The 121195-nt window shown below is 45.3% G+C and overlaps 2 protein-coding genes across 3 annotated transcripts; one reads left to right on the top strand and one right to left on the bottom strand.

The window, feature by feature from the left end:
• Positions 1 to 7649: 7649 nt before the first annotated feature.
• Positions 7650 to 40185, bottom strand: coq9 (coenzyme Q9 homolog (S. cerevisiae)). Its single transcript, XM_063067358.1, has 9 exons — positions 40032 to 40185; positions 39534 to 39660; positions 34029 to 34167; positions 22609 to 22751; positions 14577 to 14661; positions 10382 to 10486; positions 9292 to 9447; positions 8795 to 8848; positions 7650 to 7809 (listed from the first exon to the last, which is right to left on the bottom strand). Exons 1-9 carry the CDS (start codon positions 40150 to 40152, stop codon positions 7774 to 7776), a joined length of 966 nt encoding a protein of 321 aa, XP_062923428.1. The 5' UTR covers positions 40153 to 40185; the 3' UTR covers positions 7650 to 7773.
• Positions 40186 to 40213: 28 nt separating this feature from the next.
• ciapin1 (cytokine induced apoptosis inhibitor 1) lies at positions 40214 to 91477 on the top strand. Of its 2 annotated transcripts, none has more exons than XM_063066579.1 (9): positions 40214 to 40310; positions 41856 to 42019; positions 59995 to 60144; positions 64139 to 64215; positions 65418 to 65589; positions 67734 to 67807; positions 79888 to 80006; positions 83542 to 83623; positions 87327 to 91476. In XM_063066579.1, the coding sequence occupies exons 2-9, from the start codon at positions 41863 to 41865 to the stop codon at positions 87435 to 87437; spliced, it is 942 nt and encodes a 313-aa protein (XP_062922649.1). In that variant the 5' UTR covers positions 40214 to 40310; positions 41856 to 41862; the 3' UTR covers positions 87438 to 91476. The 2 variants fall into 2 exon arrangements, with proteins under 2 accessions (XP_062922649.1, XP_062922650.1); XM_063066580.1 differs by having other exon boundaries at positions 40224 to 40310; positions 41853 to 42019; positions 87327 to 91477.
• The last annotated feature ends 29718 nt before the right edge of the window (positions 91478 to 121195 follow it).

Genomic DNA, 121195 nt, shown 5'->3' with positions numbered 1-121195 from the left:
CATCACTGCTCCGGTTTCTGACCTGCTCCCTCCACCAGCAATTCTGCACATGCTGGAGTCTGACCCCGACATCACTGCTCCGGTTTCTGACCTGCTCCCTCCACCAGCAATTCTGCACATGCTGGAGTCTGACCCCCACATCACTGCTCCGGTTTCTGACCACCTACCTCCACCAGCAATTCTGCACATGCTGGAGTCTGACCCCGACATCACTGCTCCGGTTTCTGACCTGCTCCCTCCACCAGCAATTCTGCACATGCTGGAGTCTGACCCCCACATCACTGCTCCGGTTTTTGACCACCTACCTCCACCAGCAATTCTGCACATGCTGGAGTCTGACCCCGACATCACTGCTCCGGTTTCTGACCACCTACCTCCACCAGCAATTCTGCACATGCTGGAGTCTGACCCCCACATCACTGCTCCGGTTTCTGACCTGCTCCCTCCACCAGCAATTCTGCACATGCTGGAGTCTGACCCCCACATCACTGCTCCGGTTTCTGACCTGCTCCCTCCACCAGCAATTCTGCACATGCTGGAGTCTGACCCCCACATCACTGCTCCGGTTTCTGACCTGCTCCCTCCACCAGCAATTCTGCACATGCTGGAGTCTGACCCCCACATCACTGCTCCGGTTTCTGACCTGCTCCCTCCACCAGCAATTCTGCACATGCTGGAATCTGACCCCCACATCACTGCTCCGGTTTCTGACCACCTACCTCCACCAGCAATTCTGCACATGCTGGAGTCTGACCCCCACATCACTGCTCCGGTTTCTGACCACCTACCTCCACCAGCAATTCTGCACATGCTGGAGTCTGACCCCGACATCACTGCTCTGGTTTCTGACCTGCTCCCTCCACCAGCAATTCTGCACATGCTGGAGTCTGACCCCCACATCACTGCTCCGGTTTCTGACCTGCTCCCTCCACCAGCAATTCTGCACATGCTGGAATCTGTCCCCCACATCACTGCTCCGGTTTCTGACCTGCTCCCTCCACCAGCATTTCTGCACATGCTGGAATCTGACCCCGACATCACTGCTCCGGTTTCTGACCACCTACCTCCACCAGCAATTCTGCACATGCTGGAGTCTGACCCCCACATCACTGCTCCGGTTTCTGACCTGCTCCCTCCACCAGCAATTCTGCACATGCTGGAGTCTGACCCCGACATCACTGCTCCGGTTTCTGACCTGCTCCCTCCACCAGCAATTCTGCACATGCTGGAGTCTGACCCCCACATCACTGCTCCGGTTTCTGACCTGCTCCCTCCACCAGCAATTCTGCACATGCTGGAGTCTGACCCCCACATCACTGCTCCGGTTTCTGACCTGCTCCCTCCACCAGCAATTCTGCACATGCTGGAATCTGACCCCCACATCACTGCTCCGGTTTCTGACCACCTACCTCCACCAGCAATTCTGCACATGCTGGAGTCTGACCCCGACATCACTGCTCCGGTTTCTGACCTGCTCCCTCCACCAGCAATTCTGCACATGCTGGAGTCTGACCCCCACATCACTGCTCCGGTTTCTGACCTGCTCCCTCCACCAGCAATTCTGCACATGCTGAAATCTGACCCCCACATCACTGCTCCGGTTTCTGACCTGCTCCCTCCACCAGCAATTCTGCACATGCTGGAGTCTGACCCCCACATCACTGCTCCGGTTTCTGACCACCTCCCTCCACCAGCAATTCTGCACATGCTGGAGTCTGACCCCCACATCACTGCTCCGGTTTCTGACCACCTACCTCCACCAGCAATTCTGCACATGCTGGAGTCTGACCCCCACATCACTGCTCCGGTTTCTGACCACCTACCTCCACCAGCAATTCTGCACATGCTGGAGTCTGACCCCGACATCACTGCTCCGGTTTCTGACCTGCTCCCTCCACCAGCAATTCTGCACATGCTGGAGTCTGACCCCCACATCACTGCTCCGGTTTCTGACCTGCTCCCTCCACCAGCAATTCTGCACATGCTGGAGTCTGACCCCGACATCACTGCTCCGGTTTCTGACCTGCTCCCTCCACCAGCAATTCTGCACATGCTGGAGTCTGACCCCCACATCACTGCTCCGGTTTTTGACCACCTACCTCCACCAGCAATTCTGCACATGCTGGAGTCTGACCCCGACATCACTGCTCCGGTTTCTGACCACCTACCTCCACCAGCAATTCTGCACATGCTGGAGTCTGACCCCCACATCACTGCTCCGGTTTCTGACCTGCTCCCTCCACCAGCAATTCTGCACATGCTGGAGTCTGACCCCCACATCACTGCTCCGGTTTCTGACCTGCTCCCTCCACCAGCAATTCTGCACATGCTGGAGTCTGACTCCCACATCACTGCTCCGGTTTCTGACCTGCTCCCTCCACCAGCAATTCTGCACATGCTGGAGTCTGACCCCCACATCACTGCTCCGGTTTCTGACCTGCTCCCTCCACCAGCAATTCTGCACATGCTGGAATCTGACCCCCACATCACTGCTCCGGTTTCTGACCACCTACCTCCACCAGCAATTCTGCACATGCTGGAGTCTGACCCCCACATCACTGCTCCGGTTTCTGACCACCTACCTCCACCAGCAATTCTGCACATGCTGGAGTCTGACCCCGACATCACTGCTCTGGTTTCTGACCTGCTCCCTCCACCAGCAATTCTGCACATGCTGGAGTCTGACCCCCACATCACTGCTCCGGTTTCTGACCTGCTCCCTCCACCAGCAATTCTGCACATGCTGGAATCTGTCCCCCACATCACTGCTCCGGTTTCTGACCTGCTCCCTCCACCAGCATTTCTGCACATGCTGGAATCTGACCCCCACATCACTGCTCCGGTTTCTGACCACCTACCTCCACCAGCAATTCTGCACATGCTGGAGTCTGACCCCCACATCACTGCTCCGGTTTCTGACCTGCTCCCTCCACCAGCAATTCTGCACATGCTGGAGTATGACCCCGACATCACTGCTCCGGTTTCTGACCTGCTCCCTCCACCAGCAATTCTGCACATGCTGGAGTCTGACCCCCACATCACTGCTCCGGTTTCTGACCTGCTCCCTCCACCAGCAATTCTGCACATGCTGGAGTCTGACCCCCACATCACTGCTCCGGTTTTTGACCACCTACCTCCACCAGCAATTCTGCACATGCTGGAGTCTGACCCCCACATCACTGCTCCGGTTTCTGACCACCTACCTCCACCAGCAATTCTGCACATGCTGGAGTCTGACCCCGACATCACTGCTCTGGTTTCTGACCTGCTCCCTCCACCAGCAATTCTGCACATGCTGGAGTCTGACCCCCACATCACTGCTCCGGTTTCTGACCTGCTCCCTCCACCAGCAATTCTGCACATGCTGAAATCTGACCCCCACATCACTGCTCCGGTTTCTGACCTGCTCCCTCCACCAGCAATTCTGCAGATGCTGGAGTCTGACCCCCACATCACTGCTCCGGTTTCTGACCACCTACCTCCACCAGCAATTCTGCACATGCTGGAGTCTGACCCCCACATCACTGCTCCGGTTTCTGACCACCTACCTCCACCAGCAATTCTGCACATGCTGGAGTCTGACCCCCACATCACTGCTCCGGTTTTTGACCACCTACCTCCACCAGCAATTCTGCACATGCTGGAGTCTGACCCCGACATCGCTGCTCCGGTTTCTGACCACCTACCTCCACCAGCAATTCTGCACATGCTGGAGTCTGACCCCGACATCACTGTTCCGGTTTCTGACCTGCTCCCTCCACCAGCAATTCTGCACATGCTGGAGTCTGCCCCCACATCACTGCTCCGGTTTCTGACCACCTACCTCCACCAGCAATTCTGCACATGCTGGAGTCTGACCCCGACATCACTGCTCCGGTTTCTGACCTGCTCCCTCCACCAGCAATTCTGCACATGCTGGAGTCTGACCCCCACATCACTGCTCCGGTTTCTGACCTGCTCCCTCCACCAGCAATTCTGCACATGCTGGAGTCTGACCCCCACATCACTGCTCCGGTTTCTGACCACCTTCCTCCACCAGCAATTCTGCACATGCTGGAGTCTGACCCCCACATCACTGCTCCGGTTTCTGACCACCTACCTCCACCAGCAATTCTGCACATGCTGGAGTCTGACCCCCACATCACTGCTCCGGTTTCTGACCTGCTCCCTCCACCAGCAATTCTGCACATGCTGGAGTCTGACCCCCACATCACTACTCCGTTTTCTGACCTGCTCCCTCCACCAGCAATTCTGCACATGCTGGAGTCTGACCCCCACATCACTGCTCCGGTTTCTGACCACCTACCTCCACCAGCAATTCTGCACATGCTGGAGTCTGACCCCCACATCACTGCTCCGGTTTCTGACCTGCTCCCTCCACCAGCAATTCTGCACATGCTGGAGTCTGACCCCCACATCACTGCTCCGGTTTCTGACCACCTACCTCCACCAGCAATTCTGCACATGCTGGAGTCTGACCCCGACATCACTGCTCCGGTTTCTGACCACCTACCTCCACCAGCAATTCTGCACATGCTGGAGTCTGACCCCGACATCACTGCTCCGGTTTCTGACCTGCTCCCTCCACCAGCAATTCTGCACATGCTGGAGTCTGACCCCGACATCACTGCTCCGGTTTCTGACCTGCTCCCTCCACCAGCAATTCTGCACATGCTGGAGTCTGACCCCCACATCACTGCTCCGGTTTCTGACCTGCTCCCTCTACCAGCAATTCTGCACATGCTGGAGTCTGACCCCCACATCACTGCTCCGGTTTCTGACCTGCTCCCTCCACCAGCAATTCTGCACATGCTGGAGTCTGACCCCCACATCACTGCTCCGGTTTCTGACCACCTACCTCCACCAGCAATTCTGCACATGCTGGAGTCTGACCCCCACATCACTGCTCCGGTTTCTGACCTGCTCCCTCCACCAGCAATTCTGCACATGCTGGAGTCTGACCCCCACATCACTGCTCCGGTTTCTGACCACCTACCTCCACCAGCAATTCTGCACATGCTGGAGTCTGACCCCCACATCACTGCTCCGGTTTCTGACCACCTACCTCCACCAGCAATTCTGCACATGCTGGAGTCTGACCCCGACATCACTGCTCCGGTTTCTGACCACCTACCTCCACCAGCAATTCTGCACATGCTGGAGTCTGACCCCGACATCACTGCTCCGGTTTCTGACCTGCTCCCTCCACCAGCAATTCTGCACATGCTGGAGTCTGACCCCGACATCACTGCTCCGGTTTCTGACCTGCTCCCTCCACCAGCAATTCTGCACATGCTGGAGTCTGACCCCCACATCACTGCTCCGGTTTCTGACCACCTACCTCCACCAGCAATTCTGCACATGCTGGAGTCTGACCCCCACATCACTGCTCCGGTTTCTGACCACCTACCTCCACCAGCAATTCTGCAGATGCTGCAAGTTCAAGCAACACACATCAATGTTGCAGGCCAGGCAGCATCTCTAGGAAGACGTTTCGGGCCGAGACCCATGGTGTGTGCTGTTCCCTCCAGGCTGTCTTCAGCCCAAACCCGACCTGTTGTCCCACTGTCAGAGTTCCCTTCACCGTTAGTGCCCACTCAACCCTCTCGTCTCTCAATCTCCCACTCATAAACATTGTATCCGACACCTATCACCAAGACAATACGATTTCCAGCACCAGAAAATCTGCAGATGCTGGAAATTCAAGCAACACACATGGAAGTTGCTGGTGGACGCAGCAGGGCAGGCAGCATCTATAGTCGTAAAAACACACTCAACCATTTTTCTGCTTACTTTTTTTAAAATTGCATGGCCAATTATCTTGAAGAGCAGATGGCAATTTATCAAATTCCATTGGGAAGTCTTTTATGAATCAGAAGTACAGCAGGGTTCAGTCAGTCTGTCCCAGGGGCCTGGTCGCCATGCTGATCTTTCCTTCCTGTCCCTGGTAATGGATTCTACAATTCACACAACTAATCTGTATTTACTGGGTTATCCCTGCAAGACAGTTAATCAAGACAGATCCCAATCCCAGCACCACCCCTGCACTCGAGAATTAATTCACATACTGGCCCCTCAACTATCTATTCAATTTTCAGCAGACCCACAATGTTAACTGCAACATTCTTTGCTGCTACTGCCCCCTTCCTTGAGGACCAGTATAAAGGAGACTACTGCTTTCCCACATACCTCAGTTATGTCCTCAGCTTAAATTGTTTCCTCTTCAGTCTCCAATGCTTTGTGTTCTTGTGCCTATGGAATATTCCTAGGTTCCTTTCAGTGTTTGCAGTCTTTTCTCATTGCCTCTTTCTTTGTACATTTCTTTAAATTTATTTAACTCATTTTTTTTAGTTACCTAGCAGCTTTCCATTTGCTTTGTTGCTCCTCATAATGTCCAAAATTTCAGTCATTTTGGGAACATGAATCCAATATTCTTCCTCCGTCCCTCTTGGGACATATCAAGACTGTACTGAGTCAGAGCCAAAAGGGCCACTGCTCTTCAAATGCAGAATTGCATGCTGTCTTTGATATCAGTTTTCTCAAACTACATCTGTTCTCCAACGAAGAACGGCCTTTCTCCAATACCCTATTTTAACCTGAAGAGGTTTACATCAATTTCAATATCATAGTTTGGAATGGAAATTATGACTGACATTTACTATTTGCATCCCCTCTAATAACTTGCCCACTTTTCACAACCAAGTTGCCATCTTCTTCACTGGATCTGAACTTTTACCAATAACACTGGCCCACAAAGATTTTGTTTCCTGAATACTTTTGGGTGTATCTTATGGATTTGGGCTGCTGATCATGAAAATCACCATGAGATTTCCATATCATGCACTGCTTCTTTTTTAAATGGCCAATATTTGTTATTTCAATTCATAGTTCATGTCAGAATAACTGATGTCAAGATTAAGGAAGGCATTTTTGTTGGTCCACAAATCAAACAACTCATCAATGACAGGCAATTCGATGAATGTCTAGTGGGACCAGAGAAATTCACATGAAAGGCATTCAAGGATATCATTGAAAATTTTCTTGGCAACTGGAGCTCCAAACTACATGCAGCTGATTGACAACATGCTTCAAGCGTACAAAACCATGAAGTGGAAAATGTCACTAAAGATTCATTTCCTGCATTCCTATTTAGACTTGGTCCCTGCAAATTTTGGCGCTGTCAGTGACAAGCATGGTGAAAGGTTTCACTGGGACATTACAGTCATGAAGAAATGTGTCAGGGCAACTGGAATCCATCAATGTTGGCTGATTATTTCTTGGACACAGTGTCTGAGGCTTTTGGCTTGAGTACAAACAAAAACGATCAAAACATTTTTAGCCTAGTTGAACTATGGACAAGCGTCAGCACCATTATGCAATTAAATGAATTATATTTAATAAAAGTTAATTTCTTGTTTCTCCAAATCCCTACGTGATTTAAGTGGTCTGAATTTATTCGTGTTCAGCTTCAAGTGGTCTACAAAAAAAATTTGGAAGCAGCACTTTTGAAAAAATTGCTGTCCAATGTAATCAAAGTTCTGCGACACACTCCAAAAAAACCGTTACCCGTGCGTTTTTGCTATAGGAAAGTTCAATCACTGGCCAGCTCACACCACAATGGACCATCTAATGATCAGTTCACACAGTCATTTGCTATTAATTACTTTATTTTCACTGCATTATTTATATCTGGATGCTATGAACAGTAGAATGGAAGCGACACACGTACACACACTCTCAGATTCTGCCTGTCTGGAGATCCACAGGCAGAGCTCACCGACTCTGGGCAATCCCAGTCAGGTTCTTCACCTGTGTGACCAGAACCAGAGAAAGAAAATATTATAGCAGGAAGTGTAGAGACCGGCAGCCATGCAAGGGAAGGGAGTGGAGGACAGTTGATGACTGTTCCTGATCCTTACTTTGCATAAAACATCCTCTTGGTCACAAATTATCAAGCTAAGATACTCCCAAGTCACCAAGTGCGGTGGAACAGTGAACTGCAAAATGGGTCTCAGTACTGCCCATTCCATCACACACCTTACAGCTGAGATCATGCCCAAAGGGAATAGAATTAAGACGACAGGAGCTAAATTCAAAGGAGGTGCATAGGGCAAGATTTCCCGCACGAAGAGTGGTGGGTGTGTGTAATGCACTCCATGGGATGGTGTTGGAGGCAAATATGACAGAGGCATTCAGGAGGCTGTTAGATATACACATGAATGTACACGAAATGGAAGGATATGGACATCTTTAGTTTAATTCCGTCATAGACTATCTCAATCCCGGCTGTGAAAGGAAGAAGATTTGGCATGGGGCCAGTAACTCCATCCCATAAAAACCTAGTGCTACAGAAATTCCAAAGACCTCATCCCTGGGGGAGGAAGGATCTTTGTCTAGAAGACACCAAAAAGATGGGCTATACACGGGGACAACTGCAAACACTGACCCTTGACAGAGGACTCTGGCAAGCTGCTGACGGCAGCCTATGCCCCAGTAGGGCTGAAGGGCTAACACCAACAGATTAGTTCAGTTGGCCACTTGACCACTAATTTCATTAGTTTGACACAACATAGTGGGCTGAAGAGTCAACTCCTGTTGTGTTCTGTGTTCTATGTTCTATCAGGAGCACAGACAATAGTCCGAATCAGTGTGAAGATGGCGAGAGGAAGGAGACAAGATCAAGCTTGTTCTCTCTACCAGCTAGAGTCAGTCACTAGCCAGGGCTGGGCCCCTGGGACTCAGCAACAACTGAAGTGGGTTGTTACACAGCCTGGATTCTGGGTGTGACACTTACAGTAACCGCAGCTCCCATCAGTCCTTGCAAAACAGCCTTCCCTGTCAACTGGGCCTACAAACAAACACAACCATAGTTAGTCTGAGGGCAGCACAGTGGTAGAACTGCTGTCTCACAGCTCTGTCCGTATGGACTTTGCACATTCTCCCTCTGTGTGGGATTCCCCTGGGTGTTCAGAATTCCTCCCACTTTCCAAGTCGTGCAGGTCAGTCGGTTAATTGGTAGCTGTGAATTGCCCTGCTGCATGTGGGGAGTGCAAGAATCAGGGTGGGAGGGGTTGGTGTTTATGGAAAAGTGAGGAGGAAGAGTCAGATTGATGCAGATGGATGTCAGCATGTACTCACTCAGTCCAGACAGTCTGTTTCTATGCCCTACCACTCATGACATTGCTCGGATTCGGAGCGGGAGAGCGTGTTTGTGGGTATAGCTGTGTGGCTTGTGGCCAGGTGTGTAAGTGGCTGGGCTACGGCAGATCCCTCTCCGTTGGTAGGACTCACCTGCTTGGCGGAATGAGCTACGCTGACCGCGTCATTGACACGGTGCTGCAAGAAGGTCCATGTGTTCTCGTAGTCCGGGGACGAGTCCTGTACCAGTACCAGCTCCGTGCTGTTGTAGATTCCAGCCAGGACTGCTCTCTTCGTGTACCAGTTGGACTGTTCACAGGGCGAGAAATAGAAACTGTTACTGTCAGTGGATGATACGAACACCAGATTCACTTTGGTGACTGTCTTCCTGCTGCTTGGAGCCACAAGTGTGGTGGGAAGAGAGAGGAGTTAACCGACCAGGGTGAGTTCACCCAGTCAGTCACAGACCACTGGTATCACTGTCACAGCCCAGATGCAGAGGGACCACAGAGGGATAAGGCAGAACGTGGGTGGACTGTACCCCGAGAAGCGTCAGGCAGAGGGGGCAGCATCACTGCATGACAAGCAGAGGGATAACCTGTCATTCTGAAGCTGCATGACAGTTAGGACGTCCTCTTGCCAGCTCAGGGAAGGTCTGTGAACTGCAACTCCCGAATGCCCAAGCACCACTCACCTCACCGAGACACTCAGCCAAGAGGAACCCCACACCTTGGCTGATCTCCTGCCCCACCCAGATCGGGAACCACCGTGTCCTGGTCCACACACTCATTTTCCAGCAAACCGTCCCCCTCCTAACTGCATCTGCTCACTTCCTTCCCCAGCTGCGCTCACTCAGGTCACCAGCTGCCATGCTGTTGGTTGTTCACTGAGACCCAGGCCCCTTCGTCTCGCTCGCCCAGTCACTCTCCCCAGACATACACCAGGGAGCAACTTACAGCAGTCACCAGTACCACATGTCCTTGGGATATGGGAAGGAACCACGGCACTCAGAGGCCGGAAGACCCATACGGTCACAGACAGAGCATGCAGACAGTGGCAGAGACAGAGCCCAGGTCTGCCGAGTGGTGACGCAGCAGTTCCATCAACCTGACCGCTTTCCCACTGCCCTCCCTGGTGGCCACTCTCTCCCTCCTCCCCTGCTGCTCCCCAGTGTCTTCTAACCAGAACCTGCTCCCAGCTGAGCTCTGCTGCATCCACAACAGACACCCCTTCCATTACTCACATCGGTCGACTTATCTCCTGCATAGAACCAGATCTCATCCACCATCTCCGTCAGTATCCTCAGACTGTCAGCCACGTTCTCCGGCATCAGCAGAAGACTCATTGCCTGTCAGAAAAAAGAGTGCGCATTGGTGAGTCTGCTGGCCGACCAACTGCACTGTCACCCTGTGACAGAGGGGTAAGGGGCTTGCTCCACCTTTGCCAGCACCCATCAAGGAGCAGGGGCTCATTAAGGGGAAGGTCAACCTCAGCCTTACACTTGCATCCCATCCTCTCAGACGGAGTGGAGTTCAGAGGGGCCTATACCCTTGGATTGCCTGGATGGGGGTCGGGCATGGAGAAGACTGACCCCCACAGGAAGCGTCAGCAGGGGTATGTTCCCCTTGGGCAGAAGGTGGGGGGGGGGATCCATTCCCATTCCCTGCGTGAGTGGAGGGTTCCCTTGAATTCTCTCAGATTGAGGTTCAGGGAGTCTATTCCCTTTGATGCCATCAGAGGCTGGAGGATCTGCTCCCTCAGACACATCCCTGCCCTGGTGCACCCAGTGACCAGATAAATTTACAAGGCGTAACGTCCTTGTCCCATCATTTGTTTATTCATTTTAAAATCTTTTTTTATTAATTGTTAAAGATCAACAAAAAAAAATTGAAGTAAACAAGTCAACATGTCAATATGCACAATGAAGAATTACATTACCAAATAACTGATTAACAAAGCTAAACAATATATCAATAATAATAAGAAAAAATAGCATGTTAAGAATATTTTAAGGGAAAAAAAGACCCCTACTAACTAAAACAAAAACCCTGCTAACAAAAAAACCATTGGGAGCACAACCCCGGAGCTATACGCCATACAAGCTTCCATAAAAGAAAAACATCAATCCCCCAACTCAAATCCATTTAAACAAGAATCAGAAGGAAACCATCTTAATTAACTCAAATCAGATGATAGTAGCGAGCAAAAGAACCCCACCTTTTCTCAAAGTCAAATCGAGGATCAAAAGTTCAACTTCTGATTTTTTCCAAACTAAGACATAGCATCACCTGAGAGAACCACTGTATCAAATTGGGAGCAGAGGCATCTTTCCACTTCAATAAAATAGCCCTTCGGGCCAATAATGTAACAAATGCAATTACACGTTGGTCTGATATAGAAACATAGAAACATAGAAAATAGGTGCAGGAGTAGGCCATTCGGCTCTTCGAGCCTGCACCGCAATTTATTATGATCATGGCTGATCCTCCAACTCAGAACCCCGCCCCAGCCTTCCCTCCATACCCCCTGACCCCCGTAGCCACAAGGGCCATATCTAACTCCCTCTTAAATATAGCCAATGAACTGGCCTCAACTGTTTCCTGTGGCAGAGAATTCCACAGATTCACCACTCTCTGTGTGAAGAAGTTTTTCCTAATCTCGGTCCTAAAAGGCTTCCCCTCTATCCTCAAACTGTGACCCCTCGTTCTGGACTTCCTCAACATCGGGAACAATCTTCCTGCATCTAGCCTGTCCAATCCCTTTAGGATCTTATACGTTTCAATCAGATCCCCCTCAATCTTCTAAATTCCAATGAGTACAAACCCAGTTCATCCAGTCTTTCATCATATGAAAGTCCTGCCATCCCAGGAATCAATCTGGTGAACCTTCTTTGTACTCCCTCTATGGCAAGGATGTCTTTCCTCAGATTAGGGGACCAAAACTGCACACAATACTCCAGGTGTGGTCTCACCAAGGCCTTGTACAACTGCAGTAGTACCTCGCTGCTCCTGTACTGGAATCCTCTCGCTATAAATGCCAGCATACCATTCGCCTTTTTCACCGCCTGCTGTACCTGCATGCCCACTTTCAATGACTGGTGTATAATGACAGCCAGGTCTCGTTGCACCTCCCCTTTTCCTAATCGGCCACCATTCAGATAATAATCTGTTTTCCTATTTTTGCCACCAAAGTGGATAACTTCACATTTATCCACATTAAATTGCATCTGCCATGAATTTGCCCACTCACCCAACCTATCCAAGTCACCCTGCATCCTCTTAGCATCCTCCTCACAGCTAACACTGCCGCCCAGCTTCGTGTCATCCGCAAACTTGGAGATGCTGCATTTAATTCCCTCATCCAAGTCATTAATATATATTGTAAACAACTGGGGTCCCAGCACTGAGCCTTGCGGTACCCCACTAGTCACCACCTGCCATTCTGAAAAGGTCCCGTTTATTCCCACTCTTTGCTTCCTGTCTGCTAACCAATTCTCCACCCACACCAATACCTTACGCCCAATACCGCGTGCTTTAAGTTTGCACACTAATCTCCTGTGTGGGACCTTGTCAAAAGCCTTTTGAAAATCCAAATATTCCACATCCACTGGTTCTCCCCTATCCACTCTACTAGTTACATCCTCAAAAAATTCTATGAGATTCGTCAGACATGATTTTCCTTTCACAAATCCATGCTGACTTTGTCCGATGATTTCACCGCTTTCCAAATGTGCTGTTATCACATCCTTGATAACTGACTCCAGCAGTTTCCCCACCACCGACGTTAGGCTAACCGGTCTATAATTCCCCGGTTTCTCTCTCCCTCCTTTTTTAAAAAGTGGAGTTACATTAGCCACCCTCCAATCCTCAGGAACTAGTCCAGAATCTAAAGAGTTTTGAAAAATTATCACTAATGCATCCACTATTTCTTGGGCTACTTCCTTAAGCACTCTAGGATGCAGACCATCTGGCCCTGGGGATTTATCTGCCTTCAATCCCTTCAATTTACCTAACACCACTTCCCTACTAACATGTATTTCGCTCAGTTCCTCCATCTCACTGGACCCTCTGTCCCCTACTATTTCTGGAAGATTATTTATGTCCTCCTTAGTGAAGACAGAACCAAAGTAACTATTCAATTGGTCTGCCATGTCCTTGCTCCCCATAATCAATTCACCTGTTTCTGTCTGCAGGGGACCTACATTTGTCTTTACCAGTCTTTTCCTTTTTACATATCTATAAAAGCTTTTACAGTCCATTTTTATGTTCCCTGCCAGTTTTCTCTCATAATCTTTTTTCCCCTTCCTAATTAAGCCCTTTGTCCTCCTCTGCTGAACTCTGAATTTCTCCCAGTCCTCAGGTGAGCCACTTTCTCTGGCTAATTTGTATGCTACTTCTTTGGATTTGATACTATCCCTAATTTCTCTTGTCAGCCACGGGTGCACTACCTTCCTTGATTTATTCTTTTGCCAAACTGGGATGAACAATTGTTGTAGTTCATCCATGCGACCTTTAAATGCTTGCCATTGCATATCCACCGTCAATCCTTTAAGTGTCATTTGCCAGTCTATCTTAGCTAATTCACATCTCATACCTTCAAAGTTACCCCTCTTTAAGTTCAGAACCTTTGTTTCTGAATTAACTATGTCACCGTGAATACCATGAATATATTGAGGGATTATACATAACAAAACTGTCAATTTATTAGGTTGTAAATTATTTTTTAAAGCTTTAGAAATTGTAGAGAAAATAGATTTCCAAAACTGTTTCAATACAGAACACGACCAAAACATATGTGTCAGTGTAGCTGTCTCGGTTTTACATCTATCACACTGACTATCAACATTAGGAAACATTTTAGACAGTCTCTCCTTTGTCAAATAGTAACAATGTACAATCTTAAATTGAATTAAAGAGTGACTAGCACAGATCAAAGAAGAGTTAACCAACTTCAAAATTCACAACCAATCCTCTGTTATCAAGGTCATGTTACGCTCTCTTTCCCAATCTTGCTTAATCTTAAGTGAAGGGTAATTGTGCTGTTGTAACAGTAAATTATAAATTTTCCCAATAAAACCTATCACTAAAGGGTTCATTTTTAAAATAATATCTAACTGGTCAGAATCCTGTACATATGGAAAATTACTTAAATATTCTTGTAAGAAATGTCTGACCTGAAGATATTGCAAGAAATGTGAGTACAAGAGAGAGTACTTAGTTACCAATTTCTCAAAAGACATCAATCGGCCATCTTGGAACAGATCCATGAAGGAATGGACTCCTTTATTCCTCCAAAGAAGAAAGGTAGGATCACTTAATGAAGGTTTAAATACTTAAACCATCGTTTGTTTATGCCCAGTCTCCTCAGCGTTCCAGCCCTCTCCCTTGGAGCCCATCCTTCATCCTACTGCAGAGGTGGAGTGAACGGTGTACTCTCACCTGTGGCCAGCTGTCGATATAAGGGATTACCATACGTAGACGGGCCTCCACGGCATCCTTGATGAATACATCCGTCTTCTTCAACCTGTGGACCAAGGAAAGCCAAACAACGTTGCAACAGGTCCAGAAAAGAAATGTGTTTCCGACATTTTACTGGTGCTGCTGCATACACCAGGACTGAGGGACTGGGTAATATTTCACAAATTTATTTAAAAGACAATAGGTTTGCATAGGGGGAATTTAGAGAGACAAGTGAGAAGAGGGCAAATGGAACAAGCACTGTGGTTGGCATGGGTAAGTTGGTCTGAAGGGCCTGTTCAATGTTGTAGGACTCTATGTATCTCTGGAGTTTAGAAGATGGGCAGGAGAACTTGAAACATACACAATTCCGACAGGGCTTGACAGACTGTCGCCAGGGAGGGTATTTCCCCAGGCTCAGGAGCCCAGAGCTAGGATCATGGTCTCCGAGTAAGGTGGGTCTGCTTACAAATTAAACAAACTGGTGCCGGAAGGTGGTGAATCTTTGAAATTTTACATTGCAGGGAATGTTGGAATTCAACTCACTGAGTACACTTAAACAGACATGAAATGGTCACAAAAGTACAAAAGGAATCAGTGTGCCAGGGTCAGGGATGTCTCAGATTGCATCCACAGCATCTCAGAGGGGGAGGGAGAGCAACCAACTGTCTCGGTACATATTTGTACCAATGGCATAGGAAGGAAAAGCAAAAAGGTCCTGAAGAGAGAATTTAGAGAGTTGGAGAGAAAACTAAAAAGCAAGACCTCCAGGGTAGTAATTTCTGGATTGCTGCCCGTGCCACGCACTAGTGAGGGTAGAAACCGGATGATCTGCCAGATAAATGCGTGGCTGAGAAGCTGGTGCAGTGGGCAGGGCTTTTTGGATCATTGGAATCTCTTCTGGGTGGGGGTGGGGGGTATGATCTGTACAAATGGGATGGGTTGCACCGGAACCCTAGGTGAAACTCACAGGCAGCTTTGTTAGAGCTGTTGGGGATAGTTTGAACTAACTTGGCAGGGGACGGGAACCGGAGTGACGGGACTCAGGATAGGATGGTGGTAAAAAAGCAAAGATAGCGTACAGTCAGACTGTCAGGAAGGGCAGGCAGATGATATAACAAAATTGCGGCCAGCAGGTTAAGTATCAGTGCATTAGAGATGCAGAATCAAAAAGGGTAGCAAATACAGTACTAAACGTGTTATATCTCAACTCAGAGTATAAGAAATAAGGTGAATGATCTTGTTGCACCTCTAGATTGTCGGGTATGATTTTGTGGCCATCAATGAATCATGGCTGAAGGATGGTTATAGTTGGGAGCTGAATGACCAAGGTTACACATTGTATAGAAGGACAGGAAGGTAGGCAGAGGGGTTGGTGTGGCTCTGCTGGTAAAGAATGGCATCAAATCGTTAGAAATATGTGACATAGGATCAAGCCTTGTGGCTTGAGTTAAGAAACTGCAAGGGTAAAAGTACCCTGATGGCATTTATATACAGGCCTCCTAACAGTAGCTGGGATGTGGACTACAGATTACAATGGGAAATAGATTGGGAAAATCAGGTTGGTAATGGATACCAAGAGTGAACTTTTTGAATGCCTACGAGATGGCTTTTTAGAGCAGCCTACTAGGGGATCAGTTATACCGGATTGGGTGTTATGTAATGAACTGGAGGCAATTAGGGAGCTTAAGGTAAAGGAACCCTTAGGAGGCAGTGATCACAATATGCTTGAGTTCAACTAGAAGTTTGATAGGGTGAAAGTAAAGTTTGACCTAGCAGTATTTCAGCAGAGTAAAGAAAGTTACAGTAGTGTGCGAGAGAAGTGGGCTAAAGCAAATTGGAAGGAGATGCTGGCAAGAATGACAGCAGAGCAGCAATGGCGTGAGTTTCTGGGAATAATGAGGAAGGTGCAGGATAGATGTATTCCAAAAATGAAGAAATACTCAAATGCTAGTATAGTACAACCATGGCTGACAGTGAAGTCAAAGCGAATGTAATAGCAAAAGGAAGGGTATATAACAAAGCAAAAATTAGCCGGAAGATAGAGGATTGGGTAGCTTTTAAAAGCCTACAGAAAGCAACTACAAGAATCATTAGAAGGGAAAAGAAATATGAAAGCCAGCTAGCAAACAATATCAAAGTGGATAGAAAAAGCTTTTTCCAAGTATATACAAGATAAAAGAGAGATGCGAGTGGATATAGGACTACAGGTCGACCTTCACTAATCTGACTACCTGTAATCCAGTTCCTTTGATAATCCGGCACTGATTATGCTTAATGAGATCCTTCTGTAAATCCGCATTTTCACTAATCCGGCACTCCTCAGGTCCCAATGGTGCCGGATTAGTGAAGATCGACCTGTACTAGAAAATGAAGGCGGAGAAGTATTAACAGGGAACAATGAGATGGCAGATGAACTAGATGATTATTTTGCATCAGTCTTCACTGTGGAAGACACTAGCAGTGTGCCAGGTGTTGAAGGGTGTGAGGAAAGAGAAGTCAGTGCAGTTGCTATTACACGGGAGAAGCGCTCAAAAAGCTGAAAGACCTAAAGCAAGGAAGGCACCCGGACCAGATGAACTAAACCCTAGGGTTCAAAAAGAGTCAGCAATAGAAATTGTGGATGCATTAGTAATGATCTTTCAAGAATCATTAGACTCTGGCATGGTTCCAAAGGACTGGAAAATTGCAAATATCACTCCACTCTTTAAGAAAGGAGGAAGGCAGAAAGGAAATTATGGATTAGTTAGCCTGACCTCAGTGGTTGAAAGATGCTGGAGTCAATTGTTAAGAATGAGGTTATGAAGTACAGGTGGCCCCCGTTTTCTGAACGTTCGCTTTACGACACTTCGCTGTTATGAAAGACCTACATTAGTTACCTGTTTTCGCTAACAGAAGGTGTTTTCACTGTTACGAAAAAAGGCAGCGCGCACCCAAACAGCCAAGCTCCTCTCCCGGAACTGCATTCTAGCCGGCATTGCTTAAACACGTGCTTTATCTCGATTTATTTTGTGCATCCGTTAGCAAGATGAGTTGTAAGGTATCGGAAAAGCCTAAAAGAGCTCGTAAGGGTGTTACATTTAGTGTAAAACTAGACATAATTAAGCGTTTCGATTGTGGTGAACGAAGTAAGGACATTGTCCGCACGTTGAACTTGCCTGCGTCCACCATTCGTACTATTTATACGCAGAGAGAAAGAATTTTGAAAGCTGCCGATGTTACTGTTGGTTCTGCTCGTAGCAAAGTGGTCTCTCTTAGTTGGCATCCAATAATGGATAAAATGGGAAGTCTATTGCTTGAGTGGATTGATGGGTGTACAAAGCGTGGTGTTCCATTAAGTTTTCTTATACTTAGGGAGAAATCAGTCAGTCTTTTTAATAAGCTGAAACAGAAAGCACTGGACGATGGTGATGAAAGTGTTGCAAAAGTGGAATTTAAAGGTAGTCATAGGTGGTTTGATTGGTTTCTGAGCAGAGGGCAGCTTCATAGTTTAAGCAGTGGTCCCCAACCTCCGGGCCACCCACCAATACCGGGCCGCGAAGGACGCAGTGGTGCAGCGGTAGTCGGGACGCACCCAGCACATTTTTAAGAAAAAAAGCCGAAATAAACAAGCTAATTAATTAGGTGCCACCCAGCATGTAAATATCGGCCCAGATCAGAGGCGATTGTCGATTGCGTCAGATGGTTATTTGTATAAGCAAGTGTTTAACTGTGACGAAACTCCCAATTCCGGTAAGTGAAACTACACTATACATACATTATTTCTACTTTATATAGACTGTCTATTTTTATATGTTATTTGGTATGATTTGGCAGCTTCGTAGCTTAAAGGTTACTGGAGAGAGGGCTTCTGCCGAGAGCACTTCCGTGAGATTTTTGCTGCACTAGACAGTGCTGCAGAAAAGTATTTCTACTTTATATAGGCTGTGTATTTATCATATCATTCCTGCTTTTACTATATGTTACTGTTATTTTAGGTTTTATGTGTTATTTGGCATGTTGCAATTATTTAAAAAGTTTCCAAATTGGGTAGGTAAAGAGGATGCAGTGGATGTTCTAGTCTTGAATTTTCAGAAGGCCTTTGACAAGGTGCCACACATGAGGCTGTTTGCTAAGTGAAGAGCCCATGGAATTACTGCAAAGTTACTAGTATGGTTAGAACATTGGCTGATTGGTAGGAGGCAGCGAGAGGGAATAAAAGGATCCTTGTCTGGTTCACTGCCAGTGACTGCTGGTGTTCCGCAGGGGTTGGTGTTGGGACTGCTTCTCGTCATGTTAAATATCAATGATTTAGATGATGAAGCAGATGGCTTTGTTGCCAAGTTTGCAGATGATACGAAGATTGGTGGAGGTAGTGTTGAGGAAACAGGAAGGCTGCAGAAAGACTTAGAAAATTATCAGAATGGGCAAGAGAGTGGCAAATGGAATACAATGTTGGAAAATGCATGCTCATGCACTTTGCTGGAAGAAAGAAATGTGCAGACAACTTTCTAAATGGGCAGAAAATGCAAATCTGAGATGCAAAGAGAGTTGGTAGCCCTTATGCAGAACACCCTAAAAGTTAACTTACAGATTGCGATGGTGGTGAGAAAGGCAAATGCAATATTTGCATTCATTTCAAGAGATCTAGAATATAAGAGCAGGGATATGATGCTAAGGCTTTATACGGCACTGCTGAGGTCTCACTTTGAGTATTGTGAACCGTTTTGGGCTCCTTATCTAAGAAAAGATGTGCTGGGATTGGATAGGATCCAGAGGAAGTTCCCAAGAATGACTCTGGGAATGAATGAGTTATCATATGAAAGGCCTAGACAGAGTACATGTAGAAAGGATGTTTCCCATATCGTGGGAGTCTAGGACAAGACAGCACAGCCTCAGGATAGACAGGCGTCCGTTTAAAACAGATGTGGAGAAGTTTCTTCAGAAACATAGAAAAACTACATCACAATACAGGCCCTTTGGCCCACAATGCCTTAAGATGCCACCTTAAAACTGTGCCCTCTTGTGATAGCCACTGACTATCCACACGATCAATGCCTCTCATCATCTTATACACCTCTAACAGCTCACCTCTCATCCTCCGTCGCTCCAAGAAGAAAAGGCCAAGTTCACTCACCTACTCTCATAAGGCAGCTCCCCAATTCAGGCAACACCCTTGTAAATCTCCTCTGGACCCGTTTTATAGTTTCCACATCCTTCCTGCAGTGAAGTGACCAGAACTGAGCACAGTAATCCAAGTGGGGTCTGACCAGGGTCCTATATAGCTGTAACATTACCTCTCAGCTCTTCAACTCAACCCCCAGTGATGAAGGCCAATGTACCGTATGCCTTCTTAACCACAGTCAACCTGCGCAGCAGCTTTGAGTGTCCTAAGGACTCGGACCACAGGATCCCTCTGATCCTCCACACTACCAAGTGTCTCAGCATTATTATATTCTGCCATCATATTTGACCACCAAAATTAACCACTTCACACTTATCTGGGTTGAACTCCATCTGCCACTTCACAGCCCAGTTTTGCATCCTATCGATGTCCCACTGTAACCTCTGACAGCCCTTCACACTATCCACAACACCCCCAACTTTTGTGTCATCAGCAAATTTACTAACTCATCCCTCCACTTCCTCATCCATTTATAAAAATCACAAAGGGAAGGGGTCCCAGAGCAGATCCCTGAGGCACACCACAGGTCACCAACCTCAATGCAGAATATGACCCGTCTGCAACCACTCTTTGCCTTCTGTGGGCAAGCCAGTTCTGGATCCACAAAGCAATGTCCTCTTGGATCCCATGCCTCCTTACTTTCTTAATAAGCCTTGCATGGGGTACCTTATCAAATGCCTTGCTGAAATCCATATACACTACATTTACTGCTGTACCTTCACCAATTTGTTTAGTCACATCCTCAAAAAATTCATTCAGGCTCGTAAGGCATGACCTGCCTTTGACAAAGCCATGCTGACTATTCCTAATCATATTATGACCTTTCATAAGCTTTTCTACTCTTCTCGACTAGATTTTCAACAGCCTTTTTACACCACAGTTCCTGTACCTCACCATCCTTTCCTGTCTCATCGGAACGTACCTATGCAGAACATCACACAAATATCCCCTGAATATTTGCCACATTTCTACCGTACATTTCCCTGAGAACATCTGTTCCCAAGTCACCCACAGAGACTCCGTAGACAATCCCTCCATAACATCCTCCTTTTCTGCAGCCATGACATTATCTCTGATCCACAGTGCCACACCCCCACCTCTTTTGCCTTTCTCCCTGTCCTTTCTGAAACTTCGAAAGCCTGGCACTCTCGGTAACCATTCCTGCCCCTGAGCCATCCAAGTCTCTGTAATGGCCACAACATCATAGCTCTAAGTACTGATCCACGCTCTAAGCTCATCCGCTTTGTTCATGATGCTTCTTGCATTAAAATAGACACATGTCAAACCATTGGACTGAGTTGTCCCTTCTCTATCACCTGCCTATTCTCCCTCTCGCACTGTCTCCAACGTTTCTCTATTTGTGAGCCGACCGCCTCTTCAGTTCAGTTCCAACCCCCCAGTAATTCTAGTTTAAACTCTCCCCAATAGCCTTAGCAAACCTCCCCGCCGGGATATTGGTCCCCCTGAGATTCAAGTGCAACCTGTCCTTTTTGTACAGGTCACACCTGCCTCAGAAGAGGTCCCAATGATCCAGAAATCTGAAACCCTGCCCCCTGCTCCAGTCCCTCAGCCACAAATTTATCCTCCACCTCATTCTATTTCTATACTCACTGTCACGTGGCACAGACAGGAATCCTGAGATTACTATCTTTGTGGTCCTACTTCTCAACTTCCTTCCTAACTCCCAGTAGTCTGTTTTCAGGACCTCCTCCCTTTTCCTACCTATGTTGTTGGTACCAATATGTCCCACGACCTCTGGCTGTTCACCTTCTCACTTCAGGATATCGTGGACGTGATCAGAAACATCCTGGATCCTGGCACCTGGGAGGCAAACTACCATCCGTGTTTCTTTCCTGCGTCCACAGAATCGCCTGTCTGACCCCCTAACTATAGAGTCCCCTGTCACTGCTGCCATCCTCTTCCTTTCCCGACCCTTCTGAGCCACAGGGCCAGACTCTGTGACAGAGGTGCGGCCACTGTTGCTTCCCACAGGTAGCCCCCCCGCCCCCACCAACAGTACTCAAACAGGAGTACTTATTGTTAAGGGAGACAGCCACTGGGTTACCCTCTAGTATCTGACTCCTGCCCTTCCCTCTCCTGACTGTTACCCACTTGTCTGTCTCCAGAATGTGGTCAATTTGCGGACCTTGTTACCACAGGCAGCTGTTGAGGCCAAGTCGTTGTGTGTATTTAAGGTGGAGATTGATAGCTTCTAATTGGCCACATTATCAAAGGTTATAGGGAGAAGGCCAGGGACTGGGGCTGAGGAGGGGCAAGAAATAGATCAGCCATGATTGAATGACAGAGCAGACTCGATAGGCCAAATGGCCTAATTCTGCTCCTATGTCTCATGGATTTATGGGCAGGGGGACAGTGCACAAAAATGTCAAATTCAGCCATGATTTTGGTGAACAGCAGGCCAGGTTCGTGGGATTGAACAACAGCACCCTCTACCCCCTTCTCAGCGGTCTCCCTGCTGCTATTGGCTGACTGGCCTTCCCCTCCCAAAAGTCAGCAAGACGCAATCAACACACCCCCCAAAGTCAGTTGGCCATGACTCTCATTGTCATTAGCATTTGGAGCTAGAGACAGCATGAGCCAGACTGTCAAAGCAGTGTGAATAGTGGGGACAGGTAGCAAATCATTCCTGTGAAAGGGAAGATCCCTTCCCAAGGACATCAGTGAAACCACCAGAGGTTTTATGACAATCCATTAGTTTCACTGCCTCATGCTGTCATCAGCAGTTTATTACCAGAAGCTGGCCTCTCATAGTCAGGGTTGGATTTCCCGAATCAGTGGCTGGACACTGCCACTACAGTAAGAGACAACGTTCCACTCAATGGTACTTACTCCTCCTGCCCCAGCTCAACCAGCTCGTGCTGCTCGGCGAGTACTTGTGAGAGCTGCTTGTTGCACTGGGTGACGAAGTGCAGCACTAAATCGCCTGGACCATGTCTAAACATCCCAATCACTGCTGGCGACAGCTCCAACACCTCAAACAAGAACACAGAAAGAGGCCACATTAGTCCATGTGTTGCAGTCCCACCCACTGACTGGGGCGGTTGGTGGGAGAATAACTCTGCTAGGTAATGGGTTACATTTTACTTCAATGTCATTTTCCTGCACCACCCTTGTGATAATTACTGAGAATCCAACAATCTCTGTTCAGCATTAAGGTAGTTACCAAGTGTCCACAGCTTTTAGGGTAGAAAACTCCAAATATTCACCTTAACTCAATCCTAAACGACCTACCTGTCATACTGATTCTGTGACCCTAGGGAAACACCCCCACCGCTATCCTGGAAATCCCTTTGAACTCGATACATTTCTCTCCCTCTACTAGAGACTGGAGATGTAACAGGCTCCATCATCTTTCAGCACCCCTCATGTTAGTTTGTTGCTGTCACCACACTGGGAACCATTGCATTTGATCTTCTCAGCCAAGTCAGATACAGACACTATGAATGGTTGGGGTCCAAGTTCTACCATCTCACTGGCCCTACACTCAGTTCTCAAGAATCTGGATAGCAAAGACACCCATGTTAGCCTAGTGTTTATTGACTGCAGCTCTAGCCTAAATAGTATAATATCTAAATTCCTAGTCCTGGAACTCAAAACCTTCCTTTGCAACTGGATCCTTAACTTCCTGACATAGAGACAGCAACACCACTGCCATGATTATCCTCAACACTCGTACCCCACAAGACTGCTTCCTCAGCACCCTGTTCACTCACAACTGTGCAGCCAGGTTCTGCTCTAGGTCGATGTAAAAGTTTGCAGATGACACCCACCACAGTAGGCCAATCTCAAACAACAATGACTTGGAATAAAGGAAGGAGGCAGAGATTTTATGACATGGTGTCATGACAACAACCCTTCTCTCAATGACAGCAAATCAAAAGAGCTGAGCATTGGCTTCAGGAAGGGAGAAGTACACATACTCCGCTTTATCTTAATAGTGCTGAAGTCAAGAGGATAGAAGGATTTGAGTTCTCGGGAGTGAACGATAGCCTGCCCTGGTACAATCACGTAGATCCAACGGTCAAGAAAGCTCACCAATGTCTCTACTTCCTCAGGATGCGAAAGGAATTCAGCACATTTCAACACCACAGTTAACTATACAGCCTGTATCATAGTGAATGCAATACCTCTTCTCGCCACAGGATGGAGAGAGAAAATGGGAACTTAGATCAGTTGACGTGTTAAGAGTGCCACAGTAGCACAGCGGTTAGTGTTAATGCTATATGGTGTCAGTGATCCAGGTTAAATTCCTACACCTTCTGTAAGGAGTTTGTACATTCACCCCATGAATGTGTGGTTTTCTTCTGTATGCTCCAGTATTCTCCTTAGGCTGTGCTGGTCATTAAGCAAACAATGTGTTTCACTGTATGTTTTAATGTACACGTGAAAGATAAAGCTACTCTAATCTGTTCTCAACAAAGCTCTGGAATCCCTCTAGCACTTCTAGAGCATAGTATCATTAGGTTGAATCAAGAAGGGAAAATCATACTTTGACAAACCTGTGTTTTTTGAGGATGTAATTGATTGGGTGGATATGAGGGGACTTGTGGACTGTAATTAGATATTTCAAAGGATTAGTCATGAAGAGATATAGCATCAAAAAGACCCTTCAGCCCTGAAAACGATAGAAGTTGGGAGGTTATGATGCAGCTGTGCCAGATGTTGATGAGGCAGCATTTTGAATATTGTGTTCAGTTTTGTTTCAGAAATATGCTAGTATGCTTGAAAAAGTGCAGAGGAAATTTAGAGAATGCTGCTAGGATTCTGGAGACTGATTGATGCAGGGATGTTGGGAAGATTGACTTTTCCTTTCACACTGGTTGATCTTGATAGAGGTGCACATAATTATGAATGACAAATATGGGGTGAATATATACAGTCTTTTTCCCCAGGGTAGTGGAATCAAGGACTAGAAAACATAAGTTGAAGGTAATAGAGGAGTGATTTAATAAGCATCTTAGGGGCAACTTATTAACCCAAAGGGTGATCAATATATGGATCGATTTGCCTGAAGAAGTACATACAGTGTCTATAAAAAGTATTCACCCCCCTTGGAAGTTTTCATGTTTTATTGTTTTACAACATTGAATCACGGTGGAATTAATTTGGCTTTTTTTTTTACATTGATTAACAGAAAAAGACTCTTTTGTGTCAAAGTGAAAACAGATCCCTACAAAGTGATCTAAATTAATTACAAATGTAAAACACAGAATAATTGATTGCATAAATATTCAACCCCTTCAAGTCAGAATTTAATAGATGCACCATCGGCAGCAATTACAGCCTTGAATCTGTGTGGACAGGTCTCTACTAGCTTTGCACATCTGGACACTATAATTTTTCCCTATTCTTCTTTACAAAATTGTTCAAGCTCTGTCAGACTGTATGGAGATTGTGAATGAACAGCCTTTTTAAGTCCACCCACAAATTCTCAATTGGATTTAGGCTGGGACTGTTACTTGGCCACTCCAAGACATTAACTTTGTTGTTTTTAACCCATTTTTGTGTAGCTTTGGCTTTATGTTTGGGGTCATTGTCTTGCTGGAAAAGAAATCTTCTCCCAGGTCACAATGTTCTTGCAGACTGCATCAGGTTTTCCTCCAGGACTTCCCTGTATTTTGCTGCATTCATTTTACCCTCTACCTTCACAAGTCTTCCAGGGCCTGCTGCAGTGAAGCATCCCCACAGCATGATGCAGCCACCACCAAGCTTCACAAGTAGGGGTGATATATTTTTGATCATGTGCGGTGTTATGCTAGTGCTTAGTCCGATGGCCAAAAAGCTTTATTATGGTTTCATCAGACCACAAAACCTTCTTCCAGCTGACTTCAGTGTCCCCCACATGCCTTCTGTTAAACTCTAGCTGAGATTTCCTGTGGGTTTTTTCCTCCCAATAGTGGCTTTCTCTTTGTCACTCTCCCATAAAGCTGCAACTGGCGAAGTACCTGGGCAACAGTTGTTGTCCCCATCTTCGACACTGAAGTTCGTAATTCCTCCAGAGTTGTCACAGGAGTCTTGGTGGCCTCCTTCACTAGTCCCCTTCTTACAAGGTCACTCAGTTTCTGAGGAAGGCCTGCTCTAGGCAGATTTACAGCTGTGCCATATGCTTTCCATTTCTTGAGGATTGACTTAACCGTACCCCAAGTCCATTCAGTGACTTGTAAAATTTCTTGCATCCATCTCCTGACTTGAGCTTTTAATAACCTTTTCAAGCAGTTGCTTGGATTGTACTTATGTCTTCATAGTGTAGTTTTGGCCAGGATATTACCTCACCAGCAGTTGGATCTTCAACATACAGGTGTACTTTCACTACAGCAATTGAAACACCTTGACTGCACACAGGTCTTCAAAAACAGATCTCTATTTGACTAAATATGTGATTTCTAAAACCATTTAGCTGCACTAGTGATGATTTGGTGTGTCATATTAAAGGGGGTTTAAAACTCATCCAATATTGTGTTTTATATTTGTAATTAATTTAGATCACTTTGTAGAGATCTGTTTTCACTTTCAAACGAGTCTTTTTCTGTTGATCAGTGTAAAAAAAAAGCCAAACAAAATCTACTGTGATTCAGTGTTGTAAAACAATGAAGTATGAAAACTTCCAAGGAGGGTGAATCCTTTTAAATGAACCGTAGTTGAGGCAGGGATATGATAAACATTTAAAAGGTTCTTGGATGGTACAGAGATAGAAAAGGTTTAGAAGGATATGGGTCAACTGTGAGAAAACGGGAATCACTTAGGTGGGAATCTTGATTGGCATGGACGAGTTGGACTGAAGGATCTGTTTTCATGCAGTAGGACTATAACATAAATACACTAATCCTACATCATCCCATCCATTACATCGCGACACTATTAGCACAATGCTACCACACCAAAAGTACATAAATTAAAGGGTACTAAATGGTTAAATAATTAAACATAAAATAAATGTATTATTCAGTCTGGTAGGCTGTCACGATAGTAGGAAGCCACAGAACCTGGCCTTAATATTTATTTATTTACATCATTCAGATAAACACACATAACAACATCTCCATGTTTAATGCTGAATCAAAGCTCGTGTGCTAGTGAGGAATAGAATCTTGGAGGAGTTGTAAGGAAAATGGAATTAACACAGGATGAATGTAAATGGAAGGAAAATGGAATTAACACAGAATGGATGTAAATGTAAGGAAAATGGAATTAACACAAGATGAATGTAAAAGGGTGGTCAATATGGACTCATAGCGCTGAAGGGCCAGTTTCCACGCTTATGATTTGAGAGACATGGAACACAGTGCACTGTGCAACTGAAGAAGTGTGTTTGCCTCAGAGAACTAATGAAGTAAAACATTGCTGAACTTGTTCAGAACTTAAAAATTCCAAATCCGGAGAATTGTGTGCATACTGTATCTTCGACACTCTTCAATCAAGAACCTATCAATCTCCACTTTAAATATCCCCAATAACTTCACCTCTATAGCCATATGTGGCAATGAATTCCACAGATTCACCACACTCTGGCGGAAGAAATTCCTCTTCAACCCTGTTCTAAAGGAACATCCTTCTATGCTGAGGCTGTGTCCTCTTGTCCTGCATTCTCCCACGATTGGAAACATCCTCTCCACGTCCACACTATCTAGGCAATTCAATATTTGATAGACCTCAATGAAATTCTCGCCCTTCCCCCACATTCTTCTAACTCCGAGTACAAACCCAGAGCAATCAAACACGGCTCACACATTAACCCTTCCATTCCTGGATTATTCTCATAAACCTTCTCAGGACCCTCTCCAATGTTAGCACATACTATAAAGAGTAAAAGAGAGGTGAGAGTTGATATTGGACCACTGGAAAATGATGCTGGTGAAGTAGTAGTGAGGGATAAAGAAATGGCAGATGAGCTAATGAGTACTTTGCATCAGTATTCACTGTCGAAGACACTAGCAGTATGCCAGAGGTCTGTGAGTGTCAGGGAGCAGCAGAGAGTGCCATTGCTATTAAGAAGGAAAAAGTGCTAGGCAAACACAAAGGTCTTAAGGTGGAAAAGTCACCTGGGCCAGAGGGAATACATTCCAGAGTCCTGGACAATGTTCCCTCTAATTCTTAGTAGTCAGTGTGCGCAAAAATCTTTTGTTGTGCAGATTTTTTTCCTGTGACAAAAGTATGTGCTCACTGAATGCACACATGGCACAATTTATGTAGGTTTACAAAATATTTAACATAAAACTGCACAGAATAACAACAAAATAACATACATATTTAAGTCACTCTTATTTTTTCTCTCTCCTGTCTTTGGCATTTACTCATTCTTTGTGAACTCTATCTAGACTAATAGAACTTCCATCCAATTGATAGCTTTTAATTCTCATTAATATATCAAAATGACAATCACCTAAACGGTTTCTCAGCTTGTTTTTGAGTTGATTCATTAGGCTAAAACCTCGCTCACAGTCCACACTAGACACAAGAAAGGTTCCCCCAATGTCCATCAACTGTGCAAGGTCACAAAACTGTTCATTTTGAAGTACAAATGCCACCATATGAGCAAAGTTTGAAATCAATTTGGATTTAGTTTTTTCTTGCACGGAAAATTTGAAATCATTAAACCATCTAACTAATACAGTATTTTCAGCTAGAAAATCATGATATTTTAGATATAAGGCATTAACAACTTCATTGCCAAATGTGAAGTCACAATCTGCAATTGCGGAGAGCTTTTGATTTCTCCATTCTTGTACCTCATCTTCAGGAAACCTTTCTCCTAAATGAACACAGACTATTTATAAAAGTCAGCAGTGAACTTGTATCTACTGTGACGTTTTCTTCACGTTGTTGGCTTAGCGAAACTTTAACTTTACGATATGAACACTGTCCGCCAGAGATGGCTGTCGCCGTGATGCAGCTGTACAAACCGGAACAGGAAAGGAGGTGACGTAAATTAGTGACGTGCATTGTGGTATTTGAGAAACTGACTAACTAGTTAACAGAAACATTTAGCTAAAGGATTATTTTCAATAAGTATAATTATTAAAGGCCATACGAGTCTTCAAGCTCCTGAACCTTCTCCCAGAGGGAAGAGGGACGAAAAGTGTGTTGGCTGGGTGGGTCATGTCCTTGATTATCCTGGCAGCACTGCTCTGACAGCGTGCGTTGTAAAGTGAGTCCGAGGACGGAAGATTGGTTTGTGTGATGTGCTGTGCTGTGTTCACAATCTTCTGCAGCTTCTTTCGGTCTTGGACAGGACAACTTCCTGCCTTTAATACCATCATTCCAAATAAACTGATTCCTAAGCTCCGGAACCTGGGCCTTAGCACTCAGATCTGCAGCTGGATCTTCAAATTCCTCACAGACAGGACCCAGGCTGTAAAAATAGGGGACAAGCTCTCCTCTACAATCACTCTGAGCACCGGTGCCCCACAAGGCTGTGTACTCAGCCCCCTGCTGTACTCACTGTACACCCATGATTGTGTAGCCAAGTTTCCATCAAACTCAATATATAAGTTTGCTGATGACACAACAATTGTAGGCCGTATCTCAGGTAATGATGAGTTTGAGTACAGAGAGGAAATTAAGAACCTGGTGGCATCGTGCGAAGACAATAACCTATCCCTCAATGTCAGCAAGACGAAGGAATGGGTTGTTGAATTCAGAAGGAGTCGCGGACCGCACGACCCAATTTACATCAGTGGTGCGCAAGTGAAACAGGTCAAAAGCTTTAAGTTCCTCGGTGTCAATATCACAAATGACCTGACTTGGTCTAACCAAGCAGAGTTCACTGCCAAGAAGGCCCACCAGCGCCTTTACTTCCTGAGAAAACTAAAGAAATTTGGCCTGTCCCCTAAAACCCTCACTAATTTTTATAGATGCACCGTAGAAAGCATTCTTCTAGGGTGCATCACAACCTGGTATGGAAGTTGTCCTGTCCAAGACCGAAAGAAGCTGCAGAAGATCATGAACACGGCGCAGCACATCACAAAAACCAATCTTTCATCCGTGGACTCACCGCACGCTGTCGAAGCAGTGCTGCCAGGATAATCCTGGACACAACCCACCCAGCCAACACAGTTTTTGTCCCTCTTCCCTCCGGGAGAAGGCTCAGGAGCTTGAAGACTCGTACGGCCAGATTTGGGAACAGCTTCTTTCCAACTGTGATAAGACTGCTGAACAGATCGTGACTCGGATCTGGGCCGTACCCTCCAAATATCCGGATCTGCCTCTCGGTTTTTTTCCCACTACCTTACTTCCCATTTTTCCATTTTCTATTTATGATTTATAATTTAAATTTTAATATTTACTACTTTTTACTATTTTTAATATTTAATATTTGTAATCCAGGGAGCAGGAAGCGCAGAATCAAATATCGCTGTGATGATTGTACGTTCAAGTATCAATTGTTTGGCGACAATAGAGTATAAAGTATTAATTACTACATTATTTTAGGTAACTAACCTTTTGTGCACACATTAATTTCCTTTGTGCGCTGGTTGAAAAACGTGTGCACGTGCACACAGCTTAGAGGGAACATAGGTCCTGGGAGAGGATGCTGAAGAGATAACAAATGCATTGGTCATGATCTTTCAAGAAACATTTGATTCTGACATGGTCTCGGAGGACTGGAAGATTGCAAATGTCACTCCACTCTTAACGAAGGGACGATGGCAAACAAAAGGAAATTATAGGCCAGTTAGCCAAACCTCATTGGTTGGTAAAGTGTTGGAGTCTATTATTGAGGATGAGGTGTTGGAGAACTTGGAGTCTAATAATAAAATAAGTCAAAGTCAGCATGGTTTCTGTTAAGGGAAATCTTGCTTGACAAATCTGTTGAGAGTTCTTCAGGAAAATAACAAGCCAGGTGGACAAAAGAGAGGCAGTGGATGTCATTTACTTGGATATTCAGAAGGGATCTGATAAGGTGTCACACATGAAGCTGATTAACAAGATAAACTCTTATGGCGTTATAGGAAAGCTACTGCATGGGTAGAGGAATGGCTGACAGGCAGGAGGCAGTGAATGGGAATAAAAGGGGCCTTTTCTGGTTGGCTGCCAGTGACTAGTGGTGTTCCTCAGGGATCAGTACTGTATTGGGACCACTACATTTCTCATTGTTTGTTAACGATTTAGATAATGGAATTGATGGCTTTGTGGCAAAGTTGTAGAGATACAAGGATAGGAGGAGAGTAGGTAGTGCTAAGGAAGCAATGCAATTGCAGCAGGACTTGGACAAATAGGAAGAATGGGCAAAAAAAGTGGCAGATGGAATACAATGTTGGGAAATGTATGATCATACATTTTGGTAAAAGGAACAATAGTGCAAACTATTATCTAAATGGGCAGAAGGTTCAAACATCAGAGGTGCAGAGGGACTTAGGAGTCCTTGTGCAAGACTCTCAGAAGGTTAATTTACAGTTGAGTCTGGTAAAGAAGGTATGTGCAATGTTCACATTTATATCAAGGGGAATAGAATATAGAATTAAGGAGATAATGCTGAGTCTTTCTGAGACACTAGTCAGGCCATACTTGGAGCATTGTCAACAATTTTGGGCCCCATATCTCAGAAAGGATGTGTTGTCATTGGAGAGGGTCCAGAGGTTGTTCACAAGGTTGATTCCAGAATGAAAGGGTTAACATATGAGGAGCGTTTGGTAGCTTTGAGCCTGAACTCACTGGAATTTAGAAGTATGCTTGGGGATCTCATTGAAACCTACCGAATGTTGAAAGGACTAGATAGAGTGGATGTAGAGAGGATGTTTCCTATGGTGGGGATATCCAGAACTAGAGGGCACAGCCTCAAAATTGAGGGGCAACCTTTTAGAACAGAGGTAAGGAGGATTTTTTTTAGCGAAAGAGTAGCGAATCTATGGATGCTTTGCCACAGATTACGGTGGAGACCAAGTCTGTGCGTATATTTAAGGCGGAAGTTGATAGTTTCCTGATCAGTCAGGGCATCACAAGCTATAGCGAAAAGGCAGGTGTTTGTGGGTGAGTGGTATCTGAGATCAGCCACGATGAAATGGCACAGCAGACTCGATGGGCTGAATGGCCTAATTCTGCTCCTAGGTCTTACGGTCTTACACTTTTTTTTAGATATTGCACCCAAAACTGCTCAGAATACTCCAAATGTGCTCTCAGCATTACATCCTTGCTTTTCTATTCTAATCCTTTTGAAATGATTGCTCACATTGTAGTAGTCTTCCTTAATACTGACCCAACCTGCAAGTTAACTTTGAGGGAATCCTGCATGAGGACTCTCAAATCCCTTTGCATGTCCGACTTCTGAATTTTCTCCCCATTTAGAAAATAGTCTATGTCTTTATTCTTCTACCAAAGCGCACGAGCATACACTTTCCTGCACTGAATTCCATCTGACGCTTCATCGCCCGTTTTCGTAATCTGTCCTTCTGTAGATTTCCTGCTTCCTTCAACATTACCTGCCTCTTCACCTATCTTTGTATCATTCACAAACTTGGCCTCAAAGCCATTAACTCTGATTGATGAGGAATAACTTTGAAAACAGACTCAGTAAGAATGGCTGAATTTGTACGTGATATCATTAATATGCAACATCCTTACAGCAGATGATAAGAGGCTATTTTCTCTCGCTGAGAGTCTGCACAATGAAGAGGTCAGTACGGTCTCTCTTTGGAATTTTCTACCTCAAAAGGCTCAACCATGAAGGTTATTTAATGAAATCCATTGATTGAGTGGATCTCTAAACAAGTGTGTGGATTGGAAGGGAATCTGGCCTTTGGGGGACCATTCAGCCAGATTCTTATTCCAGCCTACTGCTTCGTTATCTTATGTACTTAACCTCTATCAGGAAGAACACTTTCTCTACCTTTCCCCACTGGTCAAGGTCCATTCTAAATAGAAAGAGTGGGCGAAATTCCTGAAGAGAGTGAGGATAAACTCGTGGAAAGCGATTCTGATCATAAACTCTACTTCTGCACAAAAGGAGCTGCACCTACACTTCCAACATTTTAACTGAAACAACAGAATGAATAACAGTGACTCAGCATTGTGTCCTAACTCTCTGAAAGCAGTGCTAGGGCCAACACCTGAGGAAGAACACATCTTCCAAAGCAAGGGTACATTATATTCTCTAATCTGCAGCAGGTTCCCTTAGTGGAACACTTAAAAGGCAATAAGCAGGGAAAAGAGGGCAAAAAATATCACTGGCAGATAAGAGTTAAATTAAAACAAAGCATTTTATAATTACATTAAAGAGCAAAATGATAACCTTGGTAAGAAAAGGGCCAGTAAGAGACCAAAGGGGCAACACGTGCTTGCAGCCAGATGTTGATGAGGTCTTAAATGAGTACTTCTCATTTGTACACATAAAGGAAAAAGATACCGTTATTGCACATTTACATGAAGGGAATGATATTCAGACTGTGTTAACATTGAAAAGCAACAAGTCTAAGGTGGATATCTTCCCTGGGCCTGATGAAATGTGTCCCAGGTTGTAAAGGGAGGCGAGGGAGGAGATTGCTGGGGCCCTGATGGAGATTTTTAAATTCTTACTGACCAAAGGTGAGGAGCCAGATGACTGGAGGACAGAAAATGTGGCTCCTTTATTCAAGAAGAGAAACAAGGATCAGACAAGTGAGTCAAACATCTGTGGGAGGGAAGTTACTGGAAAAGCAGCTCTAAGGTACAGCATTAATCTTCAACTGGTAAGGTAGAGATGCCATGGACTCTGGTGGAGATGCTGTTGGGCTGATCTGGTTCAGTTTTGTTGACGTAGTACGAAATTATACTGATAAGGTCACTGCAGTTGACGTCTACACGAGCTTCAGTAAAGCCTTTGACAAGGTCCCATGTGGAAGCTGGTCCAAAAGGTTGGAAGGAAACTTATTCACCCAGAGAGTGGCTGAAATCTGGAACACTGCCTGAGAAGGTGATTGAGGTAGAGACTCCAGTATAATTAGTTGTATCCAGATGAGCACATGAATCACTAAGGTATAGTCGGCTAAGGACCAAGTAAAGGTGAATGGGATGAGTATAGATATGTATAGCTATGCATAATCAAAAGGCCTGTTTCTGTGTATTGTGACTCTCATCAGACAGCACTGAGGCACATATGAAATGCATTCACAGTGCGGGAGGATGGTTATAATGTCACAAATGCATCTTGCACTATAAGTGAGGGTGTCAGAGCTCAGAGTGAACCAAATGTAGACAGTGAGAAGCCAGCAAGATCAGTAGAATGTGGTCATGCAGATGTTTGTTCTTAAAGTGTCACAACTTTGAACAGCTTTTACCTTGGCTCCTTCTGCAATGGCCTCCAGTGACCAGCCATAGTTAGGGACAAATTCCAGTGCCGCTGAAAAGAGCAGTTGCCGCAGCTGATGCTCAGACTCGAAGCCCTCTCCCTTCTCTGCACTCTGATCTGAATAACCGCTGTGGAAAGGGGAATCCAACTGTAAGAAATGCACCCAATGCCTGCGCCATGTATGTCTAACCTAACAGCAAATTCACATGAGTGAGCACTACCACTCCCAGTTGTCATTGCGCTGATACTCGTTAGTAAAAGCCACAGCAAATTGCTGTTGTGGCCCTTCCTAAACACAAACCCTGCGCTGTGACGCACGTGCAAACTGCTGGCGAAAACCCTCATAGATGTACACACGCACCCGAATGCAGGAGCCCCACACAAGTCGGAATATTGTCGTTGCTGCGTTGGTTGACAGGCTTCTGGATTCTGCACAGGACACCCTGGTCACACATCCACCAGCTCTTTAATTCAAAAGAAAGTCTAGAGTCGTGAGGAAGGGCGGAAGGCACATTTTTAAATTATTGCCCCACCCACTCCCGGGAGTTCACCGTCTCAGCATCTACCCTGCCAAATGCCCTCAGAAGTGTTCATATTTCAACATGATCATCTCGTTCCAGTAAGTACAGGTCCAAACTGGACTAACTCTCTATATACATCCCTCTTCATCTCAGGGACCAACGCTGTAATCCTCCGTGCTACCTCCTATGCAGACCCACCTCTCCTTAAACACGGAGACCAAAACTGTGCTCAGTACTCCAGGTGCTGTCCTTCCAGTACCTTGTAAAGTTGAATCAAAATCTGACTGTTTCTACACTGCATACCCATTGCAATAAAGGCAATCAATGCCTCGGCCTTTTTTTTAATTCCTGGATGTCCTGTGCAATTCTTTTTGTGTGTTTCGTGCATTAGAAACCCCAAGAGCACTTTATCATCTCCCTTTGGAAAGAATGAGAGAGCAAATTATTTACACAAAGTGTATAATCTCACAATTTCCCCACATTAAACTCCATCTGCTAAACCTCCCGCATCCACTTCACCACTCCACTGCCCTCACAGTAGGTGTGACAACACCCCACAACCATCCAGGGAAGTAAAAAGCCCTTGCAGGTGAGGCAAAGGTGCAACCTCACCTTTTCCACTCATGCCCACTGCAATTTGCCTACAGCATTAACAACTGAGGCCTCAACACTGATCCCTCTGACTAGTTGAGCCAAACGAGACCTATGGCCCACCTTCCAGACAATTTTTAAGAAAAATCCCTCTTTTATAAAACCACAATTACTCTGCTTTTTTCTTTCATAATTTTCCTGCTATAGTGTCTTTAATAACTTCCCTATGACATAATCAGCCTATAAATTCCCGCACTAATGAAAATCAAAAGAACTGCAGACCTGTAACGGTAACTCTTTCTCTTCCCACAATAAAACCTTTCTGGTTTATGAATTGAATTCACTGTCACTTCCCTTCCAGAATGGCTAACTTAAAGGCACCACTCAGCTCTCCAGTCTTATTCGTTCCCAGAGGTTCCTATTTCCCTTGTCTTTGCAGATTCCTGTTCTCTGTTCCTTCCTTGAATTTGCAGTTTTCCAACTTCTGGGACCCTGACAGTTTACAGGGAATTTTAGTAGATTACAAATAACAAATCCACTAACTCTGCAGTTTTTGGTTAACAATTTCTGATGTTTCATTTTCAATGTTAGATACCTCTCATACCTACTAAACTGTTCAAGTTGGCCTGTGAGTGGGACTCATGATTCTCAAACGTCAACTACCTGCAGAACCTTTGCAATCAGGCCTGGGATATTTTTACTCAGCCAGTCTGGGTTAAGGGACGGTGCAGTGAAAGGGGAAATTGAATAGTAAGTGCAGGCAGGAGCCACACTAAGAAAAACCTAGGCCCAGTGGAATGGGGCACACAACACTTTTTCATCACAACACACATAAAAGTTGCTGGGGAACGCAGCAGGCCAGGCAGCATCTCTAGGAAGAGGTGCAGTTGACGTTTCAGGCCGAGACCCTTCGTCAGGACTGAAATGTCGACTGCACCTCTTCCTAGAGATGCTGCCTGGCCTGCTGCGTTCACCAGCAACTTTTATGTGTTGCTTGAATTTCCAGCATCTGCAGAATTCCTGTTGTTTACTTTCTCATCACACTGGTTTTCACTCCACAACTAGCACACTGACACTCATTACATGTGAGGATGCCAGTAAACAGATACCTGAAGGTGATATTGACATTGGCTAGTACAGTGGAGCCCAGAGAGACCCCAACTCACCCATAAAATGCAGGAGGCTGTTCCACCACTTGTGCCTTCTACACCATTTAATTAGATCACTGACCTAAGTTTCACATTCCTGCACTTACCCTACATCCCTTGAATCTTTTAACATGCAGACATCCATCTACCCATTCTTATTATAGACATAACCTCAGCATTCACAGCCCTCTCAAGAAGAGAATTCTAAAAGATTTGCTGACCTCTGGGTGAAGAAAGTTCTCATCTCTGTCCAAAATTAGTAGCATTTTGTTTAGTTCCATACTCACCAGCCAGGGAAAGATACATTGGCATGGCCGTGTACCAGAGGAATTTTGTACAGTCTGAAGATTTCACCTCATTTTTTTTCAAGCTCCAAGTTTAGACACAGTCCAATCTGGAGAATCTTTACTACTTTTCCACCATTGCCAGTATATCTCTATTTGGGTCAAGAGACTAGACGTATACACATTCCAGATGCAGTCTCACCAGAGTTGTGTTCAAGTGCAGTATCAGATCTTCACTCCTGCATTCTTGGTGTACTGTTTGCCCTTTTAATTGTTTGCTGTACTTACATATTAAAGTTAATGATTCATGTCTAAGGATATTTGGGTCCTCAACACCTTGCAATTGCTTACCATTTAAACAAGAAGACAATCACCCATTTTTCCATATTATTTTATATTTGCCAGACCTTGCCAATTCACTTGAACAATCTACCTGCCCCGTTCTACATCCTCTTGATGGTGCACATTGGCACCCAGCTTTGTGTCATTAAAAAAAGGTCTATTTTACTCCTCCAGTGACCTCAGTTGTGAACGAAAAGCCCTGGCAATATACTCCGTAGCATTCACAGCCTTCAAACCTGAAAATGAGGCATTTATTCCTATTCTGTCCATCAACCAAAACACAGAAAATCTGCAGATACTGGAAATCCAAAACAACACACACAAAATGCTGGAGGAACTCAGCAGGTCAGGCAGCATCCATGGAAATGAACAAATAGTTGATGCTTCAGGTCAAGAATCCTGCTTCAGAATAAAAGGGGGGCGGTGAGAAGGGGGATAGTTAGAAGGTGATAGGTTAAGCCAGGTGGGTAGGAAAGGCAAAGGGCTGGAGAAGAAGGAATCTGATGGGAGAGGAAAGTGAACCATAGGAGAAAGGAGAGGAGGAGGAGGAGGAGCACCAGGAGGAGGTGACAAGCAGGTGAGAAGAGGCAAGAAGCCAGAGTGAAAACAGAAGAAGAGGGAATTTTTTTTTAAAACAAAAGGAGAACTCTGTTTTCATTCCTCAGGGTGCAGACTACCCAGACGGAATATAAGGTGTTGCTCCTCCACCCTGAGGGTGTCCTCATCATGCCACAACAGGAGGCCACGGGTCGACATGTCCGAACAGGAACAAGAATGGGAATGGGATTTTAAAAGTTTGGCCATTAGGAAGCTCCATTTTTGGCGGATGGAGCAGCGGTACTTGACAAATTAGTCCCCTAACTCATGACGGGTCTCACCAATGCAGAGGAGGCAACATTGGGAGCACTGGACTTAATGGATGGCCCCAGGAGAATCATAGGTAGTCTTGCCGCACTGAATGGTGGTGAGGAAGGAGGTGAATGGGCAGATACAGCACTTTGGCCACTTGCAGGGATAAGTGCTGGCAGAAAGATTTGTGGCGAGAGACAAATGGACAAAGGAATCACAGAGGGACTGATCCTTGCAGAAAGCAGAGAGAGGGAGAGAAAATACGTGTTTGGTAATAGGATCTCTTTGCAGATGGTGGAAGTTGTGGAAAATGTGTTGGATGTAAAGGCTCATAGGGTGTAGGTAAGGACGAAAGGGCCTCTATCACTATTAAGGGGCCAGGAAGATGAGGTGAGCGCAGATATTGGAGAAATGGAGGAGAAGCGAATGAGGCAGCATCGATGGTGGAGGAAGGGAAACTCCGTTCTTTGGAGGGGGACATCTCTGACGTCCTGGAAAGGAGGGCCTCATCCTGGGAACAGGTGCAGTAGAAACAAAGGAACTGAGAAAAGGGAATAGCACTTTTACGGGAGACAGGGTGGGAAGAGGTATAGTCAAAATAGCCGAGGAAATCAGTAGGATATTAAAACCATAGTACCCAAACAGCCCAAACACCCAAGCATGACCAGACTGGGTTTACTCTCTGAGATTAGTCATCTGATGCTCCCAGTTTCACTGTCAGCCATTCCTTCAATCAACTGTATCAGGTATATAAACAATACTTAAAATGTTGACACAGTCATTCAACCTAGTAATTACACAGTTTCATAACTTTTCTGTTACGTTTGTAGAGATCCCACATGGAAAAAAGCTCTTCAGTTCACTGTCCATGGCGATCATAAAATATCCAAATGCACCCCAATCAACTTCCCCAGAATTTACACTCACTTACATACTGCGGGCAATTCAAAGCTGCTGATCAACCTATTAGTACAACTTTGCAAATACCGAGGGACAAATCTTCAAGGTCATAATAGCATGCACACTTGATACAGAGAAAGCACAAGGTCAGGATTGAATCTATGTCTCTGGAGCTATAAGTAAGCATACTTCAATGGTTATGGTTCTTTTAACTCTGTAAACAGTCAGCAGATGCATACTTTTTCTAGGTTAACATAATTTAAAGACTCCCATTCAATTATCTGCTGTAACAAAAGACAATCTGTTTTTCTTCATATTTCCATACAGATCTGAATGAATAGTTCAGCAATCGACAGCTCAGGAAGAGTTAGCATCTATGGAAAAAAGTACTGCCAACGTTTCGGGCTGAAACCCTTTGGCAGGCCTATAGATGCTGCCTGGCCTGCTGAGTTCCTCCAGCATTTTGTGTGTTTTGCTCGGATTTCCAGCATCTGCAGATTTTCTCTTGTTTATATTCTGAGGTTTCAGTTTTTTGAAAGAACAATGCAGTCAGTTATATTTCCTGAACTTTCTACATTTTCCTGACAACGAATCGTCTATGTGAACATTCATTTTTGGCAGCAGTAACTTGCACCACTCTTTATAGACCGTTTCACAAATCACAAATGCCTGAACAATCAACTCCAATTAACCATTGTTTTCTGACAGAAATTTTACAATCCACACTTGACAAAAAAAAACTTACTAACTTTTCCCTGGCCTCCTTCACAAGATGCAGCTGTTAAAACCCCAGAACCTAGATTCCTGCTATAGCAAATAACATGACTTTACTGTGTGGAACTGCAGCAGTTCAGCTTACCTGGAGTGGAAGTCTTGATGCTCACTGTCTGTCTGGGTGTTGTGGGAGTGTTCCCCACTAACCATTCTTAATTGTACTGATGTATGCAGAAGACCCCTGTGTAGTCTGTTCTGGAAACATAATCCAGCTGGCAGGAGAGAGAAAGGTCATCAATCCTCTCCAGTCAACAAGGAACACAGAAAACGCACCATTCACATCAAGCACAGCACAGGTACATCAGAGGTCAATTCTTCAGACTCTTCGGATAAGGTACTGACCAGGTTCCGCACAGAAAGAAACTCCCCAAACATCACTGTAGCTTGGCATCAAGCCAGAGGTCCAAACAGCCAATCCCACCAGACAGTTAGGGGCTCCACTCTCGCCCCCACCCCAATACTCACCTCTCGAACATACCCAGGTATCTTCCACACCGTCCACTACCGCCTCCCGCACACACCTGACCCACACCCCCACATCGCCGAGCTCCAACCCCCCACCGCCCTTTGAACACCGTCGTACCTGCGAACTCGAACCCTCGCCCGCCTTCAGCAGGGCGATGCGGCGCCCGTCCCGGCGCCGACCAACCGCCAGCGATCACTCGGTGCAGCAGCCGCTGAGCCACCCTCCATCGCAGCGCCATCGCGGTCCCGCCTCCCCCCGCTCGCTGACGTCATCCGCGCGCTCCCGTCCGCTCGTGACGTCAACGCCGCACTCCCGTCCGCGTGCGCACGGCCTGGGTTGAGTTGCGTCGGACCGTCCCCGACCGGTGGAGGAGAAGGCCCGGGGCCGAGCCTGCCAGTGAGTGAAATGGTTTCTGGAGAACGATGCTGAGAAGTAGCTGGATGTGGGGGTCGGGGTTTGGGAGTGGTGGAGACGTGGAGTCCAGGGGTGAGGGTGGTGTTTGAGGAGAGTTCGGTGCCAGTCGTATCACACGGTGATGGGCGTTCAGAGTAAATTCTTTGTCAAAGGACACATTTCTCACCATAAGATTCATTTACTTTCGGGAATTCACAATAAATTTAAAGGAACACAATAGAGTAAGTGAAAACCGCACACAAGGTGGACTTCCAGTGTGCAAAAGACAACAACCTGCAAATGCAAAAGCATTTCAGTGTTGGGGTGAGTCAAGTTATCATCTCTTGTTCAGGTGCCTGATGGTGGACTGGAAACAACTATTCCTGAACCTGGAGGTGTGGGTGCTGAGGCTCCTTTACCTTCTTGATGGCAGCAGTGAGAAAAGAGCATGTCCTGGGTGTTGGGGGTCCCTGTTGATGGATTCTGCTTTCCCGAGACAGCACTCTGTGTAGCTGTTCTCAATAGTGGAGAGGGCTTTACTTATGATGGTTTGTCTCTCTCTTAAAGAATGGCATGAGACTTGCAATTTTCCAGTCCTCCAGAACTATTCCAGAATCTGGTGACTCTTGAAATATCACTACTAATGCTAGCATAAGCTCTCCCGTTACCTTTTTCAGAACCCTGGGGTGTAGTCCATCTGTCCCAGGTGACTTGGGCCTTTCAGCTTGCCAAGCACCTTCTCCTTAGTAATAGCAACACTCACTGCTGCCTCCTGACACTCAAATTTCTTGAATACTTCTAATGTCTTCCACAATAAAGACTGGCACAAATTACTTATTATGTTCATTGCCCATTTCTTTGTCCCCCTTTGGTCTTCAGTGATCCAATATCCACTCTTGCTTCTCGTTTACTCTATATAAATGAGAAGTCTTTTGGTATCCCCTTTTATATTATTGGATAACTTGCCTTCATATGTCCTGTTTTAGCTTGTCAACTACGACAAATGTACAAAGATACCAAAATGATTTTGGTCAGAGGAATGAGATACTTGAAAGTGCAAAAGCAGAGCTTGATACACGACATCATGGACTGTTGGAGACTATATACAGTGTGTTTGGATGATTGTGAAATCGGAAATGAAAGTAAGGAAATCGCTGCAAGGCTGATCCCACTTCCATATAAAACTGGTATTGACGACTGCCATAATAGTATTATGTTCTATTTGGGACATTGAAGATGTTGAGACTTAAAAGGAGGTACAGAAGGGGTTTACAACATTGCTGAGGGTGAAGTTTAGCTGTGTGTATCTGACTGGAGCTATTCTTATTGCAGAGAATATTTCTCCATCTCGCCCCAACCATCTGTGTTCTACCTTCCCTCCACCTTGCCACCTCTACAGCTTCCTCCCACCTTTCCCTGAACCCAGCTCTTTTCTCCCAATCAGCACAATCTTTATGCTACCTTCAGTATTCTACCTCCTGTGGTGAATAATCTTGTAAATTCTACTCCCAGACAGCATTCTAATGTTTCCCATCTGTTCCAAAGCAGGTTTGCAATGGATCTGTTTGATATCAAACCAGGAGACAATGTGGTAGTGATCTGGGACAACGTGACCACAGCTGAATCTAACTCCAAGCTGGTGCAGGATATTCGGACAGTTACTGGCTCTTCAACACACGTGGCAATGGAGAACATTGAGAGGTTGCAGATATGTAGGTATTGAGAACAATGATTGTTTGCGGTTTACCTTGCCATACCTTTGAGTATGCAGAGAGGCTCTCGGGGAGACTTTTCGTGGCCTGAGCATAACTTTTCTTTAGACAGCATGGTAACATAGCAGTTAGCACAATGCTTTACAGCGCAAGGTTTCACAGATAGGAGTTTTATTCCTGCTGTTTTCTGTAAGGAATTTGTATATTCTCCCCGTAACCGCATGGGTTTCCCCCTGCATTCCGAAGATGTATAGTTAGTGAGTTTTGGGTATGCTGTGTTGGCACCAGAAACATGGTGACACTTGAAGGCTGCCTCCTGGCACAGCCATGGACTGTGTTGGTGGTTGACGGAAATGATGCATTTCACTGTATATATTGATGTTTAGATGTATGTGTAACAAATAAAGCTAATTTTTATCTTTGACCCATACTGGTTCTAAGAAGAGCAATCCCATCAGTCCAATCCCTCCCTTTCCCTGTTCCCCTCTAACCCTGCTACTTTATTCCCTCAAACTTATCAATCAACACCAGCTTAATTCATTTGTCCGCTCTTCAGAAGAAGTAATAATTGTGACTGTACCTAAGTTACTGGAGAAGTATGGTGGGCATGAAAGTCTTTATTCATCAAGACAAACAAGCCCGTGGTATTACAGGAAAGATTCTAGGGTGGATAAAGCAGTGGCTGATTGGCAGGAGGCAAAGAGTGGGAATAAAGGGAGCCTTTTCTGACTGGCTGCTGGTGACTAGTGGTGTTCCACACTGGTCTATACTGGTACCGATTCTTTTTGCATTAAATGTCAATGATTTGGATGATGGAATTGATGGCTTTGTTGCAAAATTTGAAGATTAGATTAGATTATGAGGACACTCAGTCCTCGTTTATTGTCATTTGGAAATGCATGCATTAAAAAATGATACAATGTTCCTCCAGAAATATATCACAGAAACGCAGGAGAAACCAAGACTAAAACTGACAAAGCCCACATAATTATAACATATAGTTACAACAGTGCAAAGCAATACTGTAATTTGATAAAGAGCAGACCATGGGCACGGTAAAAAAAAAGTCTCATGATATGAAGATAGGTGGAGGAGCAGGTAGTTTTGAGGAAGTAGAGAGGCTACAGGAGGTCTTAGATTAGGAGAATGGCCAAAGAAATGGCAGATGGAATTTAGCGCAGGGAATTGTATGGTTATGCATTTGCTAGAAGAAATGAAAGTGTACTCTATTTTCTAAATGGAGAGAAAATACAAAAAATTGAGCTGCAAGGGCTTGGAAGTCCTGAGGCAAGATTCCCTAAAGTTGATTTGCAGGTTAAGTCTGTGTAAGGAAGGCAAATGCATTTTTAGCATTCATTTCAAGAGGACCAGAATATAAAAGCAAGGTTGTAATGTTGAACCTTTATAAAGCACTGGTAAGGCCTCAATTGCAGTATTGTGCGCAGGTTTGAACCTCTTCTGTTAGAAATGACGTGCTGAAACTGGAGAGGGTTCAAAGGAGATTTACAGATCCCCGATTCAGTAGCTTTTGATGTCTCTGGGCCTGTATTCACTAGTATTAATAAGAATGAGGGGTGACCTCATTAAACCTATCAAATGGTGAAAGGCCTTGATGTAGTAGATGTGGTGAGGATGTTTCTTATGATAGATACATAAGAACCAGTATGGGTCAAAGATAACTTTATTGATCTTAGCATTACAAGTGCACAGTCTAAGACCAGAGGATACAGCCTCAGAACAGAGAGACGTCAATTTAGAAAGATGAGAAGGAATTTCTTCAGCCAGAGAATGGCAAATCTGTGGAATTCTTTGTCACAGGTAGCTGTAAAGCCAAGTATTTGTGTATATTGTGATGGCTTTGTGGCTAAGTTTGCTGACGATACGAAGATAGGTGGAGGGGCCGGTAGTGCTGAGGAAACGGAGAGTCTACAGAGAGACTTGGATAGGTTAGAAGAATGGGCAAAGAAGTGGCAAATGAAATACAATGTTGGAACGTGTATGGTTATGCACTTTGGCAGTAGAAATAAACGGGCAGACTATTATTTAAATGGGGAAAGAATTCAAAGTTCTGAGATGCAACGGGACTTGGGAGTCCTCGTACAGGATACCCTTAAGGTTAACCTCCAGGTTGAGTCGGTAGTGAAGAAGGCGAATGCAATGTTGGCATTCATTTCTAGAGGAATAGAGTATAGGAGCAGGGATGTGATGTTGAGGCTCTATAAGGCGCTGGTGAGACCTCACTTGGAGTACTGTGGGCAGTTTTGGTCTCCTTATTTAAGAAAGGATGTGCTGACGTTGGAGAGGGTACAGAGAAGATTCACTAGAATGATTCTGTGAATGAGAGGGTTAACATATCAGGACGTTCGTCTGCTCTTGGACTGTATTCCTTGGAGCTTAGAAGAATGAGGGGAGACCTTATAGAAACATTTCGAATGTTGAAAGGCATGGACAGAGTGGATGTGGCAAAGTTGTTTCCCATGGTGGGGGAGTCTAGTACGAGAGGGCATGACTTAAGGATTGAAGGGTGCCCATTCAGAACAGAAATGCGAAGAAATTTTTTTAGTCAGAGGGTGGTGAATCTATGGAATTTGTTGCCACGGGCAGCAGTGGAGGCCAAGTCATTGGGTGTATTAGGGCATCAAAGGTGATGGTGAGAAGGCGGGGGAGTGGGACTAATTGGGAGAATGGATCAGCTCATGATAAAATGGCAGAGCAGACTCGATGGGCTGAATGTCCGACTTCTGCTCCTTTGTCTTATGGTCTTTAAGGCAGATGTTGATAGATTCTTGATTGGTCAAGGTATGAAGGAATACGGTGAGAAGGCAGGAGATTAGGGCTGACAGGAAAATTGGATCAGCCATAATGAAATGGTGGAGCAGACTGAATGGGCCAAAAGAAAGCTGTAGGTGGGAGCTTAACATCAAAGGATATACTTTGTATCAAGGGGGCAGACAGGGAGGCGTAGGTGGTGTGGCTCTGTTGGTAAGAGATGGTATTACATCTTTAGAAACAGAGACATAGGGTCAGAGAATGTTGAATCTTCGTGGGTGGAGTTAAGGAATTACAAAGGTGCAAAAAACATGATGGGAATCATATATAGGCCTCCAAACAGTAGCCAAGATGTGGGGTTGAGATTGCAAAGGGAGCTGGAAAAGGCATTTAATATGAGTACTGACATAATTGTAATGGGGGACTTCAGTATGCAAGGGGATTGGTAAAATCAGGTTGGTGTCAGATCGCCAGAGAGGGAATTTGTTGAATGCCTACGAGATGGCTTTTCAAAGCAGCTTGTGCTTCAGCCGACTTGGGGAAAGCCTTTCTCAAATTGGGTGTTGTGTAATAAACCAGATCTTATTCAGGAGCTCAACATAAAGGAACCCTCAGGAGGCAGTGATCATAATATCATTGAATTCATACTGCAATTTGAGATGGAGAAGCATACTCACATGCATCAGTATCACAATGGAATAAAAAGAATTACCGAGGCATGAGAGAGGAGCTTGCCCAGGTGAATTGGAAGAGGATACTGGCAAGGATGACGTCAGAGCAGAGATGGAAGAAGTTTCTGGGAATAGTTCACAAGGCACAGGATAGATATGTCCCACAGAGGAAGTAGTTCTCAAATGGCAGGGGTAGGCAACCGTGGTTGACAAAGGAAGGTAAGGACTGTGTAATAGCCACGGAAAGGGCATATAAGGTAGCAAAAGTGAGTGGGAAGTTAAGAGCTTTTAAAATCCAGCAAAAGGCAACTAAAAAAGCGATGGAAAGGGAAAAGATGAAATATGAGGGTGGACTAGCCAAAAATATAAAGCAGAATACCAAAAGTTTTTTCAGTTTTATAAAGAGTGAAATGGAGGTGAGAGTTAATATCGGACCACTGGGAAATGATGCTGGTGAGGTAGTAATGGGGGACACAGAAATGGTGGCTGAATTGAATGGGTACTTTGCATCTGTCTTCCTGTGGAAGACTCTAGCAGTGTGCCAGAGGTCTGTGAGTGTCGGTGCAGGAGTGAGTTCCATTGCTATTACAAAGGGAAAAGTGCTTGGCAAACTCAAAGGTCTTCAGGTGGAGAAGTCACCTGGGCCAGATGGATGACATCCCAGAGTCCTCAGAGAGGTTCAAGAGATAATGGATACATTAGTCATGATCTTTCAAGAATTATTTGATCTGGCATGGTCCTGGAGGACTGGAAGATTGCAAATGTCACTCCACTATTTAAGAAGAGAGGATGGCAAAAGAAAGGAAACTATAAGTCAGTTAGCCTAACGTCAGTGATTGGGAAAGTGTTGGAGTCTATTAAGGATGAGGTTTTGAGGTACTTGGAGACTAATAATAAATTAGTCGAAGTCAGAAACAAGGAAGAGTCTGCAGGTGCTGGAAATCCAAGCAACACACACAAATTGCTGGAGGAACTCAGCAACCCAGGCAGCAACTATGAAAAAAAGTATAGTCAGCGTTTTGGGCCGAAACCCTTTGGCAAGACTGGAGAAGAATAGCTGAGGAGTAGATTTGAAAGGTGAGGGAAGGGAGAGAGAAACACTAGGCGATAGGTGAAACAGAGTGGGAGAGGTGAAGCAAAGAGCTAGGAAGTTGATTGGTGAAAGAGACAGAAGCCCATGGAAGAAAGATGAAAGGGTGGGGGATAAGGGAGGTGATGGGCAGACAGAGAGATAACATGAGAGAGGGACAAGACGATGAGAAATAGTGAAGGGAGGGGTGGAGGCATTACTGGAAGTTTGAGTTCATGCCATCAGATTGAGGCTACCCAAACGGAATATAAGATGTTGTTCCTGCAACCTGAGTGTGGCCTTATCAGTGAAGGAGGCCGTGGGTGGACATGTTGGAATGGGAATGGCAAGTGGAATTAAAATGCTTGGCCACTGGAAGATCCTGCTTATTCTGGCTGTATAGTAGGTGGTCAGTGAAGTGGTCTCCCAGTCTACATTGAGTCTCACTGATATACAAGAGGCCACCGAACACAGTATATGACCCCAGCAGACTCACAGGTGAAGCTTCGCCTCACCTGGAAGGACTGTTTGGGACCCTGAATGGTAGTGAGGGAGGAGGTGTAGGGGTAAGTGTAGCACTTGTTCTGCTTGCAAGGATAAGTACCAGGAGGGAGATCAGTGGGGAGGAACGAATGGACAAGGTAGTTGCGTAGAGAGCGATCGCTCTGGAAAGCAGTAAGTGGGAGGGAGGGAAAGACGTGTTTGGTGGTGGGATCCAGTTCGCGGTGGCGGAAGTTTCGGAGAATTATGTGTTGGACAAGGAGGCTGGTGGGGTGGTAGGTGAGGACAAGAGGAACTCTGTCCCTGGTCACGTGGTGGGAAGATGGGGTAAGAGCAGACGTACATGAAGTGGAAGGGATATGGATGAGGGCAGCATTGATGGTGGAGGAAGGGAAGCCCCTTTCTCTGAAAAAGGAGAGCATCTCCTTTGTTCTAAAATGAAAAGCCTCATTCTGAGAGCAGATGCGGCGAAGACTTAGGAATTTAGAGAAGGTGTTTTTACAAGTAGAAGGGTGAGATGAGGTGTAGTCCAAGTAGCTGTAAGAGTCTGTTGGTTTATAATGGACATTGGTGGATAAGCTGTCTCCAGAGATAGAGACAGTGAGATCGAGAATGGGAAGGGACGTGTCAGAAATGGACCAGGTAAATTTGAGTGCCAGGTGCAAGTGATTCTCTTGCCCCTACCCCTCCTCCCTCACTACCATTCAGGGCCCTAAACAGTCCTTCCAGGTGAGACGACACTTCACCTGTGAGTCTTTTGTGGTCATATACTGTGTTCGGTGCTCCCGGTGTGGCCTCTAGTATATCGGTGAGACCCGATGTAGATTGGGAGACCGCTTCACCAAGCATCTACGCTCCGTCCACCAGAACAAGCAGGATCTCCCAGTGGCCACCCATTTTAATTCCACTTACCATTCCCATTCTGATATATCCATCCATGGCCTCCTCCACTGTTGGGATAAGGCCACACTTAGGTTTCAGGAACAACATCTTGTATTCCGTTTGGGTAGCCTCCAACCTGCATGGCGTGAACATCGATTTCTCAGACTTCCAGTAATGTCTCCACCCATCTCCCCTCCCTTTCACCATTTCCCATCTCCTTGTCCCTTTCTCATGTTATCTCCTAGCCCGCCCATTGCCTCCCCTCCGGTGCTCCTTTCTTCCATGGCCTTCCAAGTCTTCTTTCTTCCATGGCCTTCTGTCTCTTTCACCAATCAACTTCCTAGCTCTTTACTTCATCCCTCCCCCTCCAAGTTTCACCTATCGCCTGGTGTTTCTCCCTCCCCTCTTCCCACCTTTCAAATCTACTCCTCAGCTTTTTTTTTTCTCCAGTCCTGCCAAAGGGTTTCAGCCCGAAATGTCGACTGTACCTTTATCCATAGATGCTGCCTCCAGCAGTTTGTGTATGTTAGTCAAAGTCAGTGTGGTTTCTGTTAAGGGAAATCTAGCCTGACAAATCTGTTAGAGTTCTTCATGGAAGTAACAAGCGGGGTGGACAAAGGGGTGCCAGTAGATGTCATTTACTTGCATTATCAGAAGGCATCTTGTAAGGTCCCACACATGAAGCTGCTGAACAAGATAAAATTCTGTGGCGTTACAGGGAAGACAGTGGCATTGCTAGTGGAATGGCTGACAGCAGGCAGCGAGTGGGAATAAAACTGGCCTTTTCTGGTTGGCTGCCGATGACTAGTGGTGTTCCTTAGGGGGTCAGTATTGGGACCACTACTTTTCACATTGTATATCAATGATTTAGATAATGGAATTGATGACTTTGTGGCAAAGTATGTACATGTTACAAAGATAGGTGGTGGGGTAGGTTGTGCTGAGGAAGCAATGTGATTACAGCAGGGTTTAGACAAATTGGAAGAATGGGCAAAAAGTGGCAGATGGCATACAGTGCTGGGAAATGTACGATAATGCATTTTGGTAAAAAGAACAATACTGCAGACTATAAGACCGTAAGACATAGGAGTAGAATTAGGCTATTTGGCCCTTCGAGTCTGCCCCGCCGTTCACTCATGGCTGATCCTTTGTTCTCGTCCTCAACCCCATCCCCCGGACTTCTCACTGTAAACATTGTTGCCATGTCTATTTAAGAGCCTATCAAGCTCTGCCTTAAATGCACCTACCACAGCTGCCCGTGGTAACAAACTCACGACTGTCTGCTAAAGAAATTTCTCCGCATCTCTGTTTTAAATGAATGCACCTCTATCCTGAGGCTCTTGTCCCAGACTCACCCACCATGGGAAACATGCTTTCCACATATACTCTGTCTAGCCCTTGCAACTTTCAGTGAGATTACCTCCCCTGCCCCCGCCCTCATACTTTTCAATTCCAGTGAGTACAGGCCCGGAGCCATTAAAAGTTCCACGTATGATAACCCTTTCTTTCCTGGAATCATCCTTGTGAACCGCCTCTGGACCCTCTCCAATGTCAGCACACCTTTTCTTAGACGAGGAGCCCGAAACTGTTCACGATACTCATGGTGAGGTCTCAACAGTGCCTTATAAAGCCTCAGCATCACATCCCTGTTCTTATATTCAAAACTCTTGCAATGAATGCTAAAATTGCATTTGCTTTCCTCACCACTGACTCAACTTGCAAGTTAACCTTTAGAGTGTTCTTCACAAGGACTCCAAAGTCCCTTTGCTTCACAGATTGTTGCATCTTATCCCTGTTTAGAAAATAGTCTGCACATTTATTTCTACTACCAAAGTGCATGACCACGCATTTTCTAACATTGTATTTCATTTCCCACTTTCTTGCCCATTCTCCTTATCTAAGACTTTCTGCATCATACCTGTTTCCTCAACACTACCTGCCCCTCCACCAGTCTTTGTATCATCCACAAACTTTGCAACAAAGCCATCCATTCCATCATCAAAATCATTGATATACAGCATAGAAAGAAACGTTGCAACACCGACCCGATCCCTGTGGAACATGACTAGTCACTGGCAGCCAACCAGACGAGGATCCTTTTATTCCTACTTGTTGCCTTCCACCAATCAGCCAATGCTCTAACCATGTTAGTAACTTTCCTGTAATACTATGGGCTCTTAACTTGGTAAGCAGCCTCATGTGTGGCACCTTGTCAAAGGCCTTCTGAAAGTCTAAATATACAACATCCTCTGCATCCTGTGTTACTAAGTACTCCATAACCTCATCTTTAACAGTTGACTCCAGCGTCTTCCCAACCACTGAGGTCAGGCCAATTTCCCTTATGTTGCCTTCCTCCTTTCTTACAGAGAGGAGTGACATTTGCAATTTTCCAGTCCTCTGGCACCATGCCAGAGTCCAATGATTTTTGAAAGATCATTGCTAATGCTTTAATAATCTTCAGAACATTAGGGTGCAGTTCATCTGGTCTGGATGACTTATGTACCCATAGGTCTTTCAGCTTTTTGAGCAGCTTGTCCTTTGTAATAGTAACTGCACTCACTTCTCTTCCTTCACACACTACAACATCCGGCATACTGCTAGTGTCTTCCACGGTGAAGACTGATGCAAAATACTCATTCAGTTCAACTGCCATTTATCTCCCTGTCCCCCGTTATATCTCTGGCCTCATTTTCTACAGATCCTATATTCACTCTCACCTCTATTTTTTATATACTAGAAAAAGCATTTACTGTCCATTTTGATATTGTTTGCTAGCTTTCTTTCATATTCCATCTTTTCCCTTCTAATGATTCTTTTAGTTGCTCTCTAAGTTTTTAAAAGCTTCCCAATCCTCTATCTTCCCGCTACTTTTTGCTTTGTTGTATGTCATCTCTTTTGTTTTTACATTAGCTTTGACTTCCTTTGTCAGCCACGGATTTTGCCATTTGAGTATTTCTTCATTTTTGATATACATCTGTCCTGCAGCTTCCTGATTTTCCCCAGAAACTCACGCCATTGCTGCTCTGCTGTTATCCCTGCCAGCATCTCCTTCCAATTTACTTTGGCCAACTACTCTCCCACACCACTGTAATTTCCTTTACTCCACTGAAATACTGCTACGTCAGACTTAACTTTCTCCCTATCAGATTTCAAGTTGAATTCAATCATATTATCACCAGCTCCTAATCTCCTCCAGTTCATTACCTAACACTCTTTACCTTAAGCTTCCTAAATACCCAATCCTCTATAGCTGATCCCCTAGTAGGCTGAACAACAAGAAGCTCTAAAAAGCCATCTCATAGGCATTCAACAAACTTACTCTCTTGAGATCTATTACCAACCTGATTTTCCCAATCAACCTGCATGTTAAAATCTCCCATGACTGTCATAACATTGCCCTTTCAACACATCTTTTCTATTTCCTGTTGTAATCTGTGGTCCACATCTCAGCTACTGTTGAGAGCCCTATTACCTAAATGGGGAGAAGGCTCAAATATCAGAGGTGCAGAGGTCAAGACTCCCAGAAGGTTAATTTACAGGTTGAGTCTGTGGTAAAGAAGGCAAATGCATTGTTGACATTTATTTCAAGGGGAATAGAATATAAAAGCAAGGAGATAATGCTGAGCCTTTTCTAAGACACTAGTCAGGCCGCACTTGTCAACAGTTTTGAGCCCCATATCTCAGAAAAGATGTGTTGTCATTGGAGAGAGTCCACAAGAGGTTCACAAGGACGATTCTGGGAAAGGAGGGGTTAACCTATGAGGAGCATTTGGCAGATTCGGTCCTGTACTCACTGGAATTTAGAAGAATGCTGGGGGAGGGCAAAGAAAATGGTGAGGATGGTGCATGGGGTTGAGTGGGATCTGGGATCAGCCATGATGGAATGGTGGAGCAGACTCGATGGGCTGAATGGCTTAATTCTGCTCCTGTGTCTTATGGCCTTACAGCCAATATCACAAACAAGAGAAAATCTACAGATACTGGAAATCCAAGCACCACACACAAAATGCTGAAGGAACTCAGCAGAGTACAGTTGATGTTTTGGGCTGAGACTCTTCAGCAGGACCTTTCGGCAGAAGGGAAGAGGAAAGGCATTAGAGTAAAAAGGTGGGGGCGGGGGGGAGGAAGAAGGACAACCGAGTAGGTGATAGGTGAAGCCAGGTGGGAAAGTGAGAAAGTGAAAGGTCTGGAGAAGAAAGAATCTGATAGGTGAGGAGAGTGGATCATGGGAGAAAGGAAAGAAGGAGGGACACTGGGGGAGGGGATGGGCAGATGAAGAGTTGAGGTAAGAGACTAGAGTAGGGAATACAAGAAGGAATACAAGAGGGAAGGAAGAGGGGAAAAATTATCGAGAGGAGTAAAAGAAGTTCATGCCATCAGGCTGGAGGCCCACTTAGGCGGAATATGAGTTGTTGCTTCTCTACCTTGAGAATGGCCTCATTGTGGCTAAAGAGGAGGCCGTGGACCGAAATGTCAGAATAGGAATGAGGATAGCAATTAAAATGATTGGCCAGCCGAAAGTTTTGTTTTTTGGTGGATGGAGCGGAGGTGTTTGACAAAGAGGTCCCCAATTAAAATCAGTTCTCACTCATGTAGGAGAGGTTGCATCAGGAGCACCAGATACAAGAGACTCACAGGTGCTGTTTGGGGCCCTGAATGGAGCTAAGGGAGGAGGTAAACAGACATGTGTAACATTCCTGTTGCTTTTAAGGATATGCGCCTGAAGAGAATCAGAATCAGGTTTATTATCACCAGCATGTGACGTGAAACTTGTTAACTTAGCAATAGCAGTTCAGTGCAATACATAATCTAGCAGAGAGAGAGAAAAAAATAATAATAAATAAAATACAACATAATAATAACCCTAACCCTAAATCAATTACGAGTATTGAATAGATTATTAAAAAATGTGCAAAAACAGAAATACTGTATATTAAAAGTGAGGTAGTGTCCAAAGCTTCAAAATCCATTTAGGAATCAGATGGCAGAGGGGAAGAAGCTGTTCCTAAATCGCTGAGTGTGTGCCTTCAGGATTCTGTATCTCCTACCTGATGGTAACAGTGAGAAAAGGGCATGCCCTGGGTGCTAGAGGTCTTTAATAATGGACACTGCCTTTCTGAGACACTGCTCCCTGAAGATGTCCTGGGTACTTTGTAAGCTAGTGTCCAAGATGGAGATGACTGGATTTACAACCTTCTGCAGTCTCTTTCGGTCCTGTGCAGTAGCCCCTCCGTACCAGACAGTGATGCAGCCTGTCAGAATGCTCTCCATGGTACAACTATAGAAGTTTAGTGTATTTGCTGACATGCCAAATAGCTTCAAACTCCTGATAAAGTATAACCGTTGTCTTGCCTTCTTTATAACTACATCAATATGTTCGGACCAGATTGGATCCTCAGAGATCTTGACACCCAGGAACTTGATGCTGCTCATTCTCTGATTCTCTGACTCTCTGACGGTCGAATGGAAAAGGGAATCACACTGGGAGCTTAGAGTGGGTGGGGGTGTGGGAGAAGTGGTAAAGATGTGTTAGAATGGCATTGAAGATGGCAGAAGTTGCAGAGAGTTATGTGTTGCATGTGGAGGCTGATGGGGAGGTGAGGACAAGAGTTTCTCTGTCCCTGTTAAAGTGGCAGGAAGACTAGTTGAGCACAGGTGTCCAGGAAATGGAGAAGATACAGGCGAGGGCAGCATCAATGGTAAAGGAAGGAATACCCCATTCTTTGAAGAAAGAGGACGTCTCTGATGTCCAGAAATGAAAGCCTCATTCTGGAAACATGCTGTGGAGACAAAAGAACTGAGAAAAGCATTTTTACAGGAGATGGTAGGAAGAGATATAGTCAAGATAGCTGTGGGAATCGGTAGGTTTATAAAAAATGTTGGTAGGTAGTTTGTCTACAGAGATGGAGACAGAGATTGAGAACGGGGAGAGAGGAATCAGAAATAGACCGTGAATTTAAGGGCAGGGTGAAAGTTGGAGGTAAAGTGTTCATGAAGCATCACCAATGTATTTGTCAATTTTGTGCAGGAAGGGTTGGGGAGCATTACTAAGGAAGGTTTGGAACATAGACTGTTCCTTGTAGCCAGTGAAAATGCAGGCATTGCTGGGGCCAATGGCTATCCCTCGAATTTGGGGAAGGTAGGTGGAAATGAAGGAGAAATTGTTGAGAATGAGGACCATTTCTGCCAGACAAAAGAGGGTGGTGGTAGAGGGGTTGGGTCTTTTGTGGAGGAAGAATCAGGGAGTTTCAAGGCCTTCTTGATGGGGGATAGAAGTTTTTAGGGACTGGACATCCATGGTGAAAATGAGGCAGTCGGGGCTAGAAAATCTGAAGTGTTGAGATCAAGAGCACGTAAAGTGTCTTGGATGTAGGTGGGAAGGGACTGAACCAAGGGGGATAGAATAGAGTCAAAGTATGTGGACATGAATTCAGTGGTGCGGGAGCAAGCAGAGACAATGGGCCTACCCGAGCAGTCAGGTTTGTGGATCATGGGTACGAGGTAGGAATGAGAAGTGTGGGGTACGGAAACTATGTTTTGCCTCAGTGGATGGGTGTTCTTCAGAGCTGATGAAGCTGTTAATGGTGTCGGAGACAATTTCTGAATGGTCCTTGGATTCTTGCAAGGGATAAGTAAAAGGAGCTGTTGATTGGCCTCAGCAAGTTAGAGGTCAGTCCCCCACATTACAATAACATCCCCTTTGTCTGCGGTTTAATGGTAAGAGCAGTGCATTCAGAGGGGGTAAGGTTTGAGGAGGGGAGAAGAGTGCAGAAGAGAACATTGATGTCTCATTGACAATTAGAGATAAAAAGATGCAGAGGAGGCAGAGAACCAGTGGGATGTCCAAGAAGAGGTGGGTGGTTAAAGATGGGAGGAAGAGTTATCGATGCAGAGTGGGGAATTCTTGCCAGAGAAGTGGGATCTGGTAGTGTAGCGGTTAGCGTGTTGCTATTGCAGCTTGGGGCGTCAGAGTTCAGAGCTCAATTCTTGTGTCCTCTGTAAGCAAGTTTCAATGTTCCTTTCCATGGGTTTCCTGTGGTTGCTCGATTTTCCTCCCATTGTCCAAACTGGTTAGTAGGTCAATTTGTTATTGTAAATTACCCTATGATGAGGCAAAGGTTAAATCTGTTTGTTGCTGGGCAGTGTGGTTTGAAGGGCTAGAAGGGCTGTTCTGCACTGTGTCTCTAAATAAACAAACAAACAAACAAATCAATAAAAAATAATTAGGAGTGGATCCTGCCATACTTAATTAGATCCTCCTTAAAGTTTGGCCTTCCAAGGATGGATTTCTGTCCAGGGTACAGGAATAATCCGTGGCAGCTAATGAGGTCAGATATGAACCTTGGCCTCTGGAGTTGAAGGGCAGAGGCATAAACTACTGTGACAACATTTTGCTGTCTATTTTTTTCAGTCAAGTCTTTCTATAGACAAGGCAAAAGTGCTCTGAGAATTCTTGCAATGTCGTAAGCACATGCAATGAGAAAAAATATCCATTCTCATCTACCAGGGCTTCAGACCAATACCACTCACTGCTTGTCTAATGGGCCTCAGACACTTGGCACTTTGTGGGCTCCGGAACCACATCTCTCATTACTTAACCAATGGACTACAGACCCATGGCTCTTCATCGTACTGATCCATGGTCCCACATCACGCACTGTTGAATCAATGTGCTCCAGACCCAGACTACTCACTGCTTGATCAATCGATTACTAACACTCATTCTACTGGCCTCAGACCCAGACCACTCGGTCCTTGACCTACTAGGGTCCAGACTTGCATCACACACAGTTTGACCTGCTGAGCTTCAGACTGACATGACTCACAGTGACCAATAGACTTCATCTGCTGTGAACCAGATGAGCATTGCTCTCGTTCTCATTGACCAGCTAGCAGCTATTTTTCCCCACTGACTGCATGACCAGAAGGCATCAGTTGCTCTCATACTACACATTCATTGGCCATGGGCTTCCACCAATGCCTTTCCCTCATGGACTGCGGTCCCAGACGTGTTCTCTGGACAGTGGCAGCAGTTATCCTCCACTTGGCTCACCAGTGCTGTCTGGCTAATAGTGATTAGTTCCCCTCAGAGTGAATCTGTATGCACTGCTCCACTTCCCACTCACTACTAGGCCAATCAGCCTGTTTTCCACTTAGTAAGGAGCCCTGTCAAAATGTGCTGAACAAGATAAGAGCTGATTGCATGAGGAGAAGTATGTTATCTTGCAATGAAGTCTAATTTGCTGATGATATTAATGAGGATGGGGCAGAATGTAGAGAATTAAGGTTTGATGATAGCATGAAAATGTTGAGACATTTGCTGCAAATGGGTCAAGATAATGTGAGTGAATGAGTCAGAAGTTGGCAATTAAAGTTTTATGTGGCCAAGCAGAAGGTTGCGCAACTCTGTAAGAGGAATCGACATTTAAGTCATAAGTTCCCAACCTGGGGTCTGTGGACCCCTTGCTTAATGGCATTGGTCCATGGCATAAAAAGGTTGGGAACCCCTGATCTAAATAGTTTGTAAATGAGTGTAGTACAGAGGAACTGAGGGGATTTCGTGCACAAATCACAGAATCAGGTTCAATATCACCAGCATATGTCAAAAAATGTGTTGCTAACCCTAACCCTAATGCTTAATCATTAACCTCTGTCCTGTATTCACTGTTTGCTTCCCGAGTGTCTGTCGCCAATTTACAGCCATAAGGCGTTTAGTCTCACACTACACATCAGTCTCTGCCTGCCTGTTCACCCAATGGATGTGAGATCCTCACTTGCTATTAATCCCACTATCCTAACTCTCTACAACACCATTAGGCTTTAGACCCCTGCTGACTACACAGCCACTCATGATTACCCTTCCCCACAATTCACTGCACAGCCACTGGTCATCAGGTCCTTATTCATGCCCTCCCTACAGAAGCAGTGGAATTGAACCTCGGTTGCTAGCACTGTAATAGTGTTATGCAAACTGCTATGCCATCCCCATTGCTCAAGTAGTCAGATATCCCTGACTGCTTCTTGACCAATGAGCCTCATGGCACAAAATCAGGCTATTTGGCCCACTGCGACAATGTTGACTTCAAACACCCATTTACACTAATTATTAATCCCCATATTAATCCCATTTGGTATTTTCCCCATGTTCCCACCAACTTTCCCCAGAATTTCCCACTGTGTACACAGGGTAATTTACATTGGCCCATTAGCGAATCTTTGGGATGTAGGACAGGGGTCCCCAACCTTTTTTGCAGCATGGACCTGTTTAATATTGACAATATTCTTGCAGACTGGCCAACCGGGGGGTGGGGGGGGCGGGGGGTGTTAATCACGACTGGAACATAGGTGGTAAGTCAACTATAAGTTGCTTATAAGTGGCTAATACACTCAATTTCGTTTCTAAACGGGTTTATCTAACGAATTTAATATTAAACACATCACATATTTTCCTTGCATGAATGTTGATAAGTCAATTATAAGTCAATAGTATCATAACATTTTAAGTAACGTTTGGATATTAAACACACAGCACGTATTTTCCCCATATGAACATATGAAATCATTGCAACACACCAATATTGCTGAATCAGTGGGAGCCCTTGGCTTGTTTTCCTGCAACAAAACGGTCCTATTGAGGGCTGATGGGAGACAGCGATACTCGAAGGGGGTTACTTATGTCCAGTCTATTCCGCAATTTAGTTTTCATTGCAGAAAACTCCGCTTCGCAGCGATATGATGTTGGAAATGGAAGCAACGTTTTCAGTGCTCACGTGGCTATCTCAGGATATTCAGCCTTGACTTTGATCCAGAATGCCGGCAGAGATGTTATGTCAAACGTACTTTTTAGCCCACCATCATTTGCAAGCTCGAGGAGCTGATCTTTTTCCCGCGCTGACATGGATGATTCACTGGGGACATTCACAAATGGGTCACGGACCCATTCCTTTGCACGTCTTGGGTCACTGATGACCTCGCGTGTGTTCAAGTTCAACAGTGCGTGACAGGGAATGAGGAAAGGTGCAGCTGACTCATATCGCCAAATCATATTGTTTCCTCGCGTCCCGGTAGCACATGCTTTACGGCCCGGTGGTTGGGGACCACTGATGTAGGAGGAAACCAGAGCAACCAGGGGAAATCCATGTGATACAGGGAAAAGGTACAAGCTCCACACCAATAGCATCCGAAAATTGAGCCCAGCTTTCTGGTGCTGTGAAGCAGAAGCCCTACTAGCTGCACCACTCTGCTGACTTATGCCCATCTGGTCGTGGTTCATGTCCAGACAGCATTACTGTCAATCACTATTTGCTATTGAGCTAATTTGAGCCAGGGTATGTGTGTGGAATGTCCTGAAATCAAAGATGGCTCTGCTTCAGTGATGACATGCTCACTTTTGAATCTGAAGTTCATAGCTTCAAGCCCCAGTCGAGAGACCTGTCCAGTGAGAGTGTGGCCTTGATCAACTTACTTCCATCTTCTTCCCGACAAACTTATGTTGTATATTTGGACTTTCAGAAGGCCTTTGACAAGATACCACACATGAGGCTGCTTACCAAGTTAAGAGCCCATTGTATTTCAAGAAAATTGCTAACATGGTTAGAGCAGTGGCTGATTGGTAGGAGGCAACAAGTGGGAATATAAGGATCCTTTTCTGGTTGGCTGCCAGTGACTGCTGGTGTTCCACTTCTTTTTATGCTGTATACAAATGATTTGGAAGATGGAATGGATGGCTTTGCGGCCAAGTTTGCAGATGATACGAAAACTGGTGGAGGGGCAGGTAGTGTTGAGGAAACAGGTAGACTGCAGAAGGACTCAGACAGATTAGGAGAATGGGCAAGAAAGTGGCAAATGAAATACATTGTTGGAAAATGCATGGTCATGCTCTTTGGTAGTTGAAATAAATATGTGGACTATTTTCTAAATGGGAAGAATATTCAAAAATCTGAGATGCAAAGGGACTCGGGAGTTCTTGTGCAGAACACCCTGAAGGTTAACTTGCAGGTTGAGTCGGTGGTGAGGAAGGTAAATGCCATGTTAGCATTCATTTCAAGAGGTCTAGAATTCAAGAGTAGGAATATGATACTGAAGCATTATAAGGCACTGGTGAGGCCTCACCTTGAGTATTGTGAACAGTTTTGGGCCCCTCATCTTAGAAAAGATGTGCTGGCATTGGAGGGGGTTCAGAGGAGGTTCACAAGGATAATTCCAGGAATGAAAGGGTTATCATACGAGGAACATTTGATGGCTCTGGGTCTGTACTCACTGGAATTCAGAAGGATGAGGGGGGATCTCATTGAAACCTTTCGAATGTTAAAAGGCCTAGACAGAGTATATGTGGAAAGGACAAGAGGGCACAGCTTCAGGATTGAGGGGCGCCCTTTCAAAACAGAGATGCGGAGAAATTTCTTTAGCCAAAGGATGGTGAATTTGTTGCCTCATGCAGCTGTGGAGGCCAGGTCGTTGGGTGTATTTAAGACAGAGATTGAAAGGTTCTTGATTGGACATGGCATCAAAGGTTACCGGGAGAAGGCTGGGAACTGGGATTGAGGAGGAGATAGAAAAAGGATCAGCCATGATTGAATGGTGGCGCAGACTAGCTGAGCCAAATGGCCTAATTCTGCTCCTATGTGTTATGGTCTTATGGTCTAAACTGTTCATAGATTGTTGCTTTGACACTCACCCAGTACTGGTTCTGTACCTGGCTGAAATCAGGTAGGTTCTCTAGTCTGCTGGTCTGCTACCAATATTGTTGAAAAACAGCAAAAGAGATTTTATAAATTCAGTCACTATCCTCTACATGAGTACTCTACATGATTTCCTGCCTTGATCCACATCCCTTCCTCACCAGCGGAGACCTGCACACTTCTATGTAGTCTCTTAACTCTGGTGGCATATTCCACAGCTCACAAACTTCTCTGCCTAACGTAAGATTCTTGTCTTTATTTATATTTACATGCTCTAATAAGTAAGTTGCTTTTGATGCTGGGTCACTGTACTGAGGATCTGTTGATTATATAGTGGCTGCTTCCCGGCTGCACCCTGCAGGTTCCTGTCAGTGCGAATCAGTTACTGTTCTCTCTTTCCAGCTGCTCACAAGAAGTCCAGCTTTGACGTTGTGCTCTCTGGTGTCGTGCCAGGCTCTGCAAGTCAACACACTTTTGACACCTTTGCTGAAATAGCTCGAATTCTGAAACCTGGAGGAAGATTTTACTTCGAGGAGCCCGTGTGTATATCAGGTGGCATTTTACTTTAGATTTTGTAATCCACTACAGGTGCAATGTTTATAGAATGGAGGAGTGGTAAAATGCAGACACTGATGAGAATGTGAACTATACAAAGCTGAAAAAGTAAATGTGCAAAATATGGACATGCTGAGGTTAGAGAGCATCTGTGGGCAGCGAAACAGAGTTGACATTGTCAATGGCCCTTCAATGGAACTGGGAAATGTTTCAGTGAATATAGAGGCAGGGAGGGGAACACTGCACTTGGCTGGAAGGGCATTAAATGGTGGGGAATGATAGTGCAAGGTAAACAGAGGCAGCGAGTCCCATGGTGACGAGGGAGCAGGATCATTGTCAATGATGTCAGGTACTCTTGGTAATGGTAAGGAGTGGTGTGGTAATGGATGGTGTAAAAGACAGGGTTTGGTCTATTGAACATAAAGCAAGGAGATCACGATGTGAGATCTGGGGCCTGTTGTGGTTCCATTGTAGGTCCAAGATTCAGGGAAGGATGAAAGCAGAATTGGAGGGGATGGGAGAGACATGGTAGAGGGACCTGTCAGCAGTGAAAGGGTATTGTTGGAAAACGAGTTCGGAGGCTCCCGTTTTGTATTAAAGTGTGAAATTTTACCATGAACATTTGTGCTCCAGCACCTAAATCAAAACTAGTAAGCCAATGAAAAAAGCCCCCAATGCTATCATGTGGCTTGTTCTGGTATTGGTGCCAGTCCACTAGGACTGAGTTTCGAATGGTAGTCTTCACAGCAACTCAATGCCTGTCCACAGAGAGGCAGATTAACCCTTTGCTGTATGCTTCATGACAGTAGAAATGTAACTCCATGCTATCGTATTTTCCATCATTAGAGAGAAAACAATAGGAAACTGAAAGGTCAAACTGGGTTTAAAATAATGAAACTTTTTGCAAGAACAGTTATCAGAGGGAGAGTGATGAGGAGGGATACCCAGCTTATGCAGGATATTTGGATTTCTGGTAAAAAATTATGAAGTGTCAAATAAAATCAGATTGGGGCATTTGTCTTTCTATGACATCAAAGTTCCAGTTCAAAGTAAATTTATTATCAAAGTACGTATGCAACTCTGACATTCATTTTCATGTGGGCATACTCAATGAATCCATAATAGGATAATAACCATAACAGAATCAGTGAAAGACCACACCAACCTGGGTGTTTGACCAGTGTGCAAAAGACGAAAAACTGTGCCAATACAAAAACAAATAATTAATAAGCCAAAAATATGAAGAACATCAGGGGAAGAGTGCTTACAAGTAAATCCAAAGATTGAGGGAACATTGCAATGATGAGGCGTGAAGTTGAGTGAAGTTATTCCCTTTGGTTCAAGAGCCTGATGGTTAAGGTGTAATAACTGTTCCTGAACCCAGTGGTGTGAGTACATCTGCCTGACAGCAGCTGCAAGGAGAGAACATCTTCTGGGTGTTAGGGGTCCCAGAAGATGGATGCTGCTTTCCTACAATAATGTTTCATGTAGATGTGCTCAATGGAAGGGCTTTACTTTTGATAGACTAGGCCATATCTACTAGTTTTGTAGGATTTTCCATTCAAGGACATTGGTGTTTCTGTACTAGGCTGTGATGCAGCCAGTCAATATACTTTTCACTACACATCTATGGAGTTTGTCAAAGTTTTAGATGTCATGCTGAATCTTTGCAAACTCCTAAGGAAGTAAAGGCACTGCTGTGCTCTCTTTGTAATTGAACTTGCATGCTGGGCCCAGGACCGGTCCCCTGAAATAATAACACCGAGGAATTTAAAGTTGTTGACCCTTTCCACCTTCGATCCTCCAATGTAGACTGATTTATGAAACTCTGCTTTCTTTCTCCTGAAGTCAATAATTAGCTCCTTGCTTTTGCTGGCCTTCAGTAAGAGGTTGTTGTTGTTGTGGCACCACTCAGCCATATTTTCGGTCCCCCTCCTGTATGCTGTATTATCACTACCTTTGATTCGGCCTATGACAGTGATGTTCTGAGCGAACTTGAATATGGCATTGGAACGGTACTTAGCCACACAGTGGTAAGTGTAACGTGAGTAGGGGAGGGGGCTAAACACACAGCCTTGTGGTGAACCTGTACTGATAGTGGTTGTGGAGGAGATGTTGCTGCCAATCCGTACTGACTGGGGTCTGCAAGTGAAGAAATTGAAGGTCTGATTGCACAAGGAGGTATTGAGGTCAAGGTCTAGGAGCTTATTGATTAGTTTTGAAAGGATGATGGTATTAAATGCTGAGCTGTAGTCGATAAAGAGCATCCCCCTTTCTACCTGCATCACAACATCTGGCTGACTGTGAGGTTGAATCCATTTTATTATACGTGGGAACCATTTAATTTTCATAAAATAGCAGGGTAGAAGCTATCCTTGAGTCTGGTGATATGTGCTTTCAGGCTTTTGTATCTTCCTGTCTAACAGGAGAGGAGAGAAGAGAGAATGTCTTGGGTAGATGGGATCTTTGATTATGCTGGATGTTTTACTAAGGTAGCAAAAAGTGCAGACAAGAGTCCATGGAGGGAATGCTGGTTTCCGTGATGTGCTGAGAGTTGACTCCCCGTGAAAATATTTTGCAGCTGCTCTGAGGTGACATTGACCTTGGCACCTGGCAGGCATCACACCATCCTGACGTCACAGAATATCCTGTCTGTCCCCCTGATGTTGACTGCTGGAAAGCTGGGGTGGGAAAGTAAATTTCTAAGGAGGATCCAAGGGTTCTGCAAAGGAATATTCACTCAGTTTGGTGAGTGAGTAGGAAGTTCTAGATGGATTATAATGTTGAAAAATGTAAGGTGACTAACTTTCAGTAGAAAGTTGAGATTCTTTGTAAACAAAGGATCCAGGTGTCCTTGTGTGTGAAAGGAAGGTGATTGCTATGTTGACATTTATTTCAGAGTGCCTGCATTGCATGGAGTGTTGATATCACATTCTAGTTAATTAACAGCCTTCCTGTCAGAGCAAGTAATATTTCACAATCAGTATTGGGTTTATAATCACTGATTATGATGCAAAGTTTGCTGTTTTGTAGCAGCAGTATGGTGCAGCACATAAAGAATAATATAAGTTTCAAAAACTAAATCAATTGATTGTGCAAAAGGGGTGCTATTTATGGACCATTCAAAAATCTGAGGGCTGAAGGGAAGAAACTATTCCTAAAATGTTAAATGTTTGACTTCCTCAATTGTGCTGGATGGTGAAGCTCTTTAATGATGGTGCCCCCTTATTGAGATACTGGAAGATATACTGGATGGTGAGGAGGATTATGCTCTTGATGGAGATTGTGGAATCTACAATCCTCTGCATCCTCTTGCGACCATGCACATTGGACTCTCCAAATCATTGTTGTGTAAGGACACCAGGACAGTGAGCTTGCTGACATTTGAGTTTCCAACATGGTTCCTGTTGTTGGGTATTCACTCTGTTTTTGTAAGTCTGTTGTCATTCTCTCACCAAGAGTTTCAAGTATCAACACATGGTACAAAAGGGTTAAACTGATAACCTGGTCCTAGGAGCATTATATCAGTCATTAACATGGACAGCACCTCTCCCTGACCCAAGGTCTGTCACTGACTATGGACAGCACATGGCGCACTCAGTAAAACACTCATCCCCAGCAGTAATAGTGACTGGGTCTGAACCAGAGCTGCTGCGTGGAGCCGTCTCATACAGAGGCAGCAGCAACCTGCACAGGCGTGCTGATGGTGGAGGATACCATCTTTAATTGGATCATTGAGTTAATTAGCTTTTGGTTGGTCTAGGGGGAGGGGCTTAGCAGTTATAAGCCTCAGGTTACCAAGGCTTTGGGGTTAATTTTCTTTTGTGTTTAGTCTGAGGGTAGCTATATATATTGTTTTTTTTTAACAGTTTTTGTCTTGTTTTGAGGTAGATAAAAGCACCTCAATCTAGTTTTGCGACTCAAGCCATCTTGTTACTTTTCTTAAACAATTGACCCAGAGTTTTTTGTGACACTGTTGCATCCATATTAGGTGACAACGGCAGATTGAAGACTGCATCACAGCTCATCTCTCTGCTGAAACTGGCTGGCTTTACGGAGGTCTGTGAGGTACGTCTGAGCCTAGGCACTGTCTAATCAGTGATAAAACTGGCATCTTGGTTCATGCTGGGGAGAGCCAGCAATGTCACTGGGGGGAGGAATTTTGGTATGATGTGTCTTTGAAAAGAGAGCAGTTTTGAAGGGCAATTGGGAGGTGCAGAGGGGAGAAGGGTGAGCTTGGAGTATTATTGAGGAGAGCATTGTCTCGTATTGTACAGGGAGGGATGGCATACAGTGTATACGGTTGGGATGTCTAAGGGCAGTAGATTCATTGTAGGAGATACTAAGATTGTGGAGTGATATGGCTCTGGGTGGGATGTCTGGGTTACAGTTGAGTGAGAGGAAGATCTGAGAGAGGAGCTAAGGGAACTCCCATGGAAGCATTATGAGAAGTGGAGGTGTATGAGTGAATGAGAGGCCTTAGGCTGCTGAGGGTTGGATGAAAGGGGAGAGGCTATGTTTAAATCACATTCAGTACATCACAGGGTTGCTCCTTAACTTCAGAATCTGTGCCCAGTCTTTTAGACAGATTAGTATGGTATTTTACTTGGGTTAAATTCATGGCTTCGCTTAGGTTACAGTCCTGGTTTTTAACAAGCCCTTTCCTTTTCACTTTTTTAATATCGTTTGGATGTCTCCCCTGGTGAGGTTGCACTTGGAGTATTGTGTTTGGTTTTGGTCACCCTGTAATGGAAAAGGTGTGGTTAAATTGGAGGGTGCAGAAATGATTTATGAAGATGTTACTGGAAGTATTGGGCTTGAGTTATATGAAGAAGTTGGCCAGGCTAGGTTTTTATTCCTTGGAACACAGGAGACTGAGGGAAGACCTTATAGAAAACTTTAAAATAATGTGAAGCATAGATAAGGTGGATGGTAACAGTCTTTCCCCTAGATAGAGGAGTCCAAAACTAGGGAGCATAGATATAGAATGAGAGGGGTGAGATTTAAGTGGGACCTGAGAGGCAACTTTTTCACTCAGAGGATGATGAGTATATGGAAGGAGGTGTTGAAGTAAGTACAATAATATCATTTAAGAAGCACTTGGAGGGGCAGGGCTTAGAGAAATACAACCATGTCACTTGGTTGCTAGTGCTCCAGGTACACGTGCTCACTAAACCAGTAGCAGTGGTCCTTGGCTTCGGTACTCGTTCATTTGCTGTGGATTGTTTTGGCTGCACTTTGCATCCTGTTCCTCTGCCTCTTTGACACAGATTGAGAAGGAACCTTTAACTGCTGAACAGCTGGGTTCCATGAACCAGGCCATCGGCTTTCCAGCTGGCAACCTGATAAAACTGGCAGTAAAGGCTGAGAAACCAAACTTTGAAATTGGATCTTCTTCGCAACTCTCACTGTCCTTTGTGAAGAAAGTAAACCTGGCACCAGGTGAGTGTTGGTGAGCAGGCCGGGGAAGGGTCACTTTATAGGTTTAAGGTTACGAGGGGCTAACAGTCGTGCCACTGGTAAGATGAAAGGTCAACGCTCAGCCAGCATAGGTGCAGGAACACACACAAATATTGGAGGAACTTGGTTGGTCAGGCAGCATACGGAGGGGAATAATCAGTCAACATTTTGTATCTAGACCCCTCATCAGGATTTTTACCACATGTTGAATTTCTTGTATTTAAATCCAGCACAGGTTTGATCAGAAGGCAGTTCCCAGTTTGAGTGATATCTCTCCTTCTGTACTGTTGTTTGGATGTTTGCCGGTGTCATGTTTTCATGCTTTGAGTTAACCACAATAGAGTTTATTAAGTTTGTATTGTTACGTACCCCGTAACTGGGTTGCCAAACCAGCAGAAATGGATCACTCAGTTGGAGCCTGGATTACTAGAACTAAGAAAGTTTTATTAAAGAAACAAGCAACACAGTAATCGAAAGGATAATAAATGCAACAGTTCAGCAATGATATACACACGTGCACAGAATTAAGATAACAGCATCAATCAAGCTCTATAGTTGTCTAGGGATAAATGACCAATTTCAAAGTGACACAAAGTTCAGTCCAATTTAGTTCAGTTCGCAGTAATCGTTGCCATGGCGATGGACAACGTGGGGGGGGAGAGAGAGAGAGAGAACGGGAACGACTGATCATTCAGAAACGGCTTCCACTCACAGACCGACGATAATTGCTCACAAGCAACTTTTGGGCAGGTCCTTGGTGATGTCACCTGAGGTCACCGACTGTGACCCCTTCTCCAGATGCGGTCGATCCTCTGCAGTGAACCCGGCACCCAGGCAAGGGCGGACACACACCAGGTTCTCGCTGATCGTACCTTTCCACCCTGTGCGTTGTCCGGTACTTCCCACCGACTTGTGAGAGGCGCACCGCTTCCAGGGTCTCGTTACCTCGGGTGTCATGTGTGTCCTGCCTTAGCGAACCTGTCCCTTTTTATCCCCCTGCTGGGTTATCGCCTGTCCATCACTTCAAACAGTTCAGGGTTCAATGGGGGAGCCGCTCCAGACAACTCTCTCTCCCCCGTCCCTTCATTACACATTGCCAGACGCTGCTCCATTGTTCCTTATCTCTCCTTCCCCTGAGGACAGGTGGCAGGCCACTTGCTGATGTCACTGATGCTAACCCAGGCCAGCAAACATCTTAATTTTATGTGTATTCTCGTCACAGTATACAAGATCTTAAATCCATTTACAGATCAAGTACCATTCTGGTAGTGATACAAGATGCTGAAATCTAGTGAAATTGTGCCAAATCAATCTCGGGTGTGCACCAATACATCTAACACCTCCTTGGCTGAGGGTGCTGCCTGTGTGAATGCATGTTTCGGTTGTTCCCCTTCTCTGTGGCTCTTTCCTGTCCATTTAAAGAGGTTTGTGTCCATGCACTTTCAATTGTCACTGTAACTGAGAAAAGGTAGAAGTTAAAATATAGCATAGTACAGCACAGGAACAAGCTCAGGAGTTTGCATCCGTTTCATTCCTAGTTTTGGAATTTTCATGAGAGCCTCTGGCTGGCTGTACTCACTGCGGCTTGGTTCAGACACCCAGTTTCCTTGTTGTTAGATCCAGTGTGATGCACGTAGAGGCAGGTAGTGAGCTCGCACAGGCCAGAGAGCTGAGTTAGCACTGACAGTGTTTGAAGAGGAAGAACTGATCTAATCACACAGTATGTACGGTATGGCAAGGGGGACGGGATCACCACCGGAAGTCATTAAACCATGTTAGAACTGTTTGCTGATTGATCCCTGAGCAGAGTGTCGGCTGGGTCTGTGATCTGAAACATGCAGAGTAAGTGAAATTGAAGTATACCTGTCGCAATGTACTCCATAGGACAGTTATAGTTCTGTATAGCTCCTATCACCAATGGGGCACTTCACAGGGCGTTCTGAGAATGTGAAGGTGGTAAAGTAAGAGTATTCACTGAAGAAGTGAGAGCAGTGGGATAGATTTCCCTCTTCTACTCATGAAGTTTACATACCTGCAAGGTACTGTGCCTAGCTTTATTGTTTCAAGAGATGGTAGGGACAGTATCCACAGGCAGTTGAACTAACTGATGGAATTTGCTATTCCAGAGAGGCCACAGTTGGACCCCAATACAGCAAAGGCCTGGACCTTGTCAGCTACTGATATGAATGATGATGATGTGGTGAGATTCCTCTGTCCCTTCTACCTTTTTCTGTTCAATGTGGTGAGATCCCTCAGTCCCCACTACCTTTCCCTGTTCAATGTGGTGAGATCCCTCAGTCCCCACTACCTTTCCCTGTTCAATGTGGTGAGATCCCTCAGTCCCCACTACCTTTCCCTGTTTGATTCTTTGCACCATTCTGTTTTGTATTTATTATTATTACATTTTGTGTACTCTGTGAGTTTTATGCTAACAAAGAATTTCATTGCAGACTGGTGTGCAATATGTGACAATAAAGGAATCAAATTGAATAAAATGTTGGAAAGATTGTCAGGAATATCTGTCGAGAGATATGGGGTTAATGTTTGGGTCAAAGTTCATCACTATTATTAGAACCTGCTTTCTGTATTCTTCTTGTAACGCTCAGCTATATTGGCTCGTATGTGTCTTGGGGAAATCCCGCACAGCACCTGCCTGAACGCTTCCCACAGAGTCAGTCGCTGCACCACTGACGCCTGAATCAATCCCAAACATCAATCATCAGCCAGCACACCCAGTACGTTTTACCAAGTACACTTTATAGATATTACTAATTCTATGAAGTTAATATAAATTCGATACAGAAAAGGAAGTAATGGAAAAAAAAAGGCACCAACACTTATCAAAGTCCAAGTTCTTCCTGCACAACCGTTGGAGCTCAATCAATTCCTGATGGCCACCCGGATCCTGTCGACTCACGGCTCGGGACCACCCGGAGTGATCGACCGGAGCTTCTCTGCACGTCCGCCGTCCTCCCCGTCTCTCCTCCGACTCCCCGCCAAAACCCCGTCCACAGTCATATGATACAGCGTGGTATCGCACGTCCACCGTCCTCCTCGTCTCTCCTCCGAATCCCTCCCAAAAACCCATCCACCGTCCTCCCTGTCTCTCCTCCGACTCCCCGCCAAAAACCCCCATTCCCAGTCATATGAGACAGCATTATCACATAACATGAATATCCATTGGCTAATAGCAACCTGCTGTCTGTACTAACCCAAGCAACTGTCTAACGAGAGACTTTCTCAGCATTTAACATAACAAAGAAGCATTCCCCAGTATAACATAACAAAGAAGCCATTTTAAATTTAACATACAAAAAAAGACCCCGTACATTCAATTATCGCTGCTTGACCTCAGTATTAATAACTAAAAGGTGAAATGTATTTCCTGATGTCACAGGTCTCAGCTGATGTCCTGAAAGAATGAAAGGATGAGTGATCCTTTCCCCAGTTTGACCATAAGATCATAAAACGTAGGAGCAGAATTAGGCCGTTTGGCCCGTCGAGTCTACTCCACCATTCAATCATAGCTGATCCTTTTTTCCCTCCTCAACCCTCGCCCTAGCCTTCTCCCCGTAACCTTTGATGCCATGTCCAATCAAGAACTTATCAAGCTTTGCCTTAACTGCACCCAACGACCTGGCCTCCACAGCTGCCTGTGGAAACAAATTCACCTCCCTCTGGCTAAAGAAGTTTCTCTTCATCGCTGTTTTAAATGGACAGCCCTCTATCATGAAGCTGTGCCCTCTTGTCCTAGACACCCCCACCATGGGAAACATCCTTTCCACAACTACTCTGTCTTGGCCTTTCAACATTCGAAAGATTTCAATGAGATCCCTCTTCATCCTCCTAAATTCCAGCGAGTACAGTTCCAGAGCTATCAAATGTTCCTCATATGATAACCCTTTCATTCCCAGAATCATCCTTGTAAACATCCTCCGAACCCTCTCCAATGCCAGCATTTCTTTTTTCAGATGAGGAGCCGAACACTGTTCACAATACTCAAGGTGAGGCCTCACCAGTGTCTTACAGTCTCAGAATCACATTCTTGCTTCTTGCATCCTAGACCTCTTGAGATGAATCCTAACATTGCATTTGCCTTCCTCACCACCTCTCACTCACTTTTCCAAGCTGTTGAAACCACCCCTACTATTTAATTTAATTCCCTACCCACAGCCCTGGTTATGTCATTCACCAGGACCCCCTCAGAACAGCTTCCTGTTTTCCAACAATGGCACCACTATCCCACAAATTCAAACCCACTTAACCCACACCAATCTTTGAGCCGTGCATTTACCACGTGATTTACCAGACATTATTACCTTTTTGGTTATGCATTTTAATTTGGTCCTTGGCTGCTCAAATTTTCTCAATAGAACCTCTTTCCTTGTTCACCCTGTGTCATTGACACTCACATGAACTACAACTAAATGTTTCCCCTCCCACTCCATATTCCTCTGCAAGTCAAATGAGATGTCCTGAATCTAGATATTTGGCAGACAATACTGCCCTCAGGACTCTCAATCGTTGTGATAGAGAATTGGTCTATTCCTCTGACTGTACTATCCCCAATTGTAACTACGTTTCTCTTCTCTCCCCACTTTTGAATGGCTCCCTGAATTACAGTGCCACGGTTCAGCTGCTCATCCTTTCTAGAGCCTCTCATAATGTCAGAGAAGAACAATCTCAGACCTGTTGGCAAGTTCAAGGGCTGAGGTTTCTCCGGGAGCCCCCTACCTGCCTCACTCACCATCATACCCACTTGTCCCAGGCCATGGACCATCTCTGAAGCAGTTAACCTAATGGGTGTGACTGCCTCCCGCAACAGTACTCGGGTACCTCTCTCCCTCCCTGATCTACTGCAGGGTTTGAAGCTCAGATTTCAGGTCGTCTACTTTGAGCCTGAGTTCCTGGAGCAGCCAACACTTGCTGCAGATGTGATCAGCGGGAAGCCCAGTGGTTCCACATCCTGCATCCCACATCCGTACTTTATTTAAGTAGTTGTCTCCCAGTATTTTAACTAGTAGTCCCTCCCCACCCCATAACTCCGTGCTCCCTTTCCCCCCACATGCGCCGCTGCCTCATCCTTCTACTTTTTACACACTGTTCCAGCCGCTTCTTTCCCCAGCACCTTCACTCCGCCCTCTCTTTTCCCCACAGGGACACATTCCCACTGCCCATCCCCTCACCATAACTGGAGCCTCAGTCTCCAACTCCCGACTCCTCCAGTCTGAGTGCTTTCCCGCTCGGGTGTCTTTTCAGTTCCAGTGACTCCGCAGGTTGTTAGTCAGCATTGGGGCAAGCACATAATTGATCTTCCTGCCCTTGTCCTGACTGGAAGAGCATGTCTGGTAATGGGGAGGGGAAGGGCAGTGATATCATTGTCTAGTTCTCCAGAGGCTTGAGCTGCGTGTCCAACCTGCAGGTATGAATTTCAAAGGTTGTCAGCCTGGTGTTAGGTTGATGATGACACCACTGTCGTTGACGAATCAAAGGTGGCGATGAGTCAGCAGGTAAAATGCAGATTGAAAACCTGGCTGACTGGTGCCGTAGGAACAACCTCTCGCTTCAGTGTCAGCAGTTGAGCACACCTCTACGGAACACTGTCACTGGAAAGCAGCATCCGTCGTCAAGGACCCCCACCACCCAGGCCATGCTCTATTCTCACTATCAGAAAGAAGGTACAGGAGCCTCAGGACCCACATTAGCAAGTTCAGGAACAGCCCCTCAACCATCAGACTCTTCACTCGTCCCATTACTGAACTGTTACTACAACTTATGGACTCACTTTCAAGGACTCTTCGTCTCATGATCTCGACATTTATTGCTTTTTTTTCTTCGCAAGCTGGTAAAACCTGTGGTACGGGCATAGCCAAGTACAAATATTTCTCAATTGCCAGAAATTTTCAGACTGTTCTAGTGCTGTTTATATTGTGGCTTTCTGAAGATTTACATTAATATTGAGTGTAGGCCTAATTGTTTAATGCTATTGTGTAATGACTTTGAGATGATACCAGTTGTAGATGTTACTATTGGAACAATGTATACCTTGTTCAGGTTCTATTGTCTTTCAAATTTCCTTTTTTAAGTTTAGCATGTTTCTGGTGTTTTTCACTTACTGATGACTATATGATGTGTGTTTGGAAGGGCTATAACTATTAAGTAAGTTCTTCTTGCTTGTTTATCCTGTAATATTATATCTGGCTGGTTATTATGGATTGTCCTATCTATTATAAAGGTTCAGTTGTAATATAATTTATAGGACTCTGATCTAGAACTGGATCAGGCTTGTATTTATAGGAAGGTATGGTTTTTATGAGTTTGTACTTTAAAGCAAGGTTTTGGTGAATGATATTTGCCACTTGATTGTGACTGTATAACTAATCAGATTAAGTTAAACTGCTACAGGATCCCACAAAGGTTGGGGGGGGGGGTTGTGGATAGTGTGGAGAGCTGTCAGAGGTTACAGTGTGACATTGATAGGATGCAAAACTGAGCTGAGAAGTGACAGATGGAGTTCAAGCCAGATAAGTGTGAGGTGGTTCATTTTGGTAGGTCAAATATGATGACAGAATATAGTATTAATGGTAAGACTCTTGGCAGTGTGGAGGATCAGAGGAATCTTGGGGTCTGAGTTCATAGGACACTCAAAGCTGCTGCGCAGGTTGACTCTGTGGTTAAGAAGGCATACGGTGCATTGGCCTTCATCAACCGTGGGATTGAGTTTAAGAGCTGAGAGGTAATGTTGCAGCTATATAGGACCCTGGTCAGACCCCACTTGGATTACTGTTCTCAGTTCTGCTCACCTCACTACAGGAAGGATGTGGAACCCATATCAAGGGTCTAGAGGAGATTTACAAGGATGTTGCCTGGATTAGGAAGCATGCCTTTTGAGAATAGGTTGAGTGAACTCGGCCTTTTCTCCTTGGTGTGACGGAGGATGAGAGGTGACCTGATGGAGGTGTACAAGATAGAAACAAACATAGAAAATAGGTGCAGGAGTAGGCCATTCGGCCCTTCGAGCCTGCACCGCCATTTATTATGATCATGGCTGATCATCCAACTCAGAACCCAGTCTTCCCTCCATACCCCCTGACCCCTGTAGCCACAAGGGCCATATCTAACTCCCTCTTAAACATAGCCAATGAACTGGCCTCAACAGTTTGCTGTGGCAGAGAATTCCACAGATTCACCACTCTCTGTGTGAAGAAGTTTTTCCTAATCTCGGTCCTAAAAGGCTTCCCCTCTATCCTCAAACTGTGACCCCTCGTTCTGGACCTCCCCAACATCGGGAACAATCTTCCCGCATCTAGCCTGTCCAATCCCTTTAGGATCTTATACGTTTCAATCAGATCCCCCCTCAATCTTCTAAATTCCAACGAGTACAAGCCCAGTTCATCTAGTCTTTCTTCATATGAAAGACCTGCCATCCCAGGAATCAATCTGGTGAACCTTCTTTGTACTCCCTCTATGGCAAAGATGTCTTTCCTCAGATTAGGGGACCAAAACTGCACACAATACTCCAGGTGTGGTCTCACCAAGGCCTTGTACAACTGCAGTAGTACCTCCCTGCTCCTGTACTCGAATCCTCTCGCTATAAATGCCAGCATACCGTTTGCCTTTTTCACCGCCTGCTGTACCTGCATGCCCACTTTCAATGACTGGTGTATAATGACAGCCAGGTCTCGTTGCACCTCCCCTTTTCCTAATCGGCCACCATTCAGATAATAATCTGTTTTCCTATTTTTGCCACCAAAGTGGAGAACTTCACATTTATCCACATTAAATTGCATCTGCCATGAGTTTGCCCACTCACCCAACCTATCCAAGTCACCCTGCATCCTCTTAGCATCCTCCTCACAGCTAACACTGCCACCCAGCTTCGTGTCATCCGCAAACTTGGAGATGCTGCATTTAATTCCCTCATCCAAGTCATTAATATATATTGTAAACAACTGGGGTCCCAGCACTGAGCCTTGCGGTACCCCACTAGTCACCGCCTGCCATTCTGAAAAGGTCCCGTTTATTCCCACTCTTTGCTTCCTGTCTGCTAACCAATTCTCCACCCACACCAATACCTTATCCCCAATACCGTGTGCTTTAAGTTTGCACACTAATCTCCTGTGTGGGACCTTGTCAAAAGCCTTTTGAAAATCCAAATATACCACATTCACTGGTTCTCCCCTATCCACTCTACTAGTTACATCCTCAAAAAATTCTATGAGATTCGTCAGACATGATTTTCCTTTCACAAATCCATGCTGACTTTGTCCGATCATTTCACCGCTTTCCAAATATGCTGTTATCACATCCTTGATAACTGACTCCAGCAGTTTCCCCACCACCGACGTTAGGCTAACCGGCCTATAATTCCCCGGTTTCTCTCTCCCTCCTTTTTTAAAAAGTGGGGTTACATTAGCCACCCTCCAATCCTCAGGAACTAGTCCAGAATCTAACGAGTTTTGAAAAATTATCACTAATGCATCCACTATTTCTTGGGCTACCTCCTTAAGCACTCTAGGATGCAGACCATCTGGCCCTGGGGATTTATCTGCCTTCAATCCCTTCAATTTACCTAACACCACTTCCCTACTAACATGTATTTCACTCAGTTCCTCCATCTCACTGGACCCTCTGTCCCTTACTATTTCTGGAAGATTATTTATGTCCTCCTTAGTGAAGACAGAACCAAAGTAATTATTCAATTGGTCTGCCATGTCCTTGCTCCCCATAATCAATTCACCTGTTTCTGTCTGCAGGGGACCTACATTTGTCTTTATCAGTCTTTTCCTTTTTACATATCTATAAAAGCTTTTACAGTCCGTTTTTATGTTCTCTGCCAGTTTTCTCTCATAATCTTTTTTCCCCTTCCTAATTAAGCCCTTTGTCCTCCTCTGCTGAACTCTGAATTTCTCCCAGTCCTCAGGTGAGCCACTTTCTCTGGCTAATTTGTATGCTACTTCTTTGGAATTGATACTATCCCTAATTTCTCTTGTCAGCCACGGGTGCACTACCTTCCTTGATTTATTCTTTTGCCAAACTGGGATGAACAATTGTTGTAGTTCATCCATGCAACCTTTAAATGCTTGCCATATTGATGATGAGAGGCATTGATTGTGTGGATAGTTAGAACTTTTTCCCAGGGCTGAAGTGGCTAGCATGAGAGGGCACAGGTTTAAGGTGCTGGGGAGTAGGTACAGAGGAGATGTCAGGGGTAAGTTTTTTACTCAGAGAGTGGTGAGTGCGTGGAATGGGCTGCCGGCAACAGTGGTGGAGGCAGATTGAATAGGGTCTTTTAAGAGACTGTTGGATAGGTACATGGAGCTTAGATAAATAGAGGGCTATGTGTAACCCTATGTAATTTCTAGGGTAAGAGCATGTTCGGCACAGCTTTGTAGCGGAGCGGCCTGTGGAAAGCGGCCAGTGTGTGAGTGGGCCAGTGAAGGAGTGGAGCTTTGAGGCTTTGACTCGAGGGGCTTCAACGAGAAGAGGCGGAGGACAAGCTTCCTCGCAGTTAGTCTTTACAATGCCTCCTGAGACGGTGATGTGCCTCTCATGTGAAATGTGGCAGTCTTGGGGGAACGCTCCTCTTCCGCAGAGTCACATCTGCCAGAAGTGCATGCGGCTGGGCGATCTGGAAGACCGTGTAAGGAATCTGGAGCAGCAGCTGGATGACCTTTGACTCATAAGGGAGAATGAGGCAGTCATAGATGAGATCTACAGGGAGGTAGTCACACCTAGGCTGTCGGAAGCAGGTTGTTGGGTGACAGTCAGAGGGGGAAAGCGAAGGTGAGCAGACAGGTAGTGCAGAGCACCCCTGTAGCCATTCCCCTGAATAATAAGTCTACAGTCCTGGATACTGTTGGCAGGGACGACCGACCAGGTGTGAGCCACGGTGGCAGGGCCTCTGTCACTCAGTCTGACCCAGTGGTGCAGAAGGGTGGAACGGAGAAGAGGAGAGCTGTCATCATTGGAGACTCTATAGTCAGGGGAGCAGACAGGAGATTTCGTGGACGTGAGAAGGGTTTGTTGCCTCCCGGGTGCCAGGGTCCGGAATGTCTCTGACCGGGTGAACGATATCCTGGTACGAGAGGGAAAGCAACCAGAAGTCGTGATACATGTTGGCACCAACGACATAGGCAGGAAGAGGGATGAGGTCCTGAAGTGTGAGTTTCAGGAACTAGGCAGAAGGCTGAAGAACAGGACCTCAAGGGTGACGTTCTCAGGATTGCTGCCAGTGCTACGTGACAGTGATGGTAAGAATTGGAGGAGATGGCAGTTGAATACGCGGCTGAGGAGTTGGTGCAGGGAGCAGGGTTTTAGATTTCTTGGATCATTGGAATTTCTTCTGGGGAGGGTGAGACCTGTACAGATTGGATGGGTTGCACCTGAACTCGAGGGGGAGGAATATCCTTGCAGGTAGGTTTGCTAGCATGGTTCGGGAGGGTTTAAACTAATTTGCAAAGGGGATGGGACCCGGAGCGATAGGGCAGTGAGAGAAGTGCATGGAGTAAAGCCAGATCTAACATACAGAGAGGCTTTGAGGAAAGAGAAGCAGAATAAACGGTGTAAAGACAGTAAGGTAGAAGGGCTGAAATGTGTGTACCTCAATGCAAGAAGCATCGGGAACAAAGGTGATGAACTGAGAGCTTGGATACATACATGGAATTATGATGTAGTGGCCATTACAGAGACTTAGCTGGCACCAGGGCAGGAGTGGATTCTCAATATTCCTGGATTTCAGTGCTTTAAAAGGGATAGAGAGGGGGGAAAAGGGGAGGAGGGGTGGCATTACTGGTCAGGGATACTATTACAGCTACAGAAAGGGTGGATAATGTAGCAGGATCCTCTTTTGAGTCAGTATGGGTGGAAGTCAGGAACAGAAAGGGAGCAGTTACTCTATTGGGAGTATTCTATAGACCCCCTGGTAGCAGCAGCGATAACGAGGAGCAGATTGGGAGGCAGATGTTGGAAAGGTGCAAAAATAACAGGGTTGTTATCATGGGTGACTTTAACTTCCCTAATATTGATTGGCACCTGATTAGTTCCAAGGGTTTAAATGGGGCAGAGTTTGTTAAGTGTGTCCAGGACGGATTCCTGTCACAGTATGTGGACAGGCCGACCAGGGGGAATGCCATACTAGATCTAGTACTAGGTAATGAACCGGGTCAGGTCACAGATCTCTCAGTGGGTGAGCATCTGGGGGACAGTGACCACCGCTCCCTGGCCTTTAGCATTATCATGGAAAAGGATACAATCAGAGAGGACAGGAACATTTTTAATTGGGGAAAGGCAACTTATGAGGCTATAAGGCTAGAACTTGCGGGTGTGAATTGGGATGATGTTTTTGCAGGGAGATGTACTATGGACATGTAGTGGATGTTTAGAGATCTCTTGCGGGATGTAAGGGATAAATTTGTCCCGGTGAGGAAGATAAAGAATGGTAGGGTGAAGGAACCATGGGTGGCAAGAGAGGTGGAAAATCTAGTCAGGTGGAAGAAGGCAGCATACATGAGGTTTAGGAAGCAAGGATCAGATAGGTCTATTGAGGAATATAGGGAAGCAAGAAAGGAGCTTAAGAAGGAGCTGAGAAGAGCAAGAAGGGGGCATGAGAAGGCCTTGGTGAGTAGGGTAAAGGAAAACCCCAAGGCATTCTTCAATTATGTGAAGAACAAAAGGATGACAGGAGTGAAGGTAGGACCAATTAGAGATAAAGGTGGGAAGATGTGCCTGGAGGCTGTGGAAGAGAGTGAGGTCCTCAATGAATACTTCTCTTCGGTATTCACCAATGAGAGGGAACTTGATGATGGTGAGGACAATCTGAGTGAGGTTGATGTTCTGAAGCATGTTGATATTAAGGGAGAGGAGGTGTTGGAGTTGTTAAAATGCATTAGGACAGATAAGTCCCCGGGGCCTGACGGAATATTCCCCAGGCTGCTCCACGAGGCGAGGGAAGAGATTGCTGAGCCTCTGGCTAGGATCTTTATGTCCTCGTTGTCCATGGGAATGGTACCAGAGGACTGGAGGGAGGCGAATGTTGTTCCCTTGTTCAAAAAAGTAGTAGGATAGTCCGGGTAATTATAGACCAGTGAGCCTTACATCTGTGGTGGGAAAGCTGTTGGAAAAGATTCTTAGAGATAGGATCTATGGGCATTTAGAGAATCGTGGTCTGATCAGGGACAGTCAGCATGGCTTTGTGAAGGGCAGATCGTGTCTAACAAGCCTGATAGAGTACTTTGAGGAGGTGACCAGGCATATAGATGAGGGTAGTGCAGTGGATGTGATCTATATGGATTTTAGTAAGGCATTTGATACGGTATGCTTATTCAGAAAGTCAGAAGGCATGGGATCCAGGGAAGTTTGGCCAGGTGGATTCAGAATTGGCTTGCCTGCAGAAGGCAGAGGGTGGTGGTGGAGGGAGTACATTCAGATTGGAGGATTGTGACTAGTGGTGTCCCTACCTCTACTTTTCGTGATGTTTATGAACGACCTGGATGTCGGGGTAGAAAGGTAGGTTGGCAATTTTGCAGATGACACAAAGGTTGGTGGTGTTGTAGATAGTGTAGAGGATTGTTGAAAATTGCAGAGAGACATTGATAGGATGTAGACGTGGGCTGAGAAGTGGCAGATGGAGTTCAACCCGGAGAAGTGTGAGGTGGTACACTTTGGAAGGACAAACTCCAAGGCAGAGTACAAAGTAAGTGGCAGGATACTTGGTAGTGTGGAGGAGCAGAGGGATCTGGGGGTACATGTCCACAGATCCCTGAAAGTTTCCTCACAGGTGGATAGGGTAGTTAAGAAAGCTCATGGGGTGTTAGCCTTCATAAGTCGAGGGATAGAGTTTAAGAGTCGCGGTGTAATGATGCAGCTCTATAAAACTCTGGTTAGGCCACACTTGGAGTACTGTGTCCAGTTCTGATCACCTCACTATAGGAAGGTGTGGAAGCATTGGAAAGGGTACAGAGGAGATTTACCAGGATGCTGCCTGGTTTAGAGAGTATGCATTATGATCAGAGATTAGGGGAGCTAGGGCTTTACTCTTTGGAGAGGAGGAGGATAAGAGGAGACATGATAGAGCTGTACAAGATAATAAGAGGAATAGATAGAGTGGATAGCCAGTGCCTCTTCCCCAGGGCACCACTGCTCAATACAAGAGGACATGGTTTTAAGGTAAGGGTGGGAAGTTCAAGGGGGATATTAGAGGAAGGTTTTTCACTCAGAGAGTGATTGATGCGTGGAATGCACTGCCTGAGTCAGTGGTGGAGGCAGATACACTAGTGAAGTTTAAGAGACTACTGGACAGCTATATGGAGGAATTTAATTTGGGTTATATGGGAGGCAGGGTTTGAGGGTCGGAACAACATTGTGGGCCGAAGGGCCTGTACTGTGCCGTAGTATTCTATGTTCTGTGTATCATCTTGAATTTGTTGGTCTTTTATGATGTATTTTTGATCATTCTTGTGTTAACCAGCTGGTCCTGTATTGCCAGAAGGAACCCTGTTTCTGGGTAGAGATCTCCAACTCTAAGCCAGGTGTTCCATGCTTCTTTGTCAACATTTCATCTGCTCAGATCATGGGGATCTCTTCCATTAGTTAACATTTTCTTCAATAGTGATAATTTGTTTATTTTTCTGGGTTGTGCTCTTGTACTGCTTATCAGAATTGCATATCCTTGTGTGGAGTACTGAATTCTGTTTTTGTTGATGAAAATATATCCTTAAAAGTTTATTACTTTTTTCTCTATTTTTGTATTTGCACTTTTTTTTTTAGTTTTGCACATTGGTTGTTGTCCATCCTGTTGGATGCAATTTTTCATTGATTCTATTGTGTTTCTTGCAGTTACTGTGATTGCCTCCAAAAAAGTGAATCTGAGGGTTATATATTGTGACATATATATACTTAATTTACTTTGAACTTTGAGTATAGAATATTTTCAGGGGAAAGGAGAAGAGCCAGAGTTCACATTGCATATCGTTACTAATGTCTTCAGTAGAAAATGGGATGAGGCCCGTCCTCCTGTCTCTTGGCCCCTGACCCACTGTCCCACTCATCCCACTACGTGTCTGTCTGCTTCACTGATGTTGGTTAGGATGAGAAACCCGTTAACCTTGTCCACATCGGCAGCCCTTTGGGACAACTTCTGTTACTATGGACATGTGATGTTGTTCTTGGTTTTAATGTCTTTACCATAGAAACTGTGGGGTGCTGGTGTTTGTGCTTATCCAAGAAACATGAAGAACTGTGAAGATTGACATTCGTTCTCTCCTCCCTGTTCCTCCGCAGGATCTTATTGACTCTGATGAGTTGCTGGATGAAAATGATTTGAAGAAGCCCGACCCAGCCTCACTCCGAATTATGAGCTGTGGAGACAAAAAGAAAAAGAAACGGGCCTGTAAAAACTGGTCAGTGTTCAGCTCACACCCAGAACCCTGCATTGCTACAGAGACCATATGAACTGTCTGCCTGGTAGTCTGTGATACCAGCTAATTGGACCCCTGCCCAGAACCTCCCTGCTGCCATTTCTACTTGATGTACACTGCACCTTCTGGTTTTCATTTTCACGTACCTACCTCTCCAACCCAATCTGCTCTTCCTGCCTCCTCAGAATCTGTCCCTATTTAATCTTTACCCTCACCCACAGGAAGCTCATCTTCCCCCATTGCTCTTGTACTCCCTGTTCTATGGCCGAGGAATTGACACCTATTAGCCTTTAACAATGTCCCAACTTAGCTGCACTGCCACTGCCCAGCCCTATGTTTTTCACATCCTCTACCCCCAGCCGCTATCTCACTTCCACCACATCTTTGTAAAACCCTAACTCTTGACACACCTGCTCATGAAATGCATCTCTACCCATAATTGTGCCTCACTCCCCTCTCCCTTATTACCTTCTCACTCCTCGTCTCTGCCCTCTTACCCCCGAAGCTCTCAGCTTTATATGTTTCTGTGGACAAGTGCGGGTCTGTAGGATGATATGTTGCCTCACTGGTGCCAGGGATGTGAATATTTTAGAGCCGGTACAGAACATTCTGAAGAAGAGGAGTTCCTACAGAGTGAATGAAGGATGTTGGGTAGAAGGTTAAAGAGTGCGACTTTGAGATCATACTCTCAGAATTATTCCCTGAACCATATGGTAATTAGGAGGATAGGACAGATTGACACATACTTCTCTGGTACAAGAAGGAGGACTTCAGATACATGCATCAGTAGATTCACTTCTTGGGTAGCCACAAAGACTGGTTGCACCTAAACAGGAGGACAGCCAATATGTTCATGTTACTTGGGAGAGCTTAAGCTGATTTGGTAGGTGGGTGGGAAGCATTATAACAGGAGGCAAGATTGATGTGAATATAGAGGGGAAATCCTGTGATCAAAATTGCAGGTAAGAGCATGCAGAGCGAGTTGGCTCTGTAGCATTTATGAACAATCTCATGGGTAAGTCTAATGAGCTTGGATCAGCACTTTGGTTTATGATGTTATTGTAATCATGGTAGAGAGAACGGCGTTGACTAGCATCTCAATGTTTCAGGCTTTAGAAGTTTCTAAAGTGACAAGGGGAGTCACTCATTTGATTAGAAAGAACATAACAACAAGTCTTGTGATATTCTGGAGGGATTGTCCAACAGGTCCATAAAGGTAGAATTTAGGAATACTGTAAGAGAAAATGGTCAGTTTACTCTCGGCCTCCCAATAGTTATTGGGAGATAGAATATAAAAAACAGTACCACAGAGGATGCGCTCTTCAGCTCTGACATTAAACCAATTACTTCTAGGACTGCCTTTCAGATTGGAAGTCTGTGACCAGTGGTGTACCACAGGGATTTGCGGCAATTCTGGATTCTGTGTTGTGTAATGAGGAAGACGATTCGGGACCTTAAGGTGAAGGAACCCTGAAGAGACAGTGGTCATAATATAATGTAATTCACCCTGTAGTTTGATTGAGGGAACTGCAATTTGGTGTAATACTATTAGAGTTAAGTAGACTCATGAGGGAGGAGCTAGACAGTTGATTGAAAGTGGACTATAGCAGGAAAGATGCTGAAGCAGCAGTGGCAGGGATTTCTGAAGAGACAGTGAAATTTCCTCGCAAGAAGAAGCACACTAAGACACCATAGCTGACAAAGGAAGTCAAAGACAACACAGTAGTGTAGCAGTTAACATAATGCTTTGCAGTGCCAGCAAGAAGGTTCTGGGGAAGCTGCAAGGCCTGAATTTGGATAAATCATCTGGGCTAGATAAGACTACAGCTCAGAGTTCTGAGAGAGGGACCTGAAGAGATTGTGGAGGCATTAGTAGTGATCTTTCAAGAAACACTGAAGTTCAGAGTGTGTTCCAGGGGACTAGAAAACTGCAAATATGACAGTGCTGCTTAAGGAGGGAGAGAGGTAATGCAGGATGGTCATCTTGGGTAGCATGGGCCAGTGTTAAATCCATCAGTTTGTTCTGCTGTTCTGTTCTAGTGGCTTGAGTGGGTATAGTGAAGGTGTTTCCATCATTGGGTCATAGAGCAACACAACACAGTTATAGGCTCCTGAGCCCAGTTAGCTCATGTCACCCAGGTGCCCAGTTTCTTGGGTTTGGCTCATATTCCTCTAATCCCTGCCCTTAACGTACCTATCCAAGTGTTTCATATATGATGACTGCCTCAGCCGTAAACTAGTGGGAAAGTCAATTAAACTGAGATGAAGAGGAATTTCTTCACTCAAGGGTGAATGCGTGGAAAATTTTTGCCTGTGAGGGTTGCGGAATCTGTTATTGGGTGTATTTAAAGCAGAAATTGAGAGGCTCTTGTTTGCTAAGGTGGTTGAAGATTGAATGGTGAAGGTGAGAAAATGGGTTTGAGAGGAAATATCAGCTGTTATTGAATGATGGTACAGTCTCAATGGGCAGAATGGCCTAGTTCTGCTCCTACAGCATATCTTGTGGTTTTAACGATTCTTGGTAGTGTTTTAACTAGCAAGGAGGTTGTGTTACACTTAGTAGGATATACATCAGACAGTAAGTTAGGCAGAACATTGGTAGATGGAATTCAGTCCTGACAAATGTGAAGTGCATTTTGGAATGTCAAATATAGTCGGACATATACAGTCAATAGTTGAGTGCCAAGAGATGTTGATGAACCTACAGACAGACGATTCTAAGTCCATTGTTTCTTGAAAGTAGCAACACAGGTCAATCGAAAGGTGAAGAAAGCATATGCCTTGCATGCCTTCATAGATCAGAGCACAGGATATAAATATTGGGGCATTATGTTGCAACTTTACAAAACACTAGTTGGGCCTCACTCGAAGTTTTGCCTTCAGTTCTACTTATCACACTATGGGGAAGGTGTGACTGAGTTAGATAGAGCGCAGAGGAGATAAATAAAGATGTTCCGTGGATTAGAGGGCTGTAGTTATGGGGAGAGATTGAATGGGGTGCATTTGTTTTTCCACTGGAGCAAATGAGGCTAAGGGCTGGCGTGCTAGAGGTATACATGAGAAGCATAGACGGGAGATGGTCAGAATCTTTTTCCCATGGTAGTTTTAAAAAAAAGAGGATATGGGTTCAGGGTAAGAGAAGGAGTTTTTAAGAGGATCTGAGGGTAAGAGGAGGTTGTTGAATCAGATACAATCACCACATTTAAGTGGCATTTAGACAGTTATTTAAACAGGCAAGGCACAGAAGGATACGGACAATTGTAGATGGGCCTAAAAAGTCAGCATGAACACAATGAACTTCTGTGCTGTACAACTCTGACTGTACCCTCAGCACATAGTCTTTGAATATTTGATGGTCCTTCCGTCTACCACCCCACAGGGACCCATGTTCCCACTCCCAGCATATTCTCTGTATGGTCACTGGACATGTACTGGAGCCTTCCACTATCACCCTGCTGTAGCAAGCCTTGTTAGAGCAATGGTGCTGGTACACTCTGTAACTTGCTCTTTTTTTCAGCACGTGTGGCCTCGCAGAGGAATTGGGAGGGAAAGAACCCAAAAATGTGAAGAGTGTCCAGGTGAAGTCGGCGTGTGGAAGTGTGAGTTTCACTAAGTTATCTAAAGAGATAGCAGGAGCTTGAACTAGTGCCCAAGCCTTCCCTCTGAAGTATTAAGAAACGAGAATTAATCCTGCACCCAGTCTTGTTCTGTGCTTGTCCCTTCAAATACTGTAATAGACAATAACAATAGGTGCAGGGGTAGGCCATTTGGCCCCTCGAGCCAGCAGTGCCATTCACTGTGATCACGGCTGATCATCCACAATCAGTACCCCGTTCCTCCCTTCTCCCCATAGCCCTTGACTCCGCTATCATTAACAGCTCTATCTAACTCCTTCTTGAAAGCATCCAGAGAATTGGCCTCCATTGCCTTCTGAGGCAGAGCATTCCACAGATCCACAACTCTCTGGGTGAAAAAGTTTTTCCTCAACTCCGTTCTAAATGGCCTACCCCTTATTCTCAAATTGTGGCCCCTGGTTCTGGACTCACCCATCAGCGGGAACATGTTTCCTGCCTCTAGCGTGTCCAATCCCTTAATAATCTTTTATGTTTCAATCAGATCCCCTCTCATCCTTCTAAATTCCAGTGTATACAAGCTCAGTATATTAGTGTTTTCATGAAATGTCCCAGTAGAGCTACTAGGACTTGATGTTTCAATCCCTATGGTCAGTTGGCACTCTCGATGTTGGCAGTGGGCTTGGAGTGGTGACAAGGAGGGAGGGTAGGTACGTCATCGGGGTCATCAGGTGGGCACCCTCCTTCTTTGACGTTTCATTGATAAGCCCATGGGATCAACGGTGCTACATGACGTCCCAGATACACCCCCTCAGTTCCATACCCTCCTGTCTTCATCTTGCAGCCCAGTTGTTGTCTTTCCTTTTAATCCAAATCCAGTTGCTGCTTTCTTCTGCTGCGTTTGACAAGGACTTGATTGCTTGTTGGAGGGAGTGACCCCTCACCCCCATCTTCTTCAATAGACTGGTCGTAGATGTAGCAACCAATCCCCTGCATCCCACTTCTGCAGGGAAAATCTTGGTCTTCCAGCCATTCTGGGCAGCTTCAGTTGCCAGTTCGGAGTACTTGGTCTTTTTCCTCTCATAAGCTTCTTCGACACCATCTTCCCATGGTACTGTCAATTCCACAACATATGCCAGCTTGGCTGTTGTGGACCACAGGACCATGTCTGGCCGAAGTGTTGTAGCCGCAATGTCTGGGAGAAACACAAGCTAAATGGGTGCATCAAGAATCAGGATGGAGAAGAGGAGAATTACTCACTCGAGAACTAATCTTGGAGGGTGCAATAAGGGGAGTTGATAGAGCTGTCATGTATTTAGATTTCCAGTACCACCTGAAAGCTGGTGCACAAGATATGTGCTGACACTACTTGGGGAAACTGTGTTAATGGTTGATGATTTATCACACAGAAGACAGGATTAACAGAGACCGAAGGGACTGCTGTCTTTAGAATTTGGAGCAATACATAATGTGAGTTAAGCAGGATCTGCGGAGAAAAAGGAATAGTGATTCAGGTCAAAACCCACTCACTGAGTTCCTGCAGCAGTTTGCTTTTCATCGCTGGTGGAATAAACAGGTCTTTTCCCAGCTGGTGGGAGTGACAATTCATGGCCCCCCATTATTTGCTGTTTCATACACATTTCTTGTTGGAAATATCCCGTCCACGTCCACTCTATTTAGGCCTTTCAATATTTAATAGGTTTTAATGAGATCTCCTCTTCAATCTTTAAACTCCACTGACTACAAGCCCAGAGCCATCAAACGCTATTCATACGTTAACCCTTTCATTCCAGGAATCATTCTCATGAATGTCCTGTCGACCCTCTCCAATGCCACCACATCTTTTCTCAGATAGGGGCCCAAAACTTCTTGCAATACACCGTGCAGTCTGATCAATGTCTTATAAATCCTCAGCATCACATCCTTGATCTTGTATTCTAGTCCTAAAATGAATGGTAACACTGCATTTGCCTTCCTGACCACCAACTCAACCTGTAAGTTAACCTTTAGAGAATCCTGCACCAAGACTTCCAAGACCCTTTGCATCTCTGATGTTTCAATGTTCTCCCCGTTTAGAAAATAGTCCTTGCCTTTATTCCTTCTACCAAAGTACATAACCATATACTTCCCTACGCGATATTCCATCTGCCACTTCTTTTCCCATTCTCCCAATCTTTCCAAATCCTTCTACAGAATTCTTGTTTCCACAACACTACCTGCCCCTCCACCTATCATTGTATCATCTGCAAACCTGGCCACAGCCATCAATTCCACTGTCCAAATTGGTGACATATAACATGAAAAGAAGCAGTTCCAATACCTACACCTGCAGCCAAGCAAAATAGGCCCCCTTTATTCCAACTCTTTGCCTTCTGCCAATCAACCAATCTTATGTCCATGTTAGTATCTTTCCTGTAATTACATGGACTCTTATTTTGTTAAGCAGCATCATGTGCAGCACCTTCTCAAAGGCCTTGTGAAAATCCAAGTAAATAACATCCACTGACTCGGCTTTGTCTATTCAGTTATTTCCTCAAAGAATTCCAATAGATTTGTCAGGCAAGATTCTCCCTTAAGGAAACCATGCTGGCTTTGACCCCTTGCCCATCCTCTGGGTTCCCCCCACCCCCCTTGTCTTTCTCCCCGGACCTCCTGTCCCATGATCCTCTCATATCCCCTTTGCCAATCACCTGTCCAGCTCTTGGCTCCATCCCTCCCCCTCCTGTCTTCTCCTATCTCCCCCTCCCACTTTCAAATCTCTTACTAGCTCTTCTTTCAGTTAGTCCTGACGAAGGGTCTTGGCCCGAAACGTCGACTGTACCTCTTCCTGGAGATGCTGCCTGGCCTGCTGCGTTCACCAGCAACTTTGATGTGTGTTGCTTGAATTTGCAGCATCTGCAGAATTCCTCGTGTTTGCCCAGATCCATTGGTTAGGCCGTCTCCATTCCTCCTGTAGTCCACAACCAGCTCCTTTGTTTTTGCAACATTGAGGGAGAGGTTGTTTTCTTGTCAGAGAGATTACTTCTTCCCTGTAGGTCACCTCATTACTGTTTGAGATAAGGCCAATCAATATAGTGTCAGCAGAAAATTTAATTAGCAGATTGGAGCTGTCTGTGGCGATACGGTCATGGGTATATAGGGAGTAAAGGAGGGAACTCAGTACGCAGCCCTGAGGGGCTCCTGTATTGAGAGTTGGAGGTGAGGGAGCCCACTCTTACAACCTGCTAGCAATCTGACAGGAAATCCAGGATCCAGCTGCACAAGGCAGGGTCAAGGCCAAGGTCTCTGAGCTTCCTATTGAGCCTGGATGGAACTATGATGTTGAATGCTGAACTGCAGTCCAAGAACAGCATTCTCACATAAGCATCCTTCTTCTCCAGATGTGTAAGGACGGTATGTAGAGCAATGGCTATTGCATCATCTGTCGATCGGTTGTGTCGGTAGGTGAATTGTAGGTGGTCCAGTTTGGGTGGTAGCAAACTGCTGATGTAATCCTTGACCAGCCTCGCAAAACATTTGCTTATTATTGAGGTGAGTGCGACAGGACGCCCGTCGTTCAGGCATGTTACCTTGGTCTTTTTTTGGTGCAGGGACAATGGTGGATAATTTGAAGCAAGGGGGCACTCTACACTGGGAGAGCTGCCCTAGTGCCTCACTGCATGTGGCTTTCTATGCATTCACCATCCACTAGGAAAGAGAAGAGCTCTAACATTGTTACTTGACTTTGCAGTGCTATCTGGGCGATGCATTTCGCTGTGCCAGTTGTCCATACATGGGGATGCCTGCATTCAAGCCTGGCGAACAAATCCTGCTGTCAAACAAGACTCTCAGTGATGCCTGACGTGTTCAAAGAAGGCTTTGATGGACCCGTTGCTGTATGTCTACCCATCAGGGTGAATCTGTTCCATCCATCAGAACTGTCAAGTTTTGTTCTCACCTCAACCAAATCAGTGAAGCTTTGGACTTGATGCAGTCAGACAGAAATTGTTATCTCACTACAAGTAGATTAGGTTTATTGTGATCTTAATTCGGGGGGTTTATTCGGGTGGGGAAATAAATGCCTTATTGTTCTTCTACTGGAGGAGAGAATGTGAATGCCTTGCTAGTTCCACCACTTGTCTCCTATGACAAAGGAATCGGCGTGATGCTTCTTCAATTTAGCTTTAAAGATTAGCTTTATTTGTCTCATGTACATTGAAAAATACAGTGGTGTGTGTCAATGACCAACACAGTCGGGGGATTGTGCTGGGAAGCCAGCAAATGTTGCCTGGCTTCCAATGATAACATGGCATGCTGGCAACTCAGTAATTTTAACCAGATGTCTTTGGGAACATGGGAGAAAACTGGCCCACCTGAAAGAAACACACGCAGTCACAGGGAGAATGTACAGACTCCTTATAGACAGTGTGGGAATTGAACTCAGATCTCGCAGTTGATGCTGTAATAGCATTATGCTAACTGCTATGCTACTCTACTACCCCGTGCCTCCTGGTCCACGTCATGATTTTCCCCAAAGTATTTGCCATGAATATGCTCAGCACTTTGTTCACCATGTATGCTACTGAGAACTTAACAGCTTCACTTTTGCCTGATCTTCCACTCTGAAGGATCCGAGTCTGATCGCTGCACCCCCATCCCAATAACAACAGCTACACTGGCACAACAGCTCTTGAAATATGTGAAACAATCACCACACTTTGTTTTGAAGGGAGAATTTGTACAGACAGGGTTGGAGGGATTCAGTCACACCTCTCGATTCTTGCAACGTGTACAACACACGAAGTGCTGGAGGAACTCAGCAGGCCAGGTATCACCTATGGGGAAAAAAATAGAGTCGACGTTTTGAGCGGAAACTGTTGGGCAGGACTGGAGAAAAAATGGGTGGCCACTGGGGGATCCTTCTTGTTCTGGCAGACAGAGCGTAGATGCTCAGCGAAGCGGTCTTCCAGTCTATATTGGGTGTCACCGATATACAACAGGCCACACCGGGAGCACCAAACAGTAAATGACCCCAACAGGCTCACAGGTGAAGAGTTGCCTCACCTGGAAGCACTGTTTGGGACCCTGAATGGTCGTGAGGTAGTGAGGGAGGAGGAGCAGGGGCAGGTGTAGCACTTTCTTTTGTCTGTGACTTGCAACTTGTAGTTGGTTTGGCACAGGAACAAGATGGAACTAGAATAAGAATTCTATGACTGCTTCGGTCAAGTATCTCCTATTTTGTTAATAAAAAGAACAACCTTTGGAAGTGTGGGCTCTAGACTTTGGCCAATCACAAAGGCCTAGCTTAAACACTGGCTCGCATTTAACAACTACTGCACAACTTCCTCACAATTGTCATAATTCCAACCCCTTAAGTGCTAGCTCAAGACCAGCAGGAATTAGAATGAAGGTGACCCTCAGTTTTTGTTTCACATTAAACACAATGTTAAGCCAGGAGACCAGAAACACTTCTTGTTTATCTTCGCCAACAAGAAGGACATGGAGAATAGTGAAGGGGCATTTTGATGGGCTGGAACAAGTCTGAGAAGGTTTCGGAACATATAATGGTGGAGAAAGCCTGCCCAGTGTCGGGTGAAATCTGTCCCAGAATACTATGATAACGATAGCTGGGGCCCTGATGGAGATGTTTGCATCTTTTATAGCCAGAAATGAGGGAACAGCAGACTGAAGGGCAAGCTTTATTTAAGAAGGATAGCAGGAATAACTCAGGTTGGATTATTACAGAAGAAAGTTCTAAGGGACAGGCGTTAAGTACATTTGGAAAGAGGACTGATCAGGTTTAGTGTGGCTTTGTGCATGAGAAATCCTGTCTCACTTATATGGGGTGGCAGGGTGGAGATACGTTTCTCCCAAACACATTCCTTCCCTCCACTAGCCAGCAGGTCACCGTTGGGCAAAGTATAGCATCTGCTTAGCTGTGCTCTCCTCTCCACCCCCCACCACTGAGCAGGGTCATGTGAAGCTATGGGAGTGGGTGGTGGATGGTCATATTAGTAGCTGGTGCGTATCAAAAGTCTTGGTTGTGCAACCAGTTACACCAGGCAGACAATCTCTGAAGAGTATTGATAATGCCTGGGGCCATCTGTCTTATAAAGGTACTGTCGAGAAGAAGGTAATGGCAAACAACTCCTGTACAAAAATTTGCTGAGAACAATCATGGTCATGGAAAGATCATGCTCACCTCTGTCATATGACATTGCACATAACAAACAAACAATATTGAAGACAGTATGGTAAATATGTGGAATTTTAGCAAGGTCCTGCATGTTCAGCTCATCCAGAAGGTTAAGGCGCGCAAGATCTAAGGTGAGCCAGCAAATTGGATCTAGAATTAGCTTAGTGATGAGAGGCAGAGTATATTGGAAGGATGCCGTCCTGTCTGGAAATCTGTGAGAAATGGTACCTCACCAGGATCGATGCTGAGACTCTTGTTTGGAAATAAAACATGAAAATTAATGGTGTGAGTGAGGAAGCTACAGCTAGATATCAATCAGCTGGGCAGAGCATTGATGCATATCTTTGCGGGCAGATTTGCTAGAGTTGTTCAAGAGTGATTAAATTAATTTGGCAGGGGGATGGGAACTGGAGTGTTAGTGCTGAGGATGAGGTAGTTGGTTTACAAACTGCTAGCAAAGAGAGGCTGATGATTGGGTGAAATTGCAGTCAACAGGATGAGTTGCAATGTAGAAGGCAGACAAAATCAAAGAATGAATACAGGACAAAATGTGCAGTGTATGGAATAAGATTGTTAAACTTGTAGCACAGTTACAGATGGGCATCTATAATGTGGCATTGAACTGTGGCTGAAAGATTATAGCAGGGAGGTTAAGGTCCAAGGATACACATTGTATAGAAACGACAGGCAGTTAGGCAGAGGGGGTGGTGTGGCTTTTAGAATGGAGATGAAGAGGAGTATCTTTAGTCAGAGAGTGGTAAATCTGTGGAATTCTTTGCCACCAATGGCTGTAGATGCCAAATCATTTGATTGGAGTATGGTGCAGGTGCAGTAGGAGCATTCCTGCGTAAGTCCAGTGAGGAGCTCCAGTAACCCAGTCTCCATACAAGAGGGGTACCGTCTAGTGAAGTGGTCTGAGTCAGACTGGTAAGGCTTTGGCTTAAGAGGGCTTTGGCGAGAACAAGTAGAGGCAAGTAAGTAGGTAAATTCATTCCTTATTTCTGATTTCCTTTTTCTTATAATAACTTGAGAGAAAAGAGGGTATGTCTACAGTGCCAGTGTTCTGTACTGCGTATCAGATGTGGGATTTCCAGGAAACTAGCAGCCTCCCCAGTGGTCGCATCTGCACCAGGTGGATCGATATGTAGCTCCTTAAAGACCTTAAAGTGGGCATGCAGGTACAGCAGGCGGTGAAAAAGGCGAATGGTATGCTGGCATTTATAGCGAGAGGATTCGAGTACAGGAGCAGGGAGGTACTACTGCAGTTGTACAAGGCCTTGGTGAGACCACACCTGGAGTATTGTGTGCAGTTTTGGTCTCCTAATCTGAGGAAAGACATCTTTGCCATAGAGGGAGTACAAAGAAGGTTCACCAGATTGATTCCTGGGATGGCAGGTCTTTCATATGAAGAAAGACTGGATGAACTGGGCTTGTACTCGTTGGAATTTAGAATATTGAGGGGGGATCTGATTGAAACGTATAAGATCCTAAAGGGATTGGACAGGCTAGATGCGGGAAGATTGTTCCCGATGTTGGGGAAGTCCAGAACGAGGGGTCACAGTTTGAGGATAGAGGGGAAGCCTTTTAGGACCGAGATTAGGAAAAACTTCTTCACACAGAGAGTGGTGAATCTGTGGAATTCTCTGCCACAGCAAACTGTTGAGGCCAGTTCATTGGCTATATTTAAGAGGGAGTTAGATATGGCCCTTGTGGCTACAGGGGTCAGGGGGTATGGGGGGAAGGCTGGGTTCTGAGTTGGATGATCAGCCATGATCATAATAAATGGCGGTGCAGGCTCGGTCCTGCACCTATTTTCTATGTTTCTATGTTTCTAAGTTAGGGAACTGGAGCTGCAGCTCGATTACTTTTGGCTCATTAGGAAAAGTGAAGAGGTGATAGAGGTACAGGGAGGTAGGCACTTCAAGGCGATAAATGGGTGACTTTCAGGAGAGGGAAGGGAGAACATCAGATAAAGGAGAGCACCTCTGTGGCTGTCCCCTTCAAAAATAAGTACTCCATTTTGAATACTGTTTGTTGAGGGGGGCGGTGCGATCTACCTGGCGGAAGCAACAGTGGCTGTGCTCGGGCACTGAGTCTGGCCCTGTTACTCAGAAGGGTAGGAAACTGAAGAGGATGGCAGCACTAATAGGGGACTCTATAGTTAGAGGGACAAATGGGTGATTCTGTGGATGTGATAAAGAAACACGGATGGTGGTTTGCCTCCCAGGTGCCAGGGTCTGCAATGTTATCCAGAAGACGGAGCGTGAGTAACCAGAAGTCGTGGTACATATTGGTAGCAACAGCAGAGGTAGAAAAGGGAGGACATCCTGAAAACAGAGTACAGGAAGTTAGGAAGAAAGCTGAGGAGCAGGATCTCATGGGTAGTAATCTCAGGAATGTTCTCTATGCCACGTGATAGTGAGGAGAGGACGAGGTGGCAGATAAGTGTGTGGCTGAAGAATTGGAGCAGGGGGTAGGGATTCAGATTTCTGGATAATTGGGACCTCTTCTGGGGCAGGTGTGACCTGTACAAAAGGGATAGGTTGCACTTAAATTCGAGGGGGGCCAATATTCTTGTGGGCAGCTTTACAAGAGCTGTTGAGAGTGGTTTAAACTAATATTGCAGGAGACACATGCAAAATGCTGGAGGAACTCAGTAGGCCAGGCAGCATCTATAGAAAAGAGACTGCTAAGGGTCTCGGCCTGAAACGTTGACTGTGCTTTCCATTGATACTGCCTGGCCTACTGAGTTCCTCCAGCATTTTGTGTGTGTTGCTTGGATTTCCAGCATCTGCAGATTTTCCCTTGTTTGTAATATGGCGGGGGATAGGAGCCAGTAGGGGGACAGAGCTCGGGATGAGCCGGCAGGTTTGCAAATAGATCAGAATCAGAATCAGGTTTATTATCACCAGCATGTGACGTGAAGTTTGTTAACTTAGCAGCAGCAGTTCAATACAATACATATTCTAGCACAGAGAGAAAAAAAATAAAATAATAAATAATAATAAATAACAAGTAAATCAATTACATATATTGAATAGATTATTTTAAAATGTGCAAAAACAGAAATAACTGTATATTAAAAAAGTGAGGTAGTGCCCAAAGCTTCAAAGTCCATTTAGGAATCGGATGGCAGAGGGGAAGAAGCTGTTCCTAAATCGCTGAGTGTGTGCCTTCAGGCTTCTGTATCTCCTACCTGATGGTAACAGTGAGAAAAGGGCATGCCCTGGGTGCTAGAGGTCTTTAATAATGGACGCTGCCTTTCTGAGACACCGCTCCCTAAAGATGTCCTGGGTACTTTGTAGGCTAGTGCCCAAGATGGAGCTGACTAGATTTACAACCTTCTGTAGCTTCTTTCAGTCCTGTGCAGTAGCCCCTCCGTACCAGACAGTGATGCAGCCTGTCAGAATGTCTCCACTGTACAACTATAGAAGTTTTTGAGTGTATTTGTTGACATGCCAAATCGCTTCAAACTCCTAATAAAGTATAGCCACTGTCTTGCCTTCTTTATGACTACAGTAATGTGTTGGGACCAGGTTAGATCCTCAGAGATCTTGACACCCAAGAACTTGAAGCTGCTCACTCTCTCCACTTCTGATCCCTCTATGAGGATTGGTGTGTGTTCCTTCATCTTACCCTTCCTGAAGTCCACAATCAGCTCTTTCGTCTTATTGACATTGAGTGCCAGGTTGTTGCTGTGACACCACTCCACTAGTTGGCATATCTCACTCCTGTATGCCCTCTCGTCACCACCTGAGATTCTACCTACAATGGTTGTATTGTCAGCAAATTTATAGGTGGTATTTGAGCTATGCCTTGCCACACAGTCATGTGTATACAGAGAGTAGAGCGGTGGGCTAAGCACACACCCCTGAGCTGTGCCAGTGTTGATCGTCAGCAAGGAGGAGATGTTATCACCAATCCACACAGATTGTGGTCTTCCGGTTAGGAAGCTGAGGATCCAATTGCAGAGGGAGGTACAGAGGCCCAGGTTCTGCAACTTCTCAATCAGGATTGTGGGAATGGTGGTATTAAATGCTGAGCTATAGTCGCTGAACAGCATCCTGATGTAGGTGTTTGTGTAACATGAATGCTACATTCATGGAAGGACAAACCAATGATTGGGTACAAATGCAGACAGAGCAAATAGTTAAATTGTACCACAGAGGCAAAATTCAAAAAGACGAGGAATGTAGGACTGGAGGTGCTGAATTTAAATGTGCTTAGCATTCACAATGAGGTGGATGAACTCGTGCAATTAGAGATTGGTATCTATCAATGAGTGGTGACTGAAAGAAGGCCACAGTTGGGAGCTTAACATCAAAGGACATTCTTTTTATCGAAAGGAAATGCAGGAAGGCATAAGTGGTGGTGTGGCTGTATTGGTAAGAGATGGAATTACTTCTTTAGAAAGAGGTGACACATGGTTGGAGAATGTTGAATCTTTGTGGATGGACTTAAGAAACTGATAGAGGCAGAGGAATGAAAGGTGGGGGAGTAGCATTGCTTGTTAGGGAAAATGTTACAGCAGTGCTCAGGCAGGACAGATTAGAGGGCTTGTCTACTGAGTCCTTGTGGGTGGAGCTGAGAAACAGGAAAGGTATAACCACATTAGTGGGATTGTATTACAGACCACCAAGTAGTCGGCGAGAATTGGAGGAGCAGATCTGCAGAGAGATAGCAGGCAACTGCAGGAAACATAAAGTTGTGGTGGTGGGGGATTTTAATTTTCCACATGTTGATTGGGACTCTCATGCTGTTGGGGGTCTGGATGGGTTAGAGTTTGTAAAATGTGTTCAGGGAAATTTTCTAAATCAATATATAGAGGTACCAACTAGAGGGGATGCGATATTAGATCTCCGATTAGGAAATGAGTTAGGACAAGTGCTGGAAGTGTGTATAAGGGAGCACTTTGGTTCCAGTGATCATAACACCATTAGTTTCAACTTGATCATGGATAAAGGTAGACCTGGTCCTAGGGTTGAGGTTCTGAACTGGAAGAAGGCCAAATTTGAAGAAATGAGAAAGGATCTAAAAAGCGTGGACTGGGACAGATTGTTCTCTGGCAAGGATGTGATTGGTAAGTGGGAAGCCTTCAAAGAAGAAATTTTGAGAGTGCAGAGCTTGTACATTCCTGTCAGGATTAAAGGCAAAGTGAATAGGAATAAGGAACCTTGGTTCTCAGGGGATATTGAAACTCTGATAAAGAAGAAGAGAGAGTTGTATGACATGTATAGGAAACAGGGAGTAAATAAGGTGCTTGAAGAGTATAAAAAGTGCAAGAAAATACTTAAAAAGGAAATCAGGAGGGCTAAAAGAAGACATGAGGTTGCCTTGGCGGTCAAAGTGAAGGATAATCCAAAGAGTTTTTGCAGGTATATTAAGAGTAAAAGGATTGTAAGGGATAAAATTGGTCCTTTTGAAGATCAGAGTGGTCAGCTATGTGCAGAACCAAAAGAAATGGGGGAGATCTTAAATGGGTTTTTTGCATCTGTATTTACTAAGGAAACTGGCATGAAGTCTATGGAATTATGGGAAACAAGTAGTGAGATCATGGAAACTGTACAGATTGAAAAGGAGGAGGTGCTTGCTATCTTGAAGCAAATTAAAGTGGATAAATCCCCAGGACCTGACAGGGTATTCCCTCAGACCTTGAAGGAGACTAGTGTTGAAATTGCAGAGGCCCTGGCAGATATATTTAAAATGTCGGTGTCTACGGCTGAGGTGATGGAGAATTGGAGAATGGCTCATGTTGTTCCATTGTTTAAAAAAGGATCAAAAAGTATTCGGGAAATTATAGGCCGGTAAGTTTGATGTCGGTAGTGGGTAAGTTATTGGAGGGAGTACTAAGAGACAGAATCTTACAAGCATTTGGATAGACAGGGACTTATTAGGGAGAGTCAACATGGCTTTGTGCGTGGTAGGTCATGTTTGACCAATCTGTTGGAGTTTTTCGAGGAGGTTACCAGGAAAGTGGATGAAGGGAAGGCAGTGGATGTTATCTACATGGACTTCAGTAAGGCCTTTGGCAAGGTCCCACGTGGGAGGTTAGTTAAGAAAATTCAGTCGCTAGGTATACATGGAGAAGTGGTAAATTGGATTAGTCATTGGCTCAATGGAAGAAGCCAAAGAGTGGTAGTAGAGGATTGCTTCTCAGAGTGGAGGCCTGTGACTAGTGGTGTGCCACAGGGATCAGTGCTGGATCCATTGTTATTTGTCATCTATATCATTGATCTGGATGATAATGTGGTAAATTGGATCAGCAAGTTTGCTGATGATACAAAGATTGGAGGTGTAGTAGACAGTGAGGAAGGTTTTCAGAGCCTGCAGAGGGACTTGGACCAGCTGGAAAAATGGGCTGAAAAATGGCAGATGGAGCTTAATACTGACGTGTGAGGTATTGCACTTTGGAAGGACAAACCAAGGTAGAACATTCAGGGTAAATGAGAAGGCACTGAGGAGTGCAGTGGAACAGAGGGATCTGGGAATACAGATACAAAATTCCCTAAGCGTGGCGTCACAGGTAGATAGGGTCGTAAAGAGAGCTTTTGGTACATTGGCCTTTATTAATCAAAGAATTGAGTATAAGAGCTGGAATGTTATGATGAGGTTGTATAAGGCATTGGTGAGGCCGAATCTGGAGTATTGTGTTCAGTTTTGGTCACCAAATTACAGGAAGGATATAAATAAGGTTGAAAGAGTGCAGAGAAGGTTTACAAGGATGTTGCCGGGACTTGAGAAACTCAGTTACAGAGAAAGGTTGAATAGGTTAGGGCTTTATTCCCTGGAGTGTAGAAGACTGAGGGGAGATTTGATAGAGGTATATAAAATTATGATGGGTATAGATAGAGTGAATGCAAGCAGGCTTTTTCCACTGAGGCAAGGGGAGAAAGAAACCAGAGGACATGGGTTAAGGGTGAGGGGGGAAAAGTTTAAAGGGAACATTAGGGGGGTCTTCTTCACACAGAGAGTGGTGGGAGTATGGAATGTGCTGCCAGATGAGGTGGTAAATGCGGGTTCTTTTTTAACATTTGAGAATAAATTGGACAGATACATGGATGGGAGGTGTATGGAGGGATATGGTCCGTGTGCAGGTCAGTGAGACTAGGCAGAAAATGGTTTGGCATAGCCAAGAAGGGCCAAAAGGCCTGTTTCTGTGCTGTAGTTTTTCTATGGTTTCTATGGGGAGAAAAACCATTATGGGAATCATATATAGGCCTCCAAATAGTAAATTGGAAGAATGGGCAAAAGAGTGGTAGATGGAATACAGAATTGGGAAATGGATGATAATACATAGTGCCGGCTAAAATCTAAATGGGGAGAAAATTCAAACATCAGAGGTGCAGAGGGACTTTGGAGTCCTCGAGCAAGACTCCCAGAAGGTTAATTTACAGGTTGAGTCTGTGGTAAAAAAAAAGGTAAATGCAATGTTGGCATTAATTTGTAGGGGAATAGAATATAATAGCGAGGAGATAATGCTAAGGCAATAATCAGGCCACACAGATTGTCAACAGTTTTGGGCCTCATATCTCAAAGAATGTGTTGCTATTGGACAGAGTCCACGGGTGGTTCATGAGAATGATTCCAGGAATAAAGGGGTTAACATATGAGGAGATTTGGCAGCTTTGAGCCTGTACTCACTAGAACTTAGAAGAATGCGGGGGGAATCTCATTGATACCTACCGAATGTTGAAAGGACTGGATAAGATGGATGTGGAGAGTACATTTCCTATGGTGAGGGTTTGCAGAACTAGAGGGCACAGCCTCAGCTTGATGCGTGACCTTTCAGAACAGAGGTAGGGAGGAATCTTTTTAGCCGGAGAGTTGTGAATCTGTGGAATGCTCTGCCACAGACTGTAGAGGCCAAGTCTGTGGATATATTTAAAGTGGAAGTTGATAGCTTCCTGATCGGTTAGGGCATCAAAGGATATGGCGAGAAAGCAGGTGTATGGGGTTGAGCGGGATCAGGATCCAGAGTCAGCCATGATGGAATGACGGAGCAGACTCGATGGGCTGAATGGCCTAATTCTGTTCCTGTGCCTTATGGTCTTATGGTCTATATTGAAAGCAGAGGTTGATAGATTCTTGATTAGTCAGGGCATGCAGGGATACAGGGAGAAGGTAGGAGATTGGAGCCGAGAGGGAAACTGGATCAGCCATGATGAAGAATGGTGAAGAAGGCATATGGCATGCTTGCCTTCATAGGTCAGGGCACAGAACTTGTGCATTGAGACATGTTGTTACAACACTACTTTAACTGCTCTGGATTACTGTGTGCAATGCTGGTCACCACAAGTTTGTAAGAATGTGTACCCTGGAGTGAATGCAGAGGAGATTCACCATCATACTCCCTGGAATTGAGAATATTAGTTATAGGAAAGGATTTGGATTGGTTGGGTTTGTTTTCTGTGGCAACAAAGAGGCTTAAGGGTTGAAAGAAGTGTCTAAGGTTATGGAAGGCACGAATAAGGTAAATGGTCTCTTTCGCCCCATGGCAGTGGTATCAACAACAAGATTTAGAATCAGATTAATTTAATAATCATGTGTACATTGAAACATACAGTGAAGTGTGTCATTTGAGTTAACAACAGCCACTTCCAAGGATGTGCTGGGGACAGCCTGCAATGGTAGGTTTAAACAAACAAGTAAACACAAAAAACACAAATTCTGAAGATTTTGGAAATCCAAAGCTACACACACGAAATGCCAATGCAAAAAAAAAAATTCCTGGAGAAACTCAGCAGGCCAGGCAGCATCTATAGGAAGAGGTACAGTCGACGTTTCGGGCCAAGACCCTTCGTCAGGACTAACTGAAGGAAGAGCTAGTAAGAGATTTGAAAGTGGGAGGGGGAGGGGGAGATCCAAAATGATAGGAGAAGACAGGAGGGGGAGGGATGGAGCCAAGAGCTGGACAGGTGATTGGCAAAGGGGATATGAGAGGATCATGGGACGGGAGGTCCGGGAAGAAAGACGGGGGTGGGGGGGACCCAGAGGATGGGCAAGGGGTATAGTCAGAGGGACAGAGGGAGAAAAAGGAGAGTGAGAGAAAGAATGTGTGCATAAAAAAGAGTAACAGATGGGGTACGAGGGGGAGGTGGGGCATTAACGGAAGTTAGAGAAGTCAATGTTCATGCCATCAGGTTGGAGGCTACCCAGACGGAATATAAGGTGTTGTTCCTCCAACCTGAGTGTGGCTTCATCTTTACAGTAGAGGAGGCTGTGGATAGACATGTCAGAATGGGAATGGGGCATGGAATTAAAATGCGTGGCCACTGGGAGATCCTGCTTTCTCTGGCGGACAGAGCGTAGATGTTCAGCGAAATGATCTCCCAGTCTGCGTTAGGCCTCGCCAACATATAGAAGGCCACATCGGGATCACCGGACGCAGTATATCACCCCAGCCGACTCACAGGTGAAGTGTTGCCTCACCTGGAAGGACTGTCTGGGGCCCTGAATGGTGGTAAGGGAGAAAGTGTAAGGGCATGTGTAGCACTTGTTCCGCTTACAAGGATAAGTGCCAGGAGGGAGATCAGTGGGGAGGGATGGGGGGGGGGAACGAATGGACAAGGGAGTCACGTAGGGAGTGATCCCTGCGGAAAGTGGGGGGAGGAGGGAAAGATGTGCTTAGTGGTGGGATTTTGTTGGGGTGGCGGAAGTTACGGAGAATTATATGTTGGACTGGTGGTGTGGTAGGTGAGGACCAGGGGAACCCTATTCCTAGTGGGGTGGCGGGAGGATGGAGTGAGAGCAGATGTGCGTGAAATGGGGGAGATGCGTTTGAGAGCAGAGTTGATAGTGGAGGAAGAGAAGCCCCTTTCTTTAAAAAAGGAGGACATCTCCTTCATCCTGGAATGAAAAGCCTCATCCTGAGAGCAGATTGCGAGAATTGCGAGAAGGGGATGGCATTCTTGGAAGAGACAGGGTGAGAAGAGGAATAGTCCAGATAGCTGTGAGAGTCAGTAGGCTTATAGTAGACATCAGTTCCAGAGATAGAGACAGAAAGATCTAGAAAGGGGAGGGAGGTGTCGGAAGTGGACCAGGTAAATTTGAGGTCAGGGTGAAAGTTGGAGGCAAAGTTAATAAAGTCATCGAGCTCAGCATGTGTGCAGGAAGCAGCGCCAATGCAGTCATTGATGTAGCGAAGGAAAAGTGGGGGACAGATACCTGAATAGGTTTGGAACATAGATTGTTTCACAAAGCCAACAAAAAGGCAGGCATAGCTAGGACCCATACGGGTGCCCATAGCTACACCTTTAGTTTGGAGAAAGTGGGGGGAGCCAAAGGAGAAATTATTAAGAGTAAGGACTAATTCCGCTAGACGGAGCAGAGTGGTGGTAGAGGGGAACTGATTAGGTCTGGAATCCAAAAAGAAGCAGAGAGCTTTGAGAACAAAAAGGCAGGCATATCTGTCCCTCACTTTTCCTTCACTACATCGACAAGTACAATTTAACAATCTATCCCTCCCGGCAATTATCCTTGTAAGCGGAACAAGTGCTACACATGCCCTTACACTTCCTCCCTTACCACCATTCAGGGCCCCAGACAGTCCTTCCAGGTGAGGCGACACTTCACCTGTGAGTGGGCTGGGGTGATATACTGCGTCCAGTGCTCCCGATGTGGCCTTCTATATATTGGCGAGACCCGACGCAGACTGGGAGATCGTTTTGCTGAACATCTACGCTCTGTCCGCCAGAGAAAGCAGGATCTCTCAGTGGCCACACATTTTAATTCCACATCCCATTCCCATTCTGACATGTCTATCCATGGCCTCCTCTACTGTAAAGATGAAGCGACACTCAGGTTGGAGGAACAACTTCTTATATTCCGTCTGGGTAGCCTCCAACCTGATGGCATGAACATCGACTTCTCTAACTTCCGGTAATGCCCCACCTCCCCCTCGTACCCCATCTGTTATTTATTTATATACACACATTCTTTTTCTCTCTCTCCTTTTTCTCCCTCTGTCCCTCTCACTATACCCCTTAACCATTCTCTGGGTGCCCCCCCCCCCCATTTTCCTTCTCCCCGGACCTCCTGTCCCATGATCCTCTCGTATCCCTTTTGCCAATCACCTGTCCAGATCTTGGCTCCATCCCTCCCCCTCCTGTCTTCTCCTATCATTTTGGATCTCCCCCTCCCCCTCCTCCTTTCAAATCTCTTACTCACTCTTCCTTCAGTTAGTCCTGACGAAGGGTCTCGGCCTGAAACATCGACTGCACCTCTTCCTACAGATGCTGCCTGGCCTGCTGCGTTCACCAGCAACTTTGATGTGTGTTGCTTTTCACAAATTGTGATGGTTTTCTCCACCTACTGGTGGAAATGCAGTATAGCAGTTACATAACGGTTTATCACCTCATTTTTCATTGGCTAAGTGCTAGCACATTACACACATGCTATGACTGTTTAATTGGTCCTAACTTTTATCCCAGGAATCTGTCTTATCACAAGTATAAAAGTGCCAGGCTCTGCAAAGATCACCATCCTGTGCTTCACCATTGTCTCTGCCTCCTTAGTTCATAAAACACAGAAGCAGAATGAGCTCATTTGGGCTATTGAGTTTTCTCTGCCATTCAATCACGGCTGATTCCTTTTTCCTCTCCTCAACCCCATTCCCTGGCCTTCTCCCCGTAACCTTTGATGCTGGGTCCAATCAAGAATCTATCAATCTCTGCCTTAAATACACCCAATGACCTGGCCTCCACAGTTACCTGTGGTCACAAATTCACCACCCTCTGGCTAAAAAAATTTCTTCACATCTCTGTTTAAAATGGACACTGCTCTATCCTGAAGCTGTGCCCTCTTGTCTTAGAAACATAGAAAATAGGTGCAGGAGTAGGCTATTCGGCCCTTCGAGCCTGCACCGCCATTCAGTATGATCATGGCTGATCCTCCAACTCAGAACCCTGTACCAGCCTTCCCTCCATACCCTCTGATTCCCCCTAGCCACAAGGGCCATATCTAACTCCCTCTTAAATATAGCCAGTGAAGTGGCCTCAACTGTTTCCTGTGGCAGAGAATTCCACAAATTCACCACTTTCTGTGTGAAGATGTTTTTCCTCATCTTGGTCCTAAAAGGCTTCCCCTTTATCCTCAAACTGTGACCCCTCGTTCTGGACTTCCCCAACATCGTAAACAATCTTCCTGCATCTAGCCTGTCCAATCCCTTTAGAATTTTGTACGTTTCAATCAGATCCCCCCTCACTCTTCTAAATTCCAGAGAGTATAAGCCCAGTCGATCCAGTCCTTCATCATATGAAAGTCCTGCCATCCCAGGAATTAATCTGGCGAACCCGCTTCGTACTCCCTCTATGGCAAGAATGTCTTTCCTCAGCTTAGGGGACCAAAACTGCACACAATACTCCAGGTGTGGTCTCATCAAGGCCTTGTACAACTGCAGTAGTACCTCCCTGCTCCTGTACTCGAATCTTCTAGCTATGAATGCCAGCATACCATTCGCCTTTTTCACCGCCTGCTGTACCTGCATGCCCACTTTCAATGACTGGTGTACAATGACACCCAGGTCTCATTGCACCTCCCCTTTCCCTAATCGGCCACCATTCAGGTAATAATCTGTTTTCCTGTTCTTGCCACCAAAGTGGATAACTTCACATTTATCCACATTAAATTTCATCTGCCATGAATTTGCCCACTCACCCAACCTATCCAAGTCACCCTGCATCCACTTAGCACCCTCCTCACAGCTAACACTGCCGCCCAGCTTCGTGTTGTTACGTACCCCGTAAATGGGCTGCCAAACCAACAGAAATGGACCATTTAGTTGGAGTCTGGTTTAACAGAAGTTAATAAAGTTTTATTAAAGAAATAAGTAACACAGTACTCTAATCATAAGGATGTAAATGCAACAGGTTAGCAATGATAATACACATGTGTACACAGAACTAGGGTAACAGGAATCAACCAAGCTCTATCGCAGTCTAGGGGTAAAATGATCAGTCTCAAGTGACGCAGAGTTCAGTTCAGCTTAGTACAGTTCACAGTAGTCGCTGTTGTGCTGTTGGAGAGAGAGAGAGAGAGAATATGCAAATCTGATTCAGACAGACCTTTGATGTTCTTCGCAGTTAGCTTTCGGGCCAACCCTTTTAATGTCTTCTGTGGTCACCAACTGTGACCCCTCCATTCCGGATACAACCATTCTTCCGCAGTGAACCCGGCACCCAGGCAAGGGCGGACACACACACCAGATTCCCACCGATCGTACCCTTTTTCACCCTATGGATCTATGGTTGGTTCCCGTGACCAGTCCTCCAAACTCCACCAACTTGTGGGGGCACACCGCTCTTCCAGGGTCTCATTATCTCGTGATCTCATGGTGTGTGTCATGCCTTAGCTAACCTGTTCTTTTTATCCCCATGCTGGGGTATCGCCTGTCCATCAAACTTCAGACAGTTCAGGTTCAAAAATAGGAAAACAGATTATTATCTGAATGGTGGCCGATTAGGAAAAGGGGAGGTGCAACGAGACCTGGGTGTCATTATACACCAGTCATTGAAAGTGGGCATGCAGGTACAGCAGGTGGTGAAAAAGGCGAACGGTATGCTGGCATTTATAGCGAGAGGATTCGAGTACAGGAGCAGGGAGGTACTACTGCAGTTGTACAAGGCCTTGGTGAGACCACACCTGGAGTATTGTGTGCAGTTTTGGTCCCCTAATCTGAGGAAAGACATCTTTTCCATAGAGGGAGTACAAAGAAGGTTCACCAGATTGATTCCTGGGATGGCAGGTCTTTCATATGAAGAAAGACTGGATGAACTGGGCTTGTACTCGTTGGAATTTAGAAGATTGAGGGGGGATCTGATTGAAACGTCAGGGGGTATGGAGGGAAGGCTGGGTTCTGAGTTGGATGATCAGCCATGATCATAATAAATGGCGGTGCAGGCTCGAAGGGCCGAATGGCCTACTCCTGCACCTATTTTCTATGTTTCTATGTAAAGCAACCGGTCTGTCAATATTCTGAAATGTGTTTCTTTCTTGTTAATCTCTCTCTTCTCTCTTATTAGCATTTTGAATGTTTCTCCATTGTCTCACTTATCTCTCTCATCAGCATCAATCTTCTGATAACTTGGTTTGTTGTCACACCCCTATCCTTCAAAGGATTTTTACCGGGGTAAAAATTATAGGCATGAATACATTATTAGATATACACTAATATACAGGGTCATCAGCTGTTCGGCTAATACAGAGAACTTTAAGTTGTCAGCACCTTGACAGACAGTCAGCAATCACATTTTCCATTCCTTTTATATGTTTTATTTTAATATCCTCTAAGACCAGGCTCTAACTTAGCAACCTTTTGTTTTTATCCTTCATAGTGGCCAAAAACACTAATGGGTTGTGATCAGTGTAAATTATCAGTGGTTTCCGTCCCGGACGAATATAACAAAGGTCGTCTCACACAAACTTCGCATTCTTTGGCAAGAGCTTAGTAAGAGGGAGTGTAATATCCACAAAGTATTTGCAAAACTTCCGATAGTGCCCCACCATCCCCAAGAACCTTCTCAGGGCTCTCTTGTCTGTCGGGGTGGGGACTTCAGAGACAGCCCGCACCTTAGCCTGCATCGGTGCCAGCTGCTCCTGTCCTACCACAAATCCCAGATAAGTGACCTTCGCGTGGCCGAATTCACTTTTTTGCGGGGTTCACTGTCAGGTTGGCTTCAGACAGCCATTTAAACAGTTCCTCTACTGCCACAATGTGCTCCTCCCACGTGTCACTCCAGACCACTAAATCGTCAACATACACTTCTGCGTTCCTTAGCCCTTTTGTCACTGAATTAATCATCCTATAGGTGTGTTCTTTACTAGGCTGACCTGATGTGACAACAACACCATGTCCCGGCACTTTGTATCGCTTTGGGACATCCGGACATACGTGTGCGTGCTGGTTAATTAGCTTTCTCAGCGGCTCGCTCTGTTCGGGGGTTAAAGGAGAGACCTTATCAGCAAAGTTGGCCAAAACAATAGAGTGCTCCCATCTGGTCGGCACCATACTTATCTTTTCAAAATGGGTTTTCCCCTTATCAGGTGGCACCCTAGCCTCATTAATATTCATGATAACACCGACTAGGTCTGCTCGCCTATCGTGGCAAGCTGTTAGCATATCAATAGTCTGTAACTGTGATAGCTCACATCTACAATAGTCAATAGCATCCTTCCTCCTGTGCAGCCAGTAAAACTCTTTCATGATTCTATCGACTGTCTTCCTCACCCCAAAATGTCCACCGAGGGATATCTTGTGGGCCAGGTTAAGAATCTCATCCCCATAAATTTTTGCACCACCCCCCATTCCTCATCTGCGGCCACAGTACTTGGTCTCCATTTCCTCTTTAGTACTCCCTCCTTCACATAATAACCCACTGGCTCCCTTGTTAATTCTGCTTCAGAGAGAGCTGTCTCTATCAAAACCATCAGCTCCTCGTCTCATTCCTGTGCCTGTATAAATTCCTTCCTTGCTAATGATAAGTCTACCTCAACTCCCTTACTTCCTTCTGTTTCACTACGCTGCTTCTCACTTTCTAACCCCTCCTGGTACAAGGCTGGTAAAAACGTCTCAGCTAAATCTACATTCGCTTCGGCAGCCTTTCTGGACACACGCCGAGTCACTGCGCAAACGGGATAAACCTATGAGTCCATGAGTGGGGCCTCAATGCTGGCAGGTTGGCTTGTCAATCTCACTGCTGGGTACACCTCTCCGCCGGCGAGGTCATTACCGAGTAAGACCTCCACATCTTTCATCGGTAGTTCGGGCCTCACCCTGATCGTGACCAGTCCGGAGACCAAGTCGCTTTTTAGGTGTATCTGGTGAAAAGGTACTGCTTCAGTCCCTTTCCCAATGCCTTTTATCACACTGATCTCCCCAGTCTGGGTCTCTGAACTAAAGTCTAACACACTCTTTAATATCAATGACTGACAAGCCCCAGTGTCTCTCCAGATCCGCACTGGAACCAGGTTTAACCCCTTCTTCACCGACACCAATCCGGCTGAGATAAACCTCTCGCGCCCTTCCTGAACTTTATCAGACCTCTTCTCCCCTAGCGGTTTGTTTGCCGGCTCAATACAGCCAGTCGGAACCGTCACTTTTCCTTTCCCCATCTCCTTCTTTGGGGCAAAACACCTGGACGCAAGGTGACCAGCTTTCCCACAATTATAGCATACGACCCCAGGAGACTTCCTACCAAACTGCTCCCGGTCTTCCTTATCCTTCTCACTAGTCCCCAGCTTACTTTCTGACTTTTCTGGTGGACTCTCTCTGCCCTCTCGACTACCCTTCTGGTAGCCTTTACTCGGGGTAAACTTCGTTTTATGTGCCAACGCGTACTCATCCGCTAACTTAGCAGTTGTGGCTAAGGTTTCTGCCTCTTTCTCATCCAGATAGGGCCTCATACCTTCAGGGACACAACCTTTAAATTGCTCAATCAGTATTAGCTGTAGCAGTCTGTCATAATCCCCATTGACCCCTTTCGAGGCGCACCAATGCTCACAATACATCTGCATCTCATGGGCAAACTCTAAATACGTGCATCCCCACTGCTTCTTCGCATTCCAGAACCTCTGCCGGTATGCCTCCGGGACCAACTCATAAATCCTGAGTATCGCCTCTTTCACCACATCATACCTCTGGGCATCTTCTGCGGACCATGCCGAGTAAGCTTGTTGAGCTTTTCCTTTAAGTACATTCTGAAGCAAAACAGCCCACTTATCCCTCGGCCAGTCCTGACTTGCAGCGACTTTTTCAAAATGTAGAAAGTACCGATCAACATCGGCCTCCTCAAATGGGAGAACCAGCCTAACCTCCTGGGTCGCCCTGAACCCTCCACCTTGGTTCAGCATGGGCCCCTGCGCTAGCGTCATCCTTAACTTCTCCAGCTCAAATTCCCTTTCCCTCTGTTTCTCTCTTGCTTCTCGTTCTAACTGCCTGTCCCTCTCTTCTTGTTCCAGCTGTTTTACCTGGAACTCGTGCTGGTCTCAATTTTTCATTCTGCAGCTGTACTGCTTCTCCACCAGGTTTGCCCATAGATACCACCTCCAGCTCCTCTTGGGGAAACATACCTTTAGACACATAATGCTCTATGATAGCTCTGTGCATCCCCGCTCTCCTTATTGTCGACTTCCCCTTAAAAAGATTCAACTGTTTGGCATCAGTTGACAACTCTGATTTCCTGGCATCCTCTAATGCCTCCAAGGTTGGCGCCTTTATAAATTCCTCAATCTCCATTTCTGCTGTTTGCCCTTTCTTTCTTTCGGGAATTTTAACCCAATCAATTTACCCAGTCCCAAATTTGGCGTTCAAAATCCCGGACGAACCCCCACTTATGTTACGTACCCCGTAACTGGGTTGCCAAACCAGCAGAAATGGACCACTTAGTTGGAGTCTGGTTTAACAGAAATTAATAAAGTTTTATTAAAGAAATAAGTAACACAGTACTCTAATCGTAAGGATGTAAATGCAACAGGTTAGCAATGATAATATACACGTGTACACAGAACTAGGATAACAGGAATCAACCACGCTCTGTCGCAGTCTAGGGGTAAAATGATCAGTCTCAAGTGACACAGAGTTCAATTCAGCTTAGTACAGTTCGCAGTAATTGCCGTTGTGCTGTTGGAGAGAGAGAGAGAGAGAATGCAAATCTGATTCAGACAGACCTTTGATGTTCTTCGCAGATAGCTTTCGGGCGAACCCTTTTAATGTCTTCTGTGGTCACCGACTGTGACCCCTCCGTTCCGGATACGACTGTTCTTCCACAGTGAACCCGGCACCCAGGCAAGGGCGGACACACACACCAGGTTCCCACCGATCGTACCCTTTCTCACCCTGTGCGTCTATGGTTGGTTCCTGCGACCAGACCTCCAAGCTTCCACCAACTTGTGGGGGCACATCGCTCTTCCAGGGTCTCATGATCTCGTGATCTCATACTGTGTGTCTTGCCTTAGCGAACCTGTTATTTTTATACCCCTGCTGGGGTATCACCTGTCCATCAAACTTCAAACAGTTCAGGTTCAAAGCAACCAGTCTGTCAATATTCTGAAAGGTGTTTCTTTCTTGTTAACCTCTCTCTTCTCTCTTATTAACATTTTGAATGTTTCTCCATTGTCTCACTCATCTCTCTCATCTGCATCAATCTTCTGATAACTTGGTTTGTCGTCACAGTGTCATCCGCAAACTTGGAGATGCTGCATTTAATTCCCTCGTCTAAGTCATTAATATATGTGGTAAACAACTGGGGTCCCAGCACTGAGCCTTGCGGTACCCCACTAGTCACTGCCTGCCATTCTGAAAAGATCCCGTTTATTCCCATTCTTTGCTTCCTGTCTGCCAACCAATTCTCTATCCACATCAATACCTTACCCCCAATACTGTGTGTGTTAAGTTTAAGTTAGACCCCCCCCCCACCATGGGGAACATACTCTGTCTAGGCCTTTTAACATTTGAAAGTTTTCAATGAGATCCCCCCTCATCATTCTAAATTCCAGGGGGTACAAACCAAGAGCTATCAAATGTTCCTTGTATGAAAACACATCCATTCCTGGAATCATCCTTGTGAACCTCTTCTGAACCCTCTCCAATGCCTGCACATCTTTTCTTAGATGAGAAGCCCAAAATTGTTCAAGGTGAGGCTCAGCAGTGCCTTATACTCAGCAGCACATCCCTGCTCTTGTATTCAAGACCTCTTGAAATGAATGCTAACACTGCATTTACCTTCCTCACCACTGACTTAAGCTGTAAGTTAATCTTTAGGGTGTTCTGCACGAGGACTCCCAAGTCCCCTTGCACCTCAGATTTTTGGATTTCCTCTCTGTTTAGAAAAGAATCTGCATATTTATTTCTACTACCAAAGAGCCTGACCATACATTTTCCAACATTGCATTGCATTTGCCACTTTCTTGCCCATTCTCCTAATCTGTCTGAGTCTTTCTGCAGCCTTCCTGTTTCCTCAACACTACCTGCCCCTCCGTCAATCTTCATATCATCTGCAAACTTGGCAACAAAGCCATCTATTCCATCATTTAAATCACTGATATACAGTATGAAAAGAAGCGGTCCCAATACCGATCCCTGCAAAACACAGCTAGTCACTGGCAGCCAACCAGACAGGAATCCTTTTACTTCCCTTTATCTGTCCTAAATGGAATCTCCTCAAAGAGTTCCAACAGGTTCACCATATTGACTTTGTCCTATCTTGCCCTGTGTCACCAAGTACTCCATAAGCTTGTCCTTAACAATCGACTCCAACATCTTCCCAACCTCTGAGGTCAGGCTAACTGGTCTATAATTTCCTTCATGCTGCTTTCCTTCTTCTTAAAGAGAAGAGTGACATTTGCAATTTTCCAGTCCTCTGGCACCGTGCCAGAGTACAATGATTTTTAGACCATAATACAAAGGAGCAGAAGTCGGCCATTCAGCCCATCGAGTCTGCTCTGCCATTTTATCATGAGCTGATCCATTCTCCCATTTAGTCCCACTCCCCCGCCTTCTCACCATCACCTTTGATGCCCTGGCTACTCAGATACCTATCAATCTCTGTCTTAAATACACCCAATGACTTGGCCTCCACTGCCGACCGTGGCAACAAATTCCATAGATTCACCACCCTCTGACTAAAAAAATTTCTTCGCATCTCTGTTCTGAATGGGCGCCCTTCAATCCTAAAGTCATGCCTTCTCATACTAGACTCCTCCATCATGGGAAACAACTTTGCCACATCCACTCTGTCCATGCCTTTCAACATTCGAAATGTTTCTATGAGGTCTCCCCTCATTCTTCTAAACTCCAAGGAATATAGTCCAAGAGCGGACAAATGTTCCTCATATGTTAACCCTCTCATTCCCGGAATCATTCTAGTGAATCTTCTCCGTACTCTCTCCAATGTCAGCACATCCTTTCTTAAATAAGGAGACCAAAACTGCCCACAGTACTCCAAGTGAGGTCTCACCAGCGCCTTATAGAGCCTCAACATCACATCCCTGCTCCTATACTCTATTCCTCTAGAAATGAATGCCAACATTGCATTCGCCTTCTTCATTACCGACTCAACCTGGAGGTTAACCTTAAGGGTATCCTGTACGAGGACTCCCAAGTGCCATTGCATCTCAGAACTTTGAATTCTTTCCCCATTTAAATAATAGTCTGCCCGTTTATTTCTTCTGCCAAAGTGCAGAACCATACACTTTCCAACATTGTATTTCATTGGCCACTTCTTTGCCCATTCTTCCAATCTGTCCAAGTCTCTCTGCAGACTCTCCGTTTCCTCAGCACTACCGGCCCCTCCACCTATCTTCGTATCATCAGCAAACTTAGCCACAAAGCCATCTATTCCATAATCCAAATCGTTGATGTACAATGTAAAAAGAAGCGGCCCCAACACGGACCCCTGTGGAACACCACTGGTAATGGGCAGCCAACCAGAATAGGATCCCTTTATTCCCACTCTCTGTTTCCTGCCAATCAGCCAATGCTCTATCCACGTATGTAACTTTCCCGTAATTCCATGGGCTCTTATCTTGTTAAGTAGCCTCATGTGTGGCACCTTGTCAAAGGCCTTTTGAAAGATCATTGCTAATGCTTCAATAATCTCTAACACTAACTCCTTCAAAATACTAGGGTGCAGTTCATCTGGTCTGGGTGATCTGTGTACCTCTAGAACTTACAGCTTTTTGAGCACCTTCTCCCTTGTAATAGTAACTGCACTCACTTCTCTTCCTTCACACAATACAGCATCTGGCACACATCTCTGCATCTGTTCCTTTGAAGAAACATTGTATCATTTCCTATTGCATGTATGCATTTCTAAATGACAATAAAAGAGGACTGAGTGTTCTCATAATCTAAACTTTAAAATAAACAATCATGAAGCAAAAAGTTTTCACTTATTCTTGGACTCCTAAAAGAACCTGGGGATTGAAAAATCACCAGATCCCACAACTTTTGGCAGCAAGGATGAAGCGGTTATGAAAGGACAGAGTTACATGATGCCCTTGTTGACTGTCTTGAATTACAAGAGAGCTTTAAACAGAGTTGTACTGTGCAGCAATGATCTTCAGTAGATAGTTCTCGCAAAGCAATGTGTGTGTGGGGGGGGGGTGAGGCAGGGGTGTGTTAACAGTGATGTCACTAGTACTGGAAAGCAGCCAACACTGACTGGTCTCCAGAAACAGCAGCATGTGATCTCCAAGGGACGGCAAAATGGCCAATATTGCCTGAACAGAGGCCTCTGGTGGCTGAAACAATTATGACAGTGATAAGGTAATTGGTTTGGCTGCAATGTCACAACCTGCCCCAATAAAAACTAAGGGAATGAAAGTAGAAAATATGAAAAGGAGACGGAAGGTACCAACAACCACCAGAACCAGAAAAAATCCACAAATTGGGGCATTTGTCCAAAGAAATTCCACACCTTAAAACACAAAGTTTAAAGATTTGGGCTGAACTTCAGTGAATTAAAAACATGTACAAATTACATGCATATGAAGGCGTTCAAATTTTAGCTACAATGCTGTCTTCACAGCAAATATGGTAATTGACACATCGAGTTAAAGATGGTATCGAAGAGGATAAACAGAATTTATCCAAGTAAGAAATAATTGGAATAACAATCCCCAACACAGACTGATTGGAGAGAGAGAGAGAGAGAAACGTAGATACTTTATTGATTCTAAAGGAGATTACAGTGCCACAGTAGCATTACACATGCACAGATATAAATATTAGAAAAGAAGTAGGAAGTATAGAGAATAAGTTAGCACAAACAGTCTAACAGGAGGGGGCATCACTTCCCTAGCTTTAGGTTGGCTCATTATAGAGCCTGATGGTCGAGATAAGAAGGGCCACATATAACACTCTTTGAAGCAGTGCAGTTGTCTTAGTCTATTACTAAAAAAGCTCATCTGTTCAGCCAAGGTGGCAAGCAGAGGGTGAGAAACATTGTCCAGAATTGCCAGGATTTTCCGTAGGGTCCTTTGTTCCACCACAGCCTCCAGTGTGTCCAGTTTGACTCCTGTAACAATGCCAGCATTTCTAATCAGTTTACTGAGCCTGCTGACATCACCCATATTGATGCCATTGCCCCAGCACACTGCACAGAAGATTGTACTAGCGACAACAGGCTGTTAGAACATGTGAAGGAGAGGCCTGTATACTCTAAAGGACTTCAGTCTCCTCAGGAAGTAGATACGACTCTGGCCCTTCTTGTACACAGCCTCCGTGTTGATGTTCCACTCAATTCTGTCATCCAGGTCCACCCCCAGGTACTTGTAGGTCCCCACCACACCCAGGACCTCACCGTCAATAGTAACGGGAACAGTGCAGGCTAGTCTTCCTGAAGTCCATCACCATCTCCTTTGTCTCACTGATGTTGAGCTGCAGATGATTCAGCTTGCACCATTTGACAAAGTCCTCCACCAGGACCCTGTATTCATTCTCCCATCCTCTCTTTATACACCCAACTATAGCTGAGTCATCAGAGGGTTTCTGCAGATGACATGACCCGCGTTGTATCTAAAGTCTGACGTATACCGTGTAAACAGGAAGGGAGCCTGTGGGCCCCTGTGCTGCTCATAGCCATGTCTAACACACGGCTCTGAAGCTGCACAGACTGTGGTCTGCCGGTCAGGCAGTCCATTATCCGGGATACAATGCAAGTGCCAGCAATAAGGAAAGGGGTTGATTGCAAACAAAATGCTTCAGATGATGTTAGTGAAAACAAGGACTGTCACGAGACAGTTTGGATCAGCTGCTCAGTTAAGGGAATAACCGGAGATAATATGGAAGATGGCTGCCTTAAGTCGACCTTCATGGATGGTTTGAAATCAAGTGTTGCCAAAGCAGTGAGGCTAATGGAAGCAAATTGCTAAATAAGTGAAGTGAGGTAACAAAATGTGAAAACGATTGGTACTGTCTACATCAGCTACACAACAGAACAAGTGGAACTGGAATTCACAGCAATATATTAATTTACTAGTTGGAAATGAATGTGATATATTTCATTTGCTCAATTATCTAGCCTTTAAGGGACACAAAGCAAGTTTGGACAAGGCATAATTGCAACAAGAGGAAGTAATATTCTTGGTACAGAACATTTCCTGTTGCGAACGAGAAATCACTGAAGATCGTACAAAGGCAGTTATATCAGCAAAATCACCTACAGTAGTCCAGCCTCTTCAATCATTTCTGTGTCTCTGCAACTACAACAGAGCACGGGTCAGTTCAAATGCTGAAATTGCTCAACCTCTCACTCGTCTTCTGACAGGCAACAAGCACTCTGACAACCCTGTGACTCTTATTGAGGAATAGATGGAAGTTTTTCAGATTTTAAGATTTTAAGGGTGATATTAAGTACTCCATCTGCATTGGGAATACCTGACGGGAGAAGGCTATCTACCCTGTATGTCAACGAGAAGCGTGGCTACATGACAACAGCCTTAACTGAAGAACATAGAGACCAACAGCATCCGGTTGGTCATCAGTCTGCCAGGTTAGACAATATAGCATTGCGCTGGGGCTGATATCTACAAGCAGTGCAGGCAACCTCCCTTTCAGTCTTGACTGCTTCTGACTTTGTGCTGGATCAGATTTAAATGTTCAATGCCCACATTCAGTGCATAGGGTCATCGTCAAATGCAACATAAAATCAGGCCCTTTAGCCCACCGAGCCATCTAGACCATGCTGAGCCATTTAAACTGCCTACTTCCATCAATTTGCACTGGGACCTACCCCTCCATACCCGTACCATCCAAACCATTGAAACTGAGATCCCATGCACCTTCCACACTGTCACGACCCTCTGAGTGAAGAAGTTTTCCCTCGTGCTCCTTAAACTTTTCAAGTTTCAGCCCTCACCCATGACCTCCACGTGTACTCCCATTCAACTTTAGTGGGAAAAGTCTGCTTGCCTTTACCCTATCCATACCCCTCATAATTTTGAATACCTCTATCAAATATATTCTCAATCCTCTTTGCATATGACTCAGATCTTCCAGACCCGGCAACACCCTTGTGCATTTTTCCTGTCCCCTTTCAAACTTACTTTCATCAGTCCTGTAGGTATATGACCAAACTGCGCACACACTACGCCAAATTAGGCCTCACCGGTCTGATACAACTTCAACATAACATCCCATCTCCTGTACTCAGTACTTTGATTTACGAAGGCCAATGTGCCAAAAGCTCTCTTTATGACCTTAACAACCTGTGACACCACTTTCAACAAACTATGGATGTGTATTTCCAGATCCTTTGTTCTACTACACTCCTCAGTGCCACATATTCACTGTGTAAGACCTACCGAAATGCAACACTTCACTTCAATCTGCCATTTTTTCAGCCCATTTTTCCAGCTGGTCCAGACCCCACTGCAAGCCACGATAGTCTTCCTCACTGTTCACTACACCCCCAACCTTGGTATCATCCGCAAATTTGCTGATCCATTTTAACATATTATCATCCAGTTCATTAATGTAGATGACAAACACCAACAGATCCAGCAATGATCCCTGTGACTCCTCACTAGTTCAGTCAGAGAGGCACCCATCTTGTACCACTCTCTTGTTTCTCTCACAAAGCCAGTACCTCATCTCCCTCATCTTGAACGCCAAACAACTGAACCTTGTCGATCAACCTCCCATGCAGAACCTTGTCAAGTGTCTTGCTAAAATACATGTAGACAACTTCCACTGCCTTGCCTTCACCAATTTCCTTGGTAACTTCCTCGAAAAGTTCTACAAGATTGCTTAGACACGACCTACCACACACAGAGCTGTGTAACTATCCTTAATCAGTTTATGTCTATCCAAATGCTCATATATCCAGTACCATAGAATACTTTCCAGTAATTTTCCCATAACTGATGTCAGGCTCACCAGCTATAATTTCTTGATTTATTTTTTAGAGCTTATCGTAACAGAACAACATTGGCTATCCTCCAGTCTTCTGGCACTTCAGCTGTCGCTAATGATGATTTAAATTTCTCTGCTAGGGCCCTGGCAGGTTATGCACTTGCCTCCTGCAGGGCACAAGGGAACACGTTGTCAGACCCTGGGGATTTATCCTAATTTACCTCAAGGCTGCAGGCAGCTACTCCTCTGTAACCTGTACAGGGTCCGTGAAGTCAATGCTTCTGTACACCTTGTGTCCATCTCCTGAGTAAATACAGATGCAAAAAAATGCATTTAAGTTCTCCCCCATCTCTTTTGGGTCCACACATCGATTACCATTTGACTCTACTGACTATGAACGGGCTCTGTCGAGTGACAGCTGCTCAGTTGTCTAAGTGGTTCGCTGTTCTTGAGACATCTAATATCATCATTCAACAAGCAAGTCCAACAAATCCAGCTACACTGTTGCCCGGGGGCATGGAGGACTATGATGATCATGCTGTAGAATAGAACAAAAACTTGCCAGGAAGACGGAAATTACCATAGAGAAGTATCTTTATTGAACCCAGATCTCATCATGTGGACTGATGACTCCTTAACCATTGAGGAAGGAATTCAGATTGCTGGTCGGCCTGTTCTCACAGAAAATGAACTGATGGCCTCATAAAGCTTACCTCCTGGTACCTCTGCACAACAGGTAGAACTGAGCGTCTGAATGCTTTAAATGAAGCCTGGAAGCTAGCAGAAGGAACATCAGCTTTGGAAACTTATGGAGACGAAGAGGATTTCTTACATCTGTGGGGACTCCAATCAAGAATGGCCAACTCGTACGAGAACTTATGGAAGTCCATAAGACCATAAGCATAGGAGCAGAATTAGGCCATTTGGCCCATTGAGTTTACTCCACCATTCAATCACGGCTGATCCTTTTTATCACTCCTCAACCCCATTTCCTGGCCTACTCCCCATAACCTTTGATGCCATGTTCAATCAAGAAGCTACCAAGTTCTGCCTAAACTACGCCCAACGCTCTGGCATCCACAGCTGCCTGTGGTAACAAATTTCACAGATTCACCAGCCTCTGACTCAAGAAATTTCTCCACGTCTCAGTTTTAAATGGACACCCCTCTATCCTGTGCCCTTTCATCCTAGACTCCTCCACCATGGGAGGTATCCTTTCCACATCTACTCTGTCCAGGGCTTTCAACACTTGAAAGGTTTTAATGAGATCCCCTCTCATCCTTCTAAACTTCAGTGAGTACAGACCCAGAGCCATCAAATGTTCCTTGTATGATAATCCTTTCATTCCCGGAATCATCTTTGTGAACCTCCTCTGGACCCTCTCCAATGCCAGCACATCTCATTTTTGATGAGGAGCCCAAAATAGTTCACAATATTCAAAGTGAGGCCTCACCAGTGCCTTATACTCATCATCACTTTCCTGCTCTTGTATTCAAGACCTCTTGAAGTGAAAGCTGACGTTGCATTTGCCTTCCTTACCACCGATTCAAGCTGCAAGTTAACCTCTAAGGCGTTCTGCACGAGGACTCCAAAGTCCTTTTGCATCTCAGATTTTTGGATTTCCTCCCCGCTAAGAAAATAGTCTGCACATTTATTTCTACTACCAAAGAGCATGACCATGCATTTTCCAACAATGTATTTCATTTGCCACTTTCTTACCCATTCTCCTAATCTATCTGAGTCCTTCTGCAGTCTACCTGTTTCCTCAACACTACCTGCCCCTCCATCAATCTTTGCGTCATCTGCAAACTTGGCAGCAAAGCCACTTAGTCCATCATGTACATCATTAATATGCAGCATAAAAAGGAACGGTCCCAACACTGACCCCTGCGGAAATCACTAGTCACTGGCAGTCAACCAAGCAAGAATCCTTTTATTCCCACTCGCTGCCTCTTACCAATCAGCCAATGCTCTAACAATGTTAGTAACTTTCCTGTAATACCATGGACTCTAAAATTGGTAAGCAGTCTAATGTGTGGCACCTTGTCAAAGGCCTTCTGCAAGTCCAAATATGCAACATCCACTACATCCCCTTTGTCTATCCTAACTGTAATCCCCTCAAAGAATTCCAACAGGTTTGTCAGGCAAGATTTTCCCTTAAGGAAACCATGTTGAGTTTGTCCTATCTTGTCCTGTGTCACCAAGTACCCCATATCCAAAATCTTCCCAACATCCTCCAGCAGTCGACTCCAACATCTTCCCAACCTCTGAGGTCAGGTTAACTAGTCTATAATTTCCTTTCTGCTGCCTTCCTCATTTCTTAGGTGGAGTGACTTTCCAATCCTCTGGCACCATGTCAGAGCCAATGACTTTTCAAAGATCATTGCTAATGCCTCCACAATCTCTAAAGTTACCTTAGGATGCAGTTCGTCTGGTCTGGATGACTTAGCACTTTCAGCTTTTTGAGTACCTCTCCCTTGTAATAGACTGCACCCACTTCTCTTCCTTTTCTCACTCTGACATCTGGCACACTGCTAGTGTCTTCCACGGTGAAGACTGATGCAAAGTACTGATTAATCTGCCATTACCTTGGCTCCAGTTCTTAATTCTTCGACCTCATTTTCCAGCGGTCCTATATCCACTCTCATCTCTCTTTTATTTTTAACAGACTAGAAAAGCTTTCACTGTCCACTTTGATATTGTTGGCTAGCTTTCTTTCAAATTTCATCTTTTCCCTTCTAATGGTTCTTTTAGTTGTTATCTGTAGGGTTTTAAAAGCTTCCCAATCCTCTATCTTCCCACTACTTTTTGCTTTGTTGTAGGTCATCTCTTTTGTCTTCATATTAGCTTTGACTTCCCTTGTCAGCCACAGTTATACTATTTTGCCATTTGAGTATTGCTTCATTTTTGGAATATATCTGTCCTATATTTTCCTCAGTTTTCCCAGAAATTCTCGCCATTGCTGCTCTGCTGTCATACCTACCAGCACACATGCTGAGCTCGCTGACTTCATTAACTTTGCCTCCAACTTTCACCCTGCCCTCAAGTTTACCAGGTCCATTTCTGACACCTCCCTCCACTTTCTAGATCTTTCTGTCTCTGTCTCTGAAGACAGCTTATCTACTGATGTCTACTATAAGCCTACTGAATCTCACAGCTATCTGGACTATTCCTCTTCTCACCCTGTCTCTTGCAAAAACGCCATCCCCTTCTCGCAATTCCTCTGTCTCCGCCGCATCTGCTCTCAGGGTGAGGCTTTTCATTCCAGGCCGAGGGAGATGTCCTCCTTTTTTAAAGAAAGAGGCTTCCCTTCCTCCACTATCAACTCTGCTCTCAAACATATCTCCCTCATTTCACGCACATCTGCTCTCACCCCATCCTCCCGCCACCCCACTAGGAATAGGGTTCCCCTGGTCCTCACCTACCACACCACCAGTCCAACATATAATTCTCTGTAACTTCCGCCACCTCCAACGGGATCCCACCACTAAGCACAGCTTTCCCTCCACTCTCTCTGCTTTCCGCAGGGATCTCTCCCTACGCGACTCCCTTGTCCACTCATCCCCCCCCATCCCTCCCCACCGATCTCAATCCCGGCACTTAACCTTGTAAGCGGAACAAGTGCTACACATGCCCTTACACTTCCTCCCTTACCACCATTCAGGGCCCCAGACAGTCCTTCCAGGTGAGGCGACACTTCACCTGTGAGTCGGCTGGGGTGATATACTGCATCCGGTGCTCCCGATGTGGCCTTCTATATATTGGCGAGACCCGACGCAGACTGGGAGACCGTTTCGCTGAACACCTACGCTCTGTCTGCCAGAGAAAGCAGGATCTCCCAGTGGCCACACATTTTAATTCCACATCCCATTCCCATTCTGATATGTCTATCCACGGCCTCCTCTACTGTAAAGATGAAGCCACACTCAGGCTGGAGCAACAACATCTTATATTCCGTCTGGGTAGCCTCCGACCTGATGGCATGAACATTGACTTCTCTAACTTCTGTTAAAGCCCCACCTCCCCCTCGTACCCCATCCATTATTTATTTATATATATATATTCTTTTTCTCTCTCTCCTTTTTCTCCCTCTGTCCGTCTGACTATACCCCTTGCCCATCCTCTGGGCTTCCCCCTCCTCCTTTCTTTCTCCCTGGGCCTCCTGTCTCCTCTCGTATCCCCTTTGCCAATCACCTGTCCAGCTCTTGGCTCCATCCCTCCCCCTCCTGTCTTCTCCTATCATTTTGGATCTCCCCCTCCCCCTCCCACTTTCTAATCTCTTACTAGCTCTTCTTTCAGTTAGTCCTGACGAAGGGTCTGGGCCCGAAACGTCGACTGTACCTCTTCCTAGAGATGCTGCCTGGCCTGCTGCGTTCACCAGCAACTTTGATGTGTGTTGCTTGAAATTCCAGCATCTGCAGATTTCCTCGTGTTTGCATACTTCCCAGCAACTCCTTTCCATTTAGTTTGGCCAACTCCTCTCTCATACCACTGTAATTTCCTTTATTCCTCTGAAATACTGCTACATCAGACTTTACTTTCTCACTATCAAATTTCAAGTTGAACTCAATTATATTGTGATCACTGCCTTCTAAAGATTCTTTTACCTTAATCTCCCTAGTCACCTCTGGATCATTACATAGCAACCAATATGGTATAGCGAATCCCCTAAATAGACTCAATGACACACCACTCTTAAAAGCCCTCTTGTAGGCGTTCAACAAACTCACTCTCTTGAGATCCATTTCCAATCTGTTTTTCCCAATCAACCTGCATGTTGAAATCTCCCATGACAATAATAACATTGCTCTTCTGGCATGCCTTCTCTATTTCCCGTTGGAATCTGTGATCCACATCCCAACTACTGTATATAACTGCCATCAGGGTCCTTTTACCCTTGCAGTTTCTTAACTTGACCAACAATGATTCAACATCTTCTAAACCTACGTCACATCTTTCTACTGATTTGATACCATTCTTTACCAGCAGAGCCACGCCAACCCCTCTGCCTACCTTCCTGTCCCTCAGACACAATGTGTAACCTTGGTCATTCAGCTCCCAACTGCAGTCGTCCTTCAGCCATGATTCCGTGATGGCCACAACGTCATACCTGACAATCTGTAATAGTGCAACAAGATCATCCACCTTATTTCTTATACTCCGTGCATGGAGATACGGCACTTTGAGTGTTGCATTTGTGACCCCTTTTAGATTCTGCAGCCCTAATGCACCGATACTCCCCCTCGCTGGCTACAGCGATGTCCTATCATCTGCCCGCCTTTCCTGACAGTCTGACTGCACATTATCTTTGCACTTTTACCATTTGTCCTATCCCGAGCCCCTTCACGCCTGTTCCCAACGCCCCCCCCCAAAATTAGTTTAATCCCTCCCCAACTGCTCTAATAAACCTGCCCATGAGATTGTTGGTTCCCCTCAGGTTCAGCTGCAACCCATCACTTTTGAACAGGTCATAACTCCCCCAGAAGAGATCCCAATGAATCCAAGAACTTGAAGCCCTGCCCCCTGCACCAGCTTCTCAGCCACGCATTTATCTGCCAGATCACCCTGTTTCTACCCTCACAGGCCGTACCACAGGCAGCAATCCAGAAATTACTACCCAGGAGGTCCTGCTTCATAGCTTTCTGCCGAGCTCTCTACATTCTCTTTTTCAGGACCTCTTTGCTTTTCCTTCCTATGTCATTGGTACCAATATGTACCAGGACATCTGGCTGCTCTCCCTCCCTCTGCAAAGTGTTGTAGACACGATCCAAGACGTCCCTGACCCTGGCGCCTGGGAGGCAACACACCACTCAGGTGTCTACAGAATCTCCTGTCCGTTCCCCTGACTACCACTCCGCTCCTTGGCCTCTTTCTCTTCTGCACCATGAACCCAGTAACCTGCTGTCCATGGCGTTCTCCTGGGAGGTCGTTCCTCACAACAGTATCCAAAGCAGTATACTTATTATTGAGAGGAATGGCCACGGGGTGCTCCGCACTAATGTTTCCATTTCCCCTGACGGTCACCCAGGCACTCACCTCCTGCAACTTTGGGGTAACTACTTCTTTGTAGCTCTGATCGATTATCTCCTCTCTCCCCGTACAAGCCGAACGTCATCCAGCTGCTGCTCCAGATCCCTAACATGGTTTTCGAGGAGTTGCAACTGGATGCACCACACAGATATAGTTCCCCAGGATACTCTTGGTCTCCCAGGACTCCAGCACCTGGCATGAAGAACACACAATGGCCATTTACTAGACTAGGTACAGTAAGAGAGAGAAAAGAGAACTTTAACAGAAGCTTACTTAGGGCCAGCATTTCTTCTGAGCCAAAGCCTGACCCTCCTACCCTCACCACTGGCCAACTCACAACAACGGCCATCCCGCCTGTCCCTTCTCGTCACTGTGGCCTGCTCCTGCCACTGACCGCGCCGTTGAAATCAGCGTTTACCTACTTCCCCTACTCATGATGTGCCAGTTGAAATAGCTCTTAATGTGTACATACGGGTATCACATGATATGAATTGAATTGACTTTACTTCTTACATCCTTTACAGACATGAGGAGTAAAAATCTTCAT

This window comes from Mobula hypostoma, chromosome 14 (assembly GCF_963921235.1).
Source record: "Mobula hypostoma chromosome 14, sMobHyp1.1, whole genome shotgun sequence".
Taxonomy (NCBI): domain Eukaryota; kingdom Metazoa; phylum Chordata; class Chondrichthyes; order Myliobatiformes; family Myliobatidae; genus Mobula; species Mobula hypostoma.
This window is presented reverse-complemented; position numbering and strand designations above follow the sequence as displayed.

What these genes read in the sequence shown, in the direction of transcription:
- ciapin1 (XM_063066580.1), top strand. Translation starts at nt 41,863, where the DNA reads ATGGATCTGTTTGATATCAAACCAGGAGACAATGTGGTAGTGATCTGG. An exon ending in CATTGAGAGGTTGCAGATAT is followed by an intron (nt 42,020 to 59,994) that starts GTAGGTATTGAG and finishes CTCTCTTTCCAG; the next exon opens with CTGCTCACAAGAAGTCCAGC. An exon ending in ATATGAATGATGATGATGTG is followed by an intron (nt 67,808 to 79,887) that starts GTGAGATTCCTC and finishes GTTCCTCCGCAG; the next exon opens with GATCTTATTGACTCTGATGA.
- coq9 (XM_063067358.1), bottom strand. Translation starts at nt 40,152, where the DNA reads ATGGCGCTGCGATGGAGGGTGGCTCAGCGGCTGCTGCACCGAGTGATC. An exon ending in CCATTGCAGAAGGAGCCAAG is followed by an intron (nt 22,752 to 34,028) that starts GTAAAAGCTGTT and finishes TTCTTGTTTGAG; the next exon opens with GTGTTGGAGCTGTCGCCAGC. An exon ending in TGATGGGAGCTGCGGTTACT is followed by an intron (nt 7,810 to 8,794) that starts GTAAGTGTCACA and finishes CTGGTCACACAG; the next exon opens with GTGAAGAACCTGACTGGGAT.